The 144,179-nt window shown below is 39.4% G+C and overlaps 1 protein-coding gene across 5 annotated transcripts; it reads left to right on the top strand.

Moving 5' to 3' along the window:
• Positions 1 to 43,735: 43,735 nt before the first annotated feature.
• IGF1 (insulin like growth factor 1) lies at positions 43,736 to 122,860 on the top strand. Of its 5 annotated transcripts, none has more exons than XM_002752911.7 (4): positions 43,736 to 43,982; positions 48,587 to 48,743; positions 102,518 to 102,699; positions 120,883 to 122,860. In XM_002752911.7, exons 1-4 carry the CDS (start codon positions 43,920 to 43,922, stop codon positions 120,940 to 120,942), a joined length of 462 nt encoding a protein of 153 aa, XP_002752957.2. In that variant the 5' UTR covers positions 43,736 to 43,919; the 3' UTR covers positions 120,943 to 122,860. The 5 variants fall into 5 exon arrangements, with proteins under 5 accessions (XP_002752957.2, XP_009002743.1, XP_009002741.1 ...); XM_009004495.5 differs by lacking the exon at positions 120,883 to 122,860 and adding an exon at positions 104,525 to 104,819; XM_009004493.5 differs by lacking the exon at positions 43,736 to 43,982 and adding an exon at positions 45,583 to 45,834.
• The last annotated feature ends 21,319 nt before the right edge of the window (positions 122,861 to 144,179 follow it).

Raw genomic sequence — 144,179 nt, 5'->3', positions numbered from 1 at the left:
TCTAAAATGGACCTGATGTTTAGCATCTCTCAGAAACTGCAGTAGGTTCATGTTACACATATTTATTGAGCACCTACTATGTGGCCAACACAATTGTTGGCACTTGAGATATATTAACGAATGATACAAGGAACCTCTGGCTTTGTGAAGCTGGCATTCTACAGGCAGTAAAAAAGAGGATGGGAGTGAAAGTGGAGACAGAGTAAACAATAATCATGATATGAGAAATACTATTTAAAAAGGAGGAAAAGAGGAAATCAGGGTAAAAGTGATTAGATATGGTGAGGGCTCAGACTGCTATTTAAAATAGTTTAGGGAGGTCTCAGTGAGGAAGTGCCCAAATAGATGGCACAGAGTCCTTAGTATAGGTGCTCCTTGAACGCCTGCAAGAGGAAGGTGGCAGTAGAGTGGAAGAGGAATGAAGTTGGAGAGTGGGAGGTGACAGGACAGTGAGAGTTGGGGAAAGTGGATACTGAAGGAGCTTTTATGCAAGGAAAATGAGAAGCCATAGAGATACGCGTTGCTTTTTTGCCTGCCCAGCATCTTTGGTTACACTTCCCTAATTTTCCCACCTCTCCCTGCCTTCATTTAGAGTGAGTTAGGTGGGACTGTTGAAATGTCTCAATTCGGGTTTACACACTCAGGTATGGCAAATCAATATCCTGGTCATTTGATCCATACTAAGCCTAAAGTAGATATTTGACCCACATTCAGCCTAAACCTCAATTCCAAAATTTTCACTGAACTGAAAAAAAGGAGGTGTGTGATATTTCTTCCTAGGTTGCCAAGTTGAGAGAGTATACACCTGGAGCTTTCAGCAGCCACTGTGGCACCATGAAGCAGAAGCTTGCCTAAGAATGATGCCAGCACAGAAGAACACAGAGCTAAGGAACAAAGAAACACAGATCCCCATTGACATCATTTGAGCACCTGGATTCAGCCTTGCCTGAAGCTGATATCCTTAGCCTTTTTAGTTACATGTTAACAATTTCCCTTTTTAGCTTGAACTAATTTGTTGGATCTCTACTCTTTGAATGAAATAAGTCCCAACTACAACACTAACGAATGCAAATGAGTTGTCTTTTACCATGGCAGTAGTGTCTTGTCTCTTCAACCAAAGGAATAATTTATGGAGGGTGAGAAGGCAAGGTGCAATGTGAGTTAAGGAGTAAAGTTTAAGAGAATTGCTAATCATACTCCTGTCCTGTAGCTTTCATTGCCAAGACCATTAAATTCCTGCCTGTATGTTCAGTCTCACCTCAGAACATGAGAACTTTTCCAGGCACATGGAAATACTGGCATCAAGGCTCAAGTTAGGAATCAAGTAAGTCTTGCGCTGAAGCCCCTCTCACCTCGTAGCCAGCTCCCCAGTAAACTGACCTCCTGCTCCCCCACCCTCCTCATGTCTAAGTTCCCTTTGCTTCTTAAAGATACCAACAACTTGATTTCCTTCCCTAAACCTCAATTTCCCTTTGCCTGCCTGTGGTAGGTTGAATTGTTAGCCCTGATTTAGACCCTTGCCATGGCCTCTTCATGGGTGGAAGAGACTTCCTTACTCTTTGACTTTGGACCTGGTCATGTGACTTTCTCTGGCCAATGGCATGTCGGTAGAAATGGCAGCGTGCTTCTTCTGAGCTTTGGACTTGTGAGGCCTTGCATATTTCCATTTGCACACTTGTGCCTTTGTTATCACAATGAGAAGGCCATGCACCAATGATCGCACTGTTCTCAGGAGGAAGAAAAGAGATTTAATCTCTCCAGCTGCCATTGCCTTAAGCTCAACTACTCCAGCCTAATCACAGACCTGTAGCTATAAACCCCAGTCCAGCCTACATGAACAAACCACAATCTGCAAAAGTGTTAGCAGTAATAAATTATTATATTAAGCCATAGAGTTTTGAGGTGATGTTATGAAGCAACTGTTAACTGATCCAATGACTTCTTGATACTGATTGTCAATATCACCCTCCTGGCCCATATTTTTCGGCATTCTTTGATGATCTTCACCTCCAAGATATCCTGGATATCCTGGAGTAGGATATTTGAACTCTGTATATGTGAGAGGAAAGATCTGCACAGTCTTCTGTACAGTTTTCTTTTTTTCTCTATATAGTTTTCAGATAAAATATATGATACCCACTTTAATTTGAATTTCAGATAAAAACTGAATACTTCTTGGTATAAGTATGTCCCAGGCAAAATTTGCAAATTTATCCAAAATTCAAATTTACCTGGAATTCTGCATTTTTATTTGCTCAATCTGGCAATTCTATTCATCTACCAGTCACTCTGTTTGGCTCTGGAGAAATAAAAAGACAGCACCCCCCCCAACAATACACACAAATATACACATGCTTCACCTCAGGTTTAAAATAAAGTATTCTATTACTATTCTATTATGGAAAAATTCTTTGCAATGAAAGTTTAGAGTACGTGCTTTTGTCAGTCTGTTTAAAGTGATTGCCCTGTGAATATTCTTTCTGAATTCCAAGGCACACAGGTGAGCAAAGGAAGACATGTGGAATTATTTCCACTTTACATTCAGTTAACTGAATCAGGGTAAGGACCCCATTTCTCTCTAACCATTATGAAATCGTTTCATTCTCAATATACCAGGGGTGAAACATAGAGTTAAATACTAGAAGCTATGTACTGAGATTGCAAATGGCTGCTTATCATTCTCCGTTCATAGGAGGACCATATCTTTTATTGTCAATGTGATTAAAGGCTTCAGCTTCAACATAAAACACATGTCCAAGGGGCTTTCATTTTCCCTTTGATAAATGGGCATAATTCACTTTTCTTTAATGTTATTCCAACTAGTGTTGTGTTACAATAGGGTTTTTGTAATGCCCCAAAAACATTTTTGAAACTATTCTTATCTTTCCAGGCTCTTGCTAACAGCCACCACAATACTCTCTTGGGAATAAGTGTGCCTGCTCCAGCAAAGACTCAAGAAATAAATTAATGGCCTCCAGTAGTTGGATCCCCTGGGCGGAAGAGAGAAAAGTTTGCATATAAATTATTTTCCATAAAAAGCTTTATCAAATGGCTGAAACACAGCATACTAGGCAACTCGTTCCAGGTTCATTTTCAATCAGCACTTTGTGAGCACCTACCAGGCACCAAGCAGTTCATATACTAATAGTGCTTGGCCTTGACTGCATGTTAGAATCATCTAAGGAGGTCTGTGAAATGACTCCTCTCTGGAGCCCACCTTCAGAGATTCTAGCTCAATTGGTATTGTTTTGAGGTGGGGCCTGAGCATCAGTATTTTTAAAAGTTCCCCAATAGTTCTAAGGGGGAGGCAGCAAGAAGGACCACTGATGTATAGAGTTTTGTTTACTCCACCCAGCAATATGACAAGAGCAGCAGCACAAGGGTGCCTGTATAACATATGAGGCAGTAGCTCACTATAAAGCAATCTCTACGACTGCCACCTGGAGCCTGGGCCCTCTTTCATGCTCCATTTTATACCATGACAGCTCATGTTACTAGCACTTTGCAGGACTTGGTTATGTTATTTTAATTGAGGCCTCTACAAAGAGAATATCAGTTCTCCAAGCACCTCAGAAAATTTAACTTAACATACCAAATAATGACAGAGATATTTTGAACTTCATATTATAAAGTATTTAACATACTATCAGTAAAGGAATAGTATAACTAGCGTTCATTACCCATCACTCAACCTCAACAACATACACATTTATCTAGTCTTCTTTCTCCTCTATCCTCCAGATTTTTTGTTTGTTTTGTTTTACTAGATTATTTTAAAGCAAGTCCCAGGCATCAGATTATTCATTCACCTGAAACTACTCCAGCACTTCTCTATAACACCTAAGAACTCTTTTTTATCATGGTAGAATAAATGTAACATAAAATTTACCATCATAAGCATTTTTAAGTGGAAGTTCACAGGCATTAAGTGTAATCAGATTGTAATCACCATCCAACCATCAGCATTTTTAACCTTCCCAAGCTAAAACTGTGAATCCATTAAACACTAGGACCCCATCTCTCCCTGACTCCAGCCCCTGGCAACCACCATCCTACCTCTCTATGAATTTGACTACTCTAGGTAATTCCTATAAGTTGAAATAATACAATATTTGTCTCTTTGTGTCTGACTTATTTCACTTAGCATGATGTCATCAAGGTTTACTTATACTGTAGCAGGAAACACATGAGAACCTTTTTTCCTTTAGCAAAACCATAGAACCATTATTAACCTTAAAGAAATGAATAATAGCTCCCTGATGTCATGTCATACCAAATTTGGGTTCATTTTTCTTTGGTTGTCTCACAAATATCTCTTTATATTTAGTCTGTGAAACAAGGACCCAAACAGGATCTATCACTGCTTTTGGTTGAAATATCTCTGAAGTTTCCTTTAATCTAATGATACTCCCTCACCCAAAACCTGGCACTTTTCTGTGTTAAAAAAAAAAAAAAAAAGGCAATGGATAGTTTGTCCTGTTGAACTGTCCACACTTAGAGTTGGCTGGTTGCATCTTGTGCCCTGTGATACATTCAACATGCTTCTCTTTCCTCATTATTTCCTATACATGGTAGGTAGACCCAGCAGCTTTACTGATAGCAAACTGTGATCCCATTTTTTGGCAAGAAGACTCCACAGGGAATGCGACATCCATCATGTTGTACCACTCAGGAGGTCTGCACATAGGTCATCCTATGTTTAGTGATGCTAAGACTGCTGAACCTCATCCTTCCATCCCACTTCCACATGATACAATTTTAACCCTGAAAGAAGACTTACATATCAGCTACTCGGTGTTTACGGCCCGCTGCCCAGCTTTTCTCTTCTGTTGAAAGCAAGGAACAGGTCCAGAGATGTTAACAGCTGGTTCAACATCAATTGTTTGTCAACCAATATTTACCGAGCTCCGACTCCTAGGAGAACCTGAGGCTCTTCCCATATGACGTCTCACCACTCTTCCTTCTGCTTCTACCTGGCTGAGTTCCTTTTTGTTTTCTTTTTTCTTTTTCTTTTTCTTTTTCTTTTTTTTTTGAGACGGAGTTTCGCTCTTGTTACCCAGGCTGGAGTGCAATGGCGTGATCTCGGCTCACCGCAACCTCCGCCTCCTGGGTTCAGGCAATTCTCCTGCCTCGGCCTCCTGAGTAGCTGACTACAGGCGTGTGCCACCATGCCCAGCTAATTTTTTATATTTTTAGTAGAGATGGGGTTTCACCATGTTGACCAGGATGGTCTCTATCTTTTGACCTCGTGATTCACCCTCCTCGGCCTCCCAAAGCGCTGGGATTACAGGCTTGAGCCACTGCGCCCGGCCTTCTCTTTTTTCCTTTTTATGCTTCATTGAGGTGTAACTGATATACAAATAATTGCTCATATTTAATATGTACATTTTGATGAGTATGGACATATGTGTACAACCATGGTACCTGTCACCACAATCAAGGTACTAAACATATCCATCACCTCCAAAAATTACCTTGTGTTATTTTCTGAGTTGGTTTGTTGTACAAACATTTAACAGAAGCTCTATCCCCTTAGTGTATTTTAATGTATACAACACTGTATTATTAACTATAGGTAATATGATGTACAGAAGATCTGAGGAACTGACTTGTCTTGCAACATGGCTGAGTTCTTAAAGGTTATGAAAACTGCATAGAGCAGACCACAAGCCCCAAGAAGGTAGAAGATCTTATATGTTTATTCCCCCATTGAAATCCCTGGACAGAGCACAGTTCCTGGCACAGAGTAGAAGGATGATACATATTTGTTGCATAAAAGAAAATGAATGAATTAATGAATTAATAATTCATTAATTAAATTAAAATTTGATAAACTTTAGGGTACTTCTCCAAATGTATGTTTTTTCTAATTTCCTTTATGATCTTTATAAGCGTGCCCAAAAAGTACTTATTAGATTCTGCTCATGATTTCATTTCAATATGAATTTTAGAAACTTGTAAAATGCAGTGATTCTTTGCCAAGTGCTTTTTCGAGGAGATCTCACAAGGAGTCTAGGACTGGCACCGAGTTTGCTAAAGGGCTTTGACATCTCTTATCTGGATGCTCCATTGCCCATCTGTAATTCCCAGAAAGCAGCCAGAGTGAAATTTTTAAAAGGTAATTCTGATTATGTCAGTCTACCACTGAAAACCCTCCAATGTCCTTCCATTGTGCTAAGAATACAACTCAAACTCCCAGATGGGGTCCCCAAGTCCCTGCCCATCCTCCCTTTTGCCCATCTTTTGGGGCTTATTTCTTTCTTCCCACTCTGGCCTTGTTTCACTTCACTGGCCCTAGAACACACCAGCCCCTTCCCACCTTGGGCCCTGGTAGCTGCCTTTTTCTCTTCCTGGCCTGCTTTTCCCCAGATCCTCCCAACAGGTTTAGCCTCACCTGTTGGACCTTCAATCAACTTCTCTGGGACAACCCTATGTAAAATGGGCCTCTTCCCATTACTCTCCAGTTCTTCCCTCTGGGTATTGACTTCATAGCAGTATCACCATAGAGAATGAGTTTACTTACTTATTTGTTCCCTTGCTTCTCTCTTCTCCAGTAGAATAGAAGCTCATGATGACAGACAACTTATTTACCTTATTCAACGCTCTGTGTCTAAAATTAGCACAATTCCTGGTAGAGAAAATAGGCTCAATAACTATTGGGAGAATGGATTAAGGTAAATATTTAAAAGCTGTGAATGCAGAATGTCTGAATTGCCGCACATTAGCCTGTCTGCCCCTACCCTGGTCCTCACCTCAGCACACTACTAAGTCTCTTGACACACTGTCTTAGTCTATTTGTGTTGCTATAACAAAATACTATAAACAAAGTGGCTTATAAACAACAGAAATATACTTCTTACAGTCCAGGAGACTGGGAAGTCCAGTATCAAGACCCTGGCAGACTTAGTATCTGATGAGATCTTGTTTTCTGATTCATGGATGCTGCCTTCTGGCTATGCCCTCATGGTGGAAGGGAGAAACAAGCTCCCTTGAGCCTGTTTTATAAGGGCACTAATGCCATTCATGGGAGCTCTACCCTTATGTCTAATTACCTCCCAAAAGGCCCCATCCCCTTTTACTATCACTTTGGGAGTTAGGTTTCAACATTTGAAATTTGGGGGGACACACACATTCAGCCCATAGAATACATTATAGCTTGGCATGTCCCCAGACTCTTAAAAATGTTAAAAGAAGCCTGATTTGCTCATGTCTCCAGCTCCATATTTAATTCCCCTAAGGCAATTGGGGCTTCAGTACTGGAGTCAAGGGATGGAGCAAAGCTGAGATTTGCACCCACTTATGCCAGTGCTCACCCAGCAGCAGGTGGCAGGTGAGGCTGGCAGGCTTAGGGACACTGGGGTCATGGCCTTGACCTCCCAGGTGTCTGAGGAAACCCTCATCCACAGCACACTCTCAGCATCACTCTCTCTAGCTCACAGGGACTGCATAGAGAAATATGATGTGAATCTGAAAAGGCAAACCCTGACCTGCCCATCCTAACCCGTGAATACCCCAACATGCAGCCAGAGCTCTAGAACTACCACACATTTGTCAAAGAAAAGAATGTCTCTTTGTACAGTTTCAGTGCTGATTGGGAAACTAGATCCCTGGAGAATATATGGAGTGGCAAAGCCTGAAGCTTCCACTGAGGATTAAGAGCAACAACCCCAATGCCTAGGCTCTGTTGGACTCAGTACAATGTGGAAAAAATGTGTTCTCCTGTTCACATTTAAAGAACAAAATAAAGATTGCACCTCCTTCTACCTTGGACCTGAGGCCTAACTTCTGAAGTTGTGGCTTATTCCTGGATCTAAACATTCATGTGATTTCTCAGGTCATATGTAGACTCTGTTTTGTCTCCTTTGCTTCTCTCTCTGCCCTTTTATTCCCACTCTCCGAATCACAGTCCTGGTCCTTATCTCAGTCTCTCTGCCTGGGATCATGCTGCCTGCTGAACAGGTGGTCCTTCTCTGGATCTACCTCCACACCTTCCCATCAAAGCTTTTTCCTTTGCCAATTCCACCACTTTTGCCCACAGCAGCCAACACCCGGATGGTGGGCTGTGTTAAGTGCTGTTAGATCAAGAGCAAGCTACTTGGCTTTGCCCCTTCTGTTTAGGAGAAAAGAGGGTCCACAAGATCGTGAGAAGGAAAAGGAAGTGGTTCTCTTTCTCTCATAAGAACTAAAATGGAAAGAAACACCAGCATTTCAGATTTGAACTATTAAGCTGAACCACATAAAATCATAGTGTGCTGCCTACTAAAATCTGAAAGTTCCTATCAGACTAACACATCTCTCAGACTTCCTCTCCCACCCAGACACACAAAGTTATTATAGGCTGTTTTGGACTAATTTGGAGTGAAGAAAATATGGTATAATTAAAGGATGAAGGCTTGGACCAAACAACTCTGTGGAGGAGAAAGACTTACCAACTGTTTTCCCATTGCTTAGGATACTTTAAGCAAAGGATTAGAAGGAAATACTGGTCATTCATTTACTCCCTCCACAAAAATGCATTCAAGTTCTATTGTATGCTAGGTATTACACTGCTAAACTAATATTATTTTTATACTTTAAGTTTACTCCCAGCCTTATTTTTCTTTCCAGAAAGGCAAACATGTGCTGGTGTTACAATGGAAACAGCTCTGGTTTAGGGTCAGAACAATCATGGTTCAGCTCCCAGGTCTGTTCTGAGTTTTTTGTTTGTTGTTTTTGTAAGATAGAATCTTGCTCTGTCACCCGGGCTGGAGTGCAGTGGCGTGATCTCGGCTCACTGCAACCTCCGCCTCCTGGGTTCAAGCGATTCTCCTGCCTCAGCCTCCCAAGTAGCTAGGACTACAGACGCGTGCCACCATGCCTGGCTAATTGTTTGTATTTTTAGTAGAGACGAGGTTTCACCATGCTGGCCAGGCTGGTTGGTCTTAAACTCCTGACCTCGTGATCCGCCTGCCTCAGCCTCCCAAAGTGCTGGGATTACAGGCATGAGCCACCATGTCTGGCCCCCAGGTCTGTTTTTAATTAGCTGCATCAGCATGAGGGAAGTCCCAGACCCTCAGAGTTATCAGTTTCTCCATTGATAAAACAGGTATAAACATGTCTGCTCTATGTGTTAAGGATGAAATATGTTGATCCATGTGACAAGTGCACTCACTATGGGCAGTTTTCCTTCACTCCTCCTTTTCCCATAACACTTTCATTTATTCTCAAGCTTCCTGGTGGCCTAATCACAGCCTCTGGTTCAAACAGGCCTGTTCAGCGTGGAGCAGACTCTTAGGTTAAGTGGGATACAAGTTTGGAGTAAGATTCACAGACACCAGATTAGAATCCCTGATGTATACTTAGGTGTTTCAATACTTAATGGATAACTCTAACCTGAAACGATCAATGTCACTGTTTGCTTTCCTGCTCTATTTCCAGATATATATAAACATGGCATGATCAAAGAGCAATAGCAGTTTGGCTGCCACTTTAGACTTTGCCCCTGCCCAAAGCACTTGGCCAAGGTAATCCTTGGTCATAACTAATTGTTGGTAAAGCTGCAGGGAGCAGCCCCAATTTTATACTGTTAGGGGAAGTGTAAATTGGGAACTCTTTTGGAAGACAGCACTTTTGAATAGGTTTTATTAAAACCCAAAAATGTATATAATGTCTACCCCAAGAATTCACCAGTAAGAATATCTGACAAGAAATTAGTCAGAAATAAGAATATCTGATTTTTTAAAAAGTAATTCATTATATGTTTGGAGTTTTTTGCTTTTGAAACTGAGTGTTGCTCTGTCATCCAAGCCAGAGTGCAGGTACAACTATAACTCACTGCAGCCTTGAACTCCTGAGCTCAAGCTGTCACTCCAGCTCAGTCTCCCAAGTAGCTGGGACTATAGACAAGTAACACTAGGCTCAGCGAAGTTTTTAAATTTTTTTTTATAAAGATAAGGACCTTGCCATGTTTCCCAGGCTGGTCTCAAACTCCCAGCCTCAAGCAATCTTCCCACTTCAACCTCCCAAAGAGCTGGGATTATAGGTATGAGCTACCGCGTTCAGACTTAGATGTTTGGTAAAAATCTGAAGGATAGGGCACCCCCCAATATTCAACCAGAGGGGTTTGATTAAATAAATTATGACCACTCATAAAATGGCATCCAATTGAGCTACTAGAAATCTCATATAAAATAAGAAAGTATAATCCATTGCTAAGTGAATAGAGCTAATTATAAAAGAGCACAATACAATTTTTTGTTATGAAATACACCAGAAGTTTAACATTGGTAATATTTGCATGGATAGATTATTGATTTTTGTCATCCTCTGTGCTTTTCCACATTTTCCAAAATTTTTGCAACATGCATACAGTACTTTCAAATTTAGAGGTAGAAAGAATGCATCCCTTTGTTTCTAAGCAGTTAACACATAAGCCACTATCTAACTAATACCCTGCCACAGGGGAACAGAGCAGTGAGCAGGGACTCCTCAAAATGAGGGAGACGCTAATGGCCACTATTAGATCATTGTTAGCAAAGGTCTAAGGATCCACCTTGTTGCACTTTCCATGGTCCGCATCAGTGCATATTTAAAGGATGTTGCTGTGAACTTTCCAAGATACATGGGAATCTTTTCCCATGTTGCATTCAACTCTGTGCATAATACAAAAGAATGTCTGGGTTGGAAGGAATCTTCAAAATCACTTTTGTTTTGCTCTTCCCTTTCTTAAATGAGGCATCCAAGCTCAGAGAAACCAAGTGAATTGTCTTAGGCCACTGAGCTGGTCATGTGTACAACATTCTGTATGGCATTCTTTACTAAGTACATTGGGGTTCATATGATGAATTATAATTATCACAGATTAGGTGATAATTAGGGAAAGATTATCACAGATTAGGTGGACTTGTCATAAAACATAATGATTTGAAACAAGGTAATGTATAAAAAACAGCAACAGGCCAAGATAAAAACTATTTGCCAGCATTCTTCTTCAGGAGAGTACAGTGTCTGCTTCAAGGAACATTGTGATAAGCTTACTTGATGTAGACACTGAGGCCCTGGGGCCATGAAATGGCTGCAGGTGCCATAGCTTCAGCAAGATGGGAAAACCCCTCTGTACAAGAATTGCATTTGTTCCTTAAAGAGGGAGGGATGGAGAAAGAGGAAAAAGATGAGAAATGTTAATTACAAAATGTTGGTGAGTAGATCTTTATTTGTGAGGGCCATGACATAGCTGAGTTCTGCATACAAGTTGGAGCAACCAATAGGCTTACCAGCTCACCCCATTCTGTAAACGACCTTCCCACTTTTAGCAGCAATAGTCCTGTGTCCCAGGAGCCCCTCAGTCCTCAGCAAACCAGTGTGGCTAATCCCCTAAGGGCTACATGTGCACTAATGGGAGTTAGAGGCCTCTTCCAGCATCTGCATTCAACGTAAAATTTTTAAAATCCAAGAGATTGTCAAGTTTTGCAAGACATTGCCAAATTTTGCCAACAGGTTAAATGAGCAAAATGGGAATGAGAATATCTCTCTTCTCACATACAAAGAATCTATAATTTTTCAAAAGCTGCTGCCTAAGTCATTACAATGCTTTAACATTATTTATAAATGTAAGAGCCTGGATTAGGAAGCTTCTCTCTTGCCATTCGTGCACCCAAAGACTAAGGATTAAATTCCTGCCCTGATTATTGGGTAATTCACTAAACATCTGTGATGTATGTAGAAATCACAACTCCTGTAAATAAAACCAAACAACCGTATGTAAAATGGAGATACAATTATTGCACTATTTCAAAGTACTGAGGTTTAAATTAGTTCATATGAGTAATGGTCACTTAAAAATTGTTAGTTTCTCTGGCTTGGCTGGTTAGAGCCAAAAGGGCTACTGTTTGCATTAATTTTCCATTTTCAAATCTTATTCAAGTACATGAATATTGAAAGCAAAAGAAAAGCGAAAGGAAAAACTCAACAATCATTCTGCTGGGCCAGAAGCTACTCCCTAGTGCCCAGAAGCTGACAACTTTTCCTTCTCCAAGGTTTTCTCTCTTTTTCTTTTCTAGTCCCTCTTGTTCTCAGAATTAGGATTTGGGTTGCCACTCTCTGTGCTCCTTTTACTTCAGAGAAGACTGTATACTCAAGAGAAAGTGTCAGGTAAGGAGAGAACAGATGGGTCTCCCTTCTGGTCATTCCATTAAAGCCTCCTTTCGCCCAACTTTCATAGTAGCCTTTCTCATGGTATTTTTGTAGATGCAAAGATGGAGTATGTGGGAATGTACTTGATGTAAAGATGTCAGTTGACTTTGGGAGGCCGAGGCGGGTGGATCACGAGGTCAAGAGATTGAGACCATCCTGGTCAACATGGTGAAACCCCGTCTCTACTAAAAATACAAAAAATTAGCTAGGCATGGTGGTGCGTGCCTATAATCCCAGCTACCCAGAAGGCTGAGGCAGGAGAATTGCCTGAACCCAGGAGGCGGAGGTTGCGGTGAGCCGAGATCGTGCCATTGCACTCCAGCCTGGGTAACAAGAGCGAAACTCCGTCTCAAAAAAAAAAAAAAAGATGTCAGTTGAACAACAATATTATCCACTAAACTCCTAAGTAGGAATTAGAAAACCCCAGTTCTAGTGGATAGAGAAAAATGGCTCTCAATCCTGAATGAGGAAAGAATCACCAAGGGAATTTGTCAAGAACAGAGATGCATGGGGACCCAACACAGACTTTCTCAGACTGTTGGACTGTATTTCTAACAAGTACCTATATATTTAAACTACCTCCTTGGGTGATTCCAATGTACAGCCTGGGTTGAGAGCCCTGAGGTGCAGTGGGTCTCATGCGAGTGGTTCTGAGACAAGTGGACTGCAGGGTACACTTTGAAAAAGGCTATGGTGGAGAACGCTAGCTCTGGACTCCAAAAGACCTGGGTTGGAATTCAAGCTCTGCTCCTATGTAAGTAGGCACATTACTCAACTGAGTTCTCACTTTCCTCAGACATAAATTGGGAATAAAAATAGGGCCTTCCCTTGTGTTTGCTATGGATAACAGGAGAGAGTGTCTGTAAAATGTTTAGCAACATAGAACAAAGTACACTGTAAACAGACAAAAAAACAGTCAGAACTTCTTTTTTTTTTACTTACTTATTATAAAGACAGAGTTTCACTCTTGTTGCCCAGGCTAGAGTGCAATGGCAAAATCTAGGCTCACTGTAGCTTCTGCCTTTCAGGTTCAATTGATTTTCCTGCTTCAGCTTCCTGAGTAGCTGGGACTATAGGTGCCCACCACCACATCCAGCTAATTTTTGTATTTTTAGTAAAGACAGCATTTCACCATGGTGGCCAGGCTGGTCTTGAACTCCTGACTTCAGGAGTTGGCCTAAAAGTTGGCCAATCCTCCTGCCTTGGCCTAAAAGTCATTACTTCTAACTAGTCACTTATTCCTTTCTGGGCCTGAGCATCCTCATTCATAGTATGGAATAGAGTGTACTCAAAGAGGTCATCCATAAGGCCCTTCTCTGTTCTAACTTTCTATGGTTGACAAGGATGTAAAGCAGGAGTTGGCAAACTTTTTCTGTAGAGGAACAGATAGTAAATATTTTAGTCTTTGCAGGCCATATGGTCTCTGTCACAACTACTGAACTCTGCTGTTATAATATGAAAGCAGCTATAGATAATATGTAAATTAATGAGTGTGACTATGTTCTAATAACACTTTTTTGGCACAAACAGGCAATGGGCCAGATTTGGCTCTGGGCTGTAGTCTACCAGAACTCCAATGTAAAGGATAAAAGGAGAAGATAGGCTCCCTCCATTCTGTGTTAGTCAAAACAATTGCAGTAGTGTGTCTTCTCCAAGATACTACACATTTAGAATATACTGAGGTACACCGAGGTTAAGCAATATGCCTGATTTAGTTTATATGTTTCAAATATGTCCATTCTCTTCTTATAATAAGACTGATACTCTTCTCACCAAGAGCTGGAGTCTGTGTCTCCTCCTTTTGACTCTGGGCAAACTTATGTCTATGGCACAGGTGGTACTACATGACTTTTGAGCCTAGGTCATAAAAGGTGATACAGCTTATACCTGGTTCTCTTAGGACTCTCACCTTTGTAACCTAGACATCATGCTGTGAGAAAGCCTAGCTCACCTTATGTATTAGTCTGTTTTCATGCTGCTGATAAAGACATGCCTGAGACTGGTTAATTTATGAAGAAAAAGAGGTTTAATGGACTCACAGTTTCACATAGCTGGGGAGGCCTCACAATCATGGCAGAAGACGAAAGGCAGGTCTTACATGGAGGCAGGCAAGAGAGAATGAGAGCCAAGCAAAAGGGGTTTCCTCTTATAAAACCATCAGATCTTGGAAGACTTATTCACTACCACAAGAACAGTGTAGGGGAAACCACCCCCATAATTCAATTATCTCCCATTGGGTCCCTCCTACAACAAGTGGGAATTATGGGAACTACAATTCAAGATGAGATTTGGGTGGGAACACAGCCAAACCATATCACCCTATGAGGAAGTTCGCATGGAGAGGAATTGGTAATGAACCCCAAATTGCCAATCCTGTGAATAAGCCATTTTGTAAGTGAATCCTCCAGCACCAGATAAGCCACCCTAACTGAGTGGTGCAGATGAAACATCCCTGCTGAGTCTTGCCCAGTTGAAGATTCATGAACCAAAAAAAGGTTGGTTTTACTTTAAGCCATACGTTTTGGGGTGGTCTGTTATGGGGTAATAGACAAATTATTTTTTATACAAAGAATAGGATGTTGCCACTTTGAAAAAATATAAAATAAGTGGCATTGGCTTTGGCACAGTAGGCAGAAACCTAAAAGATCTTGAAGAGAGTTTTAGTAAAAGCCTAAAAGGCTTCAAGGAGCTATCATATCAGAAGGAAAAGTGAATAAAATATTATTCAAAGCTACAGGAAAAGATCCCCATATTATATTAGGTAGTGGCTGAAAATTTGGTAATTCAGTCACCTGGGATAGCATGGTCAAAATAAAATGTACCTAGTAGATTTGATGATTTAACTAAGGGGATTTCAAGAGGAATATTGGAAGAGTCACGTTGCTTCTTCTTGCTGTCTATGATAAAATGTAAGAGGAGAGAGATGAGCTAAAGGACAAATTGATACATACAAAAGAACCAGAATATTCAGGGTCTAGAAATAAAGCTGTGTCTCATCCACAGCCTCTCCAAGATTTTCAAATCTATAAATGGCTTCAGGGAAAAGAGTATTAAATAAAGAAGTGTAGCTTTAAATTCCTGGTAAGACCTAAGAAATATTTAAGGTGGTATCTCAGAGATGTATTCAAATAAAAGACACTCAGTCTGAGGGTATGAGTGTCCTCTTTCACAGAATGTCTCCATTAAACAATAAGGCTTCCAAGAATCATAAGGACAATATTCCTTAGGACACTCACAGAGGTCCAATGGAAAGAAATGCCTGTCTCAAATGGGTCTATGGATGTGACTTTTGTCTAGTGGGTACCTGTCAATATGATTCATAGAAAATCCAAACAGTTTCTCAGAGAATTGTTCTGAGCTGGACATGGTGGATCACTCCTATAATCCCAGCACTTTTGGAGGCTGAGGCAGGTGGATCACCTGAGGTCAGGAGTTCAAGACCAGCCTGGCCAACATGGCAAAACCCCATCTCTACTGAAAATACAAAAATTAGTCAGCATGTTGGCAGGTGCCTATAATCCCAGCTACATGGGAGGCTGGGGTAGGAGAATTGCTTACCCAGGTGGTGGCTGTTGTAGTGAGCCTAAGATCATGCCACCGCACTCCAGCTTGGGTGACATGAGCGAAACTCTGTCTCAATTAAAAAAAAAAGAGAGAGAGAGAGAGAATTGTTCTGGTAGAAGCACTGCCAATTCAGACTACCAGGGATAGAGACTACATACAATTAAAACAGTGCTTTAGACTAAGATGTAGACTGAGAAAATTATCCAGCTCCAAACATGGTCTACAGTTTATGGAAGATAAAGGATAATTTAGAGTGTGGAGCCAGAAGTCAGGAGGCAGAACCGAGAGCTGTGAAGAACCATTCCCAGGCAGTAGAATGAGGCTTAATCAAAGAACTAGCAACAAGCATCTGGCTGTATTTCAAAACTGTTGTAGTCCCATAACAGTTGTATGTTTCTTATTTTCTCCCTCTTTGAATAGAAATATCTATAGGGATTATTGTATGAAGTCCCCCATTATATGTTGGGTGTGAGAGAAGCAGATAATTTGCCTCTTTAGTCATAGGTCTTCAGAATGATACTCAAGGGGCTGTACCAAATGTTATAATAGGATGAGACTTAGGGGTCTTGGGAGAAGCATATGAGTATATTTTGCATAAAAATGGGTATGAATCATAGTGGCCAAGGGCAAATTGTGGAAGATTGTATTTTTCAGACATAGCCTCATAAGGGTAAGTTCAGTTTCACATGCTCTTCTTACAAAGTAGTATCAAATGCTGTTTTAGTCAATTTTGTGCTGCTATAATCAAGTACTTGAGACTAGATAATTTATAATGAACAGAAATTTATAAGGAACCCACTCCTACAATAATGAACCTGCTCCCAAGATAACTGCATTAATTCATTCACAAGGGCAGAGTCCTAATGGCCTAATCACTACTATTAAAGATCCCGTCTTTAATACAGTCACAATGGCAATTAAATTTCAACATGAGTTTGGGAGGGGAAAAATATTCAAACCATAGAAACACCCCTCTATCAAAATGTGATGCTCTGTGATTTCTGAGGCCAGACCATAAAAGGTGATACAGCTTCTGCCTAGCTGTCTTGAGTGTACATCCTTGGAATCCAGCCACCACACCATGAGAAAACCCAAGCCAAGTTGTCCATGTTGAAATTGACAGCCATGTCATTGAGTCATCTTGGAAGTGGTTCTTTCAACATTTGATGAGCCATCCCAGCTAACCCCATGTGCAGAAAAATAAACTATTCCCACTGAACCCTACTCAAATTGCAGATTTGTGATCTAAAAAAATGACTTGTTTTTTTAAGCCATTAAGTTTCAGGGTGGCTTGTAACATAGCAATAGATAACTGGAACACTTAGCAAATGGTAGAGCTCACACTTAAACACATTCATTCTGACTCCAGAGTCCATATTTATAGTTGATACAGAATGTTGCACTGTCCAGATCCCTATTCGGGACTGAAATTCCTGATTGTTAATTATGTTAAATGCTGCAAGTGTTGCCCATCAAAAACTCTCAGTTCTCAGGCCTCTACACCAATTGCTCTTGGGTGAAGAAAGATACCTTCCCCAAAGGGCAGTCTGCATCCAACATTTGGTTGATGTAGGAATATGAAAACTCAGCTTCTCTGTCCCAACTTGGGCAGCCCTCAAGGACTACCCCAGCTTTAGAGTTTTCCATGGTCAGCTAAGGCTTTGTTGCTACCATACCACAGCCCAGCTTCTCTCTTTGCCCAATCTGCTTTTTTCACTTCCTTCACAGGTGCTGAAACCTCCCCCAAAATTTCAGCATGTGAATCTCCATTGCAGTGTCTTCTGCTTGGGGAACCCAATCTGCAATACTATACTAACACTTAATAGTAAGAGTGGAATGAAATGTTTACAAAGGTGAATGAACTAGAGGCATTCAAGCAAAGGCATTTGATGGGAAAAGAGCAGAGGGAAGTTAATCTATGTAAACAACTATTATTGAATGCTTATTGCATGTTGTGACTATGACGATAAGAGAAAAAAATATATATAGAGAGAGAAAAGTTTGCCATCTAATAAAGGATATGACCATCGAATAAAGGATATGGGCAATAAAACATAAAATTACAATAAACGGTAGTAAATACTACAATAGAGAAAGACTAACAGGGCCACAGAAACCTAGAGGGCCAGCATCTCTGAGCTTGCAAATACAGGAGAACATAAGCTTCATGTAAAGATCAGTAAACACTGCAGAAAGCATAAAAATATGGAAAATGAAAAGTGATGTGGCTGGATAATTTGACAAGGATTGGACCATGAAAGGCTTTGAGTATCCTGGTTAATGGTATGTATTTTGCTTTACAACAAAATAGAGTTCCACTGAAAGTCCTCAGGAAATGGATCATCAGAGTTAAGTCCACATCTTGGAAGATGATTTAGAAAGTGACAAGACTAGAGACAGGGAGAGCATTCAGGGCTGTTGCTGTGATCATTCAGATGAGAAATTATGATCTCTATCATTATTATTGTTCGGTAATGCCAACAAAAAGAAATAGGGATTCTGTACCTCTCCCCCTACTTCCTGCCCAAAATAAACCATCTAAGCTGGGCATTCTATTCTAAACATGGCTTCTTATACTGATTAAATAGAGCAATTAGCCGATTAATCCTCTCCTCCATGGAGAGGCTGTGAAAGCAGAAGAAACAGCAGCAGTTCATGAGTTTCATGAGGGCAAATTAGTTCCTCTGTCCCCCAGCATACCAGAAAAAGCACCAGTTCCTCAAAATGAAGATCTATGTTAATCAGACATTTCTGTGACACACCACTCTTCAGCCAAATGTCAAAAAGCTTTGAGTACCCTAAAGGTACCCTCAAGGAGTGCCTTCCCTGCCTAAAAGAGAGTCATAACTACTTGAGGGACTTTCTTTAAGGATAAGAACATTTCAACTGGCAACCAATTACCAAGAACATCTCGTACAGCTTAAAGCAGAACATATTTGTTTTTTTGTGTTTGTCTTAAAAAAAAAAAAAACACTAATCAGCCATCATGTCTTCTGGTTGCTGAAAAGCAGAGATCTATAAAAAAAAATGCATCAGGGAAAGAAGCCTATTGGACTCACTTTTGTAATTGGCTTGGAATGGAATAATCCCAATATCAGGGCTTCAAAGAGCCCCCAGATGATTGTTGGAATTCTTTAAGATTCAATTCTCTTGAGATTAGAACATGGGGAATCAAAGCAGGGGGAAAAGTTTGCATTTCATTTTATTAACTACAATTCATACACACATAAAAAGGGCCTGTAGGAGTAGGTGCACTTTCTTTTGCCCTTCACCTTCCGCTCTGTGAGGGCACAGCAAGAAGGCCTCACCAGATGCCAGCACCTTGAATTTGGGCTTCTTAGCCTCCAGAACTGCAAAAACTAAATTTCTGTTCTTTATAAATTACCCAGACTCAGCAAAACTTGACCAAAGCAAGTACTTGCCCTCAAAATCTCTGCCTTGATCAACCTCTAAGGAAACTCAACTAAGAAGTACCCTCCAACAAAGGTTGTAATAATTTGTACTTCCACCAACAATGTGTGCTTTCTCTATCCACATCAATTTTATCCCTACCCCAACTCATCATCATTATGTATTCATTCATTTACTCATTTGTTCATCCGTTCACTAGATGCCTGCTAACATATTCTGCATCCGGCACCTTTCTGGTTGCTGCATACAATACAGGGTACTGGAAATCAGATATACTATCTCGTTTTTTTTGTACTCCTGCCATTGCTAAATGTTTTTTAAAGAAGGAAAGTTGAATTTAATTCCACAGCTGGAGAAAAGACATTTCAAATACATATTATTGACTAAAGCAATACAGGAGTGAGGGATTCCAACAATCTGTAATCAGCAGTAACAAACTGATTATTAAATCCTTCCCAGGTTTGCTAAAGGGTGGAGTTGAAGAGAGCAGGAGATGTCAGACCCCTGAAGCAGGTCATGGGGACCTGGGACAGAAGTTAATCTTTAAATATTTCACATGTTGATCTAGACTAGGGTCTGGTCCAGGACAAAGAGAAACTGCATGCTGAGCAGTTTTGTCACAAGGCTACAAATGTTCTGTTTTCATGATTTATGGACATGTTTTTGTTTTTCAGACTGCCTGTTTTCATAGTAAAGAGCTTTATTCCCAGAGCACTTGTTAATGGAGGTATTACTGTTCTGAAGAGAACAAGAGAGAAAGTCACCCCTACCCTGGATAAATTCCAGTCTTCCCTCTCTGCCTCTAAACCATGACTGCCAAGTGTTGGGAGAAGCCTGTCCATTCTGCAATCATGGACTCCAACCACAGCTGAGCCCTTGCTGCTCTGAATAAGGCATATGTTTGTTCATGGTCAACTCTCTCTCTTTCTTCTCAGCAGCTACTTCAGGCTTTCTCCTCTCTCTTAAACCTCCTGCTCTGTTACTTTCTCCTTTGCTTTAAGCAGATGAGCTTGTTTCTATCTTAAGGGAAAAACTGGCCAATTCAAAGATGGTGAGGCAGAAGAATTGCTTGAACCTGGTAGGCAGAGTTGAGATCGTGCCACTGCAATCCAGCCTGGGCAACAGAGGGAGACTCAAGAAAGCAAAAAAAGAGAGAAAGAGGGAAGGAGGGAAAGAGAGAGAGAGAAAAGGAAGGAAGGAAGGAAGGAAGGAAGGAAGGAAGGAAGGAAGGAAGGAAGGAAGGAAGGAAGGAAGGAAGGGAGGGAGGGAGGGAGGGAGGGGGGGAGGGGGGGAGGGGGGGAGGGGGGGAGGGGGGGAGGGAGGGAGGGAGGGAAGGAGGGAAGGAAGGGAAGGAAGGGAAGGAAGGGAAGGAAGAGAAGGAAGAGAAGGAAGGGAAAGAAAGAAAGAAATTAAAGGGCTCTTCCATTCACAAACTTCTCCACATCTGCCACCATACATGGCTCTTGATTACCTGACCCTCATCTTTAAATGAAAAGGCTTTCCCTGGAATTCCCCCATCTGACTCCTCTTTCCTATTTTATTGATTGATTGATGATTGATTGAGGCAGAATCCTGCTCTGTCACCCGGCTGGAGTGCAGTGGCACAATCTCAGCTCACTGCAATTTCCACCTCCTGGGCTCAAGCCATCCTCCCACCTCAGCCTCCCGAGTAGCTGGGAGATATAATTTTGGTAATTTTTGTAGAAGGAGGGATTCACCATGTTGACAAGGCTGGTCTTGAACTCAAGAGATTTGCCTGCCTGGGCCTCCCAAAGTGCTGGAATTACAAGTGTGAGCCACCACACCCAGCCTCATTTCTTTGATAATTTAATGCCTTGAAAGAGTTGCCCATCCTCATTTTCCTCACATCTTCTCCTCCCAATTGTTCCTAACTCCCTGCATGTTTTTCTACCCAACACAACATAGATATGTTTTTTATTTCCTTATTTTCAAGACCAATAGACTCTTTTCAAATCTCACCTCGCTCAAAATCTTTCCAGCAGCGGTTTGCCATCATAAAACAAATATTACCTGGGAATATAATAGAGACTAAATTCTTGGGGCTTTTCCAAGATCTGCTGAATTAGAAATTCTGGGATGTAACCCAGTAACCTATGTTTTAGCAAGGCCTCTAGGTGACTCTGATGTATACTTTGAGTTTGAGTCAATATTGCAAACCTCTCCTGTTTCTTTTTAAAACACTTTCTCCACTAGGTTTCTGTAAACTAGTATTCTAACTTTCTTTTAAAAAAATTTTATTATAAATCAATAATTTATACTTGTATACATTTGTGGAGTATAAAGTGATGTTATGATATATGAATACAATCTGGAATAGTTAAATCAAGCCAGTAAACATATATATTGCCTCAAATGCTTAACATTTTTTGTGGTTAGAACATTTGAAATTTACTCTCTTAGCAATTGTGAAGTATACAACACCCTATTATAAACCATATTCACCACACTGGGTAATAGCACTAAAAAATATATTTCTCTTGTCAAACTGAGATTTTTGTACCCGTTGACCATTATCTCTTTATTTACCCTACCCACTAATCTATGTAACCACCATTCTCCTCTCTGATTCTACGAGTTTGATTGTTTTAAATTCTACATGTGAGAACATACAGTATTTGTCTTTGTGTGCCTGACTTATTTCACTTAGCATAATGTTCTCCAGTTTAATCCATCTTGTCACAAAGGGCAGAATTTCCTTCTTTTTAAAGGCTATTAATATTCTGTGGCATATATACTACATTTTTTATCCATTCATCATTGTAGACACGTTGATTTCATAGTGCTGCAATGAACATGGAAGTGCAGAATCTCCTCTCTTCAACAAACATTTCAAATATTTTAAGTAGAATCGCTGGGTCATATGGTAATTCTGTTCACTTTTTCTGAGGAACCACCTTACAGTTTTCCATGATGACTGGTACTAATTTACATTCCCATCAATAGTATACAGGGGTTCCCTTTTCATCCCTGCCTTGCCAACACTTGTTATCTTTTGTCTTTCTGATAACAAGTGTGACCAACATTCCTATGACCACTTATCTAATCCATGGACCCATTATCTCTTTTCTGAATCTCTTCTATAAAGTCTGCCCAGTCTTCTTGCTTGTAGTCTTTGTCCTTTTCTCCAGTGTTCTTCACATTGTTTCTGGAAAGGTCTTGCATTTCCAGTCAGTGCTGAAGGCTGATTTGATGTTCGTGGTGAAAAATCTAAAGTGAAGCTACTCAGCCTTATTATGCATTTTCTCCAGCCACATTCAGCTGCACAAGTGTAGGCACGGAGTTGATGGAGATTCAGAACTGTGGTTTTGCCTTACAAACGTGATGAGGAAAGACATGGATGAGGTACATACACACAGGGGATGGAGTAAAGTGACGGGTTACGGAATGATGGGTTGGGTAAGGGGGAAATTGAGGGCATGACAGGATCAGGAATAAAGAAGCATAGAAGAATCAAAGGCTTTGAGATTTCAATACGGCAAGGAATGGTTAGAGATGGAGTACTAGAAGAAGTGAGCTGGAAAAACAGAAAATGACATACAGCAAGTGGGATACTTAGAATGGAGGCCTTGGAGGCAATGTAGTTAACAAAGTCTAGAGTATGAGAATTAGGGTTGATATATGAGGTATGGTGGAAGGACAGATGGCTGAACGCAAGGAGTCCAAGGAGTTGAAAAGCCAGGTTGTCAAAGAGATTGTCTACATAGATGCCAAAGTACTTAAGAATGCTAACAAACTCAGTGGTGGAAAGAAGGCAGTGATCCAGACAACAAATCTTTAAAAAGGATGTATATTTTGATAACTTGTTCTCCAGAGGAGCTGGAAAAGGAAGTATATTCTGATAACTTTAAAAAGGATGTATATTCTAATAACTTGTGCTCCAGAGGAGCTGGAAAAGGAGGTATATTCTGATAAATTGTGCTCCAGAGGAGCTGGAGATGGAGCAGTTTGGGAAAGAGGGAAAGAAATCATCTGAAAATAGTCATAGGGAGTGAGAAGGAGTGACATCTATCCATCATCTCTAGACCCTGGCGTGCATGAAATACAAGGGAAAAATAGTCTCCACAGAGAAGACTAGGCAAAATCACTGTTCTCTAGAGGAACATGGGTTTCAGTTAAAGAAAAAAAGGGAAGCAAAAGAAGATGAGGTAATGGGGAATTTTGCTGACAACGTGGTATGAGTTCCAGAGGGCACAATAGAAGGGTTAGGGGGAGGAGTATAGAAGATTAAGTCAGATTGAAAGATGGACAGAGCAGTCTAGAAAGTCCCCATGATGGGATGTCAAGAAGGATCAAAAGCATGTAGAGGGAGTCCATGTGGTCTTTAAGAAGGAAGTGAGTAACCAGTTCTGACTGTAACCTCCTTTTTGAAACTAGTCTTGGAAGCAGTTTTTGGTGAGGAGGTGGGAGATGTTGGAAGGCAACATAGTCTTGCTGAAAAGCATAAGTTTTATGTGAAAAGCATAAGTCTTATGTGAAACCTCAAAGAAATTCCTATTAAGCTCCCAGTGAATATAACCTTTCCAGGGATTATTTGTATTTTTAAGAGAGGCTGTTTTCCTTAAGTAGACAGAGGGAAAGAGATTTTGAGCCTCTGCATCTCACTTCCTCTAACCCATATTTATAAATGTTTCATTCAAAAGAAAAAAAGAACTGAATTCCTCCAGCTCTGCTTGAAGCTCTAGGACAAAGAAGAGCACTGAGTAAAGTCTTCCCTTAAGAAATCGAGATAACCCTCTGCCTCTACATCTATTCCTTAAGGAAGATTCCCTTGCCTCTTTCCCTTTCAGTCCCTTCATGGATCAAGTACCTTTGTTACACCCTTTAAAACAACAACCAGAAAAAACAAACATATAATTCTTGTAAGATTCACAGCTCAGCTTGTAAGTATACATTAATTATAATTACTTAATTATACATTTACAATTATAATTACTTATAATTATACATTAAGTATAATTATTTAATGACTATCGGTCTCCCTGCAGTAGATGGTAAACTCCATGAGAGAAGAGATAGTGTGTGGTTTTCCTCATCATCATGTTCCATTCCATGGCATGTTGGCTATTATGCTCAATAAATATTTTAGTAATGAAGGAATCAATAAATATATGGATAAATGTCTACATATTTACATATATGCATAAGAAGAAGAAGGCATGACTCAAGTGATATGGAAGTTCACAGAGGTTAATCATCACTTCTAGCTGGTGCAGGGGTGGGGAGCACAGAAGAGATGGAAGGAGGATTAATGAGGGACAGGTGATAAACGTGCTCAATTTTCAGCCCAAAGCTTTGGGATAGAGGTGGGGATGAGGATTCTTTAGCAGGAGCTGAGGATACACATGGAATGAAGCATGTCTAGAGTGTAAAGTAGTCCAGTTTAATAAGAAGGACAGGTGAAATTATGTAATGCAAGGTATGTATGTATATTTGTTTGCAAAGGGCAGTCAAGTTGCATTGTAAAGGGCTTAGGTTGTTGTATTGATTTTACAACATCTCCAACAAAAAAAGTTTGTGTGATTCAATACATCACCCTCCAAGATAAAGAACATTTGAAGCAGATTTCTACAGTCTAAAAGTCTAAATACTTTTTCAGGGAACTCATTAAAAGCTGCTCAGTACTAATTCCTTTTGGAGGAGATTTTGCAATTTAAGCAGCACAACAAGTGAGTGTTTTTTGTTTTTTCTGATAATGCAGGCCATTGAACAGTCTAATTTTGCAAGGTCCATTTCTCAGTGATCCAATGGATCTGATATGCACGTGCATTCATTTCTCATGTCCCTGGAGCTTATCAGTAAAGTCTCAGTTTGACAGTAGAAATAAACAAGGTGTTCTGATGCTGAAATGGGAAAGAGCTTAAGTGCAAAGGTCCTGTAGTATTGCATTTTCTTGCTCTTTCTTTTTTCCTTTTCTCTCTCTCCCCACTGCTTTTTATATGTTTGTTTTACTTCGTACATATACACTTACTTAACTGGAACTATGAGATTTTAGCATTATAATTCCAAACACATGAGATTTCAGCTGTGTCTCTGTTTCAATTACTAAAATCAGACTTCCTGGACAAGGAGAAAGCCTCCACTTTACTCCCAGCAAATGGCTGGGACATAATGGACATCTGGAATGTATACTCGGTGTCTTTAGATAGTGACTGATACACCCTACCCCATTATGTTCTTCCAGGACTATAAAAACATGTTAAAATAGTTACAACACACACTTCAGCTGGTTTGTATAAGACATGATTTTGTCCCATGACATTTATTTAAGAAATAAATAATAGCCTCATTCAAAGTGACGCTATAGTTCAGGGCACCTATGTGAGCCCAGCCTGACCATTTTCTGGACTTAACCAACTTCTTTCACAATGTCCTATATTAGCATATTATCCAGGCTGCATAGTTCAGCGGTTTCAAAAAAATGAAGTTTTCTCTAGTTTTGGGTGACCTGGCTTCCATGTGAGTAGTTACATTGCCCCCACTAAAGAATTGCATCTTGCAGTCATGGATTTTAGTAATGGTTTTCCCTTCACAAAGAAAATCCCTCTTGTATTGTAGTATAAACACAACACTGGATTTGGCATGCTTGGGACATGTGTGCCACTGAAAATTTCAAAAGGGCTCAATGGAGATCCTGCAAAACTGGTATTTATAAACAGCAAAAATGCAAATCTGCCACCCTGGTGTTGAATGCTCACAACTGCTATTGTCTAGTTATTCCTGATTTCACTTAGCATAGGTTATCAGTTCTTCCCACCCACTGGGGAGATTCCATTCAATCCCCAGCAGCTTTGGGTTTTATGTTTTGTGTGTTTTGTGTTTGGGTCCTAAGAACTGTTCAAATTTGGATCACAGGAATTCCTTGCCCCATTGAGTCTGTCCTTGAGGGCAGCACTTGCTAAATAGTGTGTGGTCTGGAAACATTTGCTTTATCTGCAAAATCCACAAAAATGAGAGGGTTGAAAAAGGACAGATGTTGGGAAAACATCTTGGGAAAAACAGATATCCTCTTGGAGGAAATTGATGCCCTCGCCGAGAAGCCCTAACTTCTCTCCAAGCTTTGCGAATGCTGCAACTGTCTCTGTAGGTATCCTGCTTTCCAAAGCAGTGGAGTGAATTTAACAACCCTGGCACCTTGCAGAGAAGCTACCAGTCTAGGAGTGGGATTGCTACCTCGATGAGAACCCAAGCTTGAAAAGAGCCTGCCAGCGAGTTGGCAGTGCTCTAACCTCTGCAAGATCCAAATCTAAAGTCACCATTTTCCTTGTGAAGAATCAGGTATTTGAAGCCAGAAAGCAGTTGATTAAAGGGAACTAGTTCTTCTAGTATTTATTAGCCAGGGAAAGAGGGAAAAGAAAAGAGGGGGGAAAAACCCACAAAGAATAACTGGGAACAAAATGCCAAAACTCTAGTCAGTAAGCATATAACCTGGTCAAACCATACTATCCTGAATTTCAAGAAAGTCAGCATGACTTCAAAAACTGTCTCTAATCTACCATGAGCCCATTTGAGAACTACCAAACAGGGAAAGTAATAGCTTTCTGAAAACCCACAGAATGCCCTGATTCTGGGGCAGGTTGAACAGAATTTGTATGTTATTTACCCTAGGACAACATGTACATACTTCTTTAACCTTAGAAAATACATTGAGTTTACCCTAAACTCTAGGATTGTAAGAAATAGAGCTTTCATGGTTATTAAGTGGGAATGTTAAGGCTTTTATGTCTCATCAGAACAAAGCCTATTCAAATCAGAGTGTGACTCAGTAGATAAAAGTTTGGCGTTATGATTTGCTTTACTTCAGTTTCCCACATCTAAGGCTCCAGTAAGACATACTCCAGAAAACCTATCCTTTTCTCTTACTGTAACTGAAAGACTATAAGTATAAGTGGCTTCCTGACAGAGTTGGGCTTTGACTCAGATTCTGGCTTGGACTCTTCCAACTTTTGCTTCTGGAGACTAATTGTCTATTTAGGCTTCTCTGGCCACTTGTTTCGTTTTGTTATAGGTAGCATAGTATAGTGAAAAGTCTGCATGGATTTGTAGTATTGGGCTGGAAGAGCACATAGTGTTGTATATTAGAACAACCTGATTTTGAATCTGGAATCTGGAATCTGCTACCCATATGACATCAGCCAAATAATTTAACTTCTAGCCCAGCTTTCTCTTCATCCATCCAACAAACATTTTTGGGCATCTGGTATGTTCCAAGAACTGCCCTTAGGCACTTTGAACTAAAAATGAAAATAGAGTGATAATTAAATGAGATTATTAGAACTAATATGAAATAAAGTATTGAACATAATACAAACCTAATAATGGTAGTATTTATGAATATCACTATAAATATAAAAATATTTATTAAGTACCTATTAAAATCCAAGCACTAAACTGGAAGCTAGGGATATACTGGTATATAATAACAGGTATACCTCTATGAAGAGGCCATACTGAACATCAGCAAGAGATGAGGCTGCTGAGGAAGAGAGTGATTTGAATGGCAGGAGGGGGACTTAGATGTGATTAAAAAAAACTTTGAGGAGCCATTGCATGTTGCTGAACATGGTATGTGAGAAAGACGATTTCAGCAACAAGACAATGGCTAGATTGCCATGAGGGAAGACTATTTAACAGCTCATGCAATAATCAGGAATTCATCTATACATTGTGGAACAATGCCAGGCAAATGGAAAAGAAGAAGATGAACCTAAAAGGAATTATAAAAGAACGTGGAAGAATGAGGTTGAGGTTTGATGAACAAATGAATACAGGTGTCAAATAAGCAAGCCAAGACCAAGATAATACTTACAGAGACTCAAAAGCTCTAAAAAGTAAAGTGTAAAATTGAGTAACTAAAAACACATCCACCTCTTTGGAAAGGGCATCTCTGAAAGAAAGGCAGCAGCCCCAGTCAGGGGCTTATAGATAAAATTCCCATCTTTCTGGGACAGAACATCTGAGAAGCACAGCTTCAACAGACTTGAACATTCCTACCTGCCAGCTCTGAAGAGAGCAATGGATCTCCCAGAACAGAATTTGAGCTCTGCTAAGGGACAGACTGCCTCCTCAAGCAGGCAGCTCCTTCCTTTGCTGTTCTGCAGCCTCTGCTGGTGATATCCAGGCAAACAGGGTCTGGAGTGGACCCCCAGCAAACTCCAGCAGACCTGCAGAAGAGAGGCCTGAGTGATAGAAAGAAAACTAACAAACAGAAAGCAATAGCACCAACATCAACAAAGAGGATGACTATGCAAAAACTCCATCCAAAGGTCACCAACAGAAAAGACCAAAGGTAGACAAATCCATGAAGGTGAGGAAAAATCAGAGCAAAAAGGCTGAAAATTCCAGAAACCAGAATGCCTCTTCTGCTCCAAAGGATTACAACTCCTCACCAGTAAGGGAACAAAACTGGACATGGAATGAGTTTGATAAATTGACAGAAGTAGGCTTCAGAAGGTGGGTAATAACTAACTTCTTCAAGCAAAAGGAGCATGTTCTAACCCAATGCAAGGAAGCTAAGAACCTTGATAAAAGATTAGAAGAACTGCTAACTAAAATAACCACTTTAGTGAGGAACATAAATAACCTATGGAGCTGAAAAACACAGCATGAGAACTTTGTGAAGCATTCACAAGTAACAATAGCCGAATCGATCAAGCAGAAGAAAGAATATCAGAGATTGAAGATCAACTTAATAAAATAAAGCATGAAGACAAGATTAGAGAAAAAAGAATTTAAAGGAAGAAACAAAGGCTCGAAGACCAAACCTACATTTGATTGGTGTACCTGAAAGTGATGGGGGAAAATGGAACCAACTTGGAAAAAACACATCCAGGAGAATTTCCCCAACCTAGCAAGACAGGTTAACATTCAAATTCAGGAAATACAGCAAACACCAAAAAGATACTCTTTGAGAAGAGGAACCCAGAGACACATAATCATCAGATTCACCAAGATTGAAATGAAGGAAAAAATGTCAAAGGCAGCCAGAGAGAAAGGTCAGGTTACCCACAAAGGGAAGCCCATCAGACTAACAGCAGATCTCTCTCTAGAAACCCTACAAGACAGAAGAGAGTGGGGACCAATATTCAACATTCTCAAAGAAAAGAATTTTCAATCCAGAATTTTATATCCAGCCAAACTAAGCTTCAAAAGTAAAGGAGAAAATCCTTCACAGACAAGCAAACAGTGAAGGATTTTTGTCACAATTAGACCTACCTTATAAGAACTCCTAAAGGAAGCACTAAATATGGAAAGATAAAGCTGGTACCATCTGTTTGTGTCCTCTCTTATTTCCTTGAGCAGTGGTTTACAGTTCTCCTTGAAGAGGTCCTTCACATCCCTTGTTAGTTGTATTCCTAAGTATTTTATTCTCTTTGTAGCAATTGTGAATGAGAGTTCACTGATGATTTGGCTCTGTGCTTGTCTATTATTGGTGTATAGGAATGCTTGTAATATTTGCACATTGATTTTGTATCCTGAGACTTTGCTGCAGTTGCTTATCAGCTTCAGGAAATTGGGGGCTGAGACTATGGGGTTTTCTAAATATACAATCATGTCATCTGCCAACAGAGATAATTTGACATCCTCTCTTCTTATTTGAATACACTTTCTTTTTTCTCTTGCCTGATGGCCCTAGCCAGAACTTCCCGCAGTATGTTGAATAGGAGTGGTGAGAGAGGGCATCATTGCCTTGTGCCAGTTTTCAAAGGGAATGTTTCTAGCTTTTGCCCATTCCATGCTCATGGTCAGGAAAAATCAATATCATAAAAATGGCCATACTACCCAAAGTAATTTATAGATTCAATACTATCCCCCTCAAGCTACCAATGACTTTCTTCACAGAACTGGAAAAAATCACCTTAAACTTCATATGGAACCAAAAAAGAGCCCTCATAGCCAAGAAAATCCTAAGCAAAAAAAAAAAAAAAAAAAAAAAGAAACAAAAAAAACAAAAGAATAAACCTGGAGGCATCATGCTACCTAACTTCAAACTATATTACAAGGCTACAATAACAAAAGCAGCATGGTACTGGTACCAAAACAGAGATATAGACTTATGGAACAGAAAAGAGGCCTCAGAAGGAACGTCATACAACCACAACCATCTTATCTTTGATAACCCTGACAAAAACAAGCAATCAGGAAAGGATTCCCTATTTAATAAATGGTGTGGGGAAAACTGGCTAGCTATATGCAGAAAACTGAAACTGGATCCCTTCCTTACACCTTAAGCAAAAATTAACTCTAGATGAATTATAGATTTAAACATGAGACCTAATACCATAAAAACTCTAAAAGAAAACCTAGGCAATACCATCCAGGATATAGGCATGGGCAAGGACTTCATGACCAAAACACCAAAAACAATGGCAGCAAAAGCCAAAATAAACAAGTGGGATCTAATTAAACTTAAGAGATTCTGTACAGCAAAAGAAACTATCAATAGAGTGAACTGGCAACCAAAAGAATGGGAAAACATTTTTGCAATCTACCCATCTAACAAAGGGCTAATATCCAGAATCTATGGAGAACTTAAATAAATTTACAAGAAAAAACAAATGACCCCATGAAAAAGTGGGCAATGGATATGAACACACACTTTTCAAACGAAGACATTTATGAAGCCAACAAACATATGGAAAAACAGCTCATCATCACTGGTTATTAGAGAAATGCAAATCAAAACCACATTGAGATACTACCTCATGCCAGTTAGAACAGCAATCATTAAAAAATCAGGAGACAACAGATGCTAGAGAGGATGTGGAGAAACAGGAACACTTTTACATTGTTGGTGGGAGTGTAAATTAATTCAACTCTTGTGCAAGACTGTGTGGCGATTCCTCAAGGATCTAGAAATAAAAATCCGATTTGACCCAGCAATCCCATTACTGGCTATATACCCAAAGAATTATAAATTATTTTATTATAAAGGCATATGCACACGTATGTTTACTGCAACCCTATACACAATAGCAAAGACTTGGAATCAACCCTGATGTCCATCAATGATAGACTGAATAAAGAAAATGTGGCACATATACACCATGGAATATTATGCAGCCATAAAAAAGAGGAGTTCATGTCCTTTGCAGGGACTTGGATGAAACTGGAAACTATCATTCTCAGCAAATTGACATAAGAACAGAAAACCAAACACTGCATGTTCTCACTCATAAGTGGGTGTTGAACAATGAGAACACATGAGCACAGGGAGGGGAACATCACACACTGGGGGCTGGGGGGTGGGGAAGAAGTAGTAGAGGGAGAGGGGATTAGGGAGGGATAGCATTAGGAGAAATACCTAATATAGATGACAGGGCGATGGATACAGCAAGCCACTACCATTCCATGTACATAACTATGTAACAAACCTGCATAATCTGCACACGTACCCCAGAACTTAAAGTATAATAAATTAATTAATAAAAAAAACTGGTACCAGCCACTGCAAAAAGAAAAAAAGTAAAGACCATCAACACTATGAATAAACTGCATGAACTAATGGGCAAAATAACCACCTAGCATGATAATGACAGGATCAAATTGACACATACCAATATTAACCTTAAATGCAAATGGGCTAAATGCCCCAATTAAATGGCACAGGCTGACAAATTGGATAGAGTCAAAACCCACTGGTGTGCTGTACTGAGGAGACTCATCTCATGTGCAAAGACACAAATAGACTCAAAATAAAGGGATGGAGGAATATTTACCAAGCAAATGGAAAGCAAAACAAAGCAGGGGTTGCAATCCTAGTCTCTGATTAAACAGACTTTAAACCAACAAAGATCAAAAAAGACAAAGAAGGGCATTACATCAGGGTAAAAGGATCAATGCAAAAAAGAAGAGCTAACAATTCTAAATAGATGTGCACCCAATACAGGAGCATCCAGATTCATATGAGTTCTTAGAGACCTACAAAAAGACTTAGACTCCTACACAATAATAGTGGGAGATATTAACACCTCACTGTCAGTACTGGACAGATAAACAAGACAGAAAATTAACAAGGATATTCAGGACTTGAACTCAGCTAGGGACCAAGTGGATATAATAGACATCTACAGAACTCTCCACCCCAAATCAACAGAATAGACATTCTTCTCAGCACCACATCCCACTTATTCTAAAATTGACCACATAATTGGAAGTAAAACACTCCTTAGCAAATGCAAAAGAACAGAAATCATACCAGACAGTCTCAGACCACAGTGCAATCAAATTATAACTCAGGATTAAGAAACTCACTCAAAACTGGACAACTACATGGAAACTAAACAACCCACTCGTGAATAACTACTGGGCAAATAACAAAATTAAGGCAGAAATTAGTAAGTTCTTTAAAATCAATGAGAACAAAGACACAACATACCAGAATCTCTAGGGCACAGCTAAAGCAGTGCTTAGAGGGAAATCTATAGCACTAAATGCCCACAAGAGAAAGCAGGAAAAATCTGAAGTCAACACCTTAACATCACAATTAAAAGAACTAGAGAAGCAAGAACAAACACATTCAAAAGCTAGCAGAAGACAAGAAATAACAAAGATAAGAGCAGAACTGAAGGAGGCAGAGACGAAAAACCCTTCAAAAAAATCAATGAATCCAGGAGCTGTTTTTATTAAAAGAGTAACTAAATAGATAGACCACTAGCAGGACTAATAAAGAAGAAAAGAGAGAAGAACCAAACAGACACAATAAACAATAATGAAGGGGATATCACCACTGGTCCCACAGAAATACAAACTACCATCAGAGAATAGTTTAAACACCTCTATGCAAATCAATTAAAATATGTAGAATAAATGAATACATTCCCGGACATATCCACCATCCCAAGACTAAACCAGGAAGAAATTGAATTCCTGAATAGACCAGTATCAAGTCCTGAAATTGAGGCAGTAATTAATAGCCTACCAACCAAAAATAAGCCCAGGACCAGATAGGTTCACAGCCATATTCCACCAGAGGTACAAAGAGGTGTTGGTACCATTCCTTCTGAAACTATTCCAAAGAATAGAAAAAGAGGGACTCCTCCTTAACTCATTTTATGAGGCCAGCATCATCCTGATACCAAAACCTAGCAGAGACACACGAAAAAAACCCCAAATTTCAGGCCAATATCCCTGATGAGCATTGACGCAAAAATCCTCGATAAGATAATGGCAAATCAAATCTAGCAGCATATTAAAAAGTTATCCACCACGATCAAGTTGGCTTCATCCCTGGGATGCGTGGCTGGTTCAGCATATGTAAATCAATCAGTGTAATCCATCACATAAACAGAACCAATGATAAAAACCACATGGTTACCTCAATAGATGCAGAAAAGGCCTTTGATAAAATTCAACACCCCTCATGCTAAAAACACTCAATCAACTAGATTTTGATGGAACATATCTCAAAATAATAAGAGCTATTTATGACAAACCCACAGCCAATATCATTGTGAATGGGCAAAATCTGGAAGCATTCCCTTTGAAAATGCACAAGATAAGGCTGCTCTCATCACTCCAATTCAACATAGTATTGGAAGTTCTGGCCAGGGCAATCAGGTAAGAGAAAGAAATAAAGCGTATTCAAATAGAAAGAAAGGAAGTCCAATTATCTGTTTGCAGATGACATGATTCTATATTTAGGAAACCCCATCATCTCAGCCCCAAGTCTCCTTAAACTGATAAGCAACTTCAGCAAAGTCTCAGGATACAAAATCAATGTGCAAAATTTACAAGTATTCCTATACACCAATAATAGACAAACACAGAGCCAAATCATGAGCGAACTCCCATTCATAATTGCTACAAAGAGAATAAAATACCTAGAAATACAACTTACCAGGGATATAAAGGACCTCTTCAAGGAGAACTACGAACCACTGCTCAATGAAGTAAGAGAGGACACAAACAATTGGAAAAACATTCCATGCTCATGAATAAAAAGAATCAGAATGAAAATGGCCAAACTGCCTAAAGCAATTTATAGATTCAATGCTATCCCATCAAGCTACCACTGACTTTCTTCATAAAACTAGAAAAAACTACTTTAAATTTCATATGGAACCAAAAAGAACAAAGCTGGAGGCATCATGCTACCTGACTTCAAAGTATACTACAAGGCTGCAGTAACAAAAACACCATGGTACTGGTACCAAAACAGAGATGTGGACCAATGGAACAGAACAGAGGTCTCAGAAATAATAATACACATCTACAACCATCTGATCTTTGACAAATCTGGCAAAAACAAGCAATGGAGAAAGGATTCCCTATTTAATAAATGGTGTTGGGAAAAGTGGCTAGCCATTTGCAGAAAACTGAAACTGGACCCCTTCTTTACAACTTAAACAAAAATCAACTCAAGATGGATTAAAGATTGAAAAGTAAGACCTAAAACCATAAAAACCCTAAAAGAAAACCTATACAATACCATTCAGGACATAGGCATGGGCAAAGACTTCGTGACTAAAACACCAAGCAATGGCAACAAAAGCCAAGATTGACAAATGGGATCTAATTGAACTAAAGAGCTTCTGCACAGCAAAAGAAACTATCATCAAAGTGAACAGGCAACCTACAGAATGGGAGAAAATTTTTGCAATCCATCCATCTGACAAAGGGCTAATATCCAGAATCTATAAGGGACTTAAACAAATTTACAAGAAAAAAACAACCCAATTAAAAAGTGGGCAAAGGATATGAACAGACACTTTTCAAAATAAGACATTTATGTACCCAACAAACATATGATTATCACTGGTCATCAAAGAAATGCAAATCAAAATTACAATGAATTACCATCTCACGCTAGTTAGAATGGAGATCATTAAAAAGTCAGGAAACAACAGATGCTGGTGAGGATATGGAGAAATAGGAACGCTTTCACACTGTTGGTGGGAGTGTAAATTAGTTCAACCATTGTGGAAGACACTGTGGTGATTCCTCAAGGATCTAGAAATAGAAACATCATTTGGCCCAGCAATCCCATTACTGGGTATATACCCAAGGGATTATAACTCATTCTACTATAAAGACACATTTACATGTATGTTTATTGCAGCACTATTCACAATAGCAAAGACTTGGAACCAGTCCAAATGTCCATCAATGATAGACTGGACAAAGAGAATGTGGCATAAATACACCATGGTATACTATGCAGCCATAAAAAAGAATGAGTTCATGTCCTTTGTAGGGAAATGGATGAAGCTGGAAACCATCATTCTCAGCAAACTAACACAGGAACAGAAAAACAAACACCATATGTTCTCACTTATAAGTGGGAGTTGAACAGTGAGAACATATGGGCACAGGGAGGGGAATATCACACACTGGGGCCTGTCTGTGGGTGGAAGGCAAGGCAAGGGATAGTACTGGGAGAAATATCTAATATAGATGATGGGTTGATGGGTGCAGCAAACCACCATGACACACGTATACGTATGTAAGAAACCCGCACATTCTGCACATGTATCCCAGAACTTAAAGAATAATTTAAAAAATGCATCCACATAAACACATATGTATATGCTACATGTTCAGTCAACACTAAGAACAGATGGTACAAATAGCACCTATCAATTATGTTTTCAAAAACTGTTTTGTGAGACTTTTCCTGACTGTAAAATACCTTCTTAATGTAAAAAAAAAAAAAAATGCAGAAAAGTATTAGAGGTACTAAAACTTACTTGCCTTCACGCTACACAAAGGTTCATGGCCCCACGTAGGGCCAGGCACAGTCAGTCTCTGGGGGCATAAATGTGGAAAAGCTCTCTCTCTCCATTTTGTTAAAGGGCAGGAAATCATCCTAAGCCAAATATCACCTTAGGCTTGAAACCTTTGTCCATTGGTCTAAACAGCAAACTTTCCTAAAAGGGAATGAGTGTACTTCTTATTATCTAGAGAAAATAAGCTTATGTATGTATTTGTTTGCATGTGCTTGAGTGGTATGTGTGTGTGTGTGTGTGTGTGTGTGTCTGTGTATGTCTGTGTGTGTCTGTGTGTGTGTGTGTATGTTTTCCAGAGTAAGACAAAACACTGTTTCTTTTCTTGTTGCCAATGAGCATCATCTTCATAAACTATTAATGACATAGCCAAGCCAAGTGGCCAGGTTTTTGACAACGATCAAGAAACAGTAAGTGCAGGAGCCACAGGTTTAGGAAAAATGAATGGGAAGAAAACTTAGAATTGGAAAATATAATTTATTAACTTGGATTTTCTTTTTTGTAACTTGGAAAATATTATTATTATGATTATTATTACTATTACTGTTCAGTTTTACTGAGGGAGGACCAGTGAGTGCAGCTTTTGGGAGGCACTGACTGGATGGTTAACTTTATGTGTCCACTTAGCTAGGCCGCAGTACCCAAATACTTTGTCAAGCATCATTGTAGATGTCTCTGTGACTTTTTAAGGTGAGATTAACATTTAAGTCAGTAGACTTTGAGTAAAGGAGATTACCTGCATAATGGTCTTATCTAATCAGTTGAAGGCCTTAGTAAAAAGAGACTGACCTCTTCCTCAGAAGAAGAAATTCTGCCAGCAGACTGCTTTTGCCCCTCTCTTTGGGTCTCCAGCCTGCTGGTCTACCTGGCAGACTTTGACTTTCCAAGCTGCCACAATCACGTGAGCCAATTCCCTAAAATAAACCTCTCAATATATACATGTATACATCCTGCTGATTTTGTTTCTCGGGAGAACCGTGACTAATACAACTGGGTTTAACGTTTTATCTGGAGCTCTGAAAGAAGCTGAGGCCTTCACCAAGGTATTGTGAAAAGGAGCAAAGGGTGTTGTAGGAATAGCGGAGCACCTGCAAGGTGTTCAACCCACGTTAAAGGGTCTGTGCTGAGGAAAGGACAAGGTACTATTTTGAAGAATATGTGCTTCCGGGTGGAACATTACAAAGAGCTCCTCTGGAGGCAGGGTCTCCCCTTCAACTGAGTGTCCTAACTTCTGTTTATGCAGGTGACCCCAACAGGAAGCAGCCTGAGAGATTCCCCAGTTAGCCATCTTGAGGGAAAAGATTGAGGCTGGGGCTGCATGCCCTGCTCTCATGGAGCATAGTAAAACGTCCTTAATTGGCCCACATGGAGAATGTGATGCTCTTATGAACCTGCATTCCTAGAGAGTTCACTGCCTACCAGAAACAAGACCTTGCCTCAACTCTTACAGTGGAAAATCTTTATCAACTGTAATCCTATCATTTTTCTATTAAAATCTACCTCCCAAAGAGTAAATACTGCAATTCATCTTTATGAATGGAATATCTGGAAAGGTGAATAGATGATCAATATGTACCTCAGTTCTTACCCAGGCCTGCTTTCATGGGCCTAGGCTCTGATGTCACCCACATCTGCTATTACATATTTACCATGAGGCACTCTGCCATTCCCAGGGTTAATCACAGACTCAGTTACACACAAATATTTGTGTGTAAGGGAACATGAGGGAATTAAGTTTTCCAGTCTTCCAATATGTGAAGGAGGCTGTTGATGGAGAGTGGGAAGTAGAAGGATTCTACAGGGTAGGACTCTGAGTGAACAGCTACAGCCTCATCTCCCATGTATCCCCATCACTATAAACTTTCCCATTCCTACATAACTTTGTTCATGCTGCTCCCTCTGACTGGAAGAGCCTTTATCAGTGTTTTTCCATCTTAGAGGTGAACTCATGCTTCAAGGCCTAACTCAGATGCTTTTCTGTCTTCCAATCCCTCTTTAATATCTCCAGTCTCTATGAAAGAGTGAAGAGAAAAATGAGTGAGCTTAATGGAGATCAAGATTATCTAGAAATGCGATTAATGCATTTATACGGTGGCATCTTTTTATGTACAGGATCTGTGTTCCCTGCCTGTATGCTGTGGCCATGTGCATTTGTTAAAAATGACATGTTATTGTAGTGATTTTCAAACATCAGACTTTCAAACACCACCTGCAATTGTGTTTAATAACTGCTGGCCACCCGTAATATTATTTACTTATTTAAATACATACATTTTTCTTGACTTGATGTTTCTAAGACTCAGATACATATGTTTTAAAATTAAACTTTGAAATATCTATTTTAAATATAGCATAATTTGCCTTAAATAGAAGGTTTGCTTAAAAGCAAATTCCATAAAAATAAAACAGTATTATTAAATTCTAGTTAGAAACTTCTGCCTGCAAAGACTTCGGACTTGAGATTCACTTTTTTGTGTTGTTAAAAAGAGAGGTTAGTTTGTAACACAAAGGATAAATGCTTGTCGGGGTGAATACCCAATTCTCCATGATGTTGATTATTATACTTTTCATGCCTGTATCAAAATATCTCATGTGTCCCATAAATACATATACCTACTACATACCCACAAAAATTAAAAATAAAAAGAGATTAATGAGTTCTAGAGAAGGACTGAAGACAGACTAGTACCAGATTGGGACCTTCTCCTTTGGAAATTCAGGATAGAAAGAGAATTGTAAATGGAACAACCTCTATACTTCAGTGATTCTTGAATGCTACGTATTGGATCAGGGGTGTTATAACCCACATTTTGCAAACTAATACGATAGCAATACTACAGAACAGACAGGGAGACTGGGTTTAAATTCTCTTTTGTGGGCACCTAAATTTGTCTTGCTTGACAAGTCATTTTCCTGTCCTCCAACAGCCCCTCTTCCTGGTCTTATTTTTCTCACTTATAAAATGAAGAGGAGGGTTATTGTACTCCCAAAGAGTTGACGTCCCTATTTTTATATTTTTCCATCATCACTATCATCATTTGTTTTCCAAATTTTTATTCATTCAACAAAATGTTTTGAGCTCATGCACCCGGAGTTAGGCACTGGGAATATGGCCATGAGGAAGCCATCCGTACCCTGATGAAGTTTATGATCTTTCTTTCCCCCTTAGCAATATTCCCCTTTTTAAACTGCAGTGAGTTGAATATCTATATTACTTATTTCAAAAGACGTAATAAAACTAAAGATAATGCAGCTTAAAATATATTTAAATCCAGAGCTTTCAAAAAACCCCCACTCCTGCCAGAACGCACAGCCAAGGTGAAGACTGCAGTGGCAGTTTCTAAGAAGCCCACTAGAGGGCGCGCACATTTTTTTATTCCCCAAGAAAGAGTTTACGTGGGTCCTGCCCCTGAAGTTTGGCGATGGTGTTTCTTTTCCCCACCTTCTATGCAACGTGGGGCAAGTGTGGCGACCCTTCAAGTTCTCTCACTCCACCAACCCATCCTTACCCCATGCCGTGACTTCTCCTCTGCCAAAAGGAAGAATTATATTGCTCACACAACCACAACAGTTTCGTTTCTGTTTCCAGCATTTGTCCTTCTGACATTTTAGAAGAAATAAGATCCAAGTTTGATGTTGAAAGCACTGATTTCTTTAGTAAGAGGATTTCTCCTCCCTATGTCTGCTTTCCTTGGTTGTGGGGGAAACACTTCTTTAAGAAGTTAGAGCAGCTCCTTTGAGCAAATCTTCCTGGGGAATCACAGGAATCTTTCTGAGCAGATGTTTTGGAGCTGACATTAGTCCCCTTGCTCAGCAACATGTTGAGTTTTTGAGGTCCTGTCTTTTCATCTGAGTTTTATATTCTGAAGTGACAAGTTCTTGACCCCAAACATTAGTTTCAGCAACCCATGACTAACCCTCCTCACAAACCATGATCCAAGAGAAACATCCAACACTTTCCCCAAAGTTCTTTGCCTGGTGGTTGCCCTAGCACCTTAAACCTCACCCTTTATTTGATTCCAAAATTCCCTTACCTCCAAATGTCCATTCTGAGCTTTCTTTGAGATCAAGCAAAGACATTAATGAAATAGATTGTAAATATGCCCTATTGTACATGAACACGAAATTATTTTTGAATAAGCACCTCTCTAGTTAACATAGGAAAGACTGGGAACATGGCTTGAGAAGAAAAAAGAAAGCCAAGGAGAAGGCAGGGCCTCCTTGCCCACCCCACCCATGCTTTCTGTGAACATTAGCCAGCTTGCCCTTTAAGGAAATGAATTTTTTTCTGTGTGTGTGTGTGTGTGAGAAAGGTGTCAGAAGGCTTCTGAGGCTGTAGCTTTATGCAAATATGCTACTCAAGAAGAAGGCTTTAGGGGGGAGTTATTTATATCCCACAGGCATTACACATGCAAAAGGTGAAACTGAATCTCTGAATTTCCAGGAGTGGATGTTCTTATGATGAGCACATCCTTGTAGTTAGCTATTTTGGTGGCCTTATCTCACTGTCAGATTTTGCAGGCAGGAGACTACATAATCATTCCATAATTTTAGAATGACCCTAGATGTTTCTCTTCAGTGGGACTTCATGACCTGAACTCTCTTGGGCTTTAGATTTACTACTACCTTGGATTTGTAGTAAGAGGGGCATTCATTTCTTTTACTTCTAAACAGGTACAGCACTCAGCCATTAAAAAGAATCGGGTGGCACATTTATTGCTCTTTCATTTTCATATTGACTCCTGGAATTAGCAAAGAAAATGACCTTTTCTCTAGGAATTATTGCCCTGCTCCATTGCTAGCTCACCATCTCCAAAAATATCGACCATTCTCCAAATTGAAATATACATTAATCACTTCAGGAAATTGCTTCCTCCATTGGAAACTGATAGCTCTCATCGAAATGTTTCCAAAGCACAGCTGATGACAATTACGACTCACTGAAATTTCAGTTTTCTTTGATTGTGACATAAAAACTGAGACATAAATTAAAACCTAATTATCCCTTAAGGGTAATTGGGGTTATAAAACCAAGAGACTGTGAGTCAGTGTGTCAATATCACTGGAGTACAGATTCTGTCCCTGAAACAGCCTTTCATATGAAATGGTTGTGGATGAGGTTATTTGTACACCGAGCATGCCAAGAAAGCACATCAGAGTGGGCGACAGACTTGGAGAAATATAGTTAGTTCCTAGGACATCTTGGAACAGTTAAAGTGTGCTAAAACTGCAGTGCAAAAGGGTTAAATAAAGTCCTGGACTTCACCTGTAATGGTGCCCACTGGTGGAACAAGGAACTTAGCACCATGACTCCAGCCAGTATCTGACTCTCCAAACTCGGTGAAAGAGATTCTCATCTGGAAGACAGGTGAGATCAGCTCTTTTGTTTCATGCAATCTACATCATCAAAGTCCATAAGGTTTTCAGACAGGGTGTGATCCACAAAAGCGGCATAAAAGAAAAAGATTTGTCATAAATCAAGTGCACAAGGAGAGCTTATTAATAAGGAACCCATGGATTATTCTTAAATGTAGGGATTACCCACACATCTGCACATGTGGGTAATCCTTAACTAAAGGAACCCATGAATTATTCTTAAATGCAGGGATTATCCACACATCTGCACATGTGGGTAATCCCTGCATTTCAGAATAATCTACAGGCCAGGTGCAGTGGCTTATGCCTGTAATCCCAGCACTTTGGGAGGTCAAGGCGGGCAGACCACCTAAGATCGGGAGTTTGAGACCAGCCTGACCAACATGGAGAAACCCCATCTCTTCTAAAAATACAAAATTAGTCAGGTGTGGCAGTGCATGCCTGTAATTCCAGCTACTTGGGAGGCTCAGACAGGAGAATCACTTGAACCTGGAAGGTGGAGGTTGCAGTGAACCAAGATTGCACCATTGCCCTCCAGCCTGGGCAACAAGAGTGAAACTCCATCTCAAAAATAATAATAATAATAATCCAGGGCCACCTACAGAGCCACCTCTTGATGGTATACTCTTTAGGTCATACTCTTGGTATACTTGGTATACTCTTTAGGTCAAATCCCATCCACTGAAACTTCCCAACATGGTACCCCAAAGCCTCTCATGATACAATCTGACTCCCCCATTTTGGACTTTTTTAAAGATTTTACTTCCCTGTCTTCCCAGAGAATGTGTCACTCCCTCTCATTGTGCACTGTTCATGTTTTTAAAAGCACACATGCCCATCACATGACTGTGAAGTTTTCCACTTTGTCTCTGACATTCAGCTGAAAGCTCCCGAAGGGACTTGACCATATCTTATTCCTCTTTGTTTTCCTAGTTGGGCACATAGTAGAGCTTACAAAATGTTGCTGAACATAGTGCACCATTGACACAACATAATTCCAGATTTCTAACTTTGATTTCTGAAAGGTAAACATTGCTACAAGGTATTACCCACACATAAGACTCAAACAAACCCAACCATCTTCCAAACAAAACAGGTTGGTTTGTTTTTTCTTAGGGCACCCACTTCAACAAACAAATTTCTGGCCCCAGGACAACATAAAGATCCACAGCAGGATTTCAAGCACACCTCTCTTTTCAGGGGCTGCATCAGTCCCCTGAGAGTCATGTGGGGAAAAAAAAATCCAAGGTCCAGGTAATTTCCACCACTCCTGGGAAACCAAGCCTGGAGAGCTCTCAAGGGAAAAAGATATGTCCACTGTGGGCTTCTGCAGCTTTATTTTACAATCCCCTTTCTTATCTACTGCTTCACAAAACCAGAGAGAAATAGGTACAAACTGTATCAACAAAAGATCAGAACTGAATTCTCAATGGCAAAGGCAAGTGTACATTATAAATAGCAAAACAGCTGGCTTGGACCATGCTGCCGGCCAGTCACACAGTTGAGGGATTTGAATGACATCATAACCCTTGAAAGGATATTGCTAGCCAGCTGGTGTTATTTAGAATATACAAAAATCAGAGAAAGAAAACACACTCTGGCACACAGACTCTCTCTCTCTCTCTCTCTCTCTCTCTCTCTCTCTCTCTCTCTCACACACACACACACACACACACACACACACACACAGGTTTGAATTATGCAGAAAATTCAAACTATAGGAAAATTGTTTTCCCCCCCAGGTACCCTTCTCTCAGAGCGGTGGAGTGGGGAGGGGACAGTGACCAGCAGCCTAGTAGAAGAATAAAGAAAAATATTCTATTTCATTTGGTTTTACAGTTCGGCATAGTCTTTGCCTCATCGCAGGAGAAAAAGCATGAGATAGTGTCCTAAAGGGACCAATTTCTTGCTGCCTGCCCCTGCATAGTTTCTAGGAAATGAGATCACTCCCCTCACTTGGCAACTAGGACAAGGGGTCACCTGAGTGCTGTCTTCCAATCTACTTCACCCGTCACTTCAAGGTTAAAATCGTAGAGTTTGCTGGACAGGGTCTTTTCATCCTTTCTTTTTTTGTTTTAAATTTTGCATTTGCTCTAGAATGTAAAATTGCTCTCCCATCCCCCATGTATTTTCCTTTAATACTGGGAGGGTGTAGTAGCAGACATGTATGTGTCTTCATGCCCAGCAGAAAGTTAATCAGAAAACAGATCCTTATTTTCTATGGCAGCATAAGTATTTTAATGTCTGCTAACCCTGTCACTAACACACATTCTTTTAAGGGAAAAAAATGCTTCTGTGCTCTAGTTTTAAAATGCAAAGGTATGATGTTATTTGTCACCATGCCCAAAAAAGTCCTTACTCGATAACTTTGCCAGAAGAGGGAGAGAGAGAGAAGGCAAATGTTCCCCCAGCTGTTTCCTGTCTACAGTGTCTGTGTTTTGTAGATAAATGTGAGGATTTTCTCTAAATCCCTCTTCTGTTTGCTAAATCTCACTGTCACTGCTAAATTCAGAGCAGATAGAGCCTGCGCAATGGAATAAAGTCCTCAAAATTGAAATGTGACATTGCTCTCAACATCTCCCATCTCTCTGGATTTCTTTTTGCTTCATTATTCCTGTTAACCAATTCATTTTCAGACTTTGTACTTCAGAAGCAATGGGAAAAATCAGCAGTCTTCCAACCCAATTATTTAAGTGCTGCTTTTGTGATTTCTTGAAGGTAAATATTTCTTACTCTTTGAAGTCATTGGGGAATTTTATTTAAATTGTGTACTGTTTGCTTCTGCCTAGAACTGTTATTCACTTTAAAATTTTCATTGTTTTGGAACTGAGAGTTATTTATAAGTTGCTGAATATGCAATTATGTGGAATCTGAAAAATAGCTTGGGGAGATGGATGCATTTGCACAGATATCTGTATGAGTAGAAACTATTGCAAGGTACTTATGCTAAATCCTCCACTTCTGCAGGGCTTTTGTGGTGTCATTATAGAAGATTCCTTTAAATCCTGTCTACGGCTAAGGGCTATAGAGTGTGGATATTAACTTGGGGATTTTTTTTTTCTTTTGCAGGTGCAGATGTTTTATTTTTAAGACCATGCTTGTGTGCATGTGTGTGTGATGTGTCTGTGTGTGTGTGTGTGTGTGTGTGTGTGTGTAACTCATCAGGACTTTACAAGGCATGTCATATATGAAGGGTTATATTTTAGATGATATTAAGGCTTTTAAATATGATCTTTGGAGCTAAGGTCTCGGAACTCTGCACTTATGCCCAGAGAGTTAAAGTGTAATTTGTTCTTCCAGGAAAGAACTCCTTGACAAGTCTTGCTGACCCTGTATATTTGTATAATTTAAACAAATACATACTGTATATAGAAAGCAGAAACTTTCTAACAGCTGCTTGCCCAACCTTTCTGTTAAGAAGAGGACTTTCATGGGCAAAGTTTGGACTTGGGGTTTTGTGTTGTAAAACTCTGATTTTATATTCGGTGTCGTGAAGTCCCTTTAGGTAAATCTGGCTGCTGTTGTCAGTGCACCGACTTCTGGTTACCGATTGCTGGCCGTAGTTCTAGTTTCCATTCTCAGCAATATTATATCCCTCACGACTTGGGTATTTTCAATTTGCAAGGGCTTTTAAGCTGCTGTCACTGGCTCCACTGATGCAATTGCCTGAGGGCTCAATTCATAAGATCCCTCTGCCACTTAGTGCAGCACTCACCCACTGCTTTCCCCTCTGCCACTTAGTGCAGCACTCACCCCCTGCTTTCAAACACTTCCTCTCTAGGACTTTCCCTAGTCAAGTAAGTGGCTCCGGGAGTTAAAGGTACACCCTTGTCAGGCACCTGATTCTGCTGTTCCTGAGATGCCAACACAGGCAGGCCACCTTGCTCTCAAAGAAATGACGTCACCACTATGCATACATACTATGTGGTCTAGCACCTGGAGGTTTTGGCTCCCTACTTAGGGAATCATAAAAGAGGCCGCTGAACGTTATCTCTGCGTTAATTACAAGTTAAGAAAATTGTCTCCAAATGCATTTTTCATGCGCTGTGTGCTGAACGTTTCAGAAGTGGAGCTCTTAATAAGTTGCTACTTTTTTATGTACTTGAGGCAGAAAGTGGTTTGAGGGAGCTGCTTGGTCTTTCACAGGTAATTCAGTGAGTAAAGTTGTCCTGCCCAGAGGCAGAACTCACAAGCTCATTGTACTGAGTTTCAAGGTATTTCCAAGAGAATGAGTCGGGGGAAGGGAGTTAGGGAGTAGACTGGAGCTTGGGTCACTATCTGGGTGGCTACAAAAGGCATACAATGAAAATAGGTGACTAGACTGGGGGGAAAAGACTGACTTAAATCCCAGCTGTGCAATTTGTTCATTGTTTGAATGGACAAAAGGCAGTTTGCCCAGCCACATAGCATACCTGCCTGGGTGTCCAAATGTAATTAGATGCTTTCCCAAACCCCACCCACAAAGCAGCACATGGTTTTAAGACCTCAGTTTTCTATTCACATCGGTCTCATAATACCCACCCTGACCTGCTATAAAGACCTGGAACAAGGAAAAGTGATTACACCGACAGTGAGTATTTTCTCATGACTATTGCCCTCAAATGTTACGGGGCATTTTCATTGTAGTCTAGACATCTGGAATCAATTAATATTCCACGTATTTAAGATTAAAAAAGAGAAAGGGCTTTCAAAATTTGGGTTTGTGCATGATTTTTGAGAAAATGTTTTATGATTCTTTTTTCTTTTTTTTCTCGTCTTTCGGATTCTTCCCTTTTTTTCTATCATATCTTTCCTTTCTCTCCTGTATTTCCTTTGTGCTTGGCAAAATAAAAGGCCAAGGAAATAATGAACATATGGGGTCACTTGTTTCACACTTTTAACTCCAAAGCAAGTTGGGTTTTGTTTTCCTTTGTGGGAATATAATGTGATAAAATCTCTGGTTCTCTGTGGGTATACTGGACTATTCCCTAAACTCAAGGAAAATGCAACAGAGGTTCTGTCTTCAACTGGAACTGTAAGTACTGAGATTTATCTGACAATATAGCTCAGCAAAAAAAAAGAAAAAAGAAAGAAGAAGGAAAATATTTTAAAACTCTTAAATTCTTAAGTTCTGGAGATTTATATGTATTGCTGCACTTAAATGTGTTATATTAGAACTATTAAAAACAGTTTTGACATCTAATGAGTTTGAAATTCACTGAGGCTATAACTTGAGTAATTTTTTTCTCTGGATTTCACAAAAACTGAAGAATCTGAAGGCATCTACAGTTGCAGGTGCTTAGCCTTCAGCATTGCTATAAACTCAACAAAGAAGGGTGGGGTGGAGAAATAGAATTTGGTAGAATAACACACTTTCTAGAACCAGCGCATTCCCACAGTGTGGGGATGTGCTCTGCAAGATCAATCACAGGTTTGTTCTTTTGAAAAAGGCCATGAGGTCCAGTCGGGTTGGATTTGTTGAAGTTTCTGCTGGAAATATTGAACAGGAAAACCCCATTACTTATTTTATAACTAAAAAAAATAAATAAATAAGAACTGGATGATAACTTGCTTCTATCAGTCCCGGTATTTGAGACTATGTAGAGGGTAGAAGATTTCCATGCAGAGATCCTGTTGAGAAAAATGCAATAAATGTTCTGTTGAGCTTTTCCCTCCTCTTCTATTTTATGTCCATTATTTATGATGATTTGCAAATAGAGGGCGCTTTTCATCTTCTACTGTTTTATAAGAATTAACTAAATATTTGTGTTGTGTTAATGAGAGACAGGAGTTTGGGTTCTTTGTTTTTTTGTTTTTTGTTTTTTTTTTCAGTTGCTGAGCTGAAGGTCTGACTACAAAAATGGAAATCTTCATTAGAATGATGGGGGAAATTTTGCCACTGATATAGAGCCATTTAATTAAGAGTCCATGGAGGGCAAGGAGGGTGATTAGAAAATAAATGACTGAGTCTGTTTCTCAAAAAATGATGGATTTGAATGGACCTACCGCTACTATGAGGTTCATAAAAGCCTCCTTTTATAATGATAATTATAACACAACCCTTTTAATAGGGCCCCTCACCTAACACCCCATCAGTGACTCTTCCCATGATGTGAAAGCAGATGCATCTGAGAGAAGTGAGGCCACTCACATTGGGAGGTTTCTTGGAAGAAGCCATCACATCTTTGTGCCATAAGTAACAATATGGGAAAACTTAATGATCACCTTAGCATAGTTTCTACGACTTAGAGTGAGGATAGAGACTTGAGCCACAGGACTGCTGCTTTTGGCAAGGCTGCCACTTGGCTGGCTGTCATCGACTAAGTCATGCCAACCAGGGGTTCCTTGGCATATTTTTCTATAAAATAGATACAGTGACACATAAGTCCCTCCAAGAGATTAAGCCAGAATTCCTGTGACTGAAAATAAAAGACTTTTGCAGGTTTGAACCCAGTGCCGTATACACAGAAGGATTCTCAACACGTGTTGATTTGATATTGGACTTGAGGCAAGGGGCTTTAGAATGCAGAAGAAGTAGCTTCTGCTTGAGCCAATTTCATTCTTCTGTTCTCATATTTTTTTTCTGTTTCTGTTATTTTTCTTCTATTTGTAGTTATGTCAACAGCTGAAACTCCCCAAGTTAGGAATCAGTCTCTCTCTCTCTCTCTCTGACTCACTCTCTCTCTCTCTCTCTCTCTCTCTCTCTCTCTCTCTCTCTCTGACTCTATCTCTGTCTCTTTCTCATGTTAAGAGAAAAAAAACCTTTGATGATATATAGTATTGTCAAAAGCCTTTTTTTGGCCATAGTAAATTATTTTTAGTCAAAAATAGGGAATGATGTTTGGTTAAAAATATTCTGGTCAATAATGAATGCATATGCCATCTGTGGAGGGCCAATATTGAGAGACTTTAAATTAACAAACCTTATTTGGTTCCAAATCTGTACTGGGCACAATTTAACCTTTGATAATTCAAACGTTCTACCAGGGTCTCAGAATGGTATGGGATCTCACTGTAATAATAGCATCTTTCATTTCCATAGTAAATGTTTCTAGATATTTTATCTCAATTCATTGAAATAGGAACCCATAAAGAAGGGGTTGAGAGAGGATTCCTCCAAGTATCCACAGTAGCCAGGGGAATAAACACAGGTTTCTGGATGCCAAGACATGCTACATCCACGACTCCCACTGGGTTCTCATGTCCTCTATTGCACTTCTGTGCCAGGTAGTCCTGATTAATGACAGTCATGGAATCATGGGAGTCAATGCACTTCTGTCCCACCCCACTTCCCTTGCAAGGACCAAGGAGGAAACCTGACCATCCTTCTGTTTCTTGGGCAGGTGAAGATGCACACCATGTCCTCCTCGCATCTCTTCTACCTGGCTCTGTGCCTGCTCACCTTCACCAGCTCTGCCACAGCTGGACCGGAGACGCTCTGCGGGGCTGAGCTGGTGGATGCTCTCCAGTTCGTGTGTGGAGAAAGAGGCTTTTATTTCAGTAAGTATCCCTCCCTCTCACTGTGCTGCTCGAGTCTAAAGTGTACAGCTCTGTGGATTTACAACCACAGGGAGTGTGTGAATAACTGAATGACTGCCCATGTCTGGCAGCCATCCTAGACCTCTAGGATTCCTCACCTTAAAGTAAGTGTAGTGTTTCAGCAGGGCTTTGGCAAGTTTTGCAGATCTAGGATGGAATTTTCCTCCTTAACAATTAGTCTTTAACTACTTCCTGCTAAGCCTTCTTTCAGCTATTGTAATCTCACTATTCCATTCCTTTCAATAAAAGGATAGGACAAAATAACCCTGAGGTATTGATGTTTTTGTTTTCAAAATCTATGGGTGCACATATAAACATATGGAACCCATGTGGGGCTGCTTTAAGTGCTATGTGATTCAGAGTAAAATAGTAAGAACTCTCCAGTCATGTGGATCTGGAAAAAATATTAAAGGGCATATCCTAGATGTCTCCATTCAACATGCAATCACCATGAACAGACAGAAGGTGAACTCCACTTAAAGGCATGTTTGCAAGCATGCAGACTGTCTCTAAATGCAAGCTGAAATGCCATACTGGTTTGCCCTCTTTGCCAATTGACCTTGATTTTTTCTTATTGCTCTCTATTGGCATATTTCTTCTCTGGGACCCTTCAGTGATATCACCATCTGGAAAAAGATCTCTGACAAGTACAGGGTCACTTATCTCAGGGGCACTTATCTCTTAGGTGATTAGAAAGTCAACAGCCATTAAAGGTAGACAGCCAAGTCAAGTTGTGTAAATAATAAGCACAAGCAAAAGTCAGTGATACCTATGGAAACTGCTCACTTAAAGAATATAGCTCCCATGCATTTAACTCACTGCATATTATAGGACAGTGAAAGATTTAAAGCCAGATGCTCATTCCATAGAATTCTTTGGAGTTTTAGAGAGTTCCGGGAAACTGAGCATGAATCATCCTTAAAGGTTCATATCACTCTAGTGTAGACAGCTTACCTCAGTTACCCACTGTGCTCCGAATAGCTTCTGTGATGACTCACACACTTGAAGTCTCTCTCATCTTCTTCCCAAATGTCAGCCTCTCTCTAGGCAGGTGGGGTATATATGTGTATGACTGGCAGGATAGAGGGTGGCCTGTGTACACAGATCTGGAGATAAGTACGGGAGATGGGAAGAAAGAGGCTGGTGAGGCGATTGGATTACAGTGGATTCGTCAACAAATAGTTTTTAAATCACTAGTGACAAAGAATCACAAGTTCCTTCTACTATTGAATAGGCAAATTCCCACTATTTGCTCAGTCAATGAGCAAATTCATTTATTTTCCTGGCATTAAGCAATTCTATCCAGTTCCCTGTTGCAGAGGAGATGAATGAATGCATTGGGTGAGTGATTTTCCAATAGCAGACTCATTTTACCTTTAAAATATCCTGTGGAAGATAACGGTGAGACCTCACATGATCCAACAGTGGGTAATAATTATTCTATAACTTCAAGCTACTGATCCACGTTTTTTTAAAAATGAAAAAGTGGTTCTCACTTATTATGCCCAAGAGGACTTTTTTTTGCCTTGATAATCCATTTCTGCAATTTCCTTTGATCTAGTTCACTAGGTAATTGCCAAGTCTAGAAGTGTCCTTTGTTATGTGCCAGGTTGAATTGTGGCATTCAACATGACATGCTCCAGAATTTCCATGCACAGTGCATGAAAACTGGATCCTTCTATGCCTATGATATTTGCATTAAATGATGAAAAATTAGAATTGAAAAATTGATTGTTCCTAAGTAACTGTATGATATATATGTGTTTGCACAGATACTTAAGAATATTGGACAACTAAAATGGAAACCAGTTTCCAGGTTCTCTTATTCTGTTACTGCAACAATCAAATTTCAGCAAGTTTTTAAAAATTGTGTCTGAATAACTTGAAAAGGAACAGTTCTATATAGCAACTCTTGATATTTACTGTATGACTCTAGCTAGAAAGTGGTTCTGTAAATCATATATTGTTGTCAGTATTGTCATTGAAATATGTGTGTCATGTGTTTTTTCTTATAAAATTCTGTGACTTACGTGAATCTGACATACCCTCCTGCACAAAAGTGTCCAACATAACTTCATGCACAAACGTATTCTTATTAACATTCTAGTCATTGGACAATCTTATTTGCCCAAAAGAAGTTAGTCTATTTAGATTATTTTAATTTAATTTAAAACATTGATGGAGCATCTGTTATGTGTAAGCATAAGACAAGGCATGAATGAGATGCCTAGAAATGAATGAGAGATTGATCTTGACTTCAAGGGGCTTAGTTGAGTTGAGTGGTAAAAGAAAAATACACTACATTATTGTCATAAGAGAAAAATAACCATGGAGAATAGATTATATCCTTTATGTTTTTCCTGAGTATTTTGTCCCATTTGTGGTCTCACCTTACAAGGGTCTAGCCTGCCAAGAATAATACCCTGTTAGTGGGCTCCTTGATGCCGAAGGATATATTTATTTACCTTTGAATCCAAGTGTCTATCTCATTGCCTGGATGCTATATTAGCTGCCCATATTTGATTGTTGGACAGGATTGAATTGAAGTGAATCCAGTTGAATTCAATTGAATTGAATGGAATTACTTGTTTGGGATCTTAGTCTTAAGAACCATCAAGGTTGTTAAGTTCTGTGGACAATACTTCTCATCTCATGGTTATCCAGTTATTTAATAAAACTGCTTTTCTTTTGTTGAACTCAAAAAAATATCTACTAACCATGACTGCAGTTTGGTCATCCCCAAGCTACATTGATGTCTGTTTTGTGTCTGAGCCAATTATTCTTACAGGCATTAACTGTTGTCAACAAATTTCGTTTAGTTTCCTTTTCGTCCCCTGAGATGTACTGTGTGTGGAGAAGTCAGCTCTAAGCATATACAGTCTTTGAAATACTTTTTAGAGGAGAGCATTCTTCTCCACCTCTATACACAATCAGTTGACTCTTATTATTATCGTTATGCTTATTTTCAAAGTTTTATTGTGGCTGTGCCTTTTATTTTAAACTGCTTCAAATCCATTTTGGAAGTACAATTTTTTTAGGATTAGAAGGCAGTTTCTAATTTTAGTTTGAAATTCAAACATCTAAAAGAAAATTGCCTCCATATCTATCATTTTTGTCAATCATGATATTTAACAAGGAGAGTTTTTTAACTCTATTAGAACTGTTCTGAATAAAACTTTTTGTAATGCTTACCACATGTAGATTTATCCCATGTTGTGAATGAGCTCATATTTCCCTTCAAGCCCAAGTTCCACTACAGCACAGTGGAAGCAGCCTTCTAGATTATCTGTTTGTGAACATTATCCCATCATAAATGGAACAGTTCATGTATAATTAATGCAGCTTCCCCAGACACTTTTTGAAATGAAAGATCCAATGAAGAGCTAATTACTGATTCTTTCCTATCTATCATAGGGAAGATAGGAGAGCCCATCAGCCAGCCTTGTGTTCTTGTAGTCCTGTGAGAAAAATGGTGGCATAATGGAGACAAAAGCACATTTGGAAGGAGCTAGCTATTTTCTTACTTGACTGATGGAGCCCTTATGAAGGGTGGCTCACAACAACCTCATTTTTGCATGAAAAACACCAAGAGCTTCAAATCAAATAGGAGAAGTGAAGCTTAGCATAGATATAATTTTTGACAGCCATGGTGATTAACCATTTTAACATGCTGCTATGGGCCTGTGGAATTTCTCTCCTTGGAGATTCTTAAAAAATTGACAGACAACCAACCATCTTGAATGGTTTCAATTAAGAGCAATGGAAAGAAAGAGAGTTACTGGGGTCTTTTTTAGTTTTAAGAGTCTATAAACAGTCCCTTAAATAAACTGTATATGCTTGACCTTGGCAGTCTGGGGAAAAGGAGAAGTAAATCAATTAGAAAAGAAAGTTGGATATTCTTGCAACTCTTCAGGATTTATAGCTTTTGTAAAACATATTTCCAATGTATAGTTATTAAGAATAGGTCTGAATAAATGAATGGCATTCTTCATGTGTTAAAACAGACTGTTTTGTAAGGACTTTAAGTGAAACTTTACAACGAACTTTCATCACTATTGATTGCAACAACCTTCTTAGATCTAGGTTATTATTATTAAGTTAAGCTTGTTTCCTTTTTATATACTGCCCAGAAAACTGCCCCAGACCTATCATTCATTAGCTGTAGGACTTTGGCAGGCATTTAAATTTCCTGGGTCTAAATGTCCTTGTTCATAAAACAAGGGAATTTTATTAAAGTAAATGACCTCTTCTAACTTTAACAGACTCACAGTCTACATTGTAATTAACAAAGCTCTGGTGTTATTTAAGAAAGAAGAACCTTGGATTTAAGTAGTGACCAAAGAACATTTAGTCTCTCGTATCTTATTTACGTAGTTTCTGTTGGTCCCAAGAGATAGGAGATTCCACCCACTTAAAGTAAGAGGAACCAGATTCTTCGTTTTGTTTTGCTTTAAGCCGGATTGCAACCCCTCGGGAATGGAATAGAAGCTCAGATATGACCAATAACATGCAGGTCTTTTGGATCAAGGAGCCAAAGAAGCACACGCCTCATGAAAACAAACTCTCATTTTTCTTTGTTAGGATAGACCCACTGACAGTTTCTATCTTTACATTCTCTCACTCTCCCGGCTTTGAGGTCAAGTGAGTACATTCAATTTTAGATGCCCTTTATTAAATTAGAGGTGACAAATAAGAATCTATAGGTTTCTAAACCTCTGCCCAACCTATTATCTTTTCAATTAAAGAAGAGAGTGTAAATTGGGGCATCTGACATCACACTGATCCATCATCAGCATTGTTTTGAGTGAGGCTGGGTTGGAGCTGCATCATTTTCACTCCTTTGATTGGTACCCCTTAGACTGCTTGCTGTGCATCTGTGTAACAACTGGTCACAGTTAGGAATACAGTCACTAGCTGTGGAAAAGTTTTCTCTTTGAAACTAATTGGTATATGTGGGGTTTGACCTTATGACCCTGGCCTCATTAGTGTCACTAAGCTAATAGGCCACAGATACTGTTAAAGAAAAGCAATGAGTTTTTATATTGACCCCAAATGCTTGTTACTATTTTAAATAATAAAGGACCAGTCTCCGCAACCACAGGATCACTAAGAAAATGATGTAAAATTGGAAAATACTTTGCTTTGCATTTTTTTCTGACATGCTAATGCCCTTCAAGACCATCTCCTTTTTGATGGAGAATTATAAACAGGTGAGTGAAGGGTTCACCACCAAGGGCATTGCCCATCTATTGCCCGTCACTACCATCTATATTGCCCAACATCCCAAGTTTGAACCCCACTTCTGCAACTTACTTGGTGAGTGAACTTGAGCAAGTTACTTAACCCGTTTGTTCATCAATTTTCTCATCTGTAAAATGGGGCCTGCCTTATACAGTTGGTGTTAGCATTAAATTAGTTATTAGATTAGAATATGTTAACTTAGAATGTTGCCTGGAACACAGTAAGCACCATACATATGTGAGCTATTACACTTATTTTCTGAGATCAACTGCAGAATCGATTGCCAAGGCTGAGGTATATGAACTGCCCAATTAATTATACATTTATTTTCTCTCCTTGGAGCCAGCTGATTAAAAACTTATTATGAGTAGTAAGAATTATGAGGTAGTATTAGTAATAATAACATGAAGAATGTTATATTTATCTAGTATATTTACATTCTCAAAATCCAGTTGTATCAGCTCTCTCACTTTGTCTTTACCCCAGTCTTGGTGGGCAAAGATTATTGCTTCATGGGACAAATGAGAAATGTGAGACGTGAAGGTTTTGTAACTAATGCCACTGAAGGACGCCAGAAACAGAGCCAAGTTCTCTTGCCTCCAAGAAGTGTGTAGCATAGGAATATGCTTCCAAATTCCCAGTCGTCTCTTGGGAGATAAAGACCAAGAATCCCAGGGTGACTAAATTGATTTGAACACTTCCTTGAAAAGAGGCATGAGAGAGATATCTATGTAATGACCCTATGTTTTCGCTTCTGGAAAAATTGAGGTAATGCTAAAAAAAAATTTCCTCAAGAAGTACAAGAAAAGTCTTCTTTGATTAGAGGCTGCTGCCATACAAGAGCCTTCACAGGCTGAATTCGGACAGAACACTGCAACTCACCTATGTATACCAGGATATGCAGTAGGATCTGGGGAGCCTCTCCTCTGGCCAACTTCAAGTCTTCCTCTTCCTGCAAACCTCAAGTGCTTTATTACTTGCAACTATTTGCTTCATTGGTTTTTCTCAAAGTCCTACTAGAGAAAGGCTGTTTAAACAGACCAAACTTTTTCTTGGGGTGCTATTAGAGTGGTGGTAAAGGGAGGTGGCCACAGACAGCATAATTCAGATAGGAAGAAACTTCCCCAACTTGACTATAAAAGGAGATGTGGGAGCAGCTGGGGGTTGGGATGGAAGACCTCCACCTTTGCTGGTATTACTCAACCAGTGGTTTGAAGACCATTGGTTTTGAAATATCACCTGTCTTCAATGGCTGGTAGGGGAGACATTTTGGATCTAGAAGAGAGTTTTGGCATTCTGCTAATTCAATGGCCTCCAATACAGACATCTTATGTCATGCCGTCATTGCCCAAGGTCTCCATAAGAGCTGACTTCGTCTCTCTAGCAGCCTTCCTTGTGGTTTTATGGCACACACCAAAGATTCAGACACAGTGAAAACAGCCACAAGGTCTTTCTTAAGGAGATGTCTCATTGTCCTCAGTAACAGTCTGCTTTGCTCTTTTGTGCAGCCAGACATCTGTGACAACCCATGGTGGCAAAAAATCATTTTTGCATTGAGCTGCCTCCCTTGGAAGAGTTCCATCCTACACCTCTCCATGAGACATCAGCAAGTTTTTACATCCCAAAGAATTACTTCTGGTTGCCTGGAAAGTTCAAACCCCCAGGCCTTATTAGCTGTTAGACTAAGGAGATGACAACACAGCATTTTGTTTGTCTTTATCTATACATGAGTTTGATTAAAACATAGCAAAGAGGTGTTATTTGACATATAATTCCCTAACTGCAGTAAGTTGTATGCCTATTTAACGCATTGTTTAGTCTCACATTGGCTAAAGCCACTTAAAGAAGCATTTAGCAAGCTCTGGCTTTTCATTCTTAGCATAGCTGCCCCTCTTACTTTTTCACTGAACCTTAAATACCAAGAAAAACCCTTCACTTACTTTACATCTGGCATATTGCTTTCTGCAACTGGCCAGAACCTTTGCACATGGCCCTCTGCATTTGTTCTAAGGTCATGAATGGCTTTGCAATATTTGATCAGCAGCAGCACAGACATACAGAGAAACCATACAACCAGCGGAGACCGCACAGCTTCTTTTAAATGAAAACCTTTTGCCTTAAATGTTCAGGCATTCTGCAGGAATAAGGATTTCCACATCAAAAAAAAAAAAGAGCAGTCAAAAAGAGGAGGGGAAAGATACCCAAGAACCTGATTATTGAATAAGTATGCATCTCTGTAATCACTACCTCTTAAATTAACTGATTGCTCAAAGAAAATATAATTGAAGATTGCTACAAACTTAGATGTCCTTGAAAAATAATCGAGTTGATATTATGCAATCTATTCATGTAACAAAATTGCACTTGTACCCCATACATTTATGTAAATGAAAATGATAATAATAATTAGTCAAACACTGAAATCCAGACAGAAGTGACATGTGCAAAGTCACACAGCTAATTAGTGGCAGAAGTAGAAGATACTGTGATTCCGTTTCTGGTTCCATGGCAGTATTCCCCCATTTAGCAGCAGTCAGCTAGGCCTATGTCAAAGTAACTTGGTACATTGAAATGACCAGGAGAAGCATCCAATCAAATTCATCTAAATGAACATAGATCTTGTTGGTTCCTTCCTTTCAAATTTACCTGAGACTTAGGTTAACACTTTTGTTCCCTTGCTATGGAAATTCGTACAAACTAAAGTGATTCCCTGCTTGTCTCCTATATGGTGTGCAAAGCCTTCACATGTACTTTGGACATTCCAAGTCCACTTAAGGTCATAATTTGACTATTATTGTGTATTATACTATTCTGACTCTTTGGTCACTGTCTCCAATGTCAGCTTTGGTAGAACTGCTTTGGAATGACTTAGCAAAGCTGCACTCCCGGAAAATCTGAAACGGTCTGATGAGTTGTTAGATCAGCTTTTCTTTCTGGAGATTTCACTGACTGTCCCAAGCCAAAAGAAATTTACACCTGATTTTTTTGCAGACTCCCAAGCAAATACTCTACGAATCTCTTCTGGTTTTCTTCTTTCATCTCTGGTCTTTATGAGGTACTAAAAGGCTGTTTGAGGGACCTTTTTAAACTTTGAAAATGTGTTAGACATAGAATCAATGCTGAGAGTATTGCTGGGAAGATGGTGCTACCTCTGTGCCATTTACCCTGATGAAATGGGTCTTTCATCAGAGGCAAGTGATTTAGAAAGTCTGCACTGAGCCAACCCACACGAAGCCAAGTCCTGATTACCTATAAAACTGGGGAAAGGAGCACCAAGAGTTAGAATTCTGGATTAAATGGGTTTAAGGACACTATAGATTTTTCTTCTGGAAAATCTTGCTGAGCCTATCCCCAACCTCTTTCCGAGCCCAAGTGATGTGGGTTTTTTCATTTTTGTTTCTGTTTTTTTGAGACAGAGCCTCAGTCCGTTGCTCAGGCTAGACTGCAATGGTACAAACAAGGCTCACTGCAGCCTCAACCTGCCAGTCTCAAGTGATCCTCCCACCACCTCAACCTCCCCAGTAGCTGGGACCATAGGTGCCTGCCACCACACCCAACTAACTTTTGCACTTTTTGTAGAGATGGGGTTTCACCATATTGCCCATGCTGGTCTCAAAATCCTGGGCTCAAGTGATCTGCCCGCTTCAGCCTCCCAAAGTGCTGGATTTACAGTCACGAGCCACCACATCCAGCCTGTTTTAAAATCTTCCTTCATTCTTATACTCCCCATTCAACTTTCCCCAAGCGCCATTGGCAACAGAGCTTTTTAGCCTCAGCGCTATTGATATTTCGGGCCAGACTATTTTTTGCTGGGAGAAGGAGATAACCTGTGTATTACAGGATATCTAGGAACATACTTGACCTCTCTACTCACTAGATGCCAGCGGTCCCTTCCTCCCTGTCATTACCATAAAAAATGTTTGCAATTGTCAAATGTGCCCTCAGGGGTAAAATCACCCCCCAGTTGAGACTCCTAGACTAGACAAATCTCTAAAAGAGAAGCATTTAGAGAGATTGGAAAACCATGAGTGTAAGTAGCACGTCAACTCTCAGTCACTGTTTAAGCAGGAGTCTATGGTCCATTGCCTGGAGCAAGCCATGAGAAGAGTCATTGTGGTTTTGAAAGCTTTTCTCTGAAAATTAAAAGCTCTTCCTATAGGCTATTTAAAACCATTTGCAGGCCTTCTCTTTTTATAGCCATGAAATTCACGTATTTTAGTAAGAGAAGGAAGGGCAGGCAGAAATGGTTCAGAGCAGAATCCCATGCTTAGAAGTCTAATGGTGACCATGGAGCAAATGAAAAAGAAGCTGGTTATATTTTTGTTATTTTTTTTTCTTTTTTTGAGACAGAGTCTTCCTCTGTTGCCCAGGCTAGGGTGCAATGGCACAATCTCAGCTCACCACAACCTCCACTTCCTGGGTTCCAGCGATTCTCCCGCTTCAGCCTCCCGTAGCTGGGATTACAGGCATGCACCACCACGCCTGGCTAATTTTTGTATTTTTAGTAGAGACAGGGTTTTGCCATGTTGACCAGACTGGTCTTAAACTCCTGACCTCAAATGATCTGTCTGCCTCAGCCTCTTAGTACTGAGGATTATAGGCGTGAGCTACTGCGTCCTGCTGGTTATCTTTGATTAATATTTGTGGCTGTTCCCTTGTCAGGCACACAATAAACTCAATTCCTCGCAAGCAAAAAAGCCTGATTCAAAGGTAATCACCACAATTTTTCTCCTTCTTTCTTGCACCTTTCCTGAGTCCTATCACAGTCATTCAATTGCTCAGAAACAATCACAGGTTCCACATTTGGGCTGACCCAGCTCCCTACTGAACAGTTCTGTGACCGGGAAGTCACTTAATGTCCTTGAGCCTTACATAGTTTATCATAAAAATGGGAATAAAAATACACTTCCAAGTTGTTCTGAGGCTCAGCTGTAGAAGGGCTTTGGAAACAAAGTGCCATCCAAATATGTCATGATTGATGAATTGAATTGGATGCTTTTTCCCCGTGTATTCCTAATCATGGCCCAGAAATTAGATCAATGGTTTGATTTCTGTAAAACCTCAGGCAACAATTATAATCTGGAAAAGTTAATTTGGCAGTATATCTTCTTAACCTCATTAATTAAAAAGAAAAGCATGTTGCTACCTCCTGTTCACGTGTCATTTTATATTGAGACTATCCAAGAGTTAATTAATGGGTCTTCTGAATGCTCACTCAGTATCACTGTTTATTTCCTCTCACTGGAAAAAGCAGAAAATAGATAAGGCCTATCATTTTACCACACCGAGCTTGCTTCAAGACTTTGTTCCCCATGAGGTGACTGGGTAGTCACTAAGAGATATCACATATAGGCAAAAGATTTCTGTTCTCTCAAGTCAGCTTTTGGTGATTTCTGCTTAGCCTCAGAAAGCAGCATTCAGCAGAGGAAATGTACTCACTAATCAGAAAAAGTATCTTTGCACTCTCAAGTTGCACATCCAGACTGTGTCCTTATCACAGCCCGACTTAGGGGAATTAATTTTTTATTTTGTCCAGGCACGGTGGCTCACACCTGTAATCCCAGCACTTTGGGAGGTCGAGGTGGGCGGATCATGAGGTCAGGAGTTCGAGACCAGCCTGGCCAACATGGTGAAACCCCATTTCTACTAAAATACAAAAATTAGCCAGGTGTGGTGGTACACACCTGTAATCCTAGCTATTCAGGAGGCTGAGGCAGGAGAATTGCTTGAACCTGGGAAGCAGAGGTTGCAGTGAGCTGAAATCATGCCACTGTACTCTAGCCTGGGGGCAGAGCGAGACTCCATCTCAAAAAAAAATGTTTTAAGTTTGAGCATGGCTTTGATTAAATCAAGATTGTGAGTTTTATCACCATATGGACCAGTGACCATTGGTTCTTGTATCCCAGGTGCCTCACATCCCCTGGCTCCCAGAGATACAACATTTGATGCAGTTATTACCCTTTTGAACTATACAATCAAATATTGTCTACTGGTGCTGCAAATTTTCATTCTATTTTATCTTGAGCTTTTTCAGAAGAACACAGACTAAGCTTTAAGTTTCCCCCACCACCACCGCATTTTCCAAAGCATCTAGTTTGGAGCACTTAACAAAACTTCTTGATTTGATATTGAAAATGTCATTCCAAAAGCTATTTCCTTCATCCAGTCCTCAGAATATATACCCTGACTTTCAATTTGCTACTGCCATCATTGTGGATCTGAGATTGGAGATACAGGAGAAAAAAAGTCAGCAAGTCTGCCTGATATGTCACCTCTTAGGACCCCTTCCCTGCTGCTCCACTGCAAATGCCTAGCTCAGGATTAAGCTAATTCTAGTCAACAGGTAATTTTCAAAGGCTACTAGACCCTCACCAATAAGTCTACTTATGAAAGTGGGAACATAACCTCCACTCAGTTCCTCTCTCCTTCTGAGTTATTTAAAAAGAGTAGTGGTGGGCAAGGGAAGACATGCAGCAATTGCTGCATCCCTGGCTAAGGTATGAATAACAGCTAGAGCACCAGCCCTTAGAGAACACTACAAGCGGTTTCTATTTGCCAAAGCAGAATTGAAAAATTAGAGAGCTAGAAAGAACCATATAGAGCAATCTGGTCCAGTGTTCTCACTTCCCAGATGAGGGGACCAAGGTCCAGAAAAAACATGATGTGCATGAGGTCACAAAAGTTGGTCGGAAAAGCCGGAGCTACTTGCCGGAACGCCAGGGCTACAGTTCAGTCACCTCACACTTGGTCCAGAGCTCTTTGCACAGCTGGACCCTTTAAACTTACACTCAGTAAACTCATATGAGGGTAGTGCTCACAAGCACAGTCCATAAACTCAAAGTGAACTGCTGTGTCATATTCTTCTGGTGCAACATCTCAGAATCGTTTCTAGAAATTTAAGCTCTTAACCATTCATGAAATCTTTTTTTTCCTAATTTCTACCATCCATTGGATAACATCAAGTCGCTTTATCCTAAATCTGATCAACCTGACTCTAGGACTATGTTTCTAAATAAACTCTAGTAGTTTGAGGGATTGGAGGCTTACAAAAGAAATAAAGGAAAGAGCTAATTTTAATTTGAGGTCAAGCCAGCATATTGTATTGCTTGCTAACTCAGAAGCTACCCAAAACAAAAGGTGTTATCCATGTGTTGTCTGTCTTCACACATTCCTGACTTGCTAGTCTTCCATGAAGGTCTTCCGCAAAGAAGCTTAAATTTTCCTACGTAGTTTGAGTTTTATGTTTCTTTCCATTAAAGTTTCCAGCCGTTCATAGACGTATTTAGCTTGGCAGGAGGTAGTGGTGACTCATGGAATGAAGAAATTTGAAGGCAAAGCTACTGAAAATGGATCGAATTTCTTTTGGGGGTAATTTGGGAATGAGCAATTGATAATTTGTCTAATTGTTTCTGGTTTCATCAGCTGCCACACTGCCAAATATATGTTTTATATAGATGCTTTGTTATTCCTGAAACATATAACAAATTTCAGCTGCAACTTTATCTGATATGGTCAAGGGGAAGACTATTGTTGGCTCATTTTCTCATCGGTTTTGGCTGGACACCCTCAATCAATGGCATTGAATGAAACAGGATCATACTGAAATGATTTTCAGCATGTTCCTTCCTATGGATCCAACCACTTCACTGTGAGTTTGTCAAGCACAGCAAATGTTCCCTATTAAAGGAATGACTAGGTTTTCAACATAGAAGCAACTGCCAGTTAATTGCATTCACCTTATAATTCTACTCTCTCAATTTGATGTAGAGATGTTTTTGGCTCTCCAATGATTCCTTCTTTTCTGCTGATTCTTGCCTCCTAGTATGGAACAGATATTTGAGGATGAATTCTGAGAAGATCAATGACACACATACAATAAGCATCATTTCAGGCTTCCCTGAAGTTAAACAGTCTGTGGGCCCTGAGCCATATGAATCATAAGACTTGTGAAAGGTATTAGTGACACAAATCTGGCTGGCATTTCTGTAGATTATTGGTGCTTTGCATGCAATTATGAAAATCTCCCTTACCAGATAAGTCAGATGAAGGTTCAGTAACATTGTACAGAAGCATCATGATGTGTAAGCTAAAGATACAGAAAGGCTTATTTCTGGCTGGTTCTGAAGTGTTTTAAAGCCATTCAGTGGATGACTGGTTTCAATGAATATAAGTGATTTGGATCTCCCTCCCCCATGCACATATCAAAAATAAAAATAACAGTAATAATAAAGAACAGAGAAGTCTATCTCTTAGAAAAAAACAGATTTGATTAATGGCCAGGGAAAGTGTTTTGTGGCAAGAAACAATCTCTTTTATCTCTTGTTTACAATGGGCTAATTGGTTTAACAAATTGTCTAAGGGGAATGAATCAATGTTGCTTTGAAAACACTTAGTATATGAAAATAGACATAGACATAGAGCCTTGCCACTCAAAGAAACCTCAGAGATTTTTAGAAATGCAGATCAGGGGCCCTTACCCCAAACCAATTAAATCAAAATCTGCATTTTAACAGCACACCCGCAAGATTTGGATGCATGCTAGGGTTTGAGAAGCCCCATCTAGAGAATAGCAGGAAATAACAAGTACTTGCTAATTTATGGCTCTCATTTGATAAGAGAGAATACAAAACAATCAGAGCTCAACTCTCACTGCAGATTTCAAAAATGATGTTGAGGTCAAACCTGCTTGTGGCCATTAACCATATATATACGGATTCACTTGTATTCAGTCCAGATTCCCTCAAGTTGGTGGAACCTTTCCTTGGAGGAATTATAGAACTGCTCCAAGGATAACCCCATGGCCTGACCTTCTGTGAACTGGAAATTGGAACTTCTAATTGCTGTAGCTGCAATTTCCAAGCCCATCACTGGGGCCAGGAACTGAGCTCCAGTCCTTAAGATCTTGCCAGTTTCTTTTTCAATAGTTACAGCTTTCAAGAACAGCCAAGTGAGAGTGCTTTAAAAAAAAAAAAAAAAAAAACTAATTTCATTAAGTGGACAAAGGTGTGTTTTACTCATATCAAATTTCATCCTTTATTATGCTCAGCCAGGTTCTAATATTATTTCTTATAGGTCTGAGTTAATTAGTTCCATTAGGGTTCCCACTGGGATTTTAGAGAAATGGTTTTAAGGTAAGAAAAGTCTATTTTGGTCACCTATCAGAAAGTGAAGGGTAAACTTTAAAACTATTTTCAAAGAGATACAGCTGGCTTCCAACCTTCACGAGGGTCATTCTAAAACTCAAATTCCCCAGGTGAGCCTATTAATGAAGGTCATTAATGAAGGCCTTGATAGCTGAAGGGTGTGCTTCTTCAAAAGGACTTTGTCCTGCAGAGAGGAGGTAAGGCGAGAGAGGACCAGTTTCTAACTTGTACTGCTTGAAATGGCAATAGAAAAAAGGGGCAGGCTTTGGATTGGAGAAGTAGAAAATCTTGGATTTACTCAGAACGCTACCACTATATAACTTGGTAAATTTGATTATTAGTCCTCTGGGTCTCAAAGCCGTTGCCACTGAAACAATGATATGCAAATGAACCAAAACATTCCACCTTTGAAATGTGATAATTGTGATCTCTTCCCAATTTGGCAGGTAAAAAATGTTACTAATACAGTTTTCACATTTTTTTCACACATATTTTACTTGAACTTTAAGAACATGTCATTTCTTGACTATATTCTTGACTTGGGTAAGGTAGTATTGGACTTATACCAAAATTATATATTTGATTTGTTTAGATTTAATGCACATTATTTTAATACGGTGATATCCATGACTCATTGCACTCTACTTATTGAATGAATGTCAACAAAATAATCTCTAAGACCTTTTCTAGAATGAATATTTACTGTTGTTCATGAAAAATCTCTAAAATCCCTTAAGAAATCTGGCGGGATATGGAGATTATTATTTGTTTCTTTGTTAGCATTCTCTCATTCCTTTTGCTGGGTGCTTTAGTAAAATGCATGGAAGCAAAATTATATCTCTTCCCAATTTAATTGTAGAATCATCAGCTGGGCACCTGCTCTGTGCTGAGCAATACCCAAGGGAGGATGAAGCCATCCCTTCAAAGACGTTTCTTTATGGGAGGACCCATGAAATACCAATCTTACAACTGCAGGCTTGAGTCAGATGGGAATATTTCTACCCTACAGTATCCCAGTCCACACCATTTATTGAGTGCCTTCCGATTAGCCAAACACTGACAATGAAATAAATGAGTAAAGCACAGCGCAATGCACATGGAATTTATATCCTAGAGCAATGTCACAAAATGTTTCCACTCCCAACCCACCTTCATCTAGCCCACAGACATGTTTTGTTTGGTCCACCCAATATATATTTGTTTTAAATTTGAAATTATAAAAATCAAGAGATTATACATGAAAACAAAGATTAACAACTTCCCTTATGAAAAAATTGAGCAATCCAGCATGGCTGAGCCTGCATTCTTGAGTGGCAGCTTTTGGTCACCCTTTTATGTGGGGTGTGTGCCCTTGCAGGCTTAATTTATTCATTATATACCCATCTGGCTCAGCATGCACTGACCTACACCACTCCTTCTCCAAATATGCAAGATCATGTTGGATATTAACTATACACCTGTCTATTTTATTACATTCAAGATGTATCTATTGCCTTTGCGCTATCATATAGTTATCAGAGTAACTGCTGCTGGTTCATATAAATAAAACACAAACCTTAACCTTATAGAACTCTATAGCCCTCCCCAAACATAGCAAGGACAGCACAGCCAGAATTTAAAAGACAATCAGTCATTCTGGTGAAGGAAGAAAGCAGATTTTAAAAATTAAACCTTCAAAAATTTAGAGACTATCAAAGGGATATTTCCTCAAGAGCAAGTGGAGTTTTAGGCCAGTGACCTTGAGAAGCAGGAAAGGCCAGTTTCCAAGCCAATGCAATGGATGGGTTGCATAATCACCCCGAATGTTGAGCGCAGTGGAGACCATCAACTCAACCCTTCAGACAAAACAAGTTGTAGCATTAGAGTTTGTTTTGCACCAAGATCCAGAACAGCTGTTACCAATTTACTGGAAGATCCTTTCAGTCCCATCACTCTTTAGATCCTCCTCATCACCCACCAAAACTATTGCAACAGCCTCCTCCATGATCACGCTGTATGCAAGATTGCTTGAGGTCAACCATCCCACCCATGAGATTAATCTTTCTAAAGCAGTTCTTATCACTTTATCCCTTTTCTAAACAACATCCAGTGACCATCCATGGCTATGTAAATTGAGTGAGTCCAAACTCCCCAATTTGACAGTAAGGCATTTTATAGAAGGCTTCTGTCTGACTTTCTTAATGTATCCCTATGGCAGAGCTCACAAACTGGCAGTCTGTAAGTTGTATCCAGTCCTCAGAAATGTTTTTGTGTGGTGAATATGGTGTTTTTATTAAAATTTGAATTATCTGCCAGTATGTACTAAATGACTCTCCCCTTTGTATTGGCACATGCTTTCTGCTTTCCCGAAACCCCCCACCACTCTCTATTGCCTTGCTCCGGTCCACTTCACTTGCCTGCATGATTTGCTTTAGTCATTGGGACTCTGACTCAGTTGGCTCACTGAGTTTACAAATGCCCCCTACATATTTCAACATCCAACCTATGTGACTTCTTACTGCCTATTTTATTTTCCTGGACTTTCCTCTGTTCTTCTCTCAAATGTCACCTCCTCTGTAAAATCTTCTACCAGTTGTCAACCCTCTTTCCTCCGAGGGAGAGAAGCAATAGCATTACTCTTACAGCACTTTGAGGGCATTAGGTCAGTGTTCCTACCATCTGCTTAATTATAAGATCTGCCAAGGTGAGGGCTATGTTTTATTGATCTCTTTAAGATCCCACTTATTCCCTCATACACTGTACTGTCCGTGTCTGCATGGAATTCATTGTTATTCTTTGGCCTTACAGGCCTAGATTAGTTATATGTGCCTTTAAGAAGGCAGTAACTCATTTGAAATGTAGACATGGCTGAGTTGGAAGGCCTTCACGGACTTTTCGGTATTTTCAAGTATGGAGTGAGAAATGCTGTATCTAAAGGAAACTACTGAGGGAATTTAGGTAAATAGAACTTGATCCTTTTTGTTGGAAGCTGGCTGTGATCTCCAGATTAAAACACTATTGCTACCTCATGAGGAGCATTAGCAAATCCTTGAGTATGTTCAACTTGTGTTAGAATTGAAGGAGTCAGTCTATTCCTGGGGGCCCAGCTGAAATAATGAATTGAGTCAATGCCAGGTAGAGCACAAATACCCTGGAAAAAATGAAACAGAAAGAGCTTCATGTGCTAAAGTGTCCATTTCTAAAGTTTCTGAGTATCTAGAAAGGGGCTCACATTCCTGTTTGCCCTGCAGAGGATTGTCAGTAAGTTACAAGATTATAGAGTCACATCTCAGGCACCAGAAATGGATCCAACTTAGTGAAGTTTGACTGGAATGGCCAGTTGTAAAGTATTGACCAAGAAGAAGAAAGTCACCCTTTTTAAGAGTAATTAAATTCAGTGATGTTTATGGATAACTGTGTACCTAGAATAGTGTTAGAAACCAAGAGGAAGCTGAAACAAAAAAAAGCCATAGCAGAAAACTAATGTTCATTACACCCATCACACTCCCAAAGGGTAACATACAAATTTGCTTTAAGGTTACCTTCAATCTGGTTAAGAAAACAACTCTTACCTATTTGTCAGAATAATAATCATAAACCTACATAATTAAAGTAAGTAATAATGTATAAAGATAGCATTTTTCTCATATTCTTTGTGGAAATGGCAGATTTCAAAACATGTTTACTGAATTTCCAAAAGAATACAAAAAAATTTCATCCTTCTCTCTGTATATACAGTCTTGCTAATTGTCTACTAATGTTTAAAAGTAAGGTGGAATTTGTCACCTTCATGTACTCTCTGTCTTCCTGGGTCCTTGGCTAGGTAGAGTATGGATGAGAGGCCAGAAATACTGGGCAAACAAGCTGCTTTGACTTTGAGTTGATGAAAAGATCATGAAAAAAGCCCTCCTTTTGTAGAGCTTCCTGGCCAGTCTTTCCAACTGGAGTTCAATGATGCATAAGAATTCTACCTGGAGTCATGAGGTTGCCCTCCCATCTTATCCTCTGTATCCCCCAGCCCAGATAGGATTTAATGCAGATAGCATGAGCACTGTTGGTTGCTTTTCTTCTAGCACAAGGATTCCTCAAAACAGAGTTTGGTTAATAAATTAAGCAGAAATCCAACTGTGAATGTCTGGGTATATTTGAATAATATTTGTTTTGCTATCAGCACGACAACATTGGGTATGCAAAAACAGTTCTGAATATGAGGTTAGGAGACCTGGACACCCTGAAAAGCCTTGAATTTGCTGGTTAGTTGGGTTCCGTCAGGCAGTTCTCTCCCTTCTGAAATGGATACAGTCAGCCCTGCCTGCCTAACAAAAGTGGCTTTTCTTTAGTATCAGGTAAGATAATACCTGTGGAATTGCCACAAAATTCTTAGAAAATCAGGACCCATTACCAGTTTCTAGAGGTAATTTGAGTGAAGTGTTGTTAGAATTGGGGGAGGGCTGGGCTAGAGTACATCCTGAAGTTGAAAGTGGGTTAGCCAAGATGCATTCATGCCCCTTCCTTTGGAGCTTGGGAGCTGCCCTTCCTTTTTGAGTCATGTATATTTCTGTGGACTGGAATTACAAGGGCAAATGTAGGAATCGCTGTAATAATGGTCAGTACTTTTCACATTCTGCCATCCCATGAGTAGGGATAAGAGGTTAATTAAATACATCTCTCGGGCAGCAGAAATAATCAAGGCTGTCTCTGGAACACAGTTGCTTCAAAAAGTAGGCTTTTGTTTCAGGGAAAATCTCCCACAGAGAAACATGGAGGGCTAAAGAGAACTATAAATAGGACTATGATTTATGTCAATTATAAATAGATTTGTTCCCTTTTGATTATAAGATTAATGCTAGCTGAAACTCTGTAGTCAAGCAGAAATGAGAGAAAAACTCCTGACAAAATATTATTACATGCTAATAGTTAGGTTTGATACCTTTTCCTGCCTGAGGTATTTTCTCTGATTTTCCCTAAATGAAGACTTTCTTATTTGAATTTACAGTCCAGTTTAGTCTTAGAAGTGTATTTGTTTATACTTCATCAGCTCCTTAGGATCTCTAAGTTAGCACACACACACACACACACACACAGACACACACACACATGTGCACACACACACACGACCCCTACCTTTATTTAAATGGAAAAATTGAATAAGTTGAATGTCCATGTCAGAAATTTAAAAGGCGGAAAAACTTTCTCCTTGGATGCTCCTAAGATGGCCACTATACCCTCCTCCGTATGTTCTGCTTTCTATGAGGGAGATGTTTTACCAAATTACTATGTACACACGGGTCCTTAGCAAACCATATTAGCACTGAGCATAATGACCACAGAAATAAAGGAAAAGATCAGTAGAGGAAGGACTATAAGCAGTCACTGCTGAGCACTTGCCCGATGTGGAGCCATATTTTTCATTCTCCAGGGAGCAATATCCAATGGAATACCAACTCTTTACTTATGGTTAGCCAACTTCTTGTCCTCTGATCATGTTTGTGACTCTTCCCAGGACCAGGGAGAGAAATAACAACTTTTCATCCAAGCTGTCTGCTAGGTTCATCCTGGGAAGAGAGATTACAGGGTGCTGGAATCCTCTACTGGACATACTGGAATGCTTGTCTCTTCCCTGCTAGGATGACAGGATGGGGAATTTTGCCTGAGTCTGCCCACTTTGTTTCATGGAGGCTTTTGATTTCAGCTACTGCAGACTCAGCATTAAGGAAGCGGCTGCAGGTAGAGACTGGAAGAGAGGGTAGATGCAATGAGTGGAGACCTCTGTATGGGACTCATAGCCCACTTGAAATGCACTATTCTGATTTCATTGTCAGGTATTTCAAAATGGACTTAAATTTTCAACTGAAAATGTATCATCTGACCTGAGATTTCTGGAAAAAACATGAATCAGAGGTTTCAAAAGTCTGGGTCCTAACATATAAAGAAATATATTGAATATTTATAAAGATATCACATTCTTAGAACTGTTGGACACATTTCTGTGTGTGGCCTCTGTCTTCCAAGTGGCATTGCTCAACAGCCCAACTCTCATCAGAAGGCTGACACTATACTGTTGTGCAACTTGCAGCCATGGCAATGTCACTTTGCTAACGACATTTGCTGTGCATTCAACTACTGAGGAGCAGAACAGCTTTAAGTTTGAGTCAGAAGTTCTAGGCAGGATCATTCTTGTGAAACCTGAACCCTTAGTTCTTCTAAAAAATCAAAATACATTTGGATCTTGTAAATCGAGAATGTCAGAGCCAATATTTTCCTCTTTAATCAAAACCCAGGAATGGCATGGTGGGTGGCTGGAGCCATGTTCTCTTTTCCTCCCCTGCCCTGCCCCTACATTCCCAGCCAAGATTCTCTGGGCTTGAGAGAGCTGAAGTGGAAAAGCAGCTCTGGCCCTTGTGTGTTCAGCCCTGAACCTGTCTGCCAAGCCCCACATTAATGATGACTCTAGTGCATTGTGATATAGAGGCATGAGCCTGAAATGACCAATTTGTCCCCAGACTGCTAAGTAAAAAGCAAACAGGAAAGCCTTCATCAAATATCTGGGGCTCTATCCAACAGCCTGGCTCTAGAGCAAACATTTGCCTCTCACTCAGTTGACCCCTTGATGGGGAATCTTCCATCCACATTGGATCACTCCACTGGCTCAATCTATGAACAATTTTCAAAATTGAGGAAATAAGACCCTTTTCCATTCTTAAATGGACTGGCCTAAATGTTCTTGGGAGCTTCATTGAGAGTGTCATGTCCTGGCTTATTCACGAAGGTGACATGGCCTTCAGACTTAGTTAAGACAAACATTGGCACATGTAGGTGGTCATCAAACGTTAATGTTTATCTTTTTCCTTCTTTATCGCTGTCATCTTTCAGGGAAATCTAGGAATAACGGAAAAATCAATACTCCCTTCCTTATGGGGCATGTGCTTCCTTCTAGGGAGTAGAAAGAGAAAACTCTGTCATTCCGTAGACCCCATGAGTCACTGGAGGGTTGGTAGTAGCTGTGGTTAATGGCAAGTTGCATAAAGGGATAGCTTCCAAAACCTTGCCACAATGCCTGTGAAGTGCAATGAAGGTACTCATGTTTGCCTGGAAGTCACAGCAGGTATTTAAAGTAGGCCTTGAACAGGGAGGATTTTGATAGATGGAGAAATTCTGGGCAAAGAAACTAACTCAATAGAAGAGCACATAGATAGCAAAGTAAGGAGTATGTTTGCAGGGACATGGCCCAATCAGCCAGTTGTTTGGGCCTTATGCTAGTGCAGAGCAGTTCAAGATAAGCCCAGAAAGATAGGTTGGTACAACTATATTGAAGAATTATAACAGCTAGCACTTTCCAAGCTCTTCTATGCATGACATTGTTTTAAGTACTTACATGTATTAAATCATTGACTCACCAAACAACTCTGTGAAATAGGCACTACCATTATCCTCATTTTACAAGGGAGGCCACTGAGGCACAGAGAAGTACAGAATGTGCATACAGGCACATAGCTTCTAAGCACAACAAATCTAGGGTTTTAACTCAGACAGCCTACCCCAGCACCCGTGGTACCTGACAACCTTGGCAGCATGCTCTCCATAGCATACATTGATTCTTTGCTTCTTCTTCCATCCCCACATCCCTAGCCATGGAAAGGCTGAGTAATAACTCCTAAGGCCAAGCTCACCTCTTTCTTAGCAATGCCTCTTCCAACTTCATCATAAGAGAAACCTATCTTTCCCTGTTACAGGCCCCTCTTTATTTGTACATACAGTAATTTTCCCAACCTTATTTGTATTAGAGTTAAGAATGTGTTCATCTGTGAACTTCTTCAGATCAGAATTGACATCATATTCCTCTTTATGTCCTCAGAACCTGGGACAGTGATTTGCACGTAGAAAGTGCTCAATTAACATTGCCTGAATATAATTGAATACCAGAGGCCACTAACTGAGGCCTGAAGAAAAGTTTCCTAATCCTAACATACATCTTTAAGATCATCTTTCCAAATTCAAAACAAAAAAAATCTAAGGAATGTCAAGCCCTATAGGGAACTCTCCCACTCCTGAAAACCTACATCCCATAAAAAACACTTTGAAAAAGCACAACGTGGACCCTCCTAGGCCACACGCCTAATACATTATTCCATCTTTGGCCTTGTGTGGCTGTAAAAGAATGCTAATGGCAGCAGTGCTTCTCAAGGCACAAACACAGCCACACATGAATGATGTATCTCACTAAGAATTGTGGGGTTCCAGGATTTCTTAGAAGACTCCTTTCATTCTAATGTAGTTCTCAGCTTCTCAACCCCCAAACCCTAACTCCCTGAGGAAAATTCAAAAACATTTAATTTAATTAAAACCTTTTGTTGTTCACATTTAAGTCGCAGGTTTTCACAGGGTGCAACGTGTTGCTAAACCCAGCAATTTCCAGACAAGGCCGCTCAGCAAAGCAGGTGCTGCTTTCTTTTTAGGGCCCATGTTCTTAAATTGCTTTGGGTCTTAGATGTCTCGAAAGGCCAGGTTTCTCTGGCGGATTCCGGCCCAAGCACTCCCTCTTTGACCCAACTCTTTTCTGGCTCAAAAGACTTCTTTTTCCCATAGGTGCAGTTAGCCAATAAGAAGAGAATGTCTTATATTTTTAAAAACTATGCCCTCAATGTCTTCATTAGTTATCTCAAACTCAGAGAATCAATAACCACAATAAGAGCAGCACCATGCTTTCGCGAAGGATTTCAAACAAGCTTGCCAAATTGCCTACAATTTTGTAACTGGCAAGACCACCCTAACACAGATTGAGTGTTATAGGTCTGCAAAGTTCAGTACTAAAATATGATTGGGAAGTGCACAAATATTTACTGAGCATCTATTATATGACATGCTCTATAACAGATGCTAGGGATATGACATTTGTATTAGTCCATTTTCACACCGCTATAAAGAACTGCCCGAGACTGGGTAATTTATAAAGAAAGGAGGTTTAATCAACTCACAATTCCACATGGCAGGGGAGGCTTCAGGAAACTTATAATCATGTCAGAAGAAGAAGCAGGCATATCTTACATGGTGGCAGGTGAGAGAGTGCAAAGGGGTAAGATCCCCTTATAGAACCATCAGATCATAGGAGAACTCACTCACTATCATGATAATAGAATGGGGGAACCACACCCATGATCCAATCACCTCCCACCAGGTCCCTACCTCCACAAGTGGGAATTACGGTTCAAGATGAGATTTGGGTGGAGACACAACCAAACCATGTCAACACTGAACCAAACTGACAGGGTTCCTGCCTCAGATGCTTAGAGATTAGTCAGAAAGGTGAACATGGCCAGTGCCAAAGAAAAGCAAGGAAGGGAGAGATCCCTGTACACTGGAATCAACTGAGCAGCCAGCTATACAGTGTATTCCTCAAGCTTTCTCTCCTTCCCAATGGTTGGAATACCTTTCTCATCAACCACCCACCTTCTTTTCACTTTCTCTTCTTTTCATCCTCTACAGCATGCCTTGATACACACCCACTGTTGCAACTGGTATTAGATTTGTTGTGGCAAGAAAGTCTCACTGTCCACAGGCCTACATCTTAGCGCCTTGATCTTGAGTATCTAGAAGTTCTGGCTTCCTAGAAGTTCATTACTTACTCTGTGTAAACAAATAAAATGTAGAGTAATAAAAAGCACTCAGTAATACTCACATTATTTGTTTGAGATATACTGAAATGATCTATAGAAAGAGAGCAATGCTCTCTGATCCTTGAAGATCAAATGCCATCAGAAGTTACAGGTTTTGAAAAAACTTCATTGATGAACTTAGTTTCTACCCAGGCGTCAATTGGTCTGTCTAGAAAAGTCCTGAGAATAGAAAAGCTACCCTAGGTGTATGGAGCCATTCTTGAAATTCTGTATATGAAACTGTGACTCACTTGATATAGCATTAGAGTATATAGTTTGACACCTGCTTATTTTTTTACCAGTAGCCTTTCTGGTTTTCTGAAATCTTTCTTCTTGTTTTCCACTGATACCATCAGACTAATGTACTATAACAGGTTAACAGACTAAGGAACTATAACTAATCTACTATAAAAATCTTCTAAAGCCTCTTTCAAGGCTGAACCTCTGTGACTCTGCATTCCAAGATCCCAAATCCTGTCTTCAATTAACAGAGGCTTAAGGGAAGTGACCCAAGATTTTTCTTCTGAAAATACACGCAAGGTATTATTGGAATCTTATGCAAATCAGAAAGAATGATTCAAAACTAGAGGCAGAGATGGAAGTATATTATTATATTAATGAACAGCATATAGATATTGAGAAAATAAAATAAGTGTAGCAGGAGAACTTATTTAAGTCTCCCAAATGAGTCTGAAAGAAAGGCAAATGTGTCCTGTATCTGTATTTGCCGACACGGAAACAGTAATAATAACCATCTCCAAATTAGATGATGAAGGCCTTAGCCTTCAGACAGAGGATTGAAAAGTCTGGAAATGCAGCATTTTATCAAGTTGAATTCAGTCCCAGAGCAATTGGGCATCCATTTGTCTCCAAGTGGAGCATCATACAATGGCTTGTTTCCATTAGTGGTAGAGAGCTGCCGGGGCCATCAGAGCAAGAGAGGCTTCACAAAGAAAGTTGGAAACCAGCATCCAAAGGCAAATACAATTCCTGTCACACCCAGAATAGTTCATTTAGCTCTTTATGCTACTCTCTTACTCTTTGTCATGGAGCAATTTCTAGGAGAGTTGCATAAAAGTAAGGAGATTTTTAACTTTGAGCAGCAAATATGTGAACTGGGCAAGGAGAGCATGAAATTTAGTGGGGAAAAAGAAAAAGAGTGACAGGGGAATAATATAAAAACCCTGGGAAGAAATCATTTCCCCTGTAGAGAATCTACTATATGAAAAGTCATTCCTCTAAAATAGATATACTCAGGATGGATTTTCTCCATTCAGAAGAATCTGTAACTTAAATACTTTTGAAGTCTTCATCTTGTAACCTCATGTTTGACATGTCTGAGCACTTCCTTCTTGGGAATTCACCCTCTCTCTATGCTCTCCTTTGGATGAGACCAAAGGAGAATCCATGAGCCAGGTATTCCTTGGAGGTCTCTCTACCTACAGACATTTGTGCTTCACATCTGCCAAGTTAATATGATATGACAAGGCTTAGAAACCCCAGGTAATCCAGAGGGCAAGAGTTTGTACCAAGAATAGAGGTAGAATTATAGGGCTGAGAAAGACCTTTGATTCATAAAATCCCTCCAAGGAGAAGGGATTAGAATTCCCTGTCAGAGAAGAGACATCCTGAGAGAGGCCTGTGCTGAAATTCCTGTAGGGGTGGAATACGTTACAAATAAATGTACTGCCTTCCTGTCCTGAGAACAGAAAACTATAGCAATGGGACATCATATCATTTTTTATTATTATTATACTTTAAGTTCTGGGATACATGTGCAAAACATGCAGGTTTTTTATTAGGTATATACATGCAGGTTTCTTACATAGGTATACATGGAGGTTTGCTGCACACATCTACCCGTCATCCACATTAGGTATATCTCCTGATGCTATCTTCCCCTAGCCCCTCATTCCCTGACAGGCCCCATTGTGTGATGTTCCCCTCCCTGTGTCCATGTGTTCTCACTGTTCTCTCCAACTTATGAGTGATAACACATGGTGTTTAGTTTGCTGTTCCTGTCTCAGTATGCTGAGAATGAGGGTTTTCAGCTTCATCCATATCCCTGGAAAGGACATAAACTCATTCTATTTTATGGCTGCATAGTTTTCCATGGTGTAAATGTGCCACATTTTCATTATCCAGTCTATCATTGATGGGCATTTAGGTTGGTTCTAAGTCTTTGCTATTGTTAATAGTGCTGTAATAAACATGTGTGCATGTATCTTTATAGTAGAATGATTTATAATTCTTTGGGGATACACCCAGTAATGGGATTGCTGGGTCAAATGGTATTTCTAGTTCTAGATCCTTGAGGAATCACCACACTGTCTTCCACAATGGTTGAACTAGTTTACACTCCCACCAACAGTGTAAAAGCATTTCTATCTCTCCAAATTCTCTACAACATCTGTTGTTTCCTGACTTTTTAATAATGGCCACTCTAACTGGTGTGAGATGGTATCTCATTGTGGTTTTGATTTGCATTTCTCTAATGACAGTGATGATGAGATCTTGTTCATATGTTTGTGGGGTATATAAATATCTTCTTTTGAAAAGTGTCTGTTCATATCCTTTGCCATTTTTTGATGGGGTTGTTTGTTTGTTTTTCTTGTAAATGTGCTTAAGTTCATTGTAGATTATGGATATCAGCCCTTTGTCAGATGGATAGATAGCAAAAATTTGCTCCCATTCTGTAGGTTGTCTGTTCACTCTGATGATAGTTTCTTTTGCTGTGCAGAAGCTCTTTAGTTTAATTAGATTCCATTTGTCTATTTTGGCTTTTGTTGCCATTGCTTTTGGTGTTTTAGTCATGAAGTCTTTGCCCATGCCTATGTCCTGAATTGTATTGCTTAGGTTTTCTTCTAGAGTGTTTATAGTTTTAGGTCTTACATTTAAGTCTTTAATGCATCTTGAGTTAAATCTGTATAAGGTGTAAAGAAGGGGTCCAGTTTTCGTTTTCAGCATATGGAAATGGGCTAAGTGTCCCAATTAAAAGACATAGATTGGTAAATTGGATAGTCAAAACACACTGGTGTGCTGTATTCAGGAGACCCATCTCACATGCAAACACACAAAGGCTCAAAATAAAGGGATGAAGGAAGATTTACCAAACAAATGGAAAGCAAAAAAAGCAGGATTGCAATCCTAGTCTCTGATAAAATAAACTTTAAACCAACAGAGATCAAGAGATGAAGGGCATTACATAGTGGTAAAAAGATCAATGCAATAAGAAGAGCTATCCTAAATATATATGCACCTAATACAGGAGCACCCAGATTCATACAGCAAGTTCTTATAGACCTACAAAGAGACTTAGACTCCCACACAGTAATAGTGGGATACATTAACACCCCACTGTCAATATTAGACAGATTAATGAGACAGAAAATTAGCAAGGATTTTTAGGACTTAAACTCAGATCTGGACCAAGTGGACCTAAGAAACATCTGCAGAATTCTCTACCCCAAATCAACAGAATATACATTCTTCTTAGCACCACATTGCACTTAATCTACAACTGACCACATAATTGGAAGTAAAACACTCAGCAAATGCAAAAGAACAGAAATCCTAGCAAATAGTCTCTGAGACCACAGTGCAATCAAATTAGTACTCGGGATAAAGAAACTCACTCAAAACCACACAACTACATGGAAACTGAACAACCTGTTCCTGAATGACTACTGGGTACAAAATGAAATTAAGGCAGAAATAAGTAAGTTATTTGAAACCAATGAGAATAAAGATACAAGGTACCAGAATCTCTGGGACACGGCTAAAGCAGTGTTAAGTGGGAAATTTATAGCACTAAATGCCCACAAGAGAAAGCAGGAAAGATCTAAAATTGACACCCTGACATCACAACTAAAATAACTAGAAAAGCTAGATCAAACAAATTCAAAAGCTAGCAGAAAACAAGAAATAACAAAATCAGTGCAGAACTGACAGAGATAAGACAAAAACCGCTTCAAAAAGTCCATGAATCCAGGAGTTGTTTTTTTTAAAAGATTAACAAAATAGACCACTAGCCAGACTAATAAAAAAGAAAAGAGAGCAGAATCAGATAGACACACCAAAAAACAATAAAGGGGATATCACCACTGATCCCACAGAAATACAATCTACTATCAGAGAATACTATAAACAACTCTACACAAATAAACTAAAAAATCTAGAAAAATCTGATGAATTCCTGGATACATACACCCTCCCAAGACTAAACCAGAAAGAAGTCAAATCCCTGAATAGATCAATATCAAGTTCTGAAATTGAAGCAGTGACTAATTTCTAGCATTAATTAATGGTAATTAATAGATGCAAAAAAGGGCTTTGATAAAATTCAACACTTCTTCATGCTAAAAACTCTCAATAACTAGGTATTGATGGAACATATCTCAAAATAATCAGACTATTTATGACAAACCCACAGCCAATATCATACTGAATGATCAAAAACTGGAAGCATTCCTTCTGAGAACCAGCACAAGTCAAGGATGCTCTCTCTCATCACTCCTATTCAATACAGTATTAGAAGTTCTGGCCAGGGCAATCAGGCAAGAAAAAGAAACAAAGGGTATGCAAATAGGAAGCAAGGAAGTCAAATTCTCTCTGTTTGCAGATGACATGATTGTATATTTAGAAAACCCCATCGTTTGAGCCCAAAATCTCCTTAATCTCTTAAGCAACATCAGCAAAGTCTCAGGATACAAAATCAATGACAAAAATCGCAAGCATTCCTAGACTCCAATAATAGACAAAAGAGAGCCAAATTATGAGTGAACTCCCATTCATAATTGCTAGAAAAAGAATAAGATACCTAGGAATATAACTAACAAGGGATGCAAAGGATCTCTTCAAGGAGACCTACAAACCACTGCTTAAGGAAATAAGAGAGAACACAAACAATTGGAAAAACATTCCATGCTCATAAATAGGAGGAATCAATATCACAAAAATGGCCATACTGCCCAAAGTAATTTATTGATTCAAAGCTATTCCCATCAAGCTATCAATGACTTTCTTCATAGAATTAGAAGAAAACTAAATTTCATATGGAACCAAAAAGAGTCCATATAGCCAAGACAATCCTAAGCAAAAGGAACAAAGCTGGAGGCATCATGCTACCTGACTTGAAACTATACTACAAGGCTACAGTAACCAAAAGAGCATGGTACTAGTACCAAATCATATATATAGACCAATGGAACAGAACAGAGGCCTCAGAAATAATGCCACACATCTACAACCATCTGATCTTTGACAAACCTGACTAAAACAAGCAATGGGAAAAGGATTTCCTATTTAATAAATGGTGTTGGGGTTTCATACCAATTTATGAGATGATCATCTTGCTCTTGAGCGGAGGCCACCCCTCAGTGACTCAGCAAAATTTGTTCTCTGCATGGTCCTTGTATCTTGTACCTGCTGAGGCACTCAACCATATTGTGCTTTATATTATAGTTATTTATGAGTTAACTCATCTCTTTACTGGGCCATAAATTCCTTGAAGGTTGTGACTTTGCCTTGCCTATTCATTTTCACATATCATGTGGCACTTAGGGTACATTGAATGTAGCAGGTAACCAATTGTTTTCCTGTCTTTTAAAGTAGCTATTTTTAAATTTACTCACAGCTTAGTTCTGCAAGAAGATTATCTAGATGAGATATGATTTTGTCATTGTGGATTTAAAATGTCCTTAATATTTTTTTAACATTTAAACCATGAAAAGTATTCCTGGCACATAGTAGACAGTAAATAAGTTTGTTGAATAAACTTATGAGCAAATACACCAATGACTGACTGCTCGTGGAGGGTGCCCTACTTTTTACCCATGAAATTGAGACAGTGTTGGGAAAACACTTTCATTTCCTGACCCTAACTCTCCTGTTTCAGTCTAGTATTATCAATACAAAGGTGTCATCATCACTGTTAATCCCAAACTGATGTAATCTGAACTTTTGCTCTGTGTAATCACAGATCTGGGGTACATTTTCTAGAAAAGAACAACCCTGGACAAAACTGTTCAGTAGAAACAAAAAAAGGAAACTAGGTCTCTTTTTTTCATATTGTCAAGAGCAGGGAGGGCCTCACTCTGCCCCCTCCCTCTTGACTCCTCACACCCAATAGCAGCACCAATGCCTGCCACAGGATAATAGGCACTTCAGCCAGGCATGGTGGCTCATGCCTGTAATCCACGCACTGTAAAGGCCGAGGCAGGTGGATCACTTGAGGTCAGGAGTACAAGACCAACCTGGCCAACATGGTGAAAGCCAGCCTCTACTAAAATACAAAAATTAGCTGGCTATAGTAGCACCATACCCAGCTACTCAAGAAGTTGAGGCAGGAGAATCACTTGAACCCGGAAGGCAGAGGTTGCAGTGAGCCAATATTGTGTGTCCCTGCACTGCAACCTAGGTGACAGAGTAAGACTCCATCTCAAAAAAAAAAAAAAATTATAGGTACCTCAAGGTTGCCTGTTTTTTGTTTACTGTTGCTTTGATCATGTGCTCTCAATGATCTGCTATTTTCCTTCCAGAAACTCTGTGTAAATATATCTTAATTCAATGAACAAAGCCATAATGGAGACATTTGAGGCTTTAGTAACCAGCCAGTGATCTATTGCTTTGTTCATTCAAGAGGAGATTATCATGAAAATACTCTATGAGAAATTGAGTTTGAGAATTACATTGGCTTAAACAAGATGGAAGTTTATTTCTCCCTCATGTAATAATCCCAAGATACATAGTTCAAGGCTGCTGAACTATCTGCTGTGCAAAGAACCCTTGTGCCACAAAATCTTCAAGGACCCAGATCTTTCTAGCTTTCTATTTCACCATCCCAGCATGGTGGCCTGCATCTACAGATGCAGACCCAAGATGACTGCTGGAGGTTCAACATTATACCCATGCTCTAGCCATAGAAAGATTTAAAAAAGCAAACGATGCATTTTGGTTGTCTTTTAATGAAGGATCTCAGAAGCTTTCATGTGACACTTTCACTTATATTTCATTTCCTAGAACTTGAGCACATTGGCCACACAGAGCTCTAAGGTAGACTGGAAAATATAGTCAGCTGAAAATTAGGATTTCTATTATTACAGAAAGATGGGGAAATACCTATTGGGAAATTACTAGGAATCTCTGCCAAAGAAACTATCCCTGAGCTCCTTAAGTTCTATCTGATCCTGTTAGCATCATTTAATGATCTGTGTGATCTCTGAGACATTTCCCATGCTATTAAAAACAGTAATAGCACCTCCCTATTAGGTTCCTGTAGGATGATATAAGATAACCAGTGGTGCCTAGCACAGTGCCTGGCATATATGGTAGATACTTATTCAATATTTATTATTATCAGTCTGTCTGCATTTAAGACTGCCTTAGCTCCAGCGTTTAGATCAACTTGGGCACAAAAACATTAACAAAGTTCCTGGCAGCCATATTTCTTGAGCATTTTTATACTCTATCCATTAGCCAGATGCGTTGGAGCAAATGAGCAGCTGCTCAAGAGAATGTCTTTATCCTCAGTTGCCCTTTTTTTTTCCTGTTATTGTTAGATGGTGTCAAACAAGACAGAAGCAATTAATAAACTTGTCAGTATCATAAGAGATGACAATTAGAATCAGCAGAGCTTAAAAAAAGAGCCTAAAATGATAGGGGTTGAGGTAGTGGGATTGTTAGAATGCAAAGAGCATGTATTTTCAGTGCACTCCATTTATCAGGCCAAGCAAACTAATGTGAAAAGTCATGGGGAAAAAGATAAAAAAAAATAATAATAAGTACCTATTTTGGCATAATCCACTATGTCAAATCAAGTAAATGAATTAAAAGTCTATTTCAAGTACCAGGCTTTATTTCCCATTGTTTCACACCAAGTTTCTCTTAGAAGATGCTCTAAGATGCACTAAGCTGTTCCCGTTGATTTCTGTCTAGGCAGGAAGTTTCTACTTAAGAAGCAGTGTTGCCAGGTGTGGCTCATGGCTGAAATTCCAGTACTTTGAGCAAAAGGCCAAGGCAGGAAAATTGCTTGAGCCCAGGTGTTTGAGACCAGCCTGGACAGCATAGTGAGTTTGTCTCTATAAAAAATAAAAAATTAACCAGACACGGTAATGCATGCCTGTGGTACCAGCTACTCAGGAGGCTGAGATGGGAGGATTGCTGGAGCCTGGGAGATTGAAGCTGCAGTTAGCCATGACTACACTACTGCACTCCAGCCTGGGCAACAGACCAAAACCCTGTCTCAAAGAAGACGACGACGAAGATGAAGACCAACATGAAGAAGAAGAAAAAAGAGGAAGAAAAAGCAGTGTAAGGATTTAGTGTTCAGAAAGTCTTGAGTTTGGATTCTGATTTGGGCATTTAGTGAGTGAGTGACCTGAGACAAATAAATAGACTTTACTATAGCTCAGCATTTTCAATTGTAAAGTGAAGATGATAACAGTGTCCATCTCACGGGACTGTTGTAAAAGGTAAATGATATAGCATATGTATAAACCAGATGCACTCAGGTTTTCCAGTCTCCTTGGGTCATGCTTTTCTCCAATATCTACATAAAATGACTTGTGACCCCTTTTCACATTCTATGGGAAGCACATGCTCTGTCCAAGAGCTCTGAAGATTTGGGGTATCATGATTCTCTCAAGTTATTTCACTCTATAGCCTGCTTCCCAAATATTGCCCACTCCTACTTGTCATTCCTGAAACCATTATTCCATGTTCCCTACCGACTTTGCTTCAGCTCATCTAACGGGCGGTGAAAGCTGGAAGCAGGAGAGTCATGAGTACCTGGAATTTTTCAGGAGCAGTGGGCAGTAAGAGTGGGAAGGCCTGCAATCTGTGATAATGAAAGACATGATGCAATATATTGCCTGCCTGGCTAAAGGAGTAGAAAGAAGTTAAGATGACTGTAACATTTTGAGTCTGGGTAAGCAAGAAGATAATGGTGCATATAGGAGCAAGTCCAGAGGATTTGACTTTGTTGACTTAACTTTGGTTGAGACTTTGGTCAATGGCAAAGACTTTGACTTTGGTTTCAGAGATACTGACTGATACTTGAGCGTTTAGAAGATAATTCCTATGAGTCAGTAGGGTGCCTGTCCAAAGCTCAGTGAAGGGACTGCATAGAAGAAGAGGCTTGGAGCTTTCCTTGTACAGCTGATAGTTGAAGCATATTCCCTGTCACAATATTAAGTTTTTAAATTACTTTTAAAAATAAAAATAAAATTGCCATTTTAGAGTCTCAAAACAACTGAGCACCATCCAATTACATCATAAACGATCTCCCAAAAAACTCATTCTTCTAGACCAGAAGCTCAGTTTCTATTCATTATTTTTGGAGCTGAAATTTCAAATCACAGAATCACAACATATTGAAGTTTGCACAAGCCTTAAAATGTTCCTGGCCCAAATGCCTCACTTCAATACCGGGAAACTGACCTGCTAGAGAGTCTGAGTGACCTATCCTTGTTCACTCAAATTGAATAATGTTGCCAGAAAATCTATTGTTAGAATTTCTGCTCTCTCTTGCTCATTTTTTCACCTGCAGTCCAGCTACCAAAGATAGGATTTTAAACATCCTATCTACATGAAAAATGTTCTTTCTAACTGCAATAGAAACACAGGTAGCAAAGAGACAGTGTAGAATATGGAGCCAGAGGTATGGATTTTAGTCCAGTGGATAACTACCTGGAGAGAATCATTTAGTCTTCCAAGTTTTCAATTGCTTGATTTGAGTAGCAAGGAGATGGGTCTAGATTAGCTCTAAAATGTCTGCAGCTCTGACATTCCACGATTCTTGGAGAAATCGGCTGTCTCCAACTGAATCCACATCTTCCAATCCCACACAAGAAGGAGAGGCAGGCCTATTCCAGTATTTGGGGAGGCCCATCAGGACCAAAGCTGTCCTCTCTCTGTGGGGGCTGGAGAAGGGAAGCAGCTGAGGCAACACGATCAGTTTCCTTCCCATTCAGAAGAGAACAATCAAGCTCCTCCCAGGGGAAGCTGTGCAGATTTGGACAGTGTGAGGTCTGCCTTATGACCGGAATGGAGGATTTCTGTAGAATGGGGATGCTTAGCGGCAGTAAGAATCAAAGATGGAAGAAAAGCCAAGAGGTCCTTAGGTCCAGTCCCTTGCTTCTATCTAAGCCTTCCAAGGCAGATAGTTGTCATCCTACATTTAAAGATCTCCAGAGGAGCAATTGCTCAGCTTCCCTCAGCGCCCTGGGTCAGCAAATTTCCCCTTATAATCAAGAAATTCTTCCCAACTTTTAAGTTGAAATGGTTTCAATGTGGCTTGAGTCTGTTTATCCCTGTCTAGTCCTCAGAAGAGAAGAATCTTCTGTGTAATTATCACTCTTCTTATACCTGGTGCTGGTGATTAAGTCACTTCTTAGCCTTTTCTTCTTTGGGTTAGATCTTAACTTCATTTTTCACCCAGTTAATCTCCCCCCCCCACCACCACCACCACTCCTAGCTGGATCTTTTCCAAGTTCTCCAAATGAGCCTTAAAATAGGAGGATGAAATCTGAGTTTCCACTCTAATTAAAACCTCAGCAATGCCAAGTTTTGTGGAAAGATTACTCTCTAGGCTTTTGTTTCATAATTCTCTACATATACCCGCCTCATATTACAATTTGTTGTAGTACTTTCCTACCTCACTCAGGGCCCACAGCTATTTTGTTATAGTACCTGTTTCTGCCAGGTGGAGCCCATTTTTGTCTATTTTAAACATCTTTCTGTTTTTAATGACTCCTTGTTTCTAAATTGTTAAAAGTTCTCCTTAAATTCAAATCCTACCTTCTAATGATTCTTTACCTGACTTAGTGCCATCGGAAAAACATTCTAATGTATTATTTGTCATTGAGGAAGGAAACTCAATTTTATATGAATCCAAGAAGGGCCTGAATATCAGTCATTTTTCCCAATACTCACAAGAATGGTTTGAGCATGAAAAACAATGCAGGCCACCCCTCTCCATTCATTTATTCACCAAATATCTGTTGAACACAGGGTAGGCAGTGGACACCCAGCGATGAACAGTTTCTCTGTCCATTCCTACATGTATTCTAAATGTACTCCTTAAGCACTTATTCTGTGTAGAACTGTTGCAAATGTTGTGGTTATGGTAGTGAATAGGGAATAAAAGGCTATTGGTTTCATAGATCCCACATTCCAATGGGTATGGGGGAGGACAGAGACAAATTACAAGTCAAGCAACAAATAAACAAGACCATGTCATCCTTGAGAAACGTTTTGAAAGAAATCATGGGATGATGAACCTGAGGGTCGTACTGCCTTAGACGGATTTGATGGGGGCGGTACCCCTGAGAAAGAGACCCTGAAGACCTTTCAGTTTAGCGGAGTTCTGTTATTCTGAGCCAATCCCCTATAGCAAACCCACTCCCTCATGTTTTCTTCTCACAGACCCAGCACTAATTTTTCTGAGCTGTTCATGCTTTATAATGCCTTGTTACTCAGTAATTATTTACATTCCCAAAGGATTCGCTCATGTTCTTTAATCAAAAGAAGTGATTAAAAAAAGGAATTTCAGGATAAGGGTGCCTTTGTTCCTCAGGAAGTTAATGGACATTCCTGGAAAACAGGAGTTCAGTGGTCTATTGTGTGGAGAAAGTGGACTTTAGTACATGAAAGAGATTTCTTCACTGTGGAACCTGAATAGGCTGTTCCCACAATCTTGAATAGGCTGGTGAACTTTAAGACTGTCCAAAATAATGTTTACAGCTGTTTTCTATGCTTTTTGCATGGAAATTCTTGAAGAACACTCTTCGGTGAATGCTAAGCTGAGAAGATTGCTTGGATCCTTAGGTATCTTTGACATTGGATTTGGCGTTTGGGATATGATTCCAAATCACCAGCAGCCAATATGCAGGCCAGTCATCCATGTCTCTGAAGAGTATGACAGAAAGAAGACCACAAAGGAAGGCAGAGAGAGTCCTCCCTCACTTTGCCTCAGCTCCTCTTGTGACCCTGGGCCTATGCTTCTTTAGTTTTCTCAGATCATGGAGTCTTTTGAGACTCTTCTGAGTATCTAAATGTTCTCTTTCCAGAAAAACCCACAAACGTACATAATTATACATCATGCAGAGGGTTCACAGGCCTCCTACCAAAATGCATCTCTAAAGTGGAGGATTTCTAAGGAGCTGTTTGTTCAGTGCTAAAGTTCAAATAGGTTTCTGCTCTGGTCATGTTGACATCTTTGTCTATGGTATCTTTTCGGTTTGTATATTTGCTTTCAATTGACACATAATCATTGTAAATATTTATGGGGTACATGTGAGGTTCTGATACAGGCACACATTGTGTAAAAGTCTAACAGGGTATTTAGCATAGTGATCATCTCATATCTTTACCATTTCTTTGTGATGAGAACATTCAATATCCTCGCTTCTATTTCAAAATATACAATATTGTTAACCAGAGTCACCCTATTGTGCAATAGAACCCCAGATATTATTCCTCCTAACTGTAACTTTGTACCCCTTGAATAGTTTCTCTCGATCTCTCCACCTAACCCTCCCCAGCCTCTGGTAACCACTCTTCTACTCTCTACTTCTACAAGATCAATTTCTTTAGATTCCATATATGAGTGAGGTCGTACGGTATTTGTCTTTTGACATTGGTTTAGCTAAGACTCCAAAAGCAAAGCAACAGAAGCAAAAATAGGCAAATTGAATTATATCAAACTAAAAAGCCTCTACACAGCAAAGGAACAATTAACAGAGTGAAAAGACAATCTTGGTCCATGTTTTCAATTAGCCTATGTGTTCCTTGAGACAAGATCAAGCATCCTACAACTTCTCAAGCTTTCTTCAGCCTTGGTGGAGTGCCCAAGTACACAAGTGGTGCTAGTATGTGTTTCTGCACCTGTGGCAGGTTCTCCGCAGAGTCCCGAGGTGGCAGTTGCATGAGAAACCGCTAGGGAGTCCGGGGAGACCCCTCCATGTAGAGGTACCAGCCAGCCCTGGGGATGCCCTGCTGACTTCTCAATGGGTGAATGAGGTCATTTTTCCTCTGTCTTTTCCAGAAATAGATTCATTGAGAAGGCATGTGCTGAAATGACCTAGCAAGGCAGCAGGAAGGAAGTGACTAGAAAGAGAATCATTAAAAACCCAACTTCTTAGTTAAAGGAAAAGGGAAACAGGGACCTGGAGGAACGCTCTAATTATGAAGCCAGCAGTGGCCACTGCCTTCCCTCCCAGTGCTCCCAATATGGATTTCCTGCCTTTGGGCACTGCTGGATTTAAAGATATGAGAGCCTCACACACAGTCTCATCAGAAGGGCCCAGAAAACAAATAGGGCTTCATGTGCCTTCTTTCTGCCACTTATGCACGGAATCAGTTGGATTAATTGACGCTGTTTCCTCAGTGAGATTGATCCTAACACTTGCTTGAGAAATTCTGATTATTAGATGCAATCTGACTGAAAAATAATAAATTATAATACTTTTTTTTCAAAATTAAATGTCCTCTGCTTTGTATAATTACATAGTTCTATGGGCAGTCATCAGTAGTATATTACCTTTCACCCTCCTTTGCCATGAAGTTTGAATGGTCCATGAAAGGATATTTTGATGATGTGTTACTGGAGGTGCCCCAAACCCACACCTCCTTTTTGGTTTCTCTGCATTACCCTACGAGGTTATAGGGTAAAGGCATAGAAGGGTAGATTTGAGTTCTTGGGAAGTATGTCTTCTGAGCTGAGTTTTGAAATTGAACAGGTTGGCTTGACTGGCTATCTGATAATTTTGGAAGCTTAAAAATAAATTGAACTTGGTATTTAAAAAGGCATATTTAAATAGCAGAAGACTAGCTTGTGTTTCTAGCTTTCCTTTTGGCTAGGGAATCTGCTAAGGCTCTAATTTCCTTCCCTGAGACCTGGCTTGTTGTCTTCAGGTGCTAGCTGGAATTCAGAAGGACAGACTGTGCAAATAAAAAATGCAGGGAAGGGAAAAAGGTCAACATGTGTTTTTTGTTTCAGTTCAGTTTCTTACTTTGAAGGGTTATAATTTTTTTCTTTCTGTTTTGCAATAAAACTGGTTTTGCTACCAGACTGACATACAGATACCTTTATTAGGCAATTTTCCTAGGTGATATGAGGCTTTCTGGAGTTTTTAAAGTATAAGAGGTCTTTCCCAGGACTGCAGTCTTTATCATCTCTTCCCTTCTCTCCAGTGCTCTAGGACTTGATCATTTCATATATTATACACACATATTAGAAGGTGACACTGCACACAGGCATTAGCATCATCTGAGACCTTGGGGAAAAGATAAATGCTCAAGCACCATCGCAGACCTGTTCAAACAGCGACTCTAAAGGTAGGGCCTGTTGATTAGTGTTTTAATAAGCCCTCCAGGTGATAAGGATGCAGGCTTAAGTTTAAAAATCACTGGTATGTGTCACTGTGCATCCTCCCACCCCCCAGTATGTTAGTTATCTTGGGCACCAGCTGCTTCAGGAACCCCCAAGATTTATGGGCCTGAATTTCATCCTTTCATGAGGCTTAGGCACAAGTATGTGGATGATAAAGTCTTGCCATTTGAAATCAAAGGAACTTCCTGATTCATAAGTCACTTAAATTCTCAGTTTTTTCATCTGTATAATGGGAATAATTCCATTGGCATCACAAAATTGTTGAAATGGTTGATGCACAGAAAAGATTTGTGAAAAAGATTTGTGAACCTCCAGGCACACTCTGGAGTTAGCTATATGGATCAATGATGCCAATACACATTATGGACTGCAGGCATGCCGGGGGAAGTGGAGAGACTGGGTATCCTGTGTCCTCTTCTGTATTCTGAGCACCACGCCCAGGCACATAACAACCATTCACTGAGACTTTGCTGAATAATTTTAACTAACATTGGGTAAGTGTTTACTCATGCATGCATCATGAGCACCTTGTAAGGTGAGTATTTGCCTCTTCTTGGATGCTACCTGAGAGGTTAAGGAGCTTCCCCACATCACATAGTCATAAATGGTATGCTCAAGGCCCTTATGTAAAATGGTGTGGTATTAATATGTGCATGTAACCTATGCACATCCTCTTGTATACTTTAAAATCATCTCTGGATCACTTACAACATCTAATACAATGTAAATGCTATGTAAACACTTGTTATATTGTATTTTTAAATGTTGTATTTGTTATATTGGTTATTTTTAATTTTCTTTCAAATATTTTCCATTTATGGTTGTGGACATAGAATCTGCAAATACAGAGATGACTGTACTTTTGAAATGCTCTCTGAACTCAAATGATAAAACACATGAAATTTAAAAAATTTTTCTTTCAAATAAAAAAAGAAATGGTTGAGACAGCATCTGAAGCCAGGCAAACTGCTCCAGAGCCTGTGTTCTAAGCACTTCACCACACAACATCACAATCAGTTCATCATCATGATGCTAAGGAGGGTGATGTGAGATGACATTCTGGGAGTGCTTGCTGTGTGCCACAAGCTGTCTCAAGCTCTCTTTGTGCCTTAATTCACAACAAGCCTGTAGAGGGAAATACAATGATCATCCTCTTTCAACAAGAAATGAAAGGGAGACACACAGAGTGGCCCTGGGGTTAGGTTTCTTCTTTCCAAAGTACAAATTTCTTCTATTGCTCCTCTCTATGTACTGTTTGTGCACCCGACTTGTCAATCCACCAATCAGTGAGCATTTGTAAATTGTCCAAGTGCCCAGTGTTGTCCTTCCAAACACAGAAGCATGAGATGGCAGTTTCTGCCCTTAAGATGCTCAAAATCAAGTTGGAAAGAATGAGCCAGTCTTCACAAAACAGAAAATAAAGGGTAATACACAGTTAGGAGCTCATTTATGATATACCAAGTAATCATTTTCCATATTTAGAGAAGTTAAAGGGAATGAAGTCATCAGACAAGAATTTTCATGGGGACCTGAAGAAATTTTGTGTTGCTAGACTGAGACTTCAACAATTTCTCTGAGCAATTATCCTTGAACTGTTGAGTCCAGCATCCCTGCATTGCAGTTTCCTTTAAGTTTGTTACAGTTATCCTGATTATAAGAATTTAGTGACCTGTTATTCTGTTTTTGTCTGTTTTGTTAACATCTTATCCCTGGTACTGAGAATAGCATCTAGAATTCAGTAGGTGCTCAAGAAACATATGTGATTGAATGTTTATAAGAAGGAGAATAATAATGTAGTGAAAGGAGGACAGGAGTGTTCAGCCAAATTTTGGATCGGATGAGATGGCCAATTGTCAGGGATATCATAACCCAAACAAAGGTGGAGAGACACCAGATTAGGGAGGAGCCAGGTTCTCCAGAGAGGGCCTGGGTTCAGAAAGAGCACAGGAGCAGAACCTTTGTTATTTAGGATGCAAACTCTCCCACTCCCATACACTGAGGTGTGGTGCTGTCTTGCAGCTGTGTGCTCTGAAGCCCTCTCCCTATCCTAGAGAAGAAACCTAAGGTACTCAGTGATTTTGAAAGTTGAGAGAACAAAAGTCTCTTGTCATCAATTTCATTTTCCTTGGTTTTACTTCTACTTAGAAAACTTTGGATGCCAGACTCAAGTCTTGGTTACACCCCATGTTTCCTTCAAAGGAAACTGCACTAGTAATTGAAAACAGACATTGGTTCACTTATTCTAATTCAGAGGACACAGGTAAGATCCCTGTCTGTGCTCCACCTTGGCTGTCTCTTTTCTAATCCTGGGAGAAAATCTGGATATAATTCTCTGCTTTGTTGATTAAATTCCTCTGGTCCTTATGCAAAATTGTGGGCTTTCATCAAAATAGGATTGTCCGATAATACCTTTGACTCAGTAATTCCATTCCTGGGAAGCACAAAGACACTTATTGCTGCATTAGTTAAAATGACGATAAAACTAGAAATAGCCTAAATACCTAGTAACAGGAAAATGGTTAAAGAAAAAAATAATGGCATATCTACTCTGTAAAATATTCTGCAGTTTTAAAATTATAATTATGAAAACTATATAGCAATATGTGAAATGCTTACAATACAATGTTAAGTGGGGAAAAAATATGATACTACATTAAATTTAGGTTGCGGCTGTTGCTATGCCAAAACAATGTATGAATCTGGATGAGAAACAGAAACAACTTTGAAAAAATGAAGATCTAGTGATTTGCTGGGATATTAAGATTATGGGAAAAACTTCTCTATTTCAGTGTCTGCTAAAGTTGTTATAACTTTATGCAATTCAAGGGTATTGGCTGGCTATGTGACAAGGCTGACCACACCCATCTGAAACTGAAAGAGTTGCAAGGCACTGGGTAGATGTGAGCATGCAAGAGCCATGTCCTAAACTGTAGAAGTGCACAAACTTCTCTCTCAAGGAGAAAGTCATGCATGGGATTCCTTCCATCATTCTCTAGAATACCTAGGGTAAAACTCTGTGCGCTGCATGTGCTCAGACCCTGAGGTTAGTAAGCCCACTTAGATGCCTTCACTCATATTCTTCATTAATATTAGCATCATATGCCCACAGGAATCCCAGTAAAGTTATCAATTTTAGAATTTTTCATCACCAGGGAATTCTCTCACTTTCAGGGTATCCCCAGTAAAGGTGACCTGGCTCTTCAACTTACTAGATGTATGATTTGGGTCAAGTTACTTAACCTGGCTAAGCCTCAGCTTTCTAAAATGGGAACTGGATATAGTAGTAATGCTGACTCCATGTAGACACTGCACGTGTGTAAATAAGACAAGAAAAATAATATTTACTATTGAAACTTAGTAGGAAACAATCAAAAAGAGAAGCTATTGGCAACGTATTATTGCAAAGGCCCTGATTTTTCTAAATGTCAAAGAGAAACTTGTGTTTAATGGAATAGCTTTCAACTTTATTTGATTGTATCTCTGGGTCTTGTTATAGTGCCTTCTCTCTCACTTGCTAATTGGTATCATCTAAGTTTGAGTCTTCTCAAGAGTTCGTGCTTGCACGCAAGTGTTGTCTGCACTCCTGTGTTTGAATCACATCAGGGAACTTAACTAAGCTTCAAGCCTGGTAGTGTGGTATGTGTAGTAACTCTGACATTTAGAGAAATGCAAAAGTTCAGGCCAGATAGAAGGCTAAGAAAAAGAGACCCCTTGGTGATGCCATAGATGACTAACCCAGATAGGGGAGAGGAGAAGGCTGGGGAGCCAAGAGCCACAGCCAGACACAAGAGAGGAATTTGTTTTGAAAAGAGAGTATTAAGACATCAGCAGCCTGGAAAGAGAAGTACAGGGTGATTTGTGGCCTGTTGAGTACCAGGAAAAAAGATGTGACAAAAGAAGGCACAGATGTTCTGAAAAAATGCAAAGAATTTATGTGGCTAAGAGTCCAACTGAGGGAAATGCCTGCCAAAGGCAGATCTCAGTGGACCATGGGAGCACTGGCTCAATGAGAAGACGTGAGAAGGCTAGGCCTTCACAAGTGACTTTTCCCAGAGAGTCTTTCTGAACCACAGCAAGGAAGCGAGGTGAGGAGAAGATGAGCCAGTTGTTTGGAAGAAAAATAAATTGGCAAGTCTTTAGAAGTAGATTAAAATACTTCTGAACCAGCAGCCCACTTTTTACTAAAATTATTTTCTTTAAGTCATCTTCAATGGCTTGAACTTACAGTTCAGTTATGAGTATGTGTTGCTCTCTCCACATTGCCTTATCAGAACTCTTACTACTCAGAGTCAAAAGTTTCACTTCTTTTCACCTATCCTTATTCTATGAAGCTGCTACAACACCTTGAGGTCATTTCATTCATTAGCCTAAAGGTTTTTAAACGTGGTTTTTATATAAATAGGCTTCCAGTTAACATAGAGGAGATTACAAAGACCATACCCATCAAGAGGTCAAAGGGCTTTGATATTCTCCTTTTTCCCAAGGGGAAGAGGCTTCCCATGGGATTACACAGTAGCAGGTACTTGGCCAGAAGGCTGAGAAGAAAGAATGGAGGCTGCCCTGTTGAAAGACTGTGTATCAGAAAGGAACGTTGAAATCCTCAACTTAGGGCCTCATTTCTGCTAGAGCGGGGCAGAGTTACTTATGCCTAAGTATTGGCATAAGTGATACCTCCACACAGCTTTCTCAAACTCAGATGTGAGACCAAGAGAGCAGACAAAAGGCAAGTGTCCAGGGAAATAAAATGACCCACAAGCAGTTATCCTGGCCTGGTGTCCCTGCACCAAAGGAGCTTCCCCAGCTGTGTGTCACATTAGGTCTCATATTGCGTCTTCTCAAGGAGGCAAACTAATTCTGTAACTGTGGATAGGTCCTGTGATAAATTGGAAAATGACTTCTGGGGCAACAGCCTCTAGTTCTCAGAAAGGAAATTCACAGAAGTGAGCGGTTGGCCAGAAGGCCATTACCTCAGAGTGGATCCCAAAGCAGAGTGATGTGGCCGTTCACAGTGTGTTTGAATATGTGAGAAAAAATAAAAATAAAAAAGAGTATGATTTCTCCAGCCAATATCACAAGCTGAGAATATTCTTCTTTGCTGAATTCAGTAAGATAAATCAGAGCTTTTTCTTGATGGATAATTATATTTGTTAAAAGGCATTTAAAGAGGTTTGGGAATGTGGGCATGGTGTTGGTCCCAGATGAATAAATATGAGAACATGATTTAGCTTGGAGACAAGCTGTAACTTAACCACACCTCACTCTTTCTTTCTCCTTATTCACAGTTCATTTCTTCAATTCAGAAAAATAGTTTTCAGAGGAGCGGGGATTGAGAGGAGTGCAATGGCTAAAAACAGGCTCAGTGAAGGCCAGAAGATTACTAAGAAACCTCTGCAGTTGACCTTCAGTTTGCTGTAATATCCAAAGATACATGGCATTCTAAAATACAATAATTTGAGGAATGCACTTACTTAAAGTTTCACGGTCATGTTTAAGCAATGCTATACGAAGAATTAAAGGGAGATAAATAATAGCAGCAAAATTTTACAGAAAGAAAAGAAATAATGCTCTGATGAGTCCAGATTTTATATAAAACTTCCTGAAATAATGTAATCACACCCTAAATGAACCAATCAGCCTCAGTCTGCATACTTGCTTAGTATTTTGAAAAAAATAATGCCACAACATGCCTGAGCACTCTTTGTATAGACTTTTAAATTTGACTAACATTAGCAGTAACTTATTTTACCAGAAAAAAGAGGATGGCATTTGAAAAATTATGTTTAATCTTTATCTTCTGATTTTATACTCTGGGCAGTTGTTGGGTACCAGTGGCGTAGATGATGTCCTGTCTGGAAGCCCATTCATATTATCAGAGATTACATAACATGTAGTTTTAGCTAGGCATTTCCAAGGAAACTATGCATTTTCCCACCTGAAAACAAGTGAATATTACACAAAGAATTCATGTACCATTGACAGACACCAAGGAAATTAGTGAAATAAAACACTGGCCTATCTGGAACACTAGGAAATTAAGCAATCTGGTCAACAATATTAACAGTCCTCCGAGGGCAGAAGGAGTCATTGGTTTACCTGATGAAGATGCAGCTTTGTGAAGATTACTAGTAAAGGATTGCCAGAAAGACTCTTCTCACACCAATTCTCATTTCTAAGTGTCCACAGAAGTGCGGGCCATCTCTCTTTCCTTAGGACTCCAGTTTTCAAAATGTAGCTTGATTCTGTCACCACTTCAACAGCTCCAACAAATGACTCTTTAAGGGCTCTTTGTGCCCTCCCTCAAGCTGGCCTCTGCAATCACCATAAATGGGCTTGTCTCTTTCCCCTAATCAAGCCCAACCCCAAATTAGACACTTTCCTTCATCAAACTCAAGACCAATCTGTGCTTTCTTTAAATTCAGCTTACAAATCTTGTTTACAATCAAAATTAAATCTGACAAAGAGGAAACTCTTGGTTTACCATTTACTCCTCAAACTTCGCTTTGCTGCTATACTCCCTGATTATTGGCTAGAAACATTAATATGTCATATGATATATATATTTGATTAGAAAGTGGGTAATGCCTGCCCATCTGGATAATATTTAGGGTCATCTTTTTAGAAGGGTTCTAGAAATTGTCTAGTATACTGGTTGTTTACATGAGAAACTGAATCTCAGAGAATTTGGGTGACTTGTGCATCCACACAAAGTATTTGGAGCTGTAATCCAATGTTGTTTTCAGTGTACCATATTGCCTTGTTTTTATTCCCTCTCTGCATATGGCACTGTGCTAGGTGCTATAGAAACATTCCCCAGGACCTCTCAATCCAGGAACAATACTGTTGATACACCAGCATGAAAGGGATATCACACACAACCCAACTGGCACTCGAGTCTGCACCGTGCAGTTATTTATATCATGTAACACCAAACCATCTCCTCCCTCCTTCCCTCTCTCCTGTGTTCAATCTGTCGCTCACTCTGGGTGCTCCCTTCTCTGCAACTGTGCCAAGGGCTGTTTCTGCTGCTGTTGAGGCTGTCTTCCAACAGTTTACTCCCTGATGCAGGCCCAGATGCCTCTCTTTAAGGAGCCTCCACCTTCCAACGCTCTCCCTCCAGACACGCCAGACTTCCCTGGCAGCCGCCACCCCTTCACCTGCCATCCTGACCATGTCACTCCCACCCCTGGGACAATATCCAGATGTGCCCTGAGCAAAAAAACAGATCCCTGAGTGAGGAGAATGATGGGGAACAGGGCCCCTGAGAACAGAAGGCAGGTGCCAAGTTGAGAAAGAAAAAGAGAGAGAGAGACAGAGAGAGGGAGAGGAAAGAAAGAAGAAAGAAAGAAAGAAAGAAAGAAAGAAAGAGAAAGAAAGAAAGAAAGAAAGAAAGAAAGAAAGAAAGAAAGAAAGAAAGAGAGAGAGAAAGAGAGAAAGAGAGAAAGAGAGAAGAAAGAGAAAAAGAGAAGAAAGAGAGAAAGTGGGGGAGGGCAGAAGGAAGGAAGGAAGAAAGAAAGAGAAAGGAAGAAAGGAAGGAAGGAAGGAAGGAAAGAAGGAAGGAAGGAAGGAAGGAAGGAAGGAAGGAAGGAAGGAAGGAAGGAAGGAAGGAAGGAAGGGAAAAACTTTAGAGAGAAACTAAAACTAAAGAGAATGTATTTTAATATCCCTTTGGCTGATTCATTTTTCTGTGGCACCAGAAAGAGGGTGTTACCCTCTAATCACAAATGCCTTATGTTTTGTTACAAGGTCTCTCTTCCCACATCTGAAAGAGTAAAATAACAATCAGAATGTAAGTATGGAGATAATGCTGGTGGCATGGCTACAATCTCCAGGCTGGAGCCAGTCTCCACTTAGTTTTTTAAAGTCTTTCTAAGAAAATAAAATAAAATAAATAATTTTCAAACGTTTGGAAATTAGAAGCATTGATGTTAAATCAATTATTTTAACCAGAGGATGATTTAGGACAAATCAAATGTAACAAGGGGCCAAGATAAACCCATATGACTCTGTTTTATTTGACTTGACTGATTCATTCTGAGGCGCATGTATGTGATTTCTCAACATCCCTTCTTATTCTTTCTCTGGCTGTCTGTTTTCATCTCATTCAGCCATGGATCTAAGATGGAGTAGTGAGTAAGCAGGCCTGGTGACATTGTATACTGGGTAACTGCTTATTCCCAAAGCATGGCTGGCAGGAGAGGGAGCCCTGGTTTTCAGTCATTACAGGGAGGAAATGAAATGTTAATACCTAGCCTGTCATGAACTCCACAGTGGCACAAACCTTGCTCAAAAGTACATAGTGAATAAAAAGAATGTAAAAGACTGTCAACAGCAGGAGAGAAGAAATAAAAAAGGAAGAGAACAGAATGAGATGAGGCACAAAGTGGAGAGAGCAGAGAGAAATACCACGTTAGGTGAAAGTGATTGGGAAACCATTTCTGACCATGTATTTCACCACACTCATCCCAGGCCTTGCAGCATTGTTTGCAAATTAGAAGCATTGATATTAAATCAATGATTTTAGCCAGTGAATGATTTCGGACAAACCAAATGTAACAAGGGGCCAAGATAAACCCATATGACTCTGTTTTCTTTGACTTGATTGAAAGATTCATTCTCATAGTGTCTTTTCTAGATTAAAACTATTCAGAGCAGTCTAAACAACACAAAGTTTGGTTATTCTTTCAAGAGCACAGTTTTTCATTTACGTTAGTAAATAACAGTATCTAGAAAGTCCATCTGCTTTCACCAAACTTTGGAAAGGATACATTTTTAAGACTAATGGAGGAAGAGGATACCTGTCCAACTAGCTAGGTTAGCCAATTCAACACCATAATAATAATAGCTAACATTTATGTAGATTACCAGACACCAGACACTGTGCAAAACACTTTCTGTACATTCTCACTTAATCTTCATACCAGTCCTAGGAGATACTCTTATATATCCATTTTATATATGCGGACCTGAATCTTAGAAGATTGAGTACTTTGCCAAATCAAAACCTAACAGTAAAAACGTGGTAGAATCCAGACCTGTGCTTTTAACCACTTCACATATTGTTTCTGTCATTGGTATGACAGATGTCACAGGCAGATCATACTCAAATTCTACAATATGTTCTAAATAATAAAAAGTATATAACTAGAAAATGGTGGCTAACTTTTATAGCAAACAACACTGAAATTATTCAAACATAAAAATGACCTCTTGGCATTTGATTATTTTTCACCTTAGACATTGATAAACCAAACCATTCCCTTAGGACAACATTTCTGTCCAGCAAAGCATTTCTCTTGCCAAAGTATAATTTTGTTGGCTACATCTATCTCCTCCAAGCCCTGGAATCAGACCTAAGCTAGTAAGTTGTGCTATCCTGGTAAGATGCTCACTCTCCAGGGCATCGTATCAGGCTAAAGTAATACATCATTTTGCTTTCCACTCTGTCTGTTCACTTCTCCAAAGAGTCCTAAAACAGTAATGTTTCTGCTTTGAATCTCTCGCTGTTATTGCCCCTAGGACTTGTGTTTTAGCTCCCTGGCCTTGGAAACCAAGGTGAGCTGAATAGCACTCTTTTCACACCTGCTCCAAAAGAAGGGAGGCTCTCAATAAAGGGGCAGCCCCATAGAACTCTGCTTCATTCTTTTTAGACTCAGAGAAAAAAAACCATTGACTTGATTGGGTAAGAGAAGACTTTGGTCTTTTGGGTTATGGGAATTTAGTAGCTAAGAAAGAGTTGCTGAGTTGTGAGGGAGGGGGCAGGTCACAGAGGGCCATAATTCCTAGAAAAGATGACCTTGTCCAATTGAGAGGTAGTGAGACCAGCAAACACTGGCAATTAAAAATTAACACAGGCCAAAAGTGAAATCGATGCCTACATTTGATAGGTTTTCAAGAAAAGTTTATGACATGCAGTTCATAGAAAAGAGAACATTTTCTCAGTGTTCCACTTCTACAGATGCCAAAGGTCAATCTGACGTGGAAAGATCCTTTCACAGAAAAGCAGAAATGTACAGGGTCTCCTAGCAAAGTATAAGCCAGGCAATAGATATATTAGAAAATCTCTTTTAAACATTCTAGTTTCAAAGTGTTTTACAGCAGCTTTGATATGACAGTAATTCACTGAATTCCCTAATACATGTTTAAGTATATGTGTGTACATACTCATGTTATTCTAAATGTACAAACATATGGCCAGTTGACAGCAGTAAAAGCTTCTTTCCTTATCTTTACTAAGCACATCGCAATGTATAACTCAATAGTTGCCTTAATTCAAGTTGTGATTTCAATGGAAAACATTTTAAAGGCAAAATATTGACTGTCAAAAGGTTTTTAAGTGAATGCAAATCCAATGAACTCTGAAAATATCAATCATTCAATGTATTACATTGGGGTCTTGGTAATAATCTAATCTCAACTTTCCTTATATTAGAAATTTGTGAAAGGAGTCAATTATTCCTTATAAATCCATTAAATATGTAGGAAATATTGGGAAATATTCTCCATTTTTCACAAATGAAAATAATAATTAAAATGCTAAAATGAAGACTACTTTAAGATTATTCATATCTTACACAATTTCCCTACTGGTATCCCATGCAAAATAATGCAAACTAAATGAATTTATATTAAATAAGGTGGCTCAGGAGGAAATCTTGCCCTAAAAACTAACCATTCCGAGTTATTTGAAATTGGCAATGTGTCTGGAGTTCTAAAATAAATAAGTGATGTGAAAACCTAAGTTTCTAGATTCTTCAGATCTTAACTGTAATATTTGGTTGTATAATCAATCCTTAGTTAATCTAAGTGAAATGCAGATTTGTTTCTTTTTAGCTAATAATTTTATTTGTATGTGTTATCAGACACATAATTGAGCATTTCCTAGAAATAGACCTTAAAATCCAAGTTAAATTGTCTTACCTCTTTTTTTCCTCCTTTCAAAAAACAAAAGTGATCAACTTTGGAACCTCTTCCTGTTCGCAAATTTCTAAAGAATAACTTTGTTCCTTAGAACACAAAGAATAGCAAATGTATATCTTAAGAACTAGGTATATCCCAACTTGGAAAAGTTTGCATTTTTTATTAAATACTGACTCTTCAAATTAATGTCTTTCCTTTCTAATGATAGAGTTGAAATAGTTAAAACAAAACTTTCTCAATAAGCAAGATGGGAAGTTTCAAAGGAAATTAAAAGCAAATACATTGTTCCAAGTGCTTTCCAGAAATCTATATAAGAAACACAAACTTCTACAGCACCAGTAGAGGTAATACCATTTTTACCAGTGACGAATGATCAGAGTCCTTTGTTCTAGAAATGATGACCCCAGTTAAATCTTAGCATTACACATTTCCCTTCAGAGATGGAGGGGAGTGAGTTGCTTGCATTCATGACAAAATATGAGACTGAGCTAATTGGTGTGGTTTTGATGATGCCACAGTTCTGCCCAAAACCCTTATAACTAGCAAGTTTGCCCTGAAGATTATTGAATTACTCCCCCAATCACGCATTATTCAAAGGGAAATGCTGTTGTTATAGAAGCCAGCTGTTTAACCATTGGAATTCTGTCGGCCAACTTTTAAGATACAGCAGTACATTATGACTAAACATTATGTCTACTAATGGAGGAGTCAAAGTCTAAGTTAGCTGGTGACCAACTTGTCTGGTAAGCAATCTTTGGTCTACGTGCTGTGAAACCTTTGAAGCAAAACTGACAAAATAAATGTATAAATACGTAAATTTTCAATGTCAAGACTGTCAGCAAGAAATATTCAATGGAATGTTATACATGCCTATTCATTCTAAGAGTTGAGTAAGTGCGTGAATGTTTCATCATGGCACTACAACAGAACTCTTGAACCACATCTTGCTATAGATGGGACTATACCAGGCACCTGTTTTTTTGTTTTGTTTTGTTTTGGTTTTTTTGTACCATTGAGTAAGGACAATTAAAAAGTATTTTGAGCATCTTAGGCAACTTCAAATAGACAGAAAACAAATTTTAACCTTCTAATTTAGAATATATTTGAACCCCTTTCTTGAAATAGTTTCCAATCATACTGAATATTGGGCCCAACCCAGTTTTCTTTTTTATCTCTTCACTTGTTATAGGATGTTTAGAATAGAAAAGACCATAGCAGTTATCCACTGTGTTCAACAAAGGAATCTTCTGCTAGGATCTCTGACAGATGTTTATTACAGCCTTTACTTAACTGATTCCTGCAATGAGGAGTTCATTACTTTTCAGTGAAATCTGTCCCATATCTAACACTTGTAAATTCAAATTGTTAGGAATTCTTTCTTATATTAAGCCAATATTGGCTTCTCATTCACCTACCAGCTCTGATTCTGCCCAATGGAGCAGAATTATATAGCCCCTAATGAAGAGTTTCCCAAGGCAAAAATAGAACAATTAGTTCCATCTCATTTAAATGTTAATTGAAATGACTTTAGTTATAATTTACAAGTCATTAAAAAATATCTCAAATAGGAAAATATCAAATACTGAAGCAAATTGTTTATTACCTTTCTGATAAATTACATTGTATCAGAATTCTAGTTGTAGACCACAGCAGCAATTACCTTTGGTGAGAAATTAGATTTTTGTTTGTTAAATATTTTGATGTAGAGCCAGAAAAAAATCAAGCTTATAGGGCACTTCAAAAGATGAATTAAACTTCAAAAGGCAATAGGTAAACACTTGTTATATTCATGTATTTCCAATGATGTACAATGAGTCCATTCTAGACATTATGAGTAGACAAAGAAAAACATCTCTCTGGATTGTGGTAACCAGAGATAATTGGCAATTATATTTACAGCAAAATTTAAGTCTGTATGCCACTATTTCAACAATATTTTAACAAATGTAGACATGAGATAGCTTTCTCTATGGAACATTGCAAAAAAGTCCTAAAATTCTTTGTACCTAAATTCATCGATCTATAGACTAAAAAGCATGAGCTCAGAGTTTAGATGAGCTTAGAGTTTGACTGGGCCATGTCAAACTCTGAGCTCATTTAAGCAAGGTGATAAGCCAAATGCCCAGCATGTCCAGTTATTTTTTGCTGTGATGATGATGACTTTCTATTTTCCGAGAGGAAATAGACATGTGGTGAGTTTTGTGGTTGTTTATAGTCACCAAAAAGAGACTATGCAATCTTAGAAATGATCTCTGCCATCCCAAGATGAAGGTTGGTGTCTTCCCCCTATATCAGGCAAGGGGCTCCCGCAGAATTAAGTTAGAGAAGCTTGAAAGGGAAATACTAAATAGGTCTTGGAATCCCAAAGCCTGTCCTTGTCTGTCTTCAAACCTAAGCATGAATTCTGAAATCAGTTGTTTCTGGGTTGGCTAACTTTGAAAGTTTCTGGAGCTCCTCCTACCAGCCCACCCCGAAACATCAAGTTACTATTTCATAATCAACAAATGAATCCCAATTACACCTCATTAAGAAATTTATAGTTTCAACAAAGAGCAATCATTACATGTAATGGACAAAAGGTACAATGATCACAAAATAGGTCAAGTTACCTTTTCCTTCCTTCCCACCCCCAAGAGAGGAGCCAAAGGGTATCAGCTGTGCTTTACTGGCTAGCCACTTAGCAAAAAGTATGTAGAAGTCCTTTGTGGATTACAAAGGACCATGTAAGCCCATTTGTGTCTTTCCTCTAATTTATGGTTCCAGGAAAAGATTATAAAAACTAAAAAAAAAAAAACAAAAAACATTGTTTACATTGCTCAGGGGACCTGCTGAGGCATGGCTGGCCAGGGCCCTATCCCTCCCAAACCCCACAGCCATCAGGAGCCCACAGAATCTGCTCTGAGAGCTGAGCAGCAGACCCCGCCCAGAAAGACCACAAATGAACCCTCACTGAGTTACTACCTCCAGCTGTCCTAAGAATGATAATAAACCTGCCTTACGGGAGGAAGCAGCCGCTAGGGTCCTGTGCCAAGCATCAGGAAAGCATTTGGGTTCTTAGAGGATGCCATGAATCCTGGCCCTTCCAGCAGGGAGGCAGCCAAGCTAGTTTGGTAGCAGGCCATTACCATGGGCCTGATCTCTCCCAATGAGGGAGTGCAAAATACGTGAGGATTCTGACTTTCAAAATCCTATCCTCATGTAATGGTGTCATTATTACACAAACATAGACTTGTGATTTAAAATGTAATGTTTTCTTCTGTCAAGAATTAAGATTGAATACGTGTCAGATTGATTAATTGGATTCTTCTGTGCCCGTAATTTATAAATTTTCTTTCATAAAGCCTCAGAATCAGTGGAGAAGATAAGGAGAGATAAAGGAAGAGAAGAGAAAGCAAGGTTCTGGACCTCTGCACTTGCCAGAGCTAGAGCAGAATCACAGGAAAGATGGACATTTTGTTCATTGTTTCAGTTCGGTAGTTACTCTATAAGAAACAGAATTCATTGTTCTGGTCTCTTGGGGTGATAAGAGAGGGAGCCCTATTAGATTGGTATTGTAATTAATTTCAAGTCCCAAGACTTCTGCACACAGTCAATAGTGACCCTGCTTCTCCACAGACCACATAGGACCCTGGAAACGGTACTTGGAGAAAGCTGGCTATGCATTATTCATACATGATTTCATTTAATACTCAAACAATTCCTACAAGGATGATAATATTAACTCCATTATATAAATGGGCAAACTGAGGCCCAGAGAGCTTAGTGACTTGTCCAGAGTCACACAACAGCTCCTCTCGGCTCCATGAGGCACTTGAACTTTGCAGCAAGTAGATCTGAGTTTGCATCTTGACTCCACGATTTGCTGCATGAATGACCTTGAGCAAGTCTTTGCCATCTCTGAGTCTCAGTTTTCACATTAGTAAAATGAGGAGTCCTCTCCAAACTTAAAACCCCTTTGGTGTTCACCCTGACTTTACACTCAAAGCAGTTAAACAAAAAGGCAAACATTTTAGCTGTTCTGCTTATAAAAACAATGTGGAGTTGCCAGCAAGATTAAGAAAATAATGCATGGTTTTCGTTAAATATTTCTGTCATCCTCGGAACCCAATATATAAGACAAGACCAGGATTGGTCATAGACAAGATCCTTGCCTACACAGGTTGCCAAGCTTGGGAAGAATTACCACAAACAGTGTGGAGAATGAGTTAGTGCTGAGTGTGGTACAGAATCCAGGAGACATACTGGAATCCAGAAAGATCCATGGGGTCAGGAATCACTGGGGATGTTCTGAGAAGAGGTTGAGACATTGCAGAATATGTAGGTTAACTAGATGTGGGGAGAGGCAAGAGCTGGGTGAAGACTGAAGAAAGCAGATTCCACCCTAACATGAGGCCACTCTGATTTGTACAGACAAGCCCACTGGGTATGGCTCCAGCAGTCGGAGGGTGCCTCAGACAGGCATCGTGAATGAGTGCTGCTTCCGGAGCTGTGATCTGAGGAGACTGGAGATGTACTGCGCACCCCTCAAGCCTGTCAAGTCAGCCCGCTCTGCCCGTGCCCAGCGCCACACTGACATGCCCAAGACCCAGAAGGTAAGCCCACCTGGGTGGGATCAAACCATCCTCAAGTGGTCTCTCTTTTGTGCATGTGAGTGGGCCAAGCTGTAATTCTGACCCATAGACCCCTGGCTTACAGGTCAAAAAAAGCTCCATTCGCACCAAAGGGATGGATTACATCCCCATCTCTTTGGTCACTCTGCATTGCAAATTTCCCCTTCCACAGCTATGGTTGATGTGAAGATTGGAAGAAGTTACAAAAAGTGGCTAAACAAACATGGGCTTTGGTATCAGACAAAAGTGAAGTCCTGGCTTCCCCACACACCAACTGAGAGCCCTTGCCAAATAATGTAACGTATCCAAGCCTCAGTTTCATCAGTAACATTTGGATAATAATAATATCTACCACATCAGTCTGTTGTCAGAGTTAAGCAGTTAATGCATATACTTTGAGATGCTTTTCAAATGCCTGCATAAAGTAATTGTTGGACCATCATTAATGTCTGTCATAATTTTACTTAATAACAGAGCTTGTAACCTTTCAATTTCTGTAATCTTGCAAAGAAGAAAAAGGCTAATGGGAACTACTCAAAATTCACATTCAGAAGCAAACATAATTAAACAAGAAAAATTAAAAATAAAAATTTCTGTTTGGCTATAAGAATGCCTAGAAGTGGGCTGGGCGCGGTGGCTCACACCTGTAATCCCAGCACTTTGGGAGGCCATGGCAGGTGGATCACGAGGTTAAGAGATTGAGACCATCCTAGTCAACATGGTAAAACCCCGTCTCTAATAAAAATACAAAAAATTAGCTGGGCATGGTGGTGCGTGCCTGTAGTCCCAGCTACTCAGGAGGCTGAGGGAGGAGAATTGCCTGAACCCAGGAGGCGGAGGTTGTGGTGAGCCAAGATCGCGCCATTGCACTCCAGCCTGGATAACAAGAGCGAAACTCCATCTCAAAAAAAAAAGAAAGAAAGAAAGAATGCCTAGAAGTTTGTAATGATCAAAATCTGCAGGCATTATTTTCTAAGAGCTAGACTGTAAACAAACCTCAGAGGTACCATCTATGCCATCAGAAGTACATGAAACATCTGATGCACATTGAGTCACTTGATCAATTTTTGTTGAGTGAATGAACAAATGAATATAATGAATTAACTAAAATTTTAGCCATTAAGTAGAAAGAATAAGAACTGAAGAGAAGGTAAAGGAGGAAAAAGAGAAAGCAAGGAAGTAGAGTAAGGAAAAAATTAGCTCTTGTTTAAGTCTTCCTGGGGACTCTGTTGAAAAAAGGAAGGCCAACATGTGGTTTTAATCTTTGGAGCTAGAACAAATAATATTGTACAAAAGCACAACATGAGAGATCAAGAAGTTCACAATGACACCTTTCTGCTTCCTGGTCCTAAACCTCAGCTGAGGCTGGAAGAGGACCATAGTGGCTTATTAGAGATGTGACCCCAGGGAGCCCCTCTGCAGGATGGAAGGGGACCGGGCAAGCCGCAACACACCAAGAATGCAGAAGCCACTGATCAGTCAGGAGGCAAGGATCTCAGAAAAGACTTTTAGGTGAATGTGGCAGGAAAGTGGGTTTGCTGGGGTGAAGGCAGGTTTATTCTTTCTCTTCCCAGGTGACCCAGTGCCTCTTGGTTTCTAACTGTGGAGGGAGTAGGTATCAAGAGATGAGTCCCAAAGTTCTGGAATGCTGAGTCTTGTGGCTGAGGTCTAGACCCCTCTGCAGTGCCAGTGCTGTCTCCTGCATCATATGGAGACTGGGCATTCTGAGCTCTTTCAAAACCTCTGTTTTCAGGGACGCAATGGGAACCACTTGTTCTCAATGCAATTATTTTTGTGATATTTACAGTATCAGCCCCCATCTACCAACAAGAACACAAAGTCTCAGAGGAGAAGGAAAGGTGAGCCAAAGACACATCCAGGGGGGGAACAGAAGGAAGGGACAGAAGCAAGTCTGCAAATCAGAGGAAAGAAGGAAGAGCAGAGGAGGGAGATTGGAAGTAGAAATGCTGAATGCAGAGGCAAAAAAGAAAAATGGAGGACAGGAGGACTAAGCAGACAGAGGCAAGGATGATGAGAGAGGAGCAGACACCAAGAAAGAAAAGCAGAAAATGCAATCAAGGAAATGAAGAAAAGTGGGCCTGCTGGAGCTAGATAATAATGTGATGGAAATAGAAGTAACCTGTTAGAGAATGTGGCTAAGAAACATGGAGAAAACGGAAAAGAAAAATGTAATGCCCTAGAAAGCCCAAAGAAAGACAGTGGCAAGTATAAAAAAAAAGAATAAAAATTATGAAATAGGCAAAAAAGACACACTATTCTCTGCCTCTAAAACACAAAGAATTTAAAAAAATTAAGCCTTCTATATGCATTTTTAATTTTTGTATGAATCTGTTATGGAAGAACTGCCCATGTCAATATATGTCCAGAGTTAAATATTAGCCTGAAATTCTTAGCAAGACTGAATTGTGTCATAGAAATTCCCAGATTCCCTTTTCCTGCAATGTCATTGGAGGCTGCATGTCTTAGTCAAGTCCAGGGTTTGGGCCAAAGGGCATCCAATATTGCCTAAAACCCTGTGAGGACTGTGAGGTAACTTTTGAGAAGAGGCCACTGCACTTTTCTTCATCTTTTTTACACTTTGGAATCAGATACAAAAGATGTATACATTTGCTAGGGCTGCCATAACATCAGTACTATAGATTGGGTAGTTTAAACCACAGAAATTGAAATTTTTCATAGTTCTGGGAGTTGAAAGTCCCAAATCAACGTGTCAGCCCTTGCAAGGGCCGTAGAGAAGGTCTGTCATGAGCTCCTTCCCTTGGCTTGTAGGTGACCTCCTTCTTCTCCCCCTGTGTCTTTACTTTATCTTCCCTCCACACATATCTCTGTGTCTGAACATCCTCTGTGTAAAAGGACACCAGCCAGATTGGATTAGGGCCTACCCCACTGACCTCATTTTAACTTAATTATCTCTGTAAACACTCTGTCTCCAAATACAGTCATATTTTGATGTACTGTGAATTAGGACTTCAACATGTGAATTTGGACACCATTCAGCCAGTGACAGAAGACTTCTGATATCTGATGATAACCACTGCATTTTGACTACAGCTGCTAGAAAACACTCCCCTCCCATTGCCACCCCACCACAAATTTATTTTTATATCTGAAATCATGAGTTTCTGCTCCATGAGAACCGCAGGACCATACTGTGTTAGAGCTGGAAGAGGCCTCAGAAATTGGTTCAGTCCCTTTATTTTAAAGACGAGGACACTGAGATCCAGAAGCAGGTAAAGATGTGCTTGGGTTCTAAGCTGCTCTCCTTCTGGCCAGCAGACAACAGCACATAATCAAAGTGGGTCAACTAAGAAAGAATTCCAGAAAGAAAAGACAGGGCAGAACTATACTGTGTAAAGTCTTTTACTAATTTAATATTTTTCCATCAGAAGAAAGGGAGTGAATGAGAGCAAGAGTGCTGGATTTCCCTGAGGGTGAGGAAAAGCTAAATAGAATCACATAATTCAGATTTTAGAGATCTTCTTCAGATCCCTTGGTTTAATCAGTAGAACCGGGGTTTTCTTCATAGATAATAAAGCGAACAGTGCAAAAAGTCTAACCATCCACCAAGTTATGTATTAGAAGAGCTGAGAAGGGGCATAAGACAGAAGTGCTCAGCCAAGCAAATGATGACATTTGGGGGTAAGAATATGACTAAACTCAGAAGTGTATGATTTCATCCAAATAACCTATTTTGAAGCTGTCATGGTATAAAGGAAACTCCTCTCTGCATGGTCCTCCATGCCCCTGCCATTCTTTTTACTCCAGGATCACCCTTTCTAGTGGTTCACTGAAAACCCAGGATTACTTAAATATGATAGAGATGCTCAAGGCTTAATCCGGAAGGAAAGAGTCCAACTGAAAGCATGCCCAAGCCCCACATGGGAGCCAAGCCACTGCTGCTGTGGTCACAAAGTGGATCCTGGTTTATCAGAGCAGAGAGGAGCCAGGCTGGTGCCTTAGCCTAAGTGGTGAGTCAGGAAATACTAAGTTCTTATTCAGGAGATGCTAAGTTCTCCTGCTAAGACATCCATGCTTTGGGACCAGCTGCAGGCAGAGGCCAATTCCTTCTACAACCATCACCTTCGAGTAGCATATAAACACAGATGGTTCTTCAAGGGATCACAGCTCCATAGAATGACTAAGAATTTATATCCTGTGGAAAGGTTTGAATAAACTTTAATTATACCCAATCATAAACTTTATTCAAGAGGAACTAAAGCAAAGGCAAAGAGAGAGACAAGGAAGGAGAGAGGGAAGGAGAGAGGGAGAGAGGGAGGGAGGGAGGGAGGGAGAGGAGGGGAGAGAAGGAGGGGAAGGGAAGGGAAGGGAAGGGAAGGGAAGGAAGCGAAGAAGAGTAGGAAGGGAGGAAGGAAAAAAGGAAGGAAGGGAAGGGACAAAAAGATTTTCTAGTTAAAGAATGTTAAACTGGCAAACTACGTACTGCAGCACAGTCCTTTTCAGGATGAGTTTTACCAATTCTAAAGAAATTATCTTGAATGCCTACATGTGATTACTGAATAATATGAACCAAGAAAACAGGAAGAATCTATTACTAACTTTCCATCTCCTTCTTTCTAGCATAGGTACCCAGGCATCTAGTGATACATTATATCTAATGCTGTTTGGATGGGTGGGTGTATGGATGGATGGATGGATGGGATGGATGGACAAACGAGTGACATAGGCTGATGAATAGTGATAGAAACACACACCATAGAAACAAGTTGCACTGATGAGATGAAATGATTCCTGTTCTCCTACATAAGACAGTGAGGCAAGTACAGAGTAGAAAAGGAAAGGCCTAGGAGTTATGCTTATACTACAAGTCTTGCATGTTTGGAATTTCCTTCTCCGGCCAAATTGAAATTGTTCAAGGAACTACTGCTACAGTGGCAACTGGCTAATAATTCCATAATGAATGTTATATACCTATTACTCCTCTTAATGTTTCTTTGAAGTAGGCAGAATATTAATAAACATTTAAAATTCCAGTGTTTCAACTTCAACTGTTTCCTAGGGCAAATTGATACTCGTGTGTAAAACTAATTGGAATATGTATGGAATAATCATCCTATAAAATTGGTGAAAAATATTTTTTAGTGGGCATCTACAATGTGCAAACCTCTGTCCTAGGCATGAACGATAGTTATAAGCATTGGAAAGGCTAAAATATAGTCTTTAAGGTGGCTCGTGCCTGTAATCCTAGCACTTCGGCAGGCTGAGGCAGGCAGATTGCCTGAGCTCAGGAGTTTGAGTCCAGCCTGGGCAACATAGCAAAACCCTGTCTCTACTAAAAATACAAAAAAAATTAGGTGGGTGTGGTGCCACGCACCTGTAATCAAAGCTACTCGGGAAGTTGAGGCATGAGAGTTGCTTGAACTCAGGAGGCTGAGATTGCAGTGAGCCAAGATCCTGTCACTGCATGCCAGCTTGGGTAACAGAGTGAAACTCTGTCTCAAAAAAAAAATTTTAAGTAATAATAGTAAAATATAGTCACTAAGAGCACAAAATGTAGAGTCAGACTACCTGGGTTCAAATCTTGGCTCTTTCTTACTTGCCTTGTGGCTTTGGGCAAATCATGTAATTTATGTGTGCCTCGGTTTCCTCATCTGTTATATAAGGGTAACAACTGAATCTACCTTATACAGTTATTGTGAGGGCTTATTGAGATTGTATGTGTGTGTATGTGTGTGAATATAATATGTGCATGAGTGTCTCTGTTAGGAGGTGTGTATTCAAATACACATATTATAGTGCTTTAATGGTATCTAGCACATAGTAAACACTATTAAAGATTTAGTTAACATTATTTTACTTACCTTTAAAACTTGGAGCTATGTAAAAACTTGGAGCTACCTCCTGAAGTAGAAGCCAGGCTTGTGTCACCAAGAACTTCAAGCCCAAGCCTGCCAACCCTTTTCCATGATGTGGTAGTAGGGTTTCAAGCATGTGGTAGGAGAATAAGAGAACTCAATGACCTAAGAACCATTCCAACCCAGAGAACCCATGGGTCTATAAATAATTCCAACTTAAATGGTAGCCTGGCTCTCCCAAGTGCAGAGCCATTGCTTCTGTTTCAGGGTCATATAATAAACTTTCAGAAAACGACCATTTTTCTCAACTAGTTAAAATTAAATGTAATATGTGTTTTCATTTCTTGGTGCCTAGGGAAATTTTCTTGTAGCATGAACTCCAGTTCTTGGTAGTTTTAAGTAAAATTGCCAAAACAAATAGAAATGCAGGTTATTTCCAGGCTCACACAGCTTCCGGGACACTTCAGTTTCTAGGGCTGCCAATCCAATACCTTTCACAAGCATTTGATCTTTTTTCAAACATCTCTTGAAAACAAACAAAACCTTACCTAGCTTCTAATGTGTGCACTGTTCGAATGTAAGGGTGAAAAAGGAGGCAAAGAAATGAGCTCCCAAAGAGCAATTCCCCTTCTCTCTCCCCCGTTCCCCTGACCACCTCCCTCCCACTAAAGAGAAATATTGTTTTATTAGGTAATAAATTCTGCAGTTTCTCAAGTCTATTAACATCCATTGGGGAAGATGAGGTCTATTTTTACTTGCCCATAGGAAAAGTATAGGGCTTTTTTGCAATATTCACTTGATAACACACAGTTGACTTTTAATCCAAGGGCAACACTGATAGTCTCTAATTAAAGAGGAAGCTTCAGGAGCAATGAAAAGATTAATAGATAAAGCAGAATTCAAATCCCTTTTCATAAGGTTTGAAATATCCAGTTTGTATGCTCACCTCAGTGCTTAAAGCCCAGTTACTGATTCCTTTATCCTAAGCAAGACAGGTCTATTTTTAAAGAGAGAATAGCTGAGGTTAGCAAGGGTTCTCCAAGTCCACTAAAATCCCAGACCTGCCAGGTAAACATCAGCTTTTCCATCATCCCCAAAGACCTAACTGGAATCAAAACTTTTCCCTGATGCCCACATGTTTGGGGGTCCTTCTGTAATGGAACTCCTTAATGCCTTTAGTGCCATCCCATTTTTATCCAGTGGCCAAAAGAGATGATTTAGAAATATAAACTTATGTTTAAATTCCAGAAGAGAGAAATGGAGATTGAGAACAGCAGGCAAATGATGAGAGATATGGGACAAGAGGTTTATGAGTCCATGTCTGATTCCTCCAGAGAACCCCTAAGAAAATTCCTACCATACCAGGAACTCAATTATAACTCTCATTGTCTATTGTTAGATGGGTAACAGGAGCTAGAAAACATTTTGGAAATTGCCATCTTTATTTTATTAACTAATGTGGTTATAGTTTTAAGAACCATTGGTCAAGAAGCTAACTTTTTAAAAAGTGGAAGTATGATGGTTAGAAATAAGAATGCTAAAGGTGAATCAAACTGATTTTAATTCTAAATATCCTTAGTAGTAATTAAGAATCTATAATAAACTATAGCAGTTTTAAGGGGATTATTTTCTCCTGTCTCTCTCTCTCTCTCTCTCTCTCTCTCTCTCTCTCTGTGTGTGTGTGTGTGTGTGTGTGTGTGTGTGTGTGTGTGTAGCTTTGTGTCCTAGCAATGTTGCATCCACTAGGGAAGCTTGGGGGGGAACTTTTTTCCAAAATTATAGCTGAAAACAGTTTCCTGGCTTTTCTTTCAGTGGAGGTAAATTCCTTTGTAAAAACTAATGATCATTAAGTAAAAACTGCAGTATTCTTTTGTCTTCTCAAAACCCTGTTTCTCATCCTAAATTACTATTCAGGAAATAAAGGGGATATTATTGGAGGGGTGGAAATAAGTTGGTTTTCTTATTGTATCTTCAAAGGATCCAGAGACTTCAACCACTTCCCATCTAATATACAGAGAAGGATTCTGTAGATCCCTATCTATAGATCACGGTAACTTTCCCATAGAACCAATTTGCAACTTTGGAAACTTCTAGGTCTAATTACTGACCCATTACAACCAAAGGTCAGCACTTCCAGCCAATCTTGCTTCTATCATCCCCTGCCCCTTCTTCTATTAGGGACTGGGATTATTGGCAAAACCTATCAAATGCCTTTTCTACCACTTTCCCATTTCTTAACCATAAGCTCTAACTTTCTCTATTTAGTCTGTCATAAACTTTCATGCCCATTGGGTCAGATAAAGGAACATTCATTTATTTGAGTAGGCATCTATTATGATCACTCTGGAAAAAAGATGACAATGGGTTACCCTGTCCTCCTGGGCTTCTCTAACTGATATAGTCAAAATGTCCATATGAAAATAAGATGTTAAGAGCAAGATCTATGAAAAGCTGAGTGTGATAGCAACTCCTGTCTCATAAAGAGATCGAGGCCATCCTGGTCAATATGGTGAAACCCCATCTCTACTGAAAATACAAAAAATTAGCTGGGCATGGTGGCGTGTGCCTGTAATCCCAGCTACTCAGAGGCTGAGGCAGGAGAATTGCCGGAACCCAGGAGGCAGAGGTTGCAGTGAGCCAAGATCACGCCATTGCACTCCAGCCTAGGTAACAAGAGCGAAACTCTGTCTCAAAAAAAATTGACTCCAAAGTTCCTAGTGAAAGACCAAGAAATTTTACATCAAACCCAAACAGATCAAATGGTCCAAGCTTCCAAGCTAGGATCCATGTCAAAAGTTTCTACAATATCCTATGTGCGATGTATAAAACAATTGCTTGGGGCTTTCTGTCTAGCCAATACCAAGAGGTTAAGTCATCAAAGACCAACTAGCTTTGCCATCTGTAAAAATGTGATGTGCTGTTTTCACAGCCTTAGTTCACAATTATGGCAAGACAAAATTCCAAAGGATTAGGAGCAAGACCGTGGCAGGTTGAGGGTTGGATAAGGTTCCCAATTAGCTGATAATTGTAGAGTTCGGGATAGGCAATATTTATGTCATGGTGCAAGTATGTGGCATGCTTGACTAGCTCATGAAGCATTGGAAGACTAGAAGGAATGAAAAATATGAATGAATCAATAAATGCATAGTATAATGACTATTATTTTGTCAGTATTGGTTTACCTAGGTCACTATTAGATGCTCTGATTTGTCTCTCTCTAATGTTTCCATCTTCAAAAGAACACTAGGATGAAGGTAGACGTGGCACAATGCCACAATTCTGATTTAACAACAACATAAAAAACTGTATGCATGCATGAAATGTTCTTGAGCCATTCTCTGCCTTGGAGGAGCACTGGCTGGCACTCTACATGTTTACTTTCATATGTTGAAGACTCCCATCAACCCCAAACAGATGCAAATCACTTTAACTTGTCATAGTGTTGTTTTATTCATCCTAAAAGTTCAAGAGAGCCTTCCAAAATTCCAAAATTTCTTTCAATTCAGTGCAGAGGAAAATTCAGAGCACGGCATTTGAATGTTCTGCCCAAATTTGTCACACATACAAGGAATGAGTGAAAGAGGGCAACACCCTTTCCTCCTAACCCTGTGAACTCATTACTATTGCACTGAAATGACACCAAAAGGTAAAAACTCTAGGCCTCACATCTCCCAAGGACACTGTAATAGGAGTACTATATACACTAGTCTGAGTAACTCTAGCATAAATTGTATGTCAGATGAAACAATGGCATTTCAGAGGCTTCAGAGAAAAAGAACAACCAAATCCAGTTTTTAGGTAGGAATGTGCTGAATCTTTAGCACATATCAGCAAAATTGTTAGAATCTGGTGACTTTTCAACAATTCCAAAATCATCTCCCTCTGGGAAAGATAATAAGCTTAAACTTTTCTTAAATTTAAAAATGTAACACCAACAGCTAACTAAACAAGCTGCCCATAAAATCAGCAGTCTGGGGAGCCCTGATCCTGAAGTATTTACAACATCCTCATGACAATTAAAGACAATATAAACACCTCTTGTCAGCAAGGGAAAGCATGCTTTGGCATTTTTTTTCTTTGTTCTCCAGGCTTTTAAAACATTTTGATAGAGATTTTTTATATTTTTTATATCATAGGCAGAAATATTTAAAATAGAGTCAGGTGGTAGCCTTTAAAGAGTAATAAAGTTACTAAGTCAAGATAATCTTGGAATAAAGTCCTCTGATTCTTGGGGTTTCCTAGGGATGCCCCAGTCACTAGAAAACAGAGCTATAAGTCCACTCTCCCAGCACTGAAGGGAGCTCTGGAAACCAAGGAGGCAGCTACTCTTTCCTCATATTCAGCCAGAGAAAGGGCAGCACTGTAGCATAGAAACTGCTGTGACAATAGTAACAGTTAAAAAATAAATTTAAAAGACTCATAGTAGCTGATATTGATTAGGTACTTGCTCTGTGGCAAGGGCTATAGTGAATCACGTCATTTAGTCTTTACGTGAAGCTTGCAGGTTGCGTACTGTAATTATCACTCTTGTATAGACAGGAAAACTCAGGCTGAGTATGGCAAAATGTCTTGCCAAAGTCTTGAACTAACAAGTAGCCAAGCAGAATCCAAGCCCAAGAGAGACAGACCACAGTATGTTAATCAAGCACTGCACTCTCTCCTGCATTTCTTAGTTGATATTTATCATATTACAATCTGTCACTTGTATGAAATGGAAGGAGGCTCTGTGCTATTTGTCCTTGTAGAGAATGCCACAGGAAGAAAGTAAGCAGCCACACAGTATTACTGCTGACCTGAACTCTATTCCATCATTCCTGCAGGAAATTTGAGTCCGTTTAATGAGCATTTCCTCATTGGCCACTTTGCTCAAAGCACTGTCCTTGGGTCTGGGAGGATATGGAAGTGAAGGAAATATGCTACCTGCCCTCACAGTACTTATCTTTTAGTGGAGAGGCAAACATGCAGAATTGACTCTACAGAACATCAGTGCTTGGACAAATGTGGACCCAGAGAGGGCTTTTATAGTACACAAGCTAAAGCAGACTGATGGTACTAACAGTAGGTCCAAGTGTTTTTTTAAACAGTAGGCTCTCTTGCACACAACTATACCTATCCCAGGTAAATGAGTCCAGGTTCATACATCCAATTACAACACCACTCTGAGGTAGGTGATCTTACCCTACCCTTTTTTTTTACAAAAGAGGAAACTGAGGACAGCACAATGTAGTGATTATCAAAGGTCACACAACTACTGTGTGGGAGAGCTAGAATTCAAACTGCATGTGTTAAGACAGGTCCTCCAAGAAGCAGAGGATGGGAAGGTGTTAAAGGAGCAAGGATTTCATTAGGGGGAATTCATGTGTGAATGGAAAATAGGGGAGGATAGGGAAGCCATCAGATTGCAAGGCAAGCCTGACCCCAAGGGAAGAAAAGAGAGAGAGCAGATTGGTTAGAAACATTTTAGATGGGTCTATGGTCCAAGAAAGGTTTAGCAAAGTCATCAGGGAGTCTTTGAGCCCAAGTTGGGCAATTAAGTTGCCCAACAAATTTCTGTTTCTCTCAAAAATAGGTCTGCCTTGATGTCCCCACCACACTTGGTCACTAGCTCTTGGGAGGGGCCTGCCCTGGTCCAATCCACTAGAATCAAACAAGAGTGTTGTACTGGCAGGGGGTGAGGAGGAATTCCCACTACAACCACATAAAAAGAGGTTTTCAGAAAAAAACGAGCTGGGCCGACCAAAACCGTGTCCAGTAAGCATATACCCCTCATGATGTTAAAGCAGCAGCCATATAAAGGAGTACAGGTTTCTTGAAATGGCACCTTCTTTGGCTTTAAAGTCACATCCCAAAGTGCTGAGTAGATCGTATGATCCTCACTTTGCCTGGCTGCCAGAGAGAAAAGGCTGATCCAACTCTCCTGGAATTTGAACTTGTGATTCCCTGAAGTAAAGGAAGTTAAGAGGTATAAAAGTTGATACTGAGACATCTAAATCATCCTCCACCATTTCACATGTCCCCAGGCCAAGCTAGCAAAATTGCTATAGCACATCCCTTTCAACAGGCAAAGGGCTGATATCTGAGCCATCTCTCCAATCATCCACTGCTCTTTTCTTCTTGTTTTGCCCTTTCTGGGAGAAGGTCAATGCTGAGTTAGTAGTTTATGCAGTACAATAAGCTGCTGATATTCCATGCCGGACAGAATTTTCCCAGTGTTTTTTATAGAGTGCCAGGCTTTTCCTAGACTTCATGTCATACAATACTCAAATTGTTTGGAGTGGGTGGAGATGAAAACGTGGTCTATTGAAAATATCACTGCTTCCTCCCTGAAGAGTAAAGAGCCTATTTTTGTCCTTTTAGATTCTATCTCTCAGGCAAAATCTTATAAAGATAGGTGGGGAGAAAAAAAAAAGAGTTATAATATCAGGGACTTCGCTTTTGTGAATTGAATACTGTGCTCCTAGACTTCTAAAAATAGCCATTAAAAATGGGCCCCAGCCCAGCACTTTGGGAGGCCAAGACGGGTGGATCACGAGGTCAAGAGATCGAGACCATCCTGGTCAACATGGTGAAACCCCGTCTCTACTAAAAATACAAAAAATTAGCTGGGCATGGTGGCGTGTGCCTGCAATCCCAGCTACTCAGGAGGCTGAGGCAGGAGAATTGCCTGAACCCAGGAGGCGGAGGTTGCAGTGAGCCGAGATTGCGCCATTGCACTCCAGGCTGGGTAACAAAAGCGAAACTCCGCCTCAAAAAAAAAAAAAATGGGCCCCAGCTTGTGGTAATACTCACCCTCCTCATTGAGTCTTCTGTCCCATGGCACAGCCTTGCCCTCTAAACCAGCATCTACCACCATCTGGGAGCATGGCCAGCTAATGATATTATCACCTATTGCTATTTGAGAGATTTGGACTTGAAAGCACTAGATTTTTTAGCTCTTGGGGAGGCAGTTTAGCAGAGTGGTTAACTGGTGAGCTCCAGAATCAGAAAGAATAGGTCCAAATTCCAACCACTATTACATCTCCACCGTAAGAAGGTAGGCTAGTTGTTTACCCTAAGCTTCAGATTCCTTAAAAATATAAGTCAAGACACTAGTACTAATCCTTGAGAGAACTTTAAGAAAATATATGCAATTTACATGCATACTACAATCCCCAGCATGTGACAAATGTTCAAGTAATGGGAACTGTCATTATTTAGCGATTGTTCTATCAGTTTGTTCCTCTGCGACCTCAAGGACATTACTAAATCTTAGCGAGTCTTGGCTTGTACATGGAATGACATGAATAACACCGTATCTCCTCACGTGGTGATTGTAAGTATTCAGTGAGATTATTTCGTAAACTATAAATCCTCTGTAAATGTTAAGCAACATTATTATTATTGCCATTGTTGTTAGTCCTCAGGTTTTTTTGTTTGTTTTTGTTTTTGTTTTGTCTTACTCTCACTGCAACCTCCACCTCCTGGGTTCTAGCAATTCTCCTGCCTTGGCCTTCTGAGTAGCTGAGACTACAGGCACATGCTACCATATCCGGCTACTTTTTTGCATTTTTAGTAGCGATGGGGTTTCACCATGTTGTCCAGGTTGATCTCAAGTGATCTGCCCACCTCAGCCTCCCAAAGTGCTGGGATTACAGGTGTGAGCCACGACACCTGGCACAGTGATCTTAATTGAAAAGCCTGTGGATAGCTTTCCAAAGCAAAGCTTGGATCTAGGATAAGAACCAAGAGAGAATGGGAGAAGGTGAATGGCCTCTTCAGGGCCTTTCTAGCATCCTAGATATGTGTGTCTGTACATAATGGGTGATCACATATATCACAAATTAAACCCTCTGCAAACTTATTTCCTAATCAGTTGGTTAACCTTTCCTTCTGAAGGGTAAACCTTTTTTTTTTCAAGAAACAAAACAATATTATTATATTCCATTTTGTTATTTTGGTAAAAAATATTAAATTTGCCATCTTTACCTTTTTTTTGGGGGGGGGGACAGAGTCTCGCTGTGTCACCCACACCCCAGTGAGCTGCAGGTTCCATGTTTTCTTAATAGTCTTACCTTCGTTGGTGTCAGTAGGAAACAGTATTTACCCACTACTGTTTTCATTTTAAAAATCTGTCTAGTTGCATACTAGAAACAGTTTCAGCTGGTTTGTTTGTGTTGGATAAGCTGTTAAAGTAAAAAGTTTTTGCTTGGATGAATGTGGGACAGTTTCATAATCCTTCAAGAAGTGCACCAAAGGTGGATGCCAGCTCTGATGATGGCTGCTTCTAACATGCCTCCACTTGCCACCCATTGTTAAGGGTGGCCAGCATAATTAAGTTAAGACAATGAGCAAAGCAACAGATGCAACTGAGACCCAGTCCCTGAGTGCTTTTGTTTTGTCACTCTCATTGTCTGCAACAAAGAAGTCACATGTGACAGCCTGGGAAGAGAGCCAAATGCAAACCAGACGACATCCCAGCTGGTTTGAATGGCCTCCACCAGGCACGTGTGTGCACGGGAACCATGCTACTTGGCACAACATCTGCTTCACTCAAGTGAAGTTTCAGCCCATGGCTTTGCTGTGATGCTGAGACAGACCCAGAAGAAACAGACCAAGGGAGATCCCTCTGCTCAGATTTTACACTTTATGCCTTGTGCTTTGAAAGAAAAGAAAAAGAATCTCTCTATTGGAGACAGAAAATAAGATGTATGTGGTTGGCCATTCTAACCTCAATTCTTTTTGCGATAGCCCCTCACTAATTTAAAGAGTGAAGCGGCCGGGCGCGGTGGCTCAAGCCTGTAATCCCAGCACTTTGGGAGGCCGAGGCGGGTGGATCACGAGGTCAACAGATCGAGACCATCTTGGTCAACATGGTGAAACCCCGTCTCTACTAAAATTACAAAAAATTAGCTGGGCATGGTGGCACGTGCCTGTAATCCCAGCTGCTCAGGAGGCTGAGGCAGGAGAATTGCCTGAACCCAGGAGGCGGAGACTGCGGTGAGCCGAGATCACGCCATTGCACTCCAGACTGGGTAACAAGAGCGAAACTCCGTCTCAAAAAAAAAAAAAAAAAAAAAAAAAAAAAAAAAAAAAAAAAAAAAAAAAAAGAGTGAAGCATAGGTGGTATCTCAATGTTTCCTTGTAGAAATTTGCAATTAACTTGGCTTGAGAGAAAGAATGGAGATTAAACGCTTTATCAGGCTTTCTTTTAATTTGTTACCATTTCATTCTTGAGTATTTTCTTAGTTTAGACATTGAAGATGCTTAAAGATCTTATTTTCAGCTGACACGCCTTGTAAATGGAAAAACAAAAGGAAAAATTCAAATTAGTGTGTTTCTCTGCTGTGAATTAATTTGGTTAGTAGTTAGGCAGAGAGGTGGCATCCTTAATAATATGTATTTTGGGGGTTTGATGAGCTACAGACCATCAACAGTGTTGATCGAGAATTGAACAGAAATGTTTCAAGAAGTTTTAGAACATTAATGATGCTGTTCTGTGGCCCCACGTGTCCTTCTCTCATTTTTCTAGAGAACTCCTATAACAAAGCAGAACACAGCGGGCATGGTGGCTCACGCCTATAATCCCAACACGTTGGGTGGCCGAGGCAGGCAGATGACCTGAGGTCAGGATTTCCAGATTAGCCTGGCCAACATGGTGAAACCCCATCTCTACTAAAAATATAAAAAATTAGCTGGGCATGGTGGTGTGCACTTGTAATCCCAGTTACTTGGGAGGATGAGGCACAAGAATCACTTGAACCGGGAGGCAAAGGTTGCAGTGAGCCAAGATCACCTCACTGCACTCCAGCCTGGGTGACAGGGTGAGACTCCATCTCAAAAACACAGAAAACAGAACATGATGTAAGACTAAGAACACAAGTTTACTGGGAGCTTAACAGTAGATGCTTTGCACCACAACAAATGCATCTTAAGTGGTCTTTTGTGATATTTGGGGGAAAGTGCCAGGATTAAAAACAGATGGCATTTCAAGTTATTCTATACAAATGCCCAGTTTCTCTCTACCAGTTTTTTTTCCTTTTTGCAGTGGTCACTGACCTATTTTAAAGAATACTTTTCCACAATGATGCCATCTTCCTTCTCCTCAGTCAGTGCAAGATGTTGGCCATCAACTCATAAAACGCAAGCTACCTTTCATGGAGGACTTGGTGATAGCTCTAATGTTCCAAGTAGAAATGAAAAACATATGTAAGAAAAACTGCCAGATCCCTATGGGCCTTGACCAATAGGTATTATTTCCAAGGAGTGGCGGTTGATTTTTTTCCCCAGCCTCCATATTAAAACCTCTCACCTTCTCCAGGTCAAGGTCTGAGTAATCTCAAATGTGTTCAGCTCCTCACAATGTTGTGATTGTGTGGGTGTTCACTGCCTTAGCCAGAAGAAACAATTTGAAGATTCCAGGTATCATGGAGAGAACTCTTGTTTTTGGTTTTGAACCTCATTCTGTACCAATAATTATCTATTACATCCTTCTATAGAGGGATCTCTGGCTAGAGGTCAAGCCAAAGGAAAAAAATGTACCTCAGGTTTATGCATATAAATGCCAGTTCCTCCTTCATTTTATTTCAAAGCTCCTCATCTACATAGTTTGCTATTTAAATATATTCAAGGATAAAATAGTAACTGTAGGGAAAGTATTATAATATAATGACTTAGTTCTGCATATCACAAGGGAGTCCCTCATACCCATTCATTCATTTAACTCATTTTACAGACATTTATTGAGCACCTGCAATAACCTGGACACTGTTTTAGACACTGGGACTGTAACAGTGAACAGACAGACACATCTCTGCTCTCACAGGGCTTCTATTCCAAACAAAACTCAATATACAGGCCAGGTATAGTGGCTTATGCCTGGAATCCCAGCACTTTGGGAAGCCAAAGCAGGAGGATCACCTGAGCCCACTAGTTGAAGACCAGCATGGGCAATATAGCAAAACTCTGTCTCTACAAAAAATAAAAATAATTATTCAAGCATGGTGGTGCATGCCTGTGGTCCCAGCTACTCAGGAGGCTGAGGCAGGAGGATTGTGTAAGCCTTGGAGGCAGAGGTTGCAGTGCGCTGAGATGGTACCACCACACTCCAGCCTGGGCGACAGAGAGAGACCCTGTCTAAAAAACAGAACAAAACTCAGTATCCTTAAGATAACATCACTGCTTGTTGATGAGTGATGATAGCACCAGATTAGGAACCCAGAACTTTCAGTCTTGGCGTGGTTACTTTCCAATAAAGGTGACAATACTGAGAGGAAAAATGAGTTAATAATAATAATAATAATGAGTTAATAATAATAATATGTAGTGCTTACCATGTGCCAGGCCTATTGTAAGTACTTTTATATATATGATGTAATCTTTGATCCTATAAGGTAGATATTACTATCACCCCTGTTTATTTTGAAGAAACTGAAACACAAGAGATTGCCACTCATACAAGTTTACATTGCTAGAAAATAAAAGAGCTATAATTTGAGCTTAGCCCAGTATGTCTGTGATTTTATAGACTCAAAATTAATTATAAGACTTCCTAATTTTCAATTTCTAAAACTCTGCCTTGCTCTAGAAGAAAACAAGAAAAACAATGAAAAAGAAATGTCTCTTTTTTTACAAAAATTAAAACAGAACAAACTGCAATAAAACAACAAAGGATGATCCCAGAATGTGATTGATTTTGTTTCTTACTAGGAAAGGAGCCAGAGGCCAGAGGGCTGGATTTTTCAGGATCTTGTTCCTATCAATGAATCTGTGATAGAGGCAGATGAATCAAATCTCATCTTTGTGTGATTATAAAGCTATCTGTGGTATTCACGCCACCAGGGATACAGAGAAGATGCCTGAGTGAGGTTTGCCAAAAGTGTTAAGGGCCTGTACACCTGTATATGCCCTTCTCAAGAAAACCTAGGCCCAAGCTCCCTATTAGCTCATCTGGTAAGGCATGAGACATGGAAGGCTGAGACCCACTGTAAGAAATACACGAGGACCGGGCGTGGTGGCTCAAGCCTGTAATCCCAGCACTTTGGGAGGCCGAGGCACTTGGATCATGAGGTCGAGAGATCAAGACCATCCTGGTCAACATGGTGAAACTCCGTCTCTACTAAAAATACAAAAAATTAGCTGGGCATGGTGGCACCCACCTGTAATTCCAGCTACTCAGGAGGCTGAGGCAGGAGTATTGCCTGAACCCAGGAGGTGGAGGTTGCGGTGAGCCGAGATCACGCCATTGTACTCCAGCCTGGGTAACAAGAGCAAAACTCCCTCTCAAAAAAAAAAAAAATAGATGAATAAATAAAACTTCATCAAGTTAATGTCACTTTTTCTTCCTTTTTTATAGGAAGTACATCTGAAGAATGCAAGTAGAGGGAGTGCAGGAAACAAGAACTACAGAATGTAGGAAGACCCTCCTGAGAAGTGAAGAGCGACATGCCGCCGCAGAATGCTTTGCTCTGCACAAGTTACCTGTTAAACTTTGGAATACCTACCAAAAAATAAGTTTGATAACATTTAAAAGATGGGCGTTTCCCCCAATGAAATACACAAGTAAACATTCCAACATTGTCTTTAGGAGTGATTGATAAAAGGTTTGCACCTTGAAAAAATTGTCCTGGAGTTGGTAGATTGCTGTTGATCCTTTATCAGTAATGTTCTATAGAAAAGAAAACCATATATGTATATATATATGTATGTATATATACATATATATATACACACACACACATATATATCTTAGTCCCTGCCTCTAGAGAGCCACAAATGCATGGGTATTGTGTAGATCCAGTTGCACTAAATTCCTCTCTGAATCTTGGCTGCTGGAGCCATTCATTGAGCAACCTTGTCTAAGTGGTTTATGAATTGTTTCTCTACTTGTACTTCTTTCTACACAACATGGGCTGTTTGTTTTACAGTGTCTGATAATCTTGTTTGTCTACACCCACCACCTCCCTTCATAACCTTTATATTTGCCGAATTTGGCCTCCTCAAAAGCAGCAGCGAGTAGTCAAGAAACACACCAATTTCTAACCCACAAGATTCCATCTGTGGCATTTGTGCCAAATATAAGTTGGATGCATTTATTTTAGACACAAAGCTTTATTTTTCCACATTATGCTTACAAAGAAGAATAATGCAAATAGTTGCAACTTTGGGGCCAATCATTTTTAGGCATATGTTTTAAACGTAGAAAGTTTCTTCAACTCAAAACAGTTTCTTCAAATGAGGAGTTAATGTGCAACCTGATTAGTAACTTTCCTTTTTTTATTTTTTCCATATAGAGCACTATGTAAATTTAGCATATCAATAATACAAGGTATATCAAACAGTATATAAAACTCTGTTTTTTAGTATAATGGTGCTATTTTGTAGTTTGTTTTATGAAAGAATCTGGCCAAAACGGTAATAGGTGAAAGCAAAACAAAAGGGGAAGCCTGGAGCCAAAGATGACACAAGGGGAAGGGTATTGAAAGCTCCATCCATTTGGGAAAGAAGGGAAAGTCCCCCTAATTATGCCTTCCAAGAGGAACTTCAGACACTAAAGTCCACTGATGCAAATTGGACTGGCGAGTCCAGAGAGGAAATTGTGGAATGGAAAAAGCAGAAGGCTAGGAATCTTAGCAGTCTTTTTCTCACTGAAGAAACAAACATCTGCCAGCTGTGCCATGGACTCACCAGTGTGACCTTGGGCAAGTCACTTCACCTCTCTGTGCCTCAGTTTCCTCATCTGCAAAATGGGGGCAATATGTCATCTACCTACCTCAAAGGGGTGGTATAAGGTTTAAAAAGATAAAGCTTCAGGTTTGTTTTGCTTTTTTTTTACCCTGGGTTGCTGTAAGGGTGCAACATCAGAGCGCTTGAGTTGCTGAGATGCAAGGAATTCTATAAATAACCCATTCGTAGCGTAGCTGGAGATCAATTAATTGAACACCCCTGACATCTCAGTTCTTGTCAGTGAAGCTATCCAAATAACTGGCCAACTAACTAGTTGTTAAAAGCTAACAGCTCAATCTCTTTTAAAGCACTTTTCAAAATATGTGGGAAGCAGCTGATTTTCAATTTGATTTTGAATTCTGTATTTGGTTTTATGAATACAAAGATAAGTGAAGAGAGGAAAAGGAAAAGAAAAAGGAGAAAAACAAAGAGATTTCTACCAGTGAAAGGGGAATCAATTACTCTACTTATTAGCACTCACTGACTCTTCTATGCAGTTACTATAAATCTAGTAAAACCTCTTTTAATACTATAAATAATATTCTATTCATTTTGAAAAACACAATGATTCCTTCTTTTCTAGGCAATATAAGGAAAATGACCCAAAATTTGAAATACTAAAACAATAATAAAAAGTCACAAAGTCATCTTCTTTAACAAATTTTACTGTTATTCTTAGCTGTATATACACTTTTAAAAATTTTGTTATAATATGTTTGACTGGAGTTGCCAGCTGAAAGGCAAAAACTTCTATCACAACAAGAAATTTCCCACTTAGAAGGGTAGGCCCTAGCTCTCTGTGAATGTGTTTTATCCATTCAACTGAAAATTGGTATCAAGAAAGTCCAGTGGTTAGTACAGGTCCATCACAGCCTATAAAATAACCCCCATCTGCAGATCAAGATTTTCTCATCAGAACAATCAACTGTCCAGCATTCATATCTTTTTACTCACCTTAGAACTTTTTGGTTAAAAGCACCCAGGCTTGATTATTTCATGCAAATTTTGTATTTTACCTCCTTGGTAAGTGTATATGAAAAACAAAAATAACATCTTCAGTTTTTCTCCCACTGGGTCACCTCAGGATCAGAGGCCAGAAAACAAAGAGAGAGAGAGAGAGAGAGAGAGAGAGAGAGAGAGAGAGAGAGAGAGAGAGAGAGACTCTCCCTAGATCTCTGAATATGTGCAAAAAGAAGGCCCTATTTAATGGGGCCAGCACTCCTGTTTAGTTAACAAGTATTTCAACTCTCAATCCAACATATTTGAATTAAGCACCTCAAGCATGCTCAGCAATGCTCCAATCACTATGTACAGATGTAGAAGAAACTATACATCTGCCTGTTTTCCAGACATATGGGTTCTGTGGAATAAGATACTAGACTCCTCTTCCCAAGATGGCACTTCTTTTATTTTCTTGTTACCATTATGTACCTTTTAAAATTATTTACTCTCAACAAAACTTTATAGGCAGTCTTCTGCAGACTTACCTTTTTTTCTGTCATAGTTAGATGTGATGATTCTAAGAGTGTCTACCACTTATTTTCTTCACTTAATTCTATCCACAGTCAAAAATCCCCCAAGGGGGAAAGCTGAAAGATGCATTGCCACATTATCTTTCTTAACTTTTTCCAAAACATAATCCTCTCTAACTGGATCATAAATCAACAAATTTAAAGTAACTCATTATGTTATTTTATTTTTTAATGAATTAAAACTAGAAAACAAATTGATGCAAACTCTGAAAGTCAGTCAATTACTATATACCACAGCAGAATGACTTTAACTTCATAGAAAAGAGCAACAAAAATGTCACAACCCAAAACTTTACAAGCTTTGCTTCAGAATTAGATTGCTTTATAATTTTTAAATGAGGCAATTTTAAGATATTTGTAAAAGAACAGTAAACATTGGTAAGGATGAGCTTTCAACTTATAAGCTTATTTCCAATTAACTGACCGTACTTAATACTTAGGTCAAATATCTGTTCTCTCTTCCCCAGTGTTAACATTATTTGAACTTTTTAAAATGAGGAGGCTCCCCTGTAAAAGTTAATGCAGCTCTCCATCAGAATCCACTCTTCTAGGGATATGAAAATTTCTCAACACCCACCCTACATACACACACACACACACACACACACACACACACACACCCCTCCTAAGGATCCAATGGAATACTGAAAAAAAAAAAACACCTTCTTGAAAATTTTATTGAAAGCAAACAAACAAACAAAAAGCCTGTTCTCCCTTGAGAATCCTTCTTCTCCTTGGAACGTCAGTGTTTGTGTAGATTAGACCATCTCCTGTTCTGCGGCTCCAGGGTTTCTGTTACTACTTTATGGACTTGGGAGAAGGCTTAGAATAAAAGATGTAGCATATTTTGCTTTCCCATTTATTGTTTGGCCAGCTATGCCAATGTGGTGCTATTGTTTCTTTAAGAAAGTACTTGACTAAAAAAAAAAGAAAAAAAGAAAAAAAAGGAAGCATAGACATATTTTTTTAAAGTATAAAAACAATTCTAGAGATAGATGGCTTAATAAAATAGCATTAGGTCTATCTAGCCACCACCACCTTTCAAGTTTTTATCACTCAGAAGTAGTGTACTGTTCACCAAATTGTGAATTTGGGGGTACAGGGGCAGGAGAAGGAAATTTTTATAAGTTAGAGGACTCCATCGTTTTGTTGGCAAAATTAGCAATATATTATCCAATCTTCTGAACATCTTGATCAAGAGCATGGAGAATAAATGAGGGGAAAAAGATCTTATAGGAAAATAGAAAAATTTTAAAGATAACTAAGTTCCTTCTCGATTTTTGTGCTTTCTGCTCTAAAACACATATTCAGCAAGTGAAGAAAATATACACAAAAAGAAAAAATACATAGATTTACCTGCAAAAAAAAATAGCTTCTACCAAATCCCCCTTGGGTACTCTTTGGTATTTACTGGTTTGTAGAAGATATTCTCCCTCACCCAGACATCTCAAAGAGCAGTAGCTCTCATGAAAAGCAATCACTGATCTCATTTGGGAAATGTTGGAAAGTATTTCCTCATGAGATGGGGGTTACCTACTGATAAAGAAAGAGAGAATTAATGAGAAATTATTGAAAGAGATGGCTAACAATCTGTGAAGATTTTTTGTTTCTTGTTTTTGTTTTGTTTTTGATTTTTTATACAGTCTTTATGAATTTCTTAATGTTCAAAAATGACTTGGTTCTTTTCTTAGTTTTTTATATTGGAATGAGGAATAATAAGTTAAACCCACATAGACTCTTAAAAACTATAGGCTAGATAGAAATGTATGTTTGACTTGTTGAAGCTATAATCAGACTATTTAAAATGTTTTGCTATTTTTAATCTTAAAAGACCTTGCTAATTTATTCAAGCAAAACCTATTTGGTTCTCCTCTCAAGAAAGAATATTTCCATTCAAACCACATGGGCTTTCCACTAATATTTTCAAAAGATAAATCTGATTTATGCAATGGCATCATTTTTTTTAAAATAGAAGAATTGTGAAACTTTATGCCCCTCCCTTGCAAAGATCATAAAGTCCAGATCTGGTCGGGGCAACAACAAAAGGAAAATGTTGTTGATTCTTGGTTTGGTTTTTGTTTTATTTTCAATGCTAGTGTTTAATCCTATAGTATGTATTTGCTTATTGCTATTTCAATATTTTATAAGACCTTCCTGTTAGGTATTAGAAAGTGATACATAGATATCTTTTTTGTGTAGTTTCTACTTAAAAAAGAAAGAAGACTGTCAGAATCTTTAAGTGCATATGGTACAGGATAAAGTATCAATTTAAATAATCAATTCCTATCTGGAACAATGCTTTTGTTTTTTAAAGAAACCTCTCACAGTTAAGACAGAAGCCCAGGAGATTTTTGAAGCTATCTTTATTATGCCCCAGTCCCAACCCAGTTATTATTATTTTAGTATCTGCCTCAGAATTTAATAGAGGGATGAACAAGCTGAAACCCTAGAATTAAAGGAACCTCATTGAAAACGTATATTTCACATTTTTTTTTTTTTTTTTTTTTTGAGATGGAGTCTCTCACTGTGATCTGGGCTGGAACGCAGTGACATGATCTCAGCTCACTGCAACCTCCACCTCCCATGTTCAAGCGATTCTCCAGCCTCAGCCTCCCAAGTAGCTGGGATTACTGGTGCCCACCACCACACCCAGCTACTTTTTGTATTTTTAGTAGAGACGGGGTTTCACCATGTTGGTCAGGCTGGTCTTGAACTCCTGACCTCATGATCCGCCCACCTTGGCCTCCCAAAGTGCTGGGATTACAGGCGTGAGCCACCGTGTCCCCCTCTTAATGTATGATTACATTGATCTTAAACATGGTCCTTCTCTCCTCCTTCTTCAACTATCTTTGCTATGGCCTTTGAAGGGGAAAAAAACTCCAAACCTTTTTAAAATTAAAAGAAAAGAGAGAGGACACAAAACTCCAAATGTTACTGCCCAACTGAAATATGAGTTAAGATGAAGATAGAGTTTCTCCTAATAACCTGAGCTGAATTACCCATCACTTTCAAGAAAATGATCTTCCACAATTCTTAGAAACTGCCTTTCTTTAATATTATTGAGGCCTAAAAGTAAACATTACTCATTTTATTTTGCCCAAAATGTGCTGATGTAAAGTAGGAAAAATGAAAACAGAGCTGTAAAATCCCCTCCAAGCCACCCACTGACCCCACTCACCAAATCATAGAAAAGTCACTTCTGTTAATCCCTTAATCTGATTTTGTTTGGATATTTATCTTGTACCCGCTGCTAAACATGCTGCAGGAGGGACTCTGAAACCTCAAGCTTTCTACTTACATCTTTTATCTGTGTCTGTGTATCACGAAAATGTCTATTCAAAATATCACAACCTTTCAAATATCATACAGCTTATATTCAGTTTACATAAAGGCCTCAAATACCATGTCAGATCTCTTTTTGGTAAAAGAGTTAATGAACTATGAGAATTGGGATTATATCATGTATTTTGCCTCATGTATTTTTATCACACTTATAGGCTAAGTGTGATAAATAAACTTACAGACACTGAATTAATTTCCCGCTACTTTAAAACCAGAATATAATCGCTGGCCATTCATTACATCTGTCTTTGTTGAAAGCATATTTTTCATTAAATTAACTCTGATTGCATTTGAAATTATTATTCAATTCACTTATGGCAGAGGAATAACAATCCTAATGTCTTCTAAAAATATAACTAATTGAATCATTATCTTACATTTACTGTTTAATAAGCATATTTTGAAATGTACGGCTAGAGTGTCATAATAAAATGTATACCTTTCTTTAGTAATTACATTAAAATTAGTCGTGTTTGATTAATTAGTTCTTTTGGATAATGTTGGTGTAATGTGTCATTCCTTAAGGATTCTACTGTTATATAGCATTTTTATTAAGGTCATTGCAACAAATAAACATGAAAATATACCCAGAAAAATAAAACTAATCATACACAAAAATGAAGACATCTCATAGAATTTACAGATCATATTTAAAAGTAAGTATGTGTCAAGGAATTGCAAAAGCTATGTAAGAGGTGTATGAATTGTACAATGTATGCATTAACAATAAAGCTGTTGTAAGTAAAATCCTGATTGTCACCCAACAGTGACTTATCACCCCTGACACAAAGTATTTGAGAGGATACTTTCTTGCCAGAAGATTCAAACACATCATATAATGTACATAATATATAAATGGCATTGAAAACATTCCCATACCAAGAGATTTATAAGAATGTGATCACTCAGCATTGAGTTTTTGTTTCAATAAATCTTCCCATTTTTTTACTGAATAGATACTGTGAATATCAAACTCACAACAGCATTTATAGAAGCACAGGTATAAAGATTGGTAATCTCCCCCTTGTTTAAAAGCATATCATTGGCTGGTCACAGTGGTTCACGCCTGTAATCCCAGTACTTTGGGAGGCCAAAGTGGGTGGATCACGAGGTCAGGAGTTCAAGACCAGCGTAGCCAAATTGGTGAAACCCCATCTCTACTAAAAATACAAAAAATTAGCTAGGCGTGGGAGCACACACCTGTAGTACCAGCTGCTGGGGAGGCTGAGGCAGGAGAATTGCTTGAACTCGGGAGGTGGAGGTTGCCGTGAGCCGAGATCATGCCGCTGCACTACAGGCTGGGTGACAGAGTGAGACTCTGTCTCAAAAAAAAAAAAAAATAAGAGGCATATTAATTTACTTTTTTAATTCATTAACTATTTGGAAAGTTACCCAAATATAACAAAGGCTTACAAGTTTTGTACTTAGTTTTTAGGAAATAATAGTAAAGTTTTCTTTAATATTTTCTCATGTGCCATTGGTGTCCCAGCTCACTGTCATTCCCACCATTTCTCCCTCAAAATGTCCAAGAATCTCCCTGGGAGTAACACTGAGTGGGTGCCCTCTTCCTCCAAATGTCTTGTTCATGCCCTTAGCATTTTGCCTCCTGTAGTCATGGTCTTCCATATGACTTTTCTCCCCATTCCATCCCAGACAATCACTCTCTCCTTTCATTCACAATAGGGTGATCTAGCTATAGAGTTTCACTAAAGATTTTGTAGATAATAAAAAGGGGGGGGTGAGTTAAGCACAGGACAGAAAATGCCTTCCAATTCAATAGCAAACATCACTGTTATTACAAATCCAAGGAATTGCTGGCTGCTCATGTGCCTCCTGTTATCTCAGCAAGATCTCTTCTCTTTTACTCTTCTGCAAACTCTCCCAGAAACCACTTTCTATCAAATCCTTTATCCCCTCCCTTAGAAAGAACTTACAAGAAAATTACGTTGTGTTCCTATGCAGGGCAATCTTCCCCACCACTGCTCTGCTGGTGGTGGAGATGGAGGCAGGGCTGGCTCACCTTTTATTACTGAATATGTACAAAAGGTGTTCTTTCCTAAACGAAAAACCAGTTCTCTCCCTAAGAGGAATTCTATCTTCCTTCAAGGTCATCTACATCAAATAACAGACTTGTTTTTAAAAGAAAATCTTTTTCTTCTGTAAGATCTTCATTGGAGATAATTACCACCACTCCAACAATAATCAAAGTTAATATTTGCTGAGCACTTACTGTGAGTCAGTCATTATGCCACATGGTTTACCTATATTATCTCATTCATCCTTCCAACAAGCCTATGAATCAGGCATTATTGTAAACACTGACTAATGAGGAAATGGAGGCTCAAAGACATTACTTAGGTTACTGAAGGTCACAGGCCAGCAAAAAAGGCTTGAATCTGGGTCTGAGGAAATTTGCTTTTACTATGTCACCACTTACACCCAATCCAGGCATGAGGACAGCTCAGAATACTGACTGACACTTTCTTGTTCAAATTTGGCTTTACACGCTACAGGCAGACACATGGCTAATGGTATCTTTGAGTGATAACCTATTGTTGAGTATGATATTATCAGATAAAGAAGCATTTCTGCATGGTAACCAATGTATCTAATAATGTGTCATTACCCGCTGCCATTCTTCCACTTGTGCACGTCAGTTCTGGATAGTGCTTCATGCTATGTATGCAATGCCCAGGGTTATAAAGCTAATCTCAGGATATCTCCATGAGGAAGATTATGTGCTGGTGCATATACACTCCAGGAATAAACCATTTCCACATAAGTGAAACCGGAAGCTGATTATAAAGAATCTTACCAAGACCTCTGGGAACAATCCACCTATTTTTCTCTTGACAGCTTATCAAAGTCAGTGTAGTTTCAAGTGCTATGGTTGAATTGGGGATTCTGAAGAAAAACTGTGTGTGGACTTAGAGCCTAGAGTTCCATGAGACGCATGTTCCCATATCCCTGCCTTCCAAAATGACCTCAGGCAACCCAAACAAGCATTCCCAATGGGTGGAGTGGTGCTGGCCCTAGATAGCATTTGGGAGACATTTGGCACTGTTACAATGACTGGGGAGAGTATTTCTGGCATTTATTGGGTATGGGTCAGGTATCCAGATATTTCAAGTAGGAAATAATCCTATTTATAATCACCTAAGTCTGGAATATAACTCCAATTTGTTTATAAACTCAAAGTGTTTTTGCACTATTTTAACATAAACCGAATTCTTCAGAGATGCAATTACCATACAAATGAAGAAAAGGTAGAACTTTACCAAGTCTTTTCTACTGTTTTAGAAAATCACATCATCAGTGGAGATGCTAATTGAGCTGTTTGAATCTTTTTACTCTGCATCTGCATCAGTTGTACATGCAGTTGTACCACGCATGATTCTCCACATGGGTATAAACATCCGACCACTTCAGTGTGTTTTTTAGGAGAGTTGTGCCTCAGCATTCTATCTTGTAATGCATGTTATTTTATTAGAAACTCTTCTCCTTTTATTTCTCTTTATGTTATGGTTCAGGCATCATTTTGCTTTTTGTTGAAATTGTGTAGGTTGATATTATCTGTGAATTTCATTTTGGGACATTAAAGGGTGTATCATAAAATATGTTACAAATAGGAAAGCTTTGGGTCTGATAGGGTTGAACTGCTGGGCTATACCCATCCATTATGAGCCTCCCCGGGTCATCATGACAGATGGATGGCAGAGCCTTCACCCCCTTCTCAGTGAAGCATCCTAAGTGTAAAGCTCAGCTGAAAGCTGGTATCTTTCTCACCTGTTTATGAATAGATATTAAACCTCTGGGATCCCATAAAGGATAATGGTTATAGTTAATACAACATCTGGTTTCTAAATGTTCTTTTCTTCACCCTGTGATGGAATGAGATGGCTTGGAAAAGAATAAAGCAATCACTAAAAACAGGAGCAGATGTAAATTGGATTTGAGACAATTGCAGCACTACAGCAGAAATAAAATTTGACCTTGAACTAAGTAAGGTAGGAAATGTGGCCTGGTAGGAAAGTTTCTCTTTTAAATGGAGATTTAAAAATTGAATAACTGTACTACAATTTCCTAACTCAACCTCATTTATTTAATTCACTGGTTCCTGCTTAGGTCCAAACCTTCTTCAGAAAGGACCCTGAGTAGGGCCTCTCCCTTCAAATGGACATGTAGGGGATCACAGAGATCATAGAAATGTCCCTATACAAGTGCTATGGTTGAATCGATCACTCCATGAATATAAAAATGTCTTTCCCAACCCTACATCTCTAAAAGGGAAAACAAGTGGGGAGGTGATTTTCCTAGAAAGAGGGAAAGAGCCAACAGCAAGAAAGAAACATGACCCAGGATTGTGCTTCTCCATCTTATTTAGTTCAGAGCTTCTAATTCAGCCTCCCTTATATGATCTAAAATACTAAAAATAAGTGCTTTCCTTACTAGTAGTAGTAAGAAATATGTGCTGAAATCAGGCAGATGTGGCTTGTGTCATACTCTAATATTGATAGCTTGGTGCTTTGGGCAAATTAAAACAATTTCTGTGGGGCTCAGTTTCCTCTTATTTTGATAGTAACAGCAATATCTGCCTCAAATTAGTATTTGAGAATTAAACATTGTCATACAATAGTTCCTAAACTTCTAAACTCTCAAAATAGTGAAATTTCCAAAAAATAAAAGTAGAAATTGAGAAAAATCAACCTAAGGTGGCAAAATCATTATTTGCCTGAAATAAGGACATAGAAAAACATCTATCATCACCATTGTGTCACCAAAAATGAATTAATTTTTTAAAAACATGGCATGAATATAATCTAAGAGAAAGGGCAGATTCTTTGAGTAAATTAAGCTTTATAGAAAACTCATTATATAATCTTAATCTTTTTCACTTTTTAAATTTTCCTGTGACTAGATGAAACCACTGGCACAGTGTTTGCTCATCAGCTCTTGTTTTGTGTGGTTTTATGGATACTGGCATTTTTACTCCAAATTTTATTATCATTACTTCTGCTATTATTAAGAATGAGAGCATTAATTAAGGATCTAAGCTAGCCAAGTTAGAATTCTCTCCATTGGCTTTGTCACACCTTTTTCTATATGTACTCCTAACTCATGGCCTCAATATTTCTGACACTGACTACTTTTTACCCTAATTCGATTCTGACCAGAATAATCAAGTAAAAAGTCCTAGAGCAGATGCTTGCACCACAATGCAGATGTAAAAAATTTCAAGTCTAGCATTTTCTTGCTGTGTCATAATTCTTTACCTTTCTTCACTCCAGCCCAGCCCAGCCAGCAGAGCTACAAAGTTTTCATATAATGATTTTTAACTACTTATTTGATATTTTCAGGCTGTCTCTTTATAGTATTAAAATAATTTCCCCTCAATGTAATCAATTCAAAGGAACAATGCAAATAAGTCTGTTGCTTGTCATTGTGCACAAACCAAATACTAATAAATTTTCCACCAGTTTTACTGGATTCATCAGCATATAATTTTATTCTGCCTTTTACTTTTAGTCATATTTATTCCACAGTATATTCTCTTAAGACATCACTATTATTCTTAGAAATCAGTTAAATAGTATTTGATGGTCTGGTCTCTTACTTCTCAGCCTTTAAAATTTTCCATAATGTCAAATAAGAGAAATATCCCTGGTGTAGCAATCTCTAATTCCCTGAAAGAGAAATGAGCTTGAAAAGAATTTTCAAGATTTTTTTTAAGCCATGAAGATTTATTTTGAATCTTTTAGTGTGTGCAAAACATTATTCCAAGTTCTCTTCAGGGTCACTCTTGTAGGACCCAGGGTATATCTGTCAACTTAAAAAGCAATTTGAGAACTTTTAAGACTGATTTTTGAAAATGCAGTATCCACAAAAACAGATTTTAGATGCCATCCCAGCAGGTGCTGGTAACTCTGTATTTGTATGGAAGATGCCTTCTGTGGGTGTTTTATGGATACCAGCATTCTTCTCAAGAACACTGAGTATTCTAATGCTGTATCCTTGTATGACCACTTCACAAGAATTCTGTGTTGACTTGTATTTCCCAGTAAAAGTATGCAGCAAGCAAAAGCAGCCTAAGAAGGAAAACCTGTTGGGGAAAGGTTTGCTTAGAATCTTTTGGGTACATTCGTACTCTCTAGGGCTTTTTTATACAACATTAGTAAGCCAATTCTGAAACTCCAACTGATAATACTCCAATACTTACAAGTAGACACTTGTACCACAGAACCACACACTCCTGGGTGCTCATACTGCCCTCTACTTGAGAAGGAAATGAACATGGGAAAGCAGATGCTAGCAGACATGAACATGGCAGTTTCATGTACATTTGTTCACTGTGTTGTCTCTGAAAGGGGGATCTCTGCCCCAAGAGTTGAGGAAGGAGGGCAGACAAAGCTTCCTGAAGAAGCAACCTAGATAAACCCACTTAGAGTTATTCTTCCAGCAGCTTAAATAGACTGCACACACAACCACTCACGCTTTCTCACTGGACCTGCTTGGGAACCAATGCTACATAGTTACAAGCAGACAGGATTAGAGGTGAAGTCTATGATGAACCGTGGAATGCAATTTTCCTCTCCATGAAACTAACTGGCCCTTTTGGGGATCAAACCCATGATCTTGGGCTCATTAGCACTCTACTCCAACTATCCCCAAAACAAATACAGGTCTGAAGCCAGAGGAGCTCCAAACCACACATAAAAATGTAATCAACAGAGCCACAAGGAAACACATAAAGTAAACACTTTCTATATAGGCAAAAAAAAAAACAGAAGATTTGGAAAGAGCCTACATTCTCTGAATCCCTTAGTCATCTAAAGGCTTACTGGAAATTTCCATGTGGATATCTTCCAACACTTTGACTTCAACACATTTTCCTCTCTCAAGCTCCACCTCTAAAAACAATTTGCTATTTGGAACTTTCAGTCTACAGCACCATAATTCAGTCAACCAAGTTTAGAACCTTGGAGTTATCCTCAGCAACACATTCAAACATCCAATGTCCACTAGGTCATCCTTCAAGGTCACTTATGTCAAATAACAGCCTCTTTTTAAAAACAGAGATCAAAATATGCTAAGGCCATTATTCAAACATCTCTAATATCTCTCCTTCTGCCTACCCCCAAAGGCATCACCCTTATTTGTCCGACCCTTATTGCCTTCTGGACAATTGCAATGACTGCTCACCAGTACTCCTCTCTCAATTTATTTGATATAGCATAAAAGTTTTGTTTAGCATATCTTATGAAAAACTTCAGTGGCCATCATTTCAATTTGATACCTTTCCTTTTCTTAATATCTATTGCATCTAAAATATTCAAATGTACCACACCTTTTCATAATTCATTCACCCTACCTGGACAGCTTCCCCTTGCTTCCCAAATATTCAAAGGCTAGCCATCATTTAAGGTAGAGACCATGGTTCAATTCTGCATTTCTAGGCTACTTCAAAATTAATGACTCTTTCTCTCTGTTGAACTCCTGCCTCCACATTAGCAATATCATTCATTAGGAATCTAATTCTCTATGAATCTATCATTAGTATATTTTTTCTCGATGTAACTGCTCTTTACCAATCATATTGTAAATTCTATGAAAGTAGAGATTTAGCTTTTATCTCACATGCATTTACTGTGTACTAATGCAGGAGAGATATTATACAGTTGTGAGCAAAACAGATTTGTATTATGGTAAAGAGGAGATGGAAAATAAACAAATATATGAACAAGATACTTGCAAATAGTAAAATTAAAAAACCAAGAGGTCAATATATTTAAAAAAATACATTGAATTACTGCTACTAATTCACCTCTTTTTGGGGGCAGGTCAGTCTAATAGAAAAAACACACCTACGCAAAATGAATCACTGTCCCATTCTATCTTAGGTTCCCTTCTCTTTTAGTATTCTCTCTCTTACAAAGTTCATCCTATTACCTGGTTTTCTTTTGTATGCTGGTGATTGTAGATTGATGTCTCTCTTTGGAAATGTAGCTGTCATAATCTACTGGCAAGAACCTCCACCTAGAATTATACTGTCCAATACAGTAGCTAATGAGCACTTAATATATGGCTGGTAGAAATTGGGATATGCTGTGGGTATAAAATACATATGGGATTTTAAAAACTTAGCCTGAAAAAGAAGAATATAACATAATCAATGTTTTATAGTGATTACATATTGGAATGAAAGCTTTTTGGCTATATTAGGTTAAATAAAATATATTATTGAAAGTTTCATTCATTTGATCCTACTTTTTTTTAATGTGGCTACTAGAAAAATTTAAATGACACATGGCTTATATTTGTGGCTCTCATATGTCTATTGGACAGTACTGACCTAGGTCTACCAACCATTCAGATATGAAGCACTTACTATATGTCATGATTCTACTTGGTGCCTAACTTCTTGTACTGTCACTACTTCAATTTGGAGTCTAAACTGAATATGCCACTTCCCCTTTCTCATCCCAAGGTTACGCTACACTTTTACTTTGCCACTTTCATCAGTTACTGTGTTCCAACTTTCCAGAGTTAGAAAGTCAGACAGCTTTATCTTTTCCACAGTGCATCTTTTGCCAAGTCCTGTGCGGTTCCCTCAGTAATGTCCTCTATGTTTTATCTCTCCCTGCTATTCTCGTGCCACTGTTCTTGACAGTCTCTCAATGGCCAACTTAGTAGGCTCCCGGCCTCCTTCTCTTCCCATTCCAGTCTAACCTATATCCTGCTACCACATCTATCTACTTAATCCACCACAGTGATGTCAGAATAAAGGAATGGTGCATTTGAATGGGGTTTTGTGAATCTCTGTAGGCTCCTTTCAAAATGAGATGAATAAATAAGATTTACAGAGGAAGTATTGCCTGTTTACCACTATTAATAGCTCATATGTATAATCACATGAAATCATTCCAATAATATTATGAGAAAGGTATTATTTTTACTATACTCATTTTGCAAATGGGAATCCCAAGACCCAGGAAGATGAAGTAACATACTCCAAGGCACATTAATGTGAGCCCAGGTCTATTTGCCCCCAGAAGTTTTGCTCTTAAATGCTATGCTCTATTATTAAAGTGATTGGAGAAAGTCTTCATAGTCCTCTCCCCGTAAAACTTGCATCTTTCTAGATCAGTAAATACTATTCACCCTGTAGCAGGTCAAAACTCTGAGTCATTTTTGATGCTGTTCCTTCTGCCACACTACAAATAAAATCCATCAGCAAATCTCATAATCTCTCTCTTAAAAATGTATACGAAATCCAACTTCCTACAATCTTCATATGCACACTGTCATCATAAGCCCTGCCACTGCTCACTTAAAATTAAATTTGGTTACTTAATGCCATAGTGGGTTGAACTGTATCCTTCAAAAAGATATGTTCGAGCCCTAATGCCTGCACACACACACACAGATGAATGTGACCTTGTTTGGAAATAGTCTTTGCAGACGTGGTTAAGAATCCCATGATTCAACCATCCTTGATCTAGGGTGGATTCTAAATCTGTCTTTCTTAAATATACATATATTTTAAGTATATATTTTATGTGTGTGTGTGTGTGTATATATATATATATAATTGCATTTTAGGTTCTGGGGTACCTGTAAAGAACATGCAGGATTGTTGCATAGGTACATACATGGCAATGTGGTTTGCTGCCTCTATCTCCAATACCTATATCTGGCATTTCTCCCCATGCTATCCCTCCCCAACTCCCTACCCCCACACTGTTCCTCTCCTAGTCCCCCCACAAAGAACTCAGTGTGTGATGCTCCCCTCCCTGTGTCCATGTGTTCCCACTGTTCCACATCCACCTATGAGTGAGAACATGTGGTGCTTGATTTTCTGTTCTTGTGTCAGTTTTCTGAGAATGATGGCTTCCAGGTTCATCCATGTCCCTACAAAGACACGAACTAGTTTTTATGGCTGCATAGTAGTCCATGGTGTATATGTGCCACATTTCCTAGTACTGGCATAAAAATAGGCACATAGACCAATGGAACAGAATAAAGAACACAGAAATAAACACAAATGCTTACAGCCAGCTGATCTTTGACAAAGCAAACAAAAACATAAAGTGGTAAAAAGACATCCTGTTCAACAAATGGTGCTCTGATAACTGGCAAGCCACATGTAGGAAAATGAAACTGGATCCTCATCTCTCACCTTATACAAAAATCAACTCAAGATGGATTAAGGACTTAAATATAAAATCTAAAACTATAAGAATTTTAGAAAATAACATTGGAAAAACCCTTCTAGACATTGGCTTAGGCAAGGATTTCCTGACCAAGAACCCAAAAGCAAATGTAATAAAAGCAAAGATAAATAGCTGGGACTTACTTAAACTAAAAAGCTTTTGCACAGCAAAAGGAACAGTCAACAGAGTAAACAAACAACCCACAGAAAGGGAGAAAATCACAACCTATACATCCAACAAAGGACTAATATCCAGAATCTACAATGAACTCAAACAAATTAGCAAGGAAAAACAAACAATCTCATCAAAAAGCGGGCTAAGAACATTAATAGACAATTCTTGAAAGAAGATATAGAAATGGCCAACAAACACGAAAAAATTCTCAACATCACTAATGATCAGGGAAATGCAAGTTAAAACCACAGTGCAATACCATCTCACTCCTGCAAGAATGGCCATAATCAAAAGATCAAAAAATAATAGTTGTTGGCGTGGATGCAGTGAAAAGCGAACACTTCTAAACTGCTTGTGAGAATGTAAACTAGTACAACCACTAGGGAAAACAGTGTGGAGATTACTTGAAGAACTACAAGTAGAACTTCCCATTTGATCCAGCAATCCTACTACTGGGTAACTACCTAGAGGTAAAGAAGTCACTGTACAAAAAAGATACTTGCACACACATGTTTATAGCAACACAATTCACAACTGGAAAAATGTGGAACCAACCCAAATGCCCATCAATAGAGTTGGTAAAGAAACTGTGATATATATACATGTAAATGATAGGCTACTACTCAGCAAGGAATTAGTTAATGGCATTCACAGCAACCTGGATGGGATTGGAGACCATTATTCTAAGTGAAATAACTCAGGAATGGAAAACCAAACATCGTATGTTCTCACTCATAAGTGGGAGCTAAGCTATGAGAATGCAAAAGCATAAGAATGATACCATGGACTTTGGGGACTTGGGGAAAGTGTGGGACGTGGTTGAGGGATAAAAGACTGCAAATTGGGTTCCATGTATACTGCTCAGGTGATGGGTGCACCAAAAATCTCACAAATCACCACTAAAGAACTTATTCATGTAACCAAATACCACCTGTTCCCAAAAAAAAACTTGTGGAAATTAAAAAAAAAAAGATCCGGTATAAATTTAGAGACTAAAGGTAAAAAAAGAAGAGTGAAAAGAGAAAATTTGAAGAATGAAGTCCTTAAGAAGATGAGAAAGCATAAAATTTAGAATCTTGCAGAAAAAAAATGGTCTTTGAAGAGAGAAATGCTACTTCCTTGATGATAACTGGGGGCAGGGGAAGAAGAAACAAAAGTGCAGCTGCAAATAGGTTTATAGACTTAGTAGAAAAAGTACAGTATGCCTATCTGATAATCTCTACATTCTCCATGATGTAGAATTCAAGGCCATCACTCAAAGTGAGGACAATGGTGAAGAAAGGGGCTGGAGGATGGAAATTTGAAGCCAAAGTAAAAGGTACAAAATGTTTATTCTGGGCCAGGCCTGATGGCTCATGCCCAAGATTCCAGTACTTCAGGAGATAGAGGCAGGTGGATCGCTTGAGCCCAGGAGTTTGAGATGAGCCCAGGCAACATTAAGAGATGAAACCCATCTCTTAAAAAAATAATTACAAAAAATTAGCTGAGTGTGGTGGCACATACCTGTGGTCCAAGTTACTTGGGAGGCTGAGATAAGAGAATCTTATTTAGCCCAAGAAGTCAAGGCTGCAGGGAGCCATTATCACACCACGGCACTCCAGCCTGGCCAGTGGAGCAGGACCCTGTCTCAGGAAAAAAAAAAAAAAAGCTTATTGTGGCAGGCAAGACAACCTTAGAAGAAAAATACATCAACAGAGAAGGTCGTTTTGAAGTTTTGAATAACATATATATAGTGACACCAATATGACTGTCACTATGTCCCCAGGTTGAATGTACGAAAAAGAAAAGTCAATGTCTTTGCTAAATGCAACATTAAGTTTTACTTTCTTTCAACCTTCAATAAATTCTTTTCAGTCCATCAGAAAGTGTATACTCCATCTGGTATTTATTTTTTGAGACCAAAGAATTGTTTGGGGAATATTTTTAGCATTGCCTTGTTGAAACAATCCTGGGTAATTTTCCATCACTGAACTAAGTAGTATTCTTTTTGTTTTTACAAATGAACTAAGAAAGAATATGTACACACAGGGTATCTTTAACTCCTCTGTTCTCACTCCTACAGCTATCTGTGGCCATCAAGCCCAGCACGTTCTGCCTCCTAGGTTATTTTTCAATGTATCTGCTTTTTCCACATCCACTGCTATAACTCTAGCCCTACACGTCAGTGGGACAACATATAGCTGCATATAGAAACCTCTGAGCCCCACCTCACTGGCTCAGAACTTCTAGAAACTGAGACCCTACATCTCCATTTGTAATAAGTTTCCCAACTGACACTTCTGTTAGCATCTGTCCACATTTGGAACCCATTCCATCATATGCAATATGTATCTTGGATGTCCTTGGCTGGAATAAGGCACATGCATTTAACAGAAAACAAATCTGAGGAAGAGAAAGAGCATTCCATTTTTGGAAGTGGTCTTCAGAGACGACCACTTGAGTCTAGAATACACATGGCCATTTTGTGTTTAGAATTAATGTTTATGGAATGAATAAGTGCATGGATAACAGTTGTGCCCACAGGAACGAATGAGGAAGTGCTTCATTCAGTAGTAGTCTACAAGATGTGTCAAGAACTTTGCACATCATGTGTTGAAGGTCTGCCAGGAAGAAGAAACGCCCAAGGCCAAGGAAAAGTTTTGTAAGAGGAAAACTTAAAGAGGAGTATAGAAGTTTGAAAGGATTCACATATGAAATAAAATGTCATTTATTCTTTTCTAATCACAACTGAGTTTAATGAGGAGATTTGGCGGGAGGGAGCCCTGGATGGAATAAAGATATTCTGTTAACCAGAGAAGGCAGTGGAGATTACAGTAGCCAAACAAACTATACTGGCCTTCCCTAACTTACCAGCTGTTTCCTTTCTGTTGAATGGAAATAGAAAAACCAAGCCTTCTAAACTCAATATGAAAATAATTTTTCTCAGCCTCTAGAGAGCATGATCAGGTTCTTTCAAGAAAAACGACTTAGCAGTGACTTAATAATGCATCCCCAGAATACAAATTCAAGGGACCAGACATGGAATGCTCAGCAGCCTTTCTAATGACATTCACAGAGTTATTTTTATGCTTAATCAAATGAGTCTCAGACAGCTTTTGAATATGGAAAGGATGATACACAAATGTTTGTGCCAATTACTGGTTATGCACTTTGCTTAAAAATTGACTTGGATTAGCTGAAATTTTGGCTGAAGGGGTTTCTTGGTGAAACACACAGTAAAAATGCAGGCACTTCATCCTAATTGAGGAAGGTCTCACTTCACTTTGAGTTTCAGGGTTGTAAAAGGTCAGCTAGGTGACAAAGTGACAAATTCTCATTACAGTATTTAACAAGATTTTATAGATTACATGTCGAAGTAGGCAATTTCCATTACCATTTCCTGGATGGGGAATACATTGAAATCCTCTATTAAAAGTATAATAAATTACTCATAACCTAAAAATTAAGCATATTCCCTTCATTTGCTTTTGCCTTAGAAATACAAAATTATAATATAATTTAGAACCAAAAGATATAAGAAAACTTCTAACTTAAAACATCTGTTTCACAAATAAACAGAAGCTGCCAGATTTAGTTCAAAATTAGAGCACCTAAGAGCTGACTGGATTTGTGGTAGCACTGCCAACTTAATATGACTGAGAACATTGCTTCAATTTTCCTTATATGTTATATACTAGAAATAAGGCCAGGACTCCCCAGATACCCCATGGATGAGCAGTTCTCATTTCCCTCAAAGTCCTTGTCTTTTTATCTTACTCACACCATGCTGTTTCTAGGTTGAATAATGCAAAGTGGGAAAGGGAAGACCCTGACAAAAATCTCACCAAAATGAATTCATTCGAAGAGAAAAAAATCATTTTTTCCTTGGCAAAAGTAATTTGGTTTGGCTTTCCACATGACCCAAATTCACCAGATAATTACCAGTTCTCTGTTTGTCTTCGTGCCATTTTGGTCTGGCCTTTGAATCCTGGGTGTACCCACAGTCCAAGGGATTAACTGAAAATTTCTCCTGACATTATTAAACCTATATACCATACATTTTATGGCCTGCTGCAGGACCCCGATTGCCAGCACTAGGAAATGTGCTCAGGAGATTGGCCCAGGCCCCAAAATCATATAAAGGGAAAAGAGTTATTGGAATAGACTAGTTGGAGCTGTAAACTACATGAGGGCAGGAATATGCCTGCCTTATGTGCCATTTTAGCTCCAGTAGTTAGCCTAGTGCTGGTGGGGTTCACAAATATTTCCTAAAAGCAAATACAAATAAATGAATAGAAAATCAAATTAACAACCCCAGAAAGGTGAGATAGTGAATAAATAACTTCTCTTTTTGTTATTGCAAATAAAGCTGTCAAAGATGGTTACCTCTATACCATACACACACACATACACCACCCCCCCCCACACACACACACAAATTTGGCTGGGCACAGGCAGTGAGAACAACTACAACTAGGAAGTATTGAACTATACTCTGTACCAGGCATTGTTCTAACTAAGTCCTTCATGTGTATTAAGTTATTTAGTCACTCCAAACCTATGTTGTGGAAATTATGATATTGTGATCTGGCAGACAAGGAAGCTAAGGCTCTAAGGTTTCATAAGTTTTCTCAAAATTTCCCATCTAATAAGAGAAGAGAACCAGGATCTAAGGCAGTCGGTCTGGTGCCAGAGACCACACTCCTAACTGCCATGCTGTATTAACTCCTAAAATTAAACCTAGGGCATGAGATGGTTGCTGCATCCAGTACAAATGCTTCATATCTTCAAGCATCTTCTGGAAATCGTGCCTGTTTCATGGTATTTATTAGCGTCCTTCGCCACTGAAAAAGAGATATCCAAATAACTCATATGGACCTTAGTAAAATCTGAGGACATTGTGGGGTATCACTTCTGCTGAAAATCTTTGGGTTGATATGTAAGCAGATGTTTACAGAAGGTTCTCAACAGCAAAGGCTAAGAGAGATGGCTAAGATGGCCCTCCCCTAAATGGCAAAGTGTGGTCTGCAAGGTACACTCTCCCCTTATGCTTGCTGGGTCTCCTCCCCATGGTCCCCTCTGGCCTCTTCATCCCAACTCTCAGCCCACCACTTTTCTCCCTCCTCCAATCAGGTGACTATCAACCACTCACTAGCCCAGAGAGGAGTGGGGTGACTTTGTTCTTGCCCTATTCTCTTTGTAACATAACTTATGTCAAAGACTCTATAACTTGCCTCCTTAAAGACCTTCCCTTTGGATTCTCAAGCTTTTCCCTCTCCCATAGAGAAACTTCCTCTTGTAAATCAAAGATGCAGCATTTAAATCTATGTTTCTACTGTGGGATGCAAGAATCTACTTTATTAGTCTCTCTTTTTGCTGTCCTAATCTAATAATCCAAACTCTCCTCGAAGCAATATGGATGCCTCTGGCTGAACAGGAAAGATATGCTGTAAACATAAGCAGAGATAATATTTCTAAAACAAAAACCTTCCTTCTACTCCAGTAAACTATAGGCCACTCAGTTTAAGAAATCATCAAAGCATAATAATTTACCTTGAAATATTTTGTTTTGCTGTCTCCTCCTCAAACCTGAGGGAGGAAACAATTCTTGGATGTAGCCCCCTTTACTCCAGAGTAGAAAACAGCTCTGGATTTTAATTTTTCTCCTAGATCTGTCATTAAACTTCTGTGAAACTTGGGCTAGCCATGTGTCTGCATCGGGGGATCTTCCCCAGCTATGCAGTTTATGGAACAATCAACTCACTCACTATTTATGAGGCAATTACTATGGGTCAGACCATTTCTGGGAAGGTGTACATGCATTGACTCTCTTGACCTTATGATAATCTTCAGAGCTAGGAAGGTAATTTTATCCCCATTTTACAGATAAGGCAGCTGAGGCTTATCATCCAGGTATAGTGATACATTTTTATTCAAATTCAGATTTGCTGGGCTTTGAAACTCTTTCCTCTCTACAACTATATAGTATTTAGAATAGTTTTCTGTGTGTATTACTACAGAGCTACTAAATCTATCATAAGGGCAGCTTTAAATGGCAAATACAAAGTCTAAAGCACATCTATACACCATACAAGAAAGAGAATACCCAATAGTTAGACAAATAGTTAGACACCCCAGTCAAGGGACAGAGTCATGGAGATACCCTTGTCCTTGTCCAAGAAGCTACTAGCAGCAAATGTGATTCAACAAGAAATTCTCTTTGGTTCACTAATCTGGGTTGATCACATTGATGGGATAATTCCCCATTCTGCTAAGTCAAGACTGGAGTTGCAAAATCTTGGGGAAGAAAAAGGCAAGGCAGAGACCACAAGCATTCTGGAAAAAATCTAATTTGCAGTGACTTCTCATGCTGACTTATTTCTGCTGAAATGATAAGGAGTCCAGGCAGGCTCTCCAGGCAGGAAGCTCCAGCGCCTAGGGAGGGAGCCTAATTGGAAAATGGACAATGAACCGTACGCAAACTCTTGTATCCCTGACACAGCATAAAAACTCCCTTTGCTCTGGATGGCAAAGTTGTCTTCCCACTGTGCGCGTGGGAGAGTGATGATGCATTCTGCGAACAGGTGGGGGGAAAAAGCAAGGGTCATTTCCAAGAGGCCTGTTAAAACTTTCCCTTTTCAAAGTCTGAGGAAATAATAATGTGGCTGCCCAAAAGAAAACCTATCTGT

The sequence above is a fragment of the Callithrix jacchus genome, chromosome 9 (genome assembly GCF_049354715.1).
Source record: "Callithrix jacchus isolate 240 chromosome 9, calJac240_pri, whole genome shotgun sequence".
NCBI classification, from domain to species: domain Eukaryota; kingdom Metazoa; phylum Chordata; class Mammalia; order Primates; family Cebidae; genus Callithrix; species Callithrix jacchus.
The sequence above is the reverse complement of the archived record's forward strand: the minus strand, read 5'-3'. Positions and strand labels throughout refer to the sequence as shown.

Coding starts and splice junctions, on each gene's coding strand:
- IGF1 (XM_054238791.2), top strand. CDS start 45,703: ATGCTTTCCCAAACCCCACCCACAAAGCAGCACATGGTTTTAAGACCT. Junction 45,835..48,586: donor GAAAAGTGATTACACCGACA/GTGAGTATTTTC, acceptor TTTCTTGGGCAG/GTGAAGATGCACACCATGTC. Junction 102,700..104,524: donor ACATGCCCAAGACCCAGAAG/GTAAGCCCACCT, acceptor TGATATTTACAG/TATCAGCCCCCATCTACCAA.